The sequence below is a fragment of the Eleutherodactylus coqui genome, chromosome 3, assembly GCF_035609145.1.
Source record: "Eleutherodactylus coqui strain aEleCoq1 chromosome 3, aEleCoq1.hap1, whole genome shotgun sequence".
NCBI classification, from domain to species: Eukaryota; Metazoa; Chordata; class Amphibia; order Anura; family Eleutherodactylidae; genus Eleutherodactylus; species Eleutherodactylus coqui.
Window position 1 is genome coordinate 226,496,216 of NC_089839.1, and position 114,033 is coordinate 226,610,248.

The 114,033-nt window shown below is 45.3% G+C and overlaps 3 protein-coding genes across 3 annotated transcripts in view; 2 read left to right on the forward strand and 1 right to left on the reverse strand.

The window, feature by feature from the left end:
• Positions 1-789: 789 nt before the first annotated feature.
• Positions 790-50,744, reverse strand: LOC136621498 (netrin-4-like). The gene is made up of 10 exons (XM_066597017.1): positions 50,330-50,744; positions 34,980-35,518; positions 30,834-31,100; positions 21,788-21,914; positions 19,402-19,590; positions 16,800-17,013; positions 16,573-16,706; positions 11,420-11,488; positions 8,901-9,071; positions 790-5,147 (listed from the first exon to the last, which is right to left on the reverse strand). Exons 1-10 carry the CDS (start codon positions 50,388-50,390, stop codon positions 5,011-5,013), a joined length of 1,908 nt encoding a protein of 635 aa, XP_066453114.1. The 5' UTR covers positions 50,391-50,744; the 3' UTR covers positions 790-5,010.
• Positions 50,745-56,314: 5,570 nt separating this feature from the next.
• UROC1 (urocanate hydratase 1) lies at positions 56,315-83,226 on the forward strand. Its single transcript, XM_066594695.1, has 20 exons — positions 56,315-56,472; positions 61,829-61,959; positions 63,574-63,667; positions 65,688-65,747; positions 67,740-67,868; positions 67,959-68,020; positions 68,259-68,325; positions 70,719-70,862; positions 70,986-71,074; positions 73,590-73,652; positions 74,313-74,492; positions 76,425-76,522; positions 76,983-77,055; positions 77,253-77,374; positions 79,000-79,070; positions 79,912-80,010; positions 80,152-80,251; positions 81,108-81,189; positions 82,507-82,606; positions 82,960-83,226. Exons 1-20 carry the CDS (start codon positions 56,344-56,346, stop codon positions 83,101-83,103), a joined length of 2,037 nt encoding a protein of 678 aa, XP_066450792.1. The 5' UTR covers positions 56,315-56,343; the 3' UTR covers positions 83,104-83,226.
• A 19,272-nt stretch (positions 83,227-102,498) lies between these two features.
• ZXDC (ZXD family zinc finger C) overlaps positions 102,499-114,033 on the forward strand; it is a 29,812-nt gene continuing 18,277 nt past the window's right edge. Inside the window, exons 1-4 of the mRNA XM_066597021.1 lie at positions 102,499-103,462; positions 110,259-110,411; positions 111,166-111,244; positions 113,117-113,247. Of these exons, the coding sequence (XP_066453118.1) occupies positions 102,535-103,462; positions 110,259-110,411; positions 111,166-111,244; positions 113,117-113,247 (1,291 nt within the window). The 5' untranslated portion in view covers positions 102,499-102,534. The remainder of the gene's footprint in view (positions 103,463-110,258; positions 110,412-111,165; positions 111,245-113,116; positions 113,248-114,033) is intronic.

The window sequence follows — 114,033 nt, forward strand, 5'->3', positions numbered from 1 at the left end:
ACAAGTAGTGGTAACATTACCCACTGGTGCACTTGTTTACGCAACAGCCGTCCCGCCTAAACGTGCCATTAAAGGGGCTTTATTCACAGACCAAAATGGCCCATAAAAGTTTATAAGAGCTTAAACAATGCAGTGAATACAGGCGCTGCGTACATATTCACTGGGCTTTTATGCATGTTGCCAGCAAAACGTGGGAGAAAAGGAGATCAATTGGTCCTTACGTCTTTTGAAAGGGCAGGCATTGATTTGCAGGAATGCTGCCATCCAGTAGGTGGCGCTGCAGAGGTATCGTTCCATCTTCCTTGTTTGCACACATAAAAATGGTGCGTTTCTCACTGACCAAAAGGGCATGCACCCCTGTGAGTGAGTCCTGCGTTACAGCATCACTTTATGATTGCGGGGAGAAGGCTGAGCTCTATGACCCCCACCAGTCCTGAGAATGAAGGGGTACAATGCTGATTTAGCTCTGCATCCCCTTTACAGTCCGTCCCTGCACAGCATTGCCTAATCTGCTGCAGATGCCTCTAGGTTACCCAGCCAGCTGGTAGGGAAAGACTGTGAAAGACTCAGAGCTAAATGGGCACTGCAGCCCCTTCATTCCCAGGATCACCAACATCCCACAACGTTGTCATTGGTCGGCTGCATCACCCCCATCCCCGTCACACAAGGAAATGTACATGCGACCTGTGAACATTTTTGTGTTCGCTAAAAAGCTCCAACAAACTGTTCGCTAGCCAATCTGTTATTTTTACACAACCTGATGATCGGGCGACTGGTTAGAAAGTCAGAAATGTTTAAATAACTTTAATTTACATTTAAGTACAAAAAGGGGTTCTAGCTGTGTGCTAGGGGTGTCATCATGGGGAGGGGCAAAGAAAACAAAACTGAAGCATATGTATATGTACAGGAAGAGAGGCTCTCAGCTAGAGAGGAAAAAAAAAGGGTTGTCAGGGAGCATAATAGACCCAGCAGTCACTGAAGTTGTCAGAGGTATTGTTTTGTACATTTTTGCTCCCCAGGCCTAAAAACAATAAAAGAATGTTTTTTTTCTTCCCCTCTCCCAGCAGATCTATTTTCTGCATCAGGTCCGTTGGGACAGGCTACATCTGTGGTTGGCTGCAGCAGTGGCATAGGGAAGACTGGAGGTGCTGGAGCAGCGGGGAGTATATAATCTTCTATTTTTAGGCCTGGGGGAGCAGAAATATACAAAAAAAGTGACTACTAACACCCCCTCTAAAAGAGAATCTGGCAGCAGTTTGGATCTGGATAAGCCAATAGCAACTAAGGAATAATCAATTGCAGAGCAGTCCCTAGCTGGAGCAGCTATAGCGGCTAATGACTCCCATAGCTCATTCCTGCGTTAAGGCCCATTTACACGGAGCGATGATCGCTAATAAAAAAAATAATCACTAAAAGGCGATTGTTTAAGTGATAATCGTTGTGTCTAAATAAATGTGTGCTCATCGTGCACTGCAATCTGATCATTAAATTCAGTCCAACCTAAAAATCGTTGGTCAGCCTTATCAGCAGTTCTCCACGGGGAGTACTGATAGCATTGTTTCCCGCTGGAGAACAAAGGATCTGAATGCAGATAAGAGCCCTAGGGCTTTTAACTGCATTCAGTGAAAGCTTCATTTGCAAACTGAATTGCTCTTAAGTGGCTACTTAAAAGTTTATGCAAAATGATCGCTCAAAGCTGTCACTCAGACTGTCGTTTGAGCGATCATCGGGCCGTGTAAATGGGCCTTTAGTCGGTGGGCCCAGGCCATCGCTGCTGCCTACAGTGCTCTCCCGTTATGGGCCATTCTGTGTTTGACCTTTAGCACATGAGAGCTTGTTATCGTGTGTGGAGTCTAGTTTTAAAAAACAGACACCACACGAACCCATGTTTTTCAATGTGGCGGCACACACCATAGATCTTTTTCTCGCAGACACTGACTGATCCGATTTACGAAAGCGAATCGCCCATTCAATTCTATGGGGATAGGTAAAAAAAAATGGATAGCACTCAGATGCCATCTTGGGCAATTTTTACGTGATATGTGGCTAATTGCAATACAATCCGATATCACATGTGAAAAGAACACATTATTGTCAATGTGTTTATTCACATGAGCAATTTTTTTTTCTCGGACCAAAGGTCCAAAATTGAACGATCTCTGCGTGCTGTATTTTGGGCGATTTCTTCCAACGAATTGCCCATTATTTCCTAGGGCAGCAAAAAAAAAAACGCACTCGCCTGTAGATGCGATCTTCATGTGAGTGCAATGCAATTTTTCCTATTAAAGCAACATGCAATTTTCACATGTGTGAAAAACGCAAGTGCAATATCATGGATTGATATCTGTCCGCATGAGTACACCCTGAGTGCGATATGTTTTTCTAGAGAGAAGCAGGGGGAAAAAAAATAAAAAATCGTGCCGGCATAGGGTTTGTGGGTTTTTTTGTACAGAGATTAAAAAACGGACACAGGGAACTGACCGAGGTGGAAACCGCCCTTTTGTGCAGATGTAACACGGATGTTTTTTTTTAAATGCAAGTGTATGCCTTGACTGTGAGTGACGTGTGACATGGATGGAATCGCCTATCCAAAACTGTGCCGCGCCACGGGCTGGTGCATAATCAGGAGAGCCAGTCAGTTCTGCCCACAGTAGGCCCAAATGATCTTCGCATGCACTGTCTGTGTAGGGGCTGTGGATGACATCGGAGACTTCACCCTTGTCACACATCGCTCAGAGGATGGTCAGGAAGTGTAGCATCCTACAGGCCGCCCACTGGACTTACTTTACATACAGCATGAGAATAATTAAAAGTCATTATTTTATAGGTATGAGGTCATTAGCTGCTATGACAGCACCACATAGGGGCTGCTCTGGAATTGATTGTTCCCTAGTTGCCACTGGTTTCTCCAGCTCCCCTTTAAAGAAAACCTGTCACCATAAACTAAGTTATGGTGGGAGATGATGGTAAACCGGGGGATGTATTTTTTTTAATTTTTTTATACCTGCCTGCTGTCCACCGGTGAAGTTTGTGTGCAGTTCGAAAATCTGACTCTTTTTCAGACCGCTGTGTGCGTTCTCCAATGGAAGTCAAAGGGAGAGCACACAAAGCAGTCTAAAAATAGTCACATTTTTCAGACCATGTGCAGGCTTCACCAGGTACGGTAGATGATTATAAGGGCATCATCACATTGGCAGAGGGTCGGTACAGACAAGCAGTCCGGAATTTAAATCCACAGTATGTCAATTTTAGCATTGGCTATGCTGTGGAATCTGCCTCTTTTACATAAATTCCGCACCAAAATGCACGTTAAAATTCAAACCTAATGGTGCGGGTTTTGATGCAGACTGTCAACTGCAGCGCTCCTGAATGTTCGCTGCAGACATTCTGCAACATATCCATCACCTTTTAATATGCCCTAAAAAAATACATGCTGGCTCCTCTTAGCTTGTGGTGCTGTAGGGCGGTGACCGGTTCCCTTGATTGGTACGTTCACAAGTAGCAGAAATGCTGCAGGACTTCTGCAGTGGAAAATTACGCAGCATTTCCACATCAAGATCCACACCATCAGAGCAGAATTTGACTCTGATTCAGCTGTGGATTTGCCGCTGATATAGGCCTGCACTGCAATCCTCTCATCTTGAAATAGTGAGTGGGCAACGGCTACTGAGCGCCACCAGTCAGGTGATGTGGAAGTGGACGCATCACCTGACCAGCAGCCGTGGCGGTGTGCTCGGTAGAGGGCAATGTAGTGAGGGCTCAGTATTTTTTCAAGGCTAGAGGAGCGGCATTGTGGAGCTGTAGCTGACATAGTCAAAATTCACACCACTGGAATGGTTTTTGTGCGAAAATACTGCGGCTTTTGACACTGTAGCAAATCCGCCATATTTCTGTTCAGTGTGAACATACCCCCAGGGCTCGTTCACATGGGTGTATTTGTGCTGCGTATTACGAACGTATTTATATGTGTGTAAGATGCAATGCAAAACCCTATTGACTTGCATTGGTATATTCAGCTGAGTGTAAAAAGAATACGCAGCATGTCCTATTTTGGTCCATATTGCGTACCGAAATAGTTCATTGAAGTAAATGGGGATGCGCAAATACACAATACATTTGCCCATTGAATCAATGGGCCCTGCTTGCACTTGTTTTCGTGCACACAAAAAACTCAAGCAGAGCTGAAATACACAGGAATAGGTGAGTTGGGAGTCTGTAAATATGCTGCATATTCACGGACTGAAATACACCTGTGTGAAGGAACACTAACATATTCTGTCTCAAGGCTCCATGGCAAACACATGGTTAAATCTTTCTTTCCTGGAATCACTATAGTCATTGGGGAAGAAGAGTTGGGCGTTCTGATTGGTTGCCATCTTGTATGTCCAGACGCACTACAGGTATATTACACAGTACAGGACGCTACACCTGCAGTCCATCTTTCCATTTGCTGTACAGTTGCATGCATCTATTTTTCTCTGTTATCAGCCATTTCAGGAGACTGTCTGTTGTGTCCTTCAATAGAGTAGTACAGAAACCTCCCTGCCCCCTGATCACTACTTTGACATAAATCTGCAGTATAGAGACATTTACAACATCCAGATGTGACTCATCAGCTGCTCCTCTTATAACACTCCGGCATAGTTATAAGGTGCACTGCTCTTTTGAAACGGTCACGAGGAATCAAGTTAGTCTTTGGTTACACACTAGTTGGGATCTCTGGATGATATGTCCATAATCTCCACATCTGCCGTCATCATAGACTTCTCGTGGGTTATAAGCGGCTTCCTCCATCGTGAAAGCAGCCAGTCTCAGCACTGCAATCGTCCTGGTCACATGACTTTTTTTTGCACCATGAGCTTCCATCCAGTCATTACTCGTCTATCCAGGAGGAGGAAGCTTGGCCTAGAAGTTCCTGGAGTATGGAGTGAGATCTACACTACCGGCAGATGAGTAGAAGAAAAAGCCCTTATGAGAAATCCTCAAGGATCCAGCCGGCTCCTCCGAGATCTATTTGCAGCCAGAGCGGATAAAGTCAACGGCCTGTTTGGCCCAGACTGCCTTCCAGGGCTTCACCAGACTGTTCATGTTGACCAGGAGCTTGTTGTTCCGGGTGTCCTCGGGTCCGGCTATTAGGTAGTCTACACCTGAAAGATAACAGATTGTGCATCAACTCATCATTTTCAAGATTTCTGCTTGCTGTCGGTGAATGAGAATATTCAGGTTTAACACATTAGTGACACTGCCCACTTTGGGACTAAAGGATGCAACAATTTTGGGGGGATTTTCAAAAGCTCTTAAAGTTTTGTTTTTGTATTGTTCCAGAGGCATGATGGCTTGTTTCTTGCGGGGCGAGCTGTAGTTTTTATTGGTACCATTTTTTGGGTACATATTATGCATTGTATAACAGTTTTTTGGTTTTTTTTGAGGGCAGGGAGAAAAAAAAAGCAGATTTTAAGTTTTAACCAGATTAATCATGCACCATAACTGAAATGATAATTTTTTTCTGCGAGTCAGTACAATTATGACACTACCAAAATTATATGCATTTTCTTTTTTTTAGGTTTTTCTACTTTAGCACAATAACAACGTTTTGGGGGTAAATTTATTATTTTTTTGCGTTACTGCAAAGTCTTATAATTTTTTGATTTTCCACAGACCGAGCTGTAGTCTTTATTGGTACCATTCTGGGGTACACATGGCTTTTTGATCACTTTTATTGCATCTTTTTGGGAGGCGAAGTGAACAAAAATGGCATTTTGGCTTAGTTTTTTTGCTTTCTATTTTTATAGCGTTTGCCATGCAGGATAAAAAAGTTTATTTTATTTATTGTGCAGTTAATTTAGGATACCAAACGTGTTTTTTTTTTTTTTTTTTTTTTTTTTTACAGGGGAAACTGCACAAAAAAAGCGTTCTTTTTTATGTCTCTGTAGGGGACTTGAAGCTGTGATGCTATGATCGCTTTGATGATACACTGCAGTACTTCTGTACTGCAACATATGGCTATTAGTGGTCACAGGCCATAGCAGACCTGGACGCCATGACATGTCTGTCATCTGGTTGCCCTGGCAACTCAGACTCTCCTAAATTATATAGTGGAGAGCCCAAGACATCACTGAGGGAGCCTCCTCCCTCTGTTGAACCCTTTACATGCCACCATCAACACTGATCGTAGCATATAAGGGGTTAACAGCAGAGATTGGTGTTCCCACTGATCCAAGCTGTGGTAGCAAGAGGCTGGCTGTCAGACGCTGACTAACTCACTTATGTCTACCCCTTACCCCCCAGGACATAAGTTTACGTCCTATGTTGGGAAGGGCTTAAAGCTGAAGACTGAAAATCTGTACAGACATAAGACTTCTCACAGCAGATGGTTTGCTACAATTGTTTGCAGTCTAAGCAATGTGAAATATGAGACTATGGACTAAGAATGTACAACCTGTGGATCCTAAACATAGCGGCTGCAGAGGTGAGGAACTCGGAAGAGGAGTTTTCTTTAAAGGGATATTCCCAACTCAGCTTTTCATAGCAAACATGGGAAATTGCTGCTATAGTTACTGGACACCCGGACAGTAACTACAATAACCGTCAAGCGATTCAGAACAGCGCTGTTCCTGTTATTGCCACTGTAGTGAAACGGCGTAGCGCACTGTGCTACACTGTTCCCATAGCTCTCATTCACTACAATTAAGAGCTACGCAAACAGCGCGGTACTGAAGCGCTCAGCTGTCCACGACAGGTGGTCGGAAATAGAGGACTGGGTTCTCCCATCATCCCCCGCATCACTATCTGAAGTTCTCCTCCAGGAATGGAGGCAAATCCCTCCACACATCTATGGGAATCTGGTGGAAAGCAGCCTAGGAGGGTTACTGCAGTCATTGAGGCCAAAGGCAGCCCAACAGCAAATGGAAAAATGGGAAGAAAATCCCATTTTATCATCTTCTATGGGCATCCTAATACTTCTGTGTACATAGTGTAGAGGGACCCAACTAATAACTCGTTTTCCACTAGCCGGGTGATGCAATATATTCAGCTTCTGCAGGTCACGCAGGAAAGTCCTAGATTATATGACACAAGACTAAATCATCATCAGAATTAGGCGTACAATGCCCAACGTCTACCACCCTGGCGCTCCGAGGGGTGAGAGCTGCTTTGCTACATAACTGCACATGAACGGCCCAATTCATTCGGCTCAGCTGGTGGAATGAGACTTTTGGATAAGAGACAGAAGCAACTGATCTTGTGTCCCGAACAGGCCAGACCTGCCCCGAACAGAAAGGGCACTGTGCCTGTCAGCAATTCTGCGAGAGAATGAAACGCTGGCATTCACTGCAAGGCTGCCAGTCTTCACCCTTTAAGTACTGGATGAGACTGTGGCATGCTGCGTGGCACGACTCTGCGCCCACCAGGCAGATTCTACATCCTTTGTAGCGTTTGGATGAACTGAGTGGAATCCTGGTCAGCGCTTCTTTGTTTTCGCCTTAGTTTCAAAAAAATTACATTTTACCTACAGATTCATCAAAACGCATCCAAAACTACAGCATCAGGTAATTTCCTGCTATACCATTATAGCAGTAGGAGCTCCATTTTTCTGATACAGAGCTCTAAACTTTCTGCGTAGACATAGAGTGAAATGGAAAAAGAATCTGTCGGCCCGTAGCCACCAGTAGGAGGCGCTAAGGAGCGTACTTATGATTCAGTTCAATGAGAGCTGTATAAATATATATACAGTGAGCTCTCCCTAGTGGTGGCTGTATATATATCACTATACAATGAGCCATCTCTAGTGGAGGTTGTAAAAATATCTATACAGTGAGATCCCTCTAATGGAAGCTGTATACATCTTTATGCAGTGAGCTCCTTCTAATGGTTGCTGTATATATCTGTATCCAGTGAGCTCTCCCTAGTGGTCGCTGTATATATCTGTATCCAGTGAGCTCTCCCTAGTGGTGGCTGTATATATCTGTATCCTGTGAGCTCTCCCTAGTGGTCGCTGTATATATCTGTATCCAGTGAGCTCTCCCTAGTGGTCGCTGTATATATCTGTATCCAGTGAGCTCTCCCTAGTGGTCGCTGTATATATCTGTATCCAGTGAGCGCTCCCTAGTGGTCGCTGTATATATCTGTATCCAGTGAGCTCTCCCTAGTGGTGGCTGTATATATCTGTATGCAGTGAACTCTCCCTAGTGGTCGCTGTATATATCTGTATGCAGTGAACTCTCCCTAGTGGTCGCTGTATATATCTGTATGCAGTGAGCTCTCCCTAGTGGTGGCTGTATATATCTGTATCCAGTGAACTCTCCCTAGTGGTCGCTGTATATATCTGTGTGCAGTGAGCTTCCCCCTAGTGATGGCTGTATATATCTGTATGCAGTGAGCTCCCTCTAGTGGTGGCTGTGTAAATCAATGTACAGTCAGCACCCCCTAGTGGTGGCTGTATAATCTGTGTACTAGTGATGGCAGTACATATTTACATACAGTGCACTCTATATAGTACTGGCTGCAGGAAGACAACATACTCAGATTAAGCGCCCACTTTCCCTCAAACGTGAAAATTGCGCGAGATTTGTACGATGCGAGATACACAAATCAGGCACGAATATGCACCCCATTAAAATAAATTAATTAATAATCACAGCATGTCGTATCTTTGGTCGTTCCCTTGGAACGCCTTGCCTATTGTTTTCAATAAAGCCTTTGAACACATCCTACAGTGTGCGCTCAAGTGCGATGCAGGTTTTCCATTGAAAACAATGGGAAACACTTGCTGCTCTGAATTGCCACTGTACTGAAGTGATTTGGACAACGCACGTTGGTGAGCGCGGGATCAGGCCGGGTTTCATGGTCTGATATCAGGCTCGCCCATGTGAAATCAGCCTAACAGTATATTTTGGCATTACCTGGGTTAAGGATGGGGCAGGTGCAGCCTCGGTTGGTCCATGACTCAGGGTAGATGCTGCGGTTATTCCGACCAATTTTCACTTTCCCAGATTTTAGGATCTTCCTCACTTTCACCACCACCTCCGCATGGGTTCCTTTATCATGTGCAGACAGGATCCGCGCTTTTATGACTGCCAGAGAAAACAGATTTTATATACATTAGATTATAGATGTAGTTGTACATTTTAACCACTTACACATTTTTCATCCCTCCTACCGAGAGCTATACCTTCTCTTTATTTTCCCATCCACACTGCTGTGTGTTGGCTAGGCTCTTGCAGTACCGGCTGTATTTTCCACTGGAGCCATTTAATGTACTGAAAAACTTTACATTTTATTTTCATTTTTTTTTAATAGAAGTGGAAAAACAACACGACCCTGCCATTATTCTTGAGGCTTAGTTTGTACAATGTTCACCATGTGGTATAAATAACACTACCTGTATTCCCTGGGTCAGTACGATTCCGGCAATACTGAATTTATACAGTTTTTTAATATTTTATTAATTTAAAAAGCATTTTTTTTTAGCGTTCCCTCGCTGGATGTGTGTGAGGATTTGTATTTCGTGGAGTGAGCTGTAGTTTTAACCCTTTCCAATCCACCGTCTAACGTCTAAAGACATTCTGATTGACAACTGTACAGTTTCTGATGTCGGTAGACATCCAGCAGAGTATTCTTACTGTATATTACTGGCCGCTCTGTTGTCGGGGGCCTCTCCAGCATGTCCCTTACTGCAGTACTGGCTCTAGCCAGCAGATGGCGCCATTGTAAAATGGCAGAAGGAGAAAACCCCCTAGGAAACCCGGAATCCAAAATTGGATTGCAAAGGGTTAAATGTAGTTTGGGATACATAAGAGTTTCTGATCACTTCTTTTCTCCAGCTTTTTTGTGGCATTGTGTTGTTGGTTTTTTTTTTACGGCATTTGTAGTTCGGTATACATAATATTATACTTTAAGTATTCTCACGTTTTGGATCCGGCAATATCAGTTATTTTATTTTGTGGTTTATGTTTTCTTCTATAGGGTAAGCTGGATACAGTGCAGGTACCAGAGAGATATTCCAAAACCTACCTCATCCACTAAGTAAGTCGCACATAATAGCCAAAAGATGAGACACTGTAAATATGAGTATTTATCATCATTAAAACATAACTTTTAATCCATATATTTTAAAAAATAGCAGCTATATTAAAAGAGGGCTTGTCCAGTTGTGATCTATTGATGCTCTATCCTCACTAGTAGATTGGTATAGGTCTGTCACCCAGGACTGCCGCTAATCAGCTATTCACTGGGGTGGTATGCTTGTGCTTAGAGAGGATTTCTGCAGGAAGCAAACAGCTCTATTCCCACTGTAGTGGCCAAGCTTGGTATCGCAGATCATTTACTCAAATAGGAACTTTGCCTGCAATATCAAGCCTATCAATTGCAGTAAGAATGGAACTGTCTGCTTCCTGCAAGAATCAGCTCAGTACAAGAGTATACTGGTCTGCCAACAGATTATCAGTGGGAATCCTAGGCTCTGCCCCCCCCAGCAACCTACTATTAATAACCTATCCTGATAATATGTTATTAAATAGGTCACAACTGGAAAACCCCTTTAAACATAGACACACAAATGCATAATACATGTTTTGTTCCTCGTTCAAGGGTCTCTTCAAGAAATATGTTCTAAATGATCAAAACACTAAATTACTGGAGGACTGAGGCGATTTTTTTTTTAAGTTTCCTAGTTGGACTTAAGCATATGGCTAGAACAATACACTACAATATATCTTTACTGCAGTATATCCTAGCTCAGTTGTCAGTATGTTTCTCTGCCGCCGACAAGGTCTAATGGAAGTACTAGAGTGGCAGGTCTGGGGGACTTCACTAGGCGTCTGGCTTCCATTAGAACTATTCAGCACCCTACAATGCATGATTGGGAGGCAGAGAAAACCCCTTACTCTGCCTAACAACAGAAATTCTATGATCAATATTGACTGCAGCATCTATGGGGTTAAATGGCCAGGGTCAGAGCTTGCACCTATCTGTAGAGGAGTGTCAGCTGTATAACAGCTTTCACCCACCATGTATGGAGCAGGCTTCTGCCTGCTCCATACTGTCCCCTTTTGCTATACCTGTATAGGAAGGGGTTAAAAGTAACATTGTATCATCTTTTCCAGTGACACCCAAAGCTGCATTCAGAATTCTGCAGTGCGTTGTGGCAGGTTAGATGGCAGGCACAAAGTTAGAGTTCAGCTGTTAGATCTCATACTTGTGTAGTACATAAAATTTCAACCAGCAGAATTGTGAAGACAGCTTTGGATGTGACTGGAGTATAAGACGATAGTCACATGTTTATAATGTTTTCAAATTCCTGGCAAATCAGAAATGCCAGCTTAATCTTCTCTGATCAGAAATGTGAAGAATTTACCAAACACGAGACATGTTATTATCGTTAAGATCTGGAGAGTACGGTGACCTCTTCCCTCCCACTTACCATACGCATACTTCATCTGACAGAAATCGGTTATGCTCCCCAGCATCCGCTCCTTGCACACACACTTCTCTGAAGGACGCGAGTGACATGCCAGGTACATGTAGGGAAGAAAAAAGCAAAATGTCGGCCACATGGTAAACACATTTAATGTGACCAGGTAGGTGTGGTGTACTACAAGTGACAGCATGGCTTACAGCTGTGCTGGGTCATGTAGTCCACATTACTAAGGGGTAGCAGTTGGAGACTTTAGCTTTGGCGTTATAAAGTGATTCAATTAAATTACATGGGCAATCAATATATAGCAAGACCTTGCTGCTACAGCACCCCCTAGAGATCAGAAGCTGAATCTAAATTTCAAAGTGGTTCCCACAAGTAGATAGATGTAAACCTCTGTCCTATGAATAGTATGGGCTTTGGAGCTGAGCCTGCACTATCTGTTGCGGGAACACCGATCCCTGCTGCCAACACCTTACACGCTGCGATGTTGATTGCGACAGGTAAAATATTCATAGAGGGAGGGTGCTCCCTCTGTGACGTCAATGGCCATCCGTCATGTAATCGCGAAGACCAATGGTCAGCCACGGCAATCAGATGCCACGCAATAATGTATTGCCATACAGAAGTACTACAGTGTATTATCAGTGCAATCAAAGGTTTAAGTCTCCTACAGGGACATAAAACTTGTAAAAATAAAACCTTTATGTGCACTTTCCCCTCTTCATTTAATAGAAAAAAAAACCAACAACTTAAAAGCACACGTTTGGTATTGTTGCATTTGTAACAACCTGTACAATACACTTGTTATCCCCCACGGCTAATGCGATTTTGAAAAAAGAGCCAAAATGCTTTTTCTTCGTTTCATCTTCCAATAGAAACGCAATAAAACTAATCAAGCCATATGTATCCCAAAAAAGTACCAATAAAAAAACTACATCTCATCACGTAAAAAACAAGCCCTCAAAAAGCTCCGTCTATGGAGAAATAAAATTGTTATAGGACTTGAAATGCAGCAATGCAAAAAAAAATACAAAAAAGGGTTTATACTATGCAAAATCCTAAAAAAAAAAAATATACAGTTTTGATACAGTCGTAATCATACCGACCCGCAGAAAATATTTATCATGTCATTTATGCTGCATGATTAACACTGTAAAAAAAAAGCCCAAAAAACAATGGCAGACAATGTATTTTTTTTTTCTCCTTGACCTCCAAAAGTGGAGGTGAAAATCCCCCCCAAAATTGTAGCATCCTTAGGACCAAAATAGGGTTTGTCACTAAGGGGTTAAACACATCACCGTTAAACTCCATATAAAAAGTTGACCACCTTTTCAAAAACTTCCAAATTGTGTATTGTCTCTACTAACATCTAAAGCAGCCTACAAAATTTCTGCCATCTGGTGTTGACAAATGATCAGGACCGCACACTGTCAGTCATCTGATCTAACTGAGCCCCACATTGAGCTTGTGAACTCCCATCATGCACTGCTGTTCTTTCGCAGGACACCAGAAAAATTCTAAATTTAGCTTTGGATGTGAATAGAGAAGAAAACAGTGTAAGTCTCAGTAGCGGTACAGTATGTTCTTTACGTGTGGAGTTCCCCTTTAAGGGAAAATCTATTATTAAGAATAATCTTTATTTGTATAGCGCCAACATATTCCGCAGCGCTTACACAGACGGGGAATACAGAAAGACAAAAGTACAAAAATTACAGAACCACGGTTACATAGTAATCAGTTGATGGAAACAGTAGGGGTGCGGGTCCTGCTCCAAAGAGCTTACATACTACAAGTAATGTGGTGATACAGAAGGTAAAAGGCTGGAGATGTGCACGGTAAGGAGAGGAGTTGAGTGAGGGATGCTATACACATAGACAATGGTCAGACATTTAGCCGTGTGACGGCAGAATCGGTATTACTGCAGGGACAGTTGATGGTGGCTAGCAGGGATTGCAGTCAGTAGGTCATCAGGTGGCGTACACAGGGGTTTGCTTAGGGAATGCGGTATGCCACCCTGATGAGGTGCGTTTTTAGAGGACGCCTGAAGTTTTGTGAGTCCTGGATTGCCCGGATAGCCTTTGGTAGTGCGTTCCAGAGGACTGGTGCTGCTCTTGAGAAGTCTTGGAGGCAGGAATGAGAAGTTTGAATTAGAGGGGAGTGCATTGTAGTTTCGTTAGCAGAGCGGAGAGCCCGGGCTGGGTGATGGATTGAGATGAGGGAGGCAATGTAGGGTGGCACTGCTCTGTGGAGGGCTTTGTGGATGAAGGTAGTGAGTTTAAATTGATTTCTGTATTTGGTGGGCAGCCAGTGCAGTGACCGGCACAGGGCAGAGGTGTCCGAGTAGCGGCTGGACAGGAAGATCATCCTGGCTGCCACATTCAGGATGGATTGGAGAGGGTAGAGTCTGGTGCAGGGGAGGCCGATCAGCAACAAGGTGCTATAATCGAGCGGAGAGTGAATGAGGGCAACAATAAGCGTTTTTAGCGTGTCTACGGTGAGAAAAGAGCGGATTCTTGTGCTGTTCTTGAGTTGCAGCTGAGATGTTCGGGCAAATGATTGGATGTAGGGGGTAAAGGAGAGATCAGCGTCGAATAGGACCCCAAGGCAGCGGGCGTGCTGTCTGGGAGTTATGGTAGCGCCACACACTGAGATGGAGATGTCAGGATGAGGTCGGTTAATGAAGGGCGGAAATACCAGTAGGTCAGTTTTAGGTAGAGAGAGGACATAGTGTTAGAGACAGCGGACAGACAGTCGGTGATGTTTTGGAGGAAAGGTGTAGAAATGTCATTGGAAGAGGTGTATAACTGGGTGTCGTCAGCGTAGAGGTGTATAGCTGGGTGTCATCAGCATACAAGTGGTATTGGATGCCAAAACTCCTGATGGTTTGTCCAATAGGAGCCGTGTAGATGGAGAAGAGGAGGGGGCTGAGGACTGAGCTCTGGGGGACCCCAACAGCAAGGGGAAGAGGAGGAGAGGTAGAGCCAGCAAAGGAGACCCTGAATGGGCAATCAGATAGGTAGGAGGAAAACCAGGAGAGAGCACTGTCCTTCAGGACAGTGGAGCGAAGCATACTGAGGAGGAGTTTGTGGTCAACAGTGTTGAATGCTGCGGAGAGGTCAAGGAGGATCAGTAATGAGTAATCGCCCTTCGATTTGACTGTCAGGAGGTCGTTTGATACCCTTGTAAGGGCAGTTTCTGTTGAGTGTTGGGGTCGGAAGCCAGACTGTAGGAGGTCGAGGAGAGAGTTCTCTGATAGATAGCTTACAAGCTGGGAGTAAACTAGGCATTCTAGTAGTTTGGAGATGAAGGGGAAATTAGAGATGGGTCTGTAGTTGGCAGAGTCAGTCGCGTCAAGAGTCGGCTTCTTTAGCTGTGGGGATATGATGGCATGTTTGAAAGAAGAGGGAAAGATGCCAGAGAGAGTGTGAATATAGTGGTGAGATGAAAGATGACCACTGGGGAGAGGGACCAGAGAAGGTGTAAGGGGAGAGGGTAGCTAGCGCAGGTGGTGTGGCAAGCAGAGGAGAGCAATTTGGAGACTTCTTCCTCTGTCGTTGGTCTGACTACAGGCAGTGAGCAAGAGCTAGATGTAGTGCTGACAAGACTAGGGTCAGAGCTAGTCTGGGATTGGGAAGTTATTTCCTGATGGATGTCATCAATTTTCTTTTTGAAGTAAGCAGCCAGCTCTTCAGCACTGAGATCCGTCACTGGGGGCTGCGGTTTAGGGCTAAGAAGGGAGTGAAAAGTATCAAAGAGCCATTTAGGGTTGTGCGATAGTGAGGAGATGTGAGAGGTGAAGTAGACTTGTTTGGCGTGGTGGAGGGTGAGGTTGTAGGTTCTGAGCATGAATTTGTAGTGAAGAAAGTCCGCGGATGTTTGCGACTTCCTCCACAGCCGTTCAGCACTTTTAGAGCACTGCCGGATGAAACGTTTTTGAGGCGTGAGCCAGGGTTGCCGTGTTCTACATCAGATGGCTTGGGTCATGGGGGACGCCGCTTCATCCAGAGCATGTTTGAGTGCGGTGAGCGGCAGCCAGGTTGGGGCAGGAGAGGAGAGAGAGAGAGATAGTGGACAAAGAGGACTGTAGGGACTCAGCAAAGTCCTGCGTGTGAATGACCTTAAGGTTTCTCTAGGTACGGTAGGTAGGTGGGTCTGGAGAGATGTTAGTGAGCGTGACAGAGAAAGAGAGGAGGTTATGGTCCGAGAGCGGAAGAGGGGAGTTAGTGAAGTTGGAAGCAGAGACAAAGAAAGACCAGATCAAAAGTGTTGCCATCCCTGTGAGTGGGAGAGGCTGTGAGTTGAGAGAGACCAAGAGAGGAGGTGAGCGATAGATGCTGAGAGGCAGATGGGGAGATGGGGTCATTAGTGGGGATGTTAAAATCACCTAAGATGAGGGTTGGAATTTCGCAGGATAGGAAGTGGGGGAGCGGGCAAGGAGCACCTGGGGGGCAGTAGATAACTGCTAGTCGCATGGACAGTGGGCGGAAAAGCTGTAGCATATGTACCTCAAATGATGGAAAAGTGAGTGAGGGTACAGGGGGGATGACCTGGTAGGAGATTTCGGGGAGAGAAGAGCACCACTCCTCCGCCACGCCTGTCATCTGGTCTTGGGGTATGGAAGAACTACAGGCCATTGTAAGACAGTGCATCAGGGGAGGCCGTGTCAGACTGCTGTATCCACGTTTCTGTGAGAGCGAGCAGATTTAGAGATTTAGCAGTAAAAAAGTCGTGGATGGTGGGGAGTTTATTACCTGCTGACTGGCAGTTCCAGAGCGCACATTTAAAGGAGTGAGGGGTGGGTTCGCATGGGCTAGCAGTTGGGCTTGAGGGTTTTCTTAGTGAGTCAGGTAGGGGGTAATAGTTTGGAGCAGTGGAGGGTGGGCCAGGATTGGAAGAGATATTCCCAGCTGCTAGTGGCAGCAAGATAGCAAGGGTGAGCAGATGGTTAGGAGATTTATGAGGAGCGACTGTTATGTTTGTTAGTGGCATTAGAGGGTTTGAGGCTAAGTAAGAAAGTAAAGAGTGCATGCGAGCTGTGCAAAGGGGAGGACAGGAGAGAGGGGCTAATGTGAATAGAGTGTCCCAGAGGCACTCCTATTGATGAATAGGAGCCATACATGATAATCCTTTGTGTTGTTCTTCGCTGTGGTGATTACCTGGATGCCGCAGAGCAGAAAAGCCCTGCTCACTTGTCCAGTTCCAGTCATCTTCACTCTCATTGGCTGGCGTATCTATGATGTCAGGAATCTGTCCACCAATAGGAATGTTTAAGTAGCGCTCGTTGTTACTGCTGCAAAATGGGAATATTATAATATACTGCGGTTACTGCACACAATGGCGAAAATCAGGACCGATGACATCCGCAACATAGAATACAGGATACCTGTTCAAACACTCCCCCGTGTTTGCATCACAGTCCCTTGCACAGTCACATGGGCGGCAGCCATTTTCTCCAAACCCCCAGTATCCCATCAAGCAGTGATCACAGTATGGGCCGGCCACACCGGGTTTGCAGTAACAGAAACCAGTTTTGGGATTACACTTCCAACTTCGATTCAGGGTTTCATTCACGGAGCCAACAGTATTACAGGAACATTCTGTTATAGGATGATGAGAGTTAAAGTACAGAATACACAACTATTGCAGTAACCAAAACTAATGGAATAGCGCACAGTATTTAATGTGTTCTATAGGGGGCAGTATTATAGTAGTTATATTCTTGTGCATAGGGGGCAGTATTATAGTAGTTATATTCTTGTATATAGGAGACAGTATTATAGTAGTTATATTCTTGTACATAGGGGCAGTATTATAGTAGTTATATTCTTGTACATAGGGGGCAGTATTATAGTAGTTATATTCTTGTATATAGGGAGCAGTATTATAGTAGTTATATTCTTGTACATAGGGGATAGTATTATAGTAGTTATATTATTGTACATAGGGGCAGTATTATAGTAATTATATTCTTGTACATGGGGGGCAGTATTATAGTAATTATATTCTTGTACATGGGGGGCAGTATTATAGTAATTATATTCTTGTACATGGGGGCAGTATTATAGTAATTATATTCTTGTACATGGGGGCAGTATTATAGTAGTTATATTCATGTACATAGGGGGTAGTATTATAGTAGTTATGTTCTTGTACATAGGGGGCAGTATTATAGTAGTTATATTCTGTACATAGTGGGCAGTATTATAGTAGTTATATTCTTGTACATAGGAGCAGTATTATGGTAGTTATATTCTTGTACATAGTAACCGTATTATAATGGTTATTCTGGTACATACAGAGTTGTATTATAGTCGTTATATTCTTGTACATAGGAAAAGTGTTATAATATTCTTGTACGTAGGGGGGGCAGTATTATAGTAGTTATATCCTTTTACATTGAAGCAGTATTATAGTAGTTATATTCTTGTACATACGGAGCAGTATTATAGTAGTTATATTCTTGCACATAGGGGGCAGTATTATAGTAATTATATTCTTGTACATGGGGGGCAGAATTATAGTAATTATATTCTTGTACATGGGGGGCAGTATTATAGTATTTATATCCTTGTACATAGGAGGCACTATTATAGTAGTTATATTCTGTACATATTGGGCAGTATTATAGTAGTTATACTTTTGTACAGAGGAGCAGTATTATAGTAGTTATATTCTTGTACATAGGGGAGCAGTATTATAGTATTATATTCTTGTACATAGGAGGCAGTATTATAGTAGTTATATTCTTGTACATAGGGAGCAGTATTATAGTAGTTATATTCTTGTACATAGAAGCAGTATTATAGTAGTTATATTCTTGTACATATGAGGTAGTATTATAGTAGTTATATTCTTGTACATAGGGAGCAGTATTATAGTAGTTATATTCTTGTACATAGAAGCAGTATTATAGTAGTTATATTCTTGTACATAGGAGCAGTATTATAGTAGTTTAGTATAGTAGTAATATAGAAGTGTCCCTTTAACTGTCGTCTGGCATCAGGTTGGTTAAACACAATTCAGCTATTTAAATAGAACGAGTCCCTCCTCGCCCGCTCACAGCTGTGCTTTGCATACACAGGCACGCCGGATTACGGGACTAGGAAAAAAAAGCCAAGATATAATTGAATGAGCACTGCTAATGCCCCAGATGTATCACAGAAGGAGACAGAGGCTTAACGGAACAAAGGGCTGGCATTACGGCCCCCGTGAAGAGTAATGCCCGGCTCTCAGTGAAAATCCCAGTTCCAAATGAATCATATCACACTATATCAAAACCCAGGAATCCGGTGTTATGCTGTAGCTGAGGGGCAGGTGTGTGTCGGGCGGCCGGCCGCCTTTTATCTCACTCTCCTTTGTGTCTGAAGCTCTGGATTCGTGGCATCTAAACTGGCAGTTTTGCGCATTTTTATGGACTTGTTTCCTGGCACAAGATGCAGAGACAAATTGCTCACCAATGCATCCAGGCGCACGCTCGCTGAGCTTGTATCTTAAAGGGGCTTTCTACAGCAGATATTTAATAGAGGAGATGTGATCTACTAGAGACATCTTGATAGCAGCTACAGTTGGCACTGAAGAACAGCTTAATGAGAACAGTGGGCACCACCATGGATGCCCGCTGAAGCTAATTGGTACCCCAACATGTTGTTTATGTAGTTCCACCCAAGCTAAGCAAATCATAGCAATAAAACTCACCCAATATTGACCGACCTCCAATGTATTGTATGAGTGGAAACGTGAAGGATTGAGCTCATAGAAGCATTATAAGCAAATGCTGTGGTTACTCCCAAAGCAGCACTCGATAATGAAGAATGGCAGCATTGCACACAGTAGATAATGGACGACGTGGGTCTCCAATAAGTTCAATGGGCACCTTTATTGAGAAACTACAGCTTCCCTGATCAGGGGTGTGGGGACCCCTAGAATTGGCTTCTTGGGAGCATTGATGCCAGTATCTTCTGGGCCTGGTACATCACAGGACTTACCCTTGCACGCCAGAGGGGAGCTGATGGATTCGTTGGGGTCCCGATAGTAGCCAGCCCGGCATCTCTGGCAGCGATGCCCTTCTGTGTTGTGCTGGCAGTTTTCACACACTCCTCCGCTCTTCTTTCCAGAGGACAGCCAGAGGTTGTGATCAAAGTGACAGCTGAAAGCATGATTGTGACAGCGGCAGCCTACACATGGAGAGCGGAGGAAGAGGAGGATGATGAGGAGTTATTACTGGGGCTCAGTCAGCCAAATAAAATTATCAGTGTGAAGACAGATGCCTTTCATCCATCAATGTCAAATCTATGTTCAGGGCTGGCCTTAGGTTAAATGGCACCCTGTGTGCAGACCTTTTTTTGTCTGCCCCCAAGTCATAAGTAAACAAAAAAAATCTAAAAACTATACACTGATAGATGGTCTGCCTGTATTCTGCTCATGCAGAAAGCAGCAGGATGACAGCACACGCACACCAGCTCAGCGAATAAATACAGTCTCAGAACCATGTTTGTAACATATATGCAGTCCCAGAACCATGCTTGTAACATATATGCAACCTAGAGTGGCCCAAAAAACTCAACTTTCAACCACAAAGCAAGACACCCTCTATTTTTTTCCTTTTAAGAAACGTTTATGTGGGCCAGAGTTTCCAGTTCTTATGTCTACGACAAGGTTGTGCTCAAACACCATGAATTTTCAGACTTTTTACTAATGACGAAGAATAAAAACAACTGTTGCTTCAAGTCGTGGAAGCAAATCTCAAGGCTGTTCCAACACAAATTACCAAGAAAGTCTGCTGTCCAGTTCTTAAAGGGATTCGGTAATTAGAAAAAAAAGAAAAATCAATACTTACCTATTCCTCCCCAGGCAATCTTCTTACCATATCTTCTCCTGGCTTCTCCAGTCCCTGGGGTCACATCAGGATCCTCTTCCTGTGACATTACGAACATTCGCAGCATTCTGCTTCCTGCAGGTCAATGTACGCTACATCACTAATGACACAGCTTTCACTGCCTAGCAGGGAATATCAAATCCTATGCCGGGCTATTGCAGAGACTGCGCACTATCTCGCCGCGAATGTTCATACACCATTGCCACATGCGCACAGTCTCTGGGATAGCCCGGCATAGGATTCGGCATTCCCTGCTAGGCAGTGAAAGTTATGTCACTAGTGACTGGGTACACTGACCTGTAGAAAGCAGAATGCCAGCAATTTACGCTACATAAGAGGAAGAAGAGGATCTAGCTGGCTGGAGGTGAGGTGACCTAGGGGACTGGAGGAGACAAGAGAAGATCAGCGAGGAGACGATGCGGTAAGAAGACTGACAGGGTAGAAATACGTAAATATTGATTTTCTTTTCTAATGACAGAACCCCTTTAAGCACTGACTGACAAGTATTTGTGTCGTAATTTAGATTTTTCATATATTTGGAGTTATTTTCGTAGAAACCGCACAAATGTGTAGATTGTCAGGACAAATGCCATTGTCAATACTTAATGTTTTAAAGTATAGTTGTTCATTTTCAAAAGCAAATAGTTAATAATAATGATATAGCTTGTGCCATTAGAGATCTTACGTGTAAGCGCCATTTCTCATCATATACATCAGTTTTCAGCACCACCTTGCAGTTGGAATTTAAAGCTCAAACTTTACCCTAACATTACTATTAGCAAATGTAACTAGTTGAGAATGTGTCTTGTTGTATGGCTGCCACTTTATTTTTTGCTATATCTCTATAGGACATCCTAATACGGCCCCAGAACCACGCCCAGTGCACATATACGGCCCCAGAACCACGCCCAGTGCACATATACGGCCCCAGAACCACGCCCAGTGCACATATACGGCCCCAGAACCACACACAGTGCACATATACGGCCCCAGAACCACGCGCAGTGCACATATACGGCCTCAGAACCACGCGCAGTGCACATATACGGCCCCAGAACCACGCTTAGCGCACATATATGGCCCCAGAACCAAACAAGCTCAGTACATAAATACAACACCAGAACTAAGCCCATAACATAAATGCAGCCCCAAAACCAAAGTCAGCACATAAATACAGCACCATAACCTAGTACATAGATGCGGAAGCAGAACTAAGCAGTTGTGTTGCGGGGGTTTCAATGGACTGACAGCTGCACTTTGGAACATCATAAGAGAGGAGACAGAGCCAGGAGGAGGATTAATGTAGCTTCACAAGATGCTGCCACACCGAGGAAGATGATCAATGGGCCAGGCATTCCTAACGGGAGAGATTGCTCTTGGTGCTTCCCCTACAAACTGGCCGCCACCCTGTGTGACCATACGAGTCACATATAACTAAGGCGGGCATGTCTATGTCTCATATCTATCTCTGCCCCTGAAATTTTCTTCACACTTACGTTTGCACTCATTGGGGGCTCCGGTTTTCCCATCCCCCGGCCTCCACGGGACATCATTGTACATCGGGGCACAGCTTTCGCAGTGATCGCCCGCTGTGTTGTGTTGGCACACACATTTACCATGGACCTGGCAAGATAAAGAACAAGTCACATACATTTATACTTGGATCTGGGCATTTGTATCATCATTACACCAATAGAAACCTGATGTGTACACAGAATAGTGTGCTCATCACCTGCTGTATCCAATCCTGTCATGTGCGATACTGTCTGCTGAGCTGCTGTATCTAATCCCATCATGTGTGGTACTGTCTGCTGAGCTGCTGTATCTAATCCCATCATGTGTGGTACTGTCTGCTGAGCTGCTGTATCTAATCCCATCATGTGTGGTACTGTCTGCTGAGCTGCTGTATCTAATCCCATCATGTTTGATACTGTCTGCTGAGTTGATGTATCTAATCCTTTTATGTGCGATACTTACTGCTGAGTCAGGGTATCTAATCCTATCACATGCAATACTGTCTACTGAGTTCTGTATCTAATCTTATGTTCAGTACGGCCTGCTGAGCTGCTGTATCCAATCTTTTCATGTGTGATACTGTTGCTAAACTGCTGTATCTAAGTCTATCATTTTTGATACAGTTGTTGAGTAGCTGTATCTAAGTCTATCTCCTAACAATGACTGTCACTATTGCCTCCAGCTCTTCTTGAGGTGGGTCTCGCCCTCCGGTGTGACATCGGGCAGCCCCTGGCGTCCTCCATCGGGGAATATCTGGGTCAGGCATTGATATAATCGACCGCTGCCCCTCATTGTTCCTTTGTGTCACACTAGTCTGGGGCTTGTCACTGCGGGGTCTGGGGGGCTCGGCGGCTCATGTCACTGTCTGGGATGTTTGCTCGCTGGCACAGCACCCGGGCATCTTTTTTTTCTCCTCCTCCATCCAGCTGGTCTTTGAATTGCCGACCCAACAGTAGAGCTGCACGGTGCCCGGAGGTCACCCAGCCTGGCACCGCATAGATCAGATAGTTTGGAAACTCTGCTGGGGATTATCAGGGTGCAGGCACAAGATGTTTAGACAAGAGAGAAGTTTTGGAAACGGAGGAGGGTTATAGAAGGAATGCGATTAAATCCACTAAGAAATCTCTCTGTGCAAAAACAAGATTTACCTCAGGTGACCCGGGAACTGGACGGAGCCACCAACCAGACATGACCCCCCCAGGGGAACCAACCTGCATAGAGAGAGCTCTGCAGGGAGCCAACCACCTCCTGGTGCAGGCCCTGTTCTGGGGACCCCAGCACCCCACTGCACTAATTCAGCCAGATTTCTCAGATAAAGTGACATCATAATGCCAGCAGGGGTGACATCACTGGGTCGCCAGGCAGATCTCACTCCACACCACGCTATTCTACAGTGAGTGGAGGTAAGGATCTCACATGTAGCTCCCAATTCCAGTAAAAGGCCACGCAATGCATTAAAGATTAGGAACAGATTATTAGAGTAACAGAGTCATCCTGAGGAGCACTGCAGAGAATAGCCATGTACTCATCAGTGGGAGGCAGGGGAGCCAAGTAAAATGTGCCCCTCCTGACTGTTCTCAGGGTGCTCACACCAGAGCCTGGAGCACTAATCCAGTGGGCACCAGGGGCTGCAGCACTAATCCAGTTGGCACCTGGGGCTGAAGAGTAAAGTATTAGACACCAGGGACTACAGTGTTCAACCAGTAGGCACAGGAGACTGGAAATGTAAACCACTAGACACCAGGGACTGAGCACTTAAAAAAAAACTAGGCACTGGGCACTAGAGCATTAAACCACTGAAAAGCATGAACTGGAGTACAAAGCCAGTAGGCATCAAGGTCTGGAACTGTAAACCACTAGACACCAGGGATTGAAGCTGTAAACCACTGAAGGCCTAGACCACAAAAGATCTAGGTTACAGGGACTGCTACACTAAACCACTAGACACCAGGGACTGGAATACTAAACCACTGGACAGCAGAGACTACTGCACTAAATCACTGGACACTTGGGCCCATAGAAGCAAACTTCTGACCACCAGGGACTGGATCACTAAATCCCTGGAGTGCAGGGACACCAAACCTGTGGATCCCAGCAGTGGTACCCACGGTCATCATAAATACCTATATAGAGAATGGTCTCCTCCTGGTATGTATCACATATCATCCCTGTACATATGATTACATGGCAGTGATCTCAGTATGACCCGCATGTCAGGAAGTCACTGACTGCTATACGTCTGTGCATTAACATTTTGCTGAACCCAGTGTTGCGGGGCTACAGTTAGGGCTGGGTCACATCCCCGCTGGAGCGCTGCCAGTCGGGAGGTATGCACAGGGTGGGGTGAGGGGTTAGTTGAGCCAGCTACCCCTTCACTGTGGAGGTCAGGTCGTGCCAGCATCCCCCCAGGGCCTCACGCTATCCGGGTAATGACAACACTGGGCGAGTTATCCCAGAGACAACAGGGTGACTGTGAGCGAACGAGTCTTACAGAGAAATAATAAAGCCGCAACTTCCTTGTCGGTGAGCGAGAATGCGACAAATTATGAAAAAGACGAAAATCCTCTAACTAGAAAACCGCGACACTACTGATTCCTCATCTATCAGGAGGAGAAATTCTGCAACTTTCTAATAGACATTATTTCATCATTCAATTTCCCACCATTTTTATGATCTCTGTGTGCTGTCAGTGAATGGAACAGTCTTGATTACATCCAAAGGCTGAAAACCATCCCTGACTTAATACTTCTCACAGCTGATGGTTTGCGACAATGTATCCAGTGCAAACCATCCTCTATGAGCTACACAAATCTCTCTCCTATCCTGATAGTTTGTTACAGTGCATCAAAGTGCGGGTAAAGAACCTTTTACACAGGCTGATAATCGGGCAAGGACGTTTCTAAAAGAATTTGGTCACCCGTGCCGATCACCTGACAAATGAGCAAATGCTTCTTCATCAGGTAAATGCAACTTTGATGCAGCACAAAAACATAATTGTTGGCAGCGCATCTTCCCGTGTATCAGTCATCCCACAGAGCCTGAATCTGCCTGTGTGAAGGTCAGGCAGACGAGCACTGATGTCACTGATCTGCCCTCCTCATCGCTGTCCAATCTATTAAAAAGGGGACTAGTACTTATTATGAAATTATATAGTAGCAGTGTTTCTGGTAGCGCAATGCGCCATACCGTTCTGCTACATGCACGTCACTCACACACAGCACTGCTACATGTACATCACATACATGTCTGCTACATAATAATAATAATATTTATTTATATAGCGCCAACATATTCCGCAGGGTTTACAAAACAGGGGAGAACAGATACAAAAACCACAGTTACATAGTCAATAGGGGTGAGGGTCCTGCTCCAACAAGCTTACATACTATAGATAATGGCGTAGTACAGAAGGTAAAGGGCTGGAGATGTACACGGTATGGCAAGTTGGAGAGTGCGGAATCCTATACACATAGACAATAGTCAGACAGTAAGACATTATGGCTGCAGGGGGTGGTCGATTACAGCTAGCAGGGATTGCAGTCAGTAGGTCAGGGAGCATGTTATCAGGCAGAGTACAGAGGGGTTTGGTTTAGGGGATGTGGTATGCCTCCCTGAAGAGGTGTGTTTTTAGAGCACGCCTGAAGTTTTGTGTGTCAGCGATTGCCTGGATAGTCTAGGGTAGTGCGTTCTTCATACCATACAACATGGATCACAAGCAGCGCAGCACTCGGGATGAAGGACCTGTAATGATGTCACTGTTATGCTCATAACAGTGACATCATCACAGGTCCTTTATCCCTGTGCAGATTAGGGGCAGTCTACATCCCCTACAAATCTCTCTAAGTTGCTATGGAACACCTAGCCTGACAGCAGCAATGTGCTTATATGACCTGTGATGACATCACTGTCATGTGATCAGAGGCGAAGCATGTAACTCACTCACTAGGAATGAGGATCTGTGATGACATCACTGTCACGTGATCAGGGCCAGAGTATGTAACTCACTCATGGACGGACAGGTGGTCATTAGTATTTTGATCTATCAAGATCCACCCCCACCCCTACATCCACAGGATGGGTGGGGTAACTTGTTGATCATTGGGGTTCCTGCTGATCTCTATAACAGGGGTCCCTTGTCTCCCATACTCCTCTCTGTAGGGTTACTGCACCCCCCACAGTGAAGAGGAGGATAAATGGAGCATCGGTCCCGCATACACGCTAGTGCTCTATTCACTGTCAATGGGCCTGCCGAGATACCGGAACAGCATCTTTCTGTCAGCCCCACTGAAATTAATGAAGAGCTAACTGCACTTGCTGGGTCGGCACTCTATTCACAGTGACATTTCTGCGGGGGAAGAAGCGACCACCACAGTGATAGGAGAGTGGGACATGGAAGGCCCATCCTCGAGATCAGCAGGGGTCTCAGCGGCGGACACAATGCAGCAAAAATGACATGATACCTTTATTCTGTGGGGCAGTACGATTACGATAATACCAAATTGAGAGTTTTTTTTTTTTTTCCGATTTGTTAAATTTAAATTATCTTTGGAAAAAAATACCATTATTTTCTGCAGTCATCATCTGACCACCATGACTTTATGTTTCTGTCAACATAGTTTAGTTGTGTGAGGGCTCGTCTTTTCTTGCGGGATGTCCTGCAGTTTCTATTGGTGCCATTTTGCAGTGCATATGACTTTTTGATTGCTTGGTATTTTGGTAGATCGGACTTTAATGGACACAGCGATATCAAATTAGTTTTTTTACACGTAACAATTATCTCTCAAAATTCCTTCAAACGAACAAATTTGAGCAATAATCGTTCAGTGTGAATCCCCCCCAAAAAAACGCTCACCTGTTGTTCGCGGTTGTTTAAACTGACTTTTTAAGACCGCTTAAAAAACCTTGTTGGCTCCTCGCCCTGTATAAATGCTCCCCGCTCAGCGCTTCCCATAGAAAGTGAAGAGCTGAGTGAGAAGCGGACGAGAAGCCCTCGAGCCGGTGGCAAGACTTTCAGTTTAAATGCCCTGCATGAGCGCTGATAACCATAGCAGCGACGTCAGTGCTCGTGCAGTTGCTTACCTGACTGTCAGCCCGTGCAAAAGGGCCTGAAGGGTGGTTTCACATCCTTCAATGGGGGTTCTGCTTTCCTGCTCTGTCTGGGGAGCAGGAAAAAGGGAATCCCCGCATGCAGCAGTTTTTCTTCCAGTATTTTGAGGCGGATCTGTGACAGAACCTCCGGCCAGAGGTACCGACGCAGATGTGAAAGCGACCTAAGAGGAAAGGGTTTTGTTTTTAAAAGAATTCGTAAAGCTTTTTAAAACTCATTTTTACACTTTTTTAGTCCTATAGGGGACTTGAACTTACGATCATCCAGTATAATGTAATAGTATATCATTGCATTATGCTGTGTTCTGATGGGCCATCTATCAATGTTACCACTGTCATGGCTTGATAGGCAATCAGCCCTGGGAGCCTTTAGGCTGGGTTCCCATGGGACAGAAATCCCTACGGAAATCTTGCGGTTTGGCTGCACCGAAAAAGCACGAGATTTCCACGGAATAAGCGCTGCCGTTTTGGAGCGGTTCGGCCGCCGGCATTCCGTTGTGGTTTTCTCTCCCCATAGAGAGGCCACAACGGAAAAAAAAAAAAAAGAATTGACATGCTGTGGCTGTCAATTCCACGCCGCAGCGCCGCCTCAGCACAGCTTTGCCGCGATGGATTGGCCGCCCTGTGTGGACAAGATTTTTGCAAAATCTTGTCGACATGGCTGGCTAATCCCAGAATTAGGAGCTGCGGGCTGATTTGCCGCGCAGAAATTCTGTAGCAAATCCGTCCCGTGTGAACCCAGCCTTAGAAGGCCCCAGGCTGCCATGGCAACCAAAAGGCAGGGCATCCCAGAATACTGATCGGGGCATTTAAATTTTGCTGTCAGAACTGGACAAGAGGAGGTGGGGGGTTATTACTGGCTGTTTTTCAATGCCGAAGTTCCTCTGATCTGCCAGTCCCAGGCTCCATTATTGCCTGTCCAAGATGGCTGCAGCCATTTTCTAACTACCTAATGCACACTGTGCGCTGATCTTGTGAGAAGAACTGGCCAATCAGAGAGCAGGTGTAGTCTAACACTACCAGCGTACTACAGAGATTACGGAGTCTAAAGAATTGCGCTGTCCATTTTGGACAGCCATATCTGGGGATCATAGGGACAGCTGAGAACAGCTTCAGTCTTAGGCCTCCTTCCCACGAATGGATTTCCCCACGGAAATCCGCTGCGTTGCCCACAGCTATTAGGTTCTATTGAATTCACCCGTCCTCACCCGCGGCATGCTCTATTTGCCGCGGGTGTACGCGCGGACGGCTTCCATTGCAGTCAATGGAAGCCGTCCGTTCACGCTATCTTCCGCTGTAGCACAGCGGAAGATAGCGTGAAAACGCTTCCCCGCCCACTGCCGCCGCGTCATATGACGCGGCCGGCGTGTCAGGTGACGCAGTGGACGTGTCACATGATGCGGCGGAGGTGGGCGGGGAAGCGTCATGCGGGAGCGAGGACGCCGGATCCGCAGGTAAGTATGGGGTCTCCTGGGGGGCGCCGTGACGGGCTCCACCGCGGAATTTCGCGGCGGAGCCCGTCACGGCCGTGTGCAGCTGGCCTAAAGGCCGATTTTTTTCTGCAGCTGCAATGCCTTCTGCAAGAAAAAACACATTGCTGCACTTTTCAGGTGTGAAAAATTGCATGTTGTTTCAATAGTAAAAATAGAAAAACACATCGAACTCACATGGAAATCCCAGGTACATGCCTCTCGTAGGAATGAATGGATGATTCATGCAGCAATTTACCGGTCCATGAGAAATATCGCCCATGTAAATTAACCCATTTAAAATAATGAGTTTTTTCCACATGCGATTTCTGTGCTCCTCACAACTCACAAAAATTTGTGTGGAAAAAAAAAATTAAAAATCAAAATCGCTCGTGTAAATAGAGTCTGCCGTATTTGTACTGCACATTTTTTACTCTCGTAATAACACTGCTGAAACCCTTTTGATTTGCATGTGGAGTAATAATAATCTTTATTTATATAGCGCCAACATATTCCGCAGCGATATCGGTATTTAGAGTATTTATACCTGCGTTTTTAATGCACGTATTAATGCGCTTGATACAAAAAAAAACAACAAACAGCATTAAACTAACTTTACATGGGCAAGTGCAATATGGGGATGTGAATCCCACCCCCATATCGCGCTCGGCATCCATGTGAAAGCCAGAGCATCCTGGGAGTTTTCATGTGAACGCAGCCTCGCATCACTGCAGGGATGAAAGGAATCCCCGCTGCGGCCGCAGCAGAGGAATGCAGAGTTCCCCCCATTTCGTTCAATGGGGCTGCGATAGAACATGCTGCGATTTGTATCCCGCATAGTATCGCATCGCGGTGCTATGCCGGAGAACATCTCTCATGTTCATATTTCTGCAAGACAAATCTTGCGCATTTTATCAGCCGCGTGAAGCCGGCCTTAGGCTAATTTCCCATGAGCGTGTGCGGTATCAGGCCATGAATCACAGCCCGATATTGCGCTCGACAAAATGCGATTTCCACACGGATGCAAGCTGTTTTTGTGTCAAAAATGTCTCACATCACTTTGGGGAAGTAGTGATCCTCCAGCCCGGCTAACAACCGCGACAGAGGAACATGGAGCGTCTTCCATAGTTTTTAATGTGGTAACCTCGCTCCGCGTGCACCTAGCACGTGGTGTGCTACTGCTGCCAGCCCCATTGAGAACAATGGGTGATGCATGGGCATGCCCAAAGATAGGACATGCCTCATGTATATGACCCCATTCAAAAGAATGGGGTTCATATTCGTGTGTCTCGCAACGCACAAATCTCTGGCTAAAATGTCAGCCGTGTGAAACTGAATTTAAAGAACAAGATAGACTATTAAAAGTCGATGGGATTGTGAATATGCATGATATCAACCCATTCATTGTGTAATCATTGGGACCTACTTGCATTCTTTTTGCGCGCTTGAGGAACACAATGTCCAGCAAATACACACAGTTTTGTTTCGTGAAAGTACTGTATTTTGCAAACCACAACTAAATATGCCTGAATGAATAAGCCATAAGGCCGAGCTCACACAAACAGGTCAGATTCCGCTTGCGGATTTCTGCAGGGGAAGACCTGCGAGTGATCGCAGAAACAAATTTCAGATGGTCACGTATGCGTCAAAATCTTTGTCTTATTTTTTTCCACCAACACAGATTTTGGCGCTATACAAATAAAGTTTATTATTATTATTATTATTTTGAGACTGCGCCATATGAACTATAAAGTTGGTTGCCATTGGACTCAAGAGTATAGTAAAACAACGGATTCCGAAGCCGAATTGATGTTGAAATCCTGGCAAAAATTTGCGACTTTTCATTTTCTGCGCCAAACCTGGCAATTTTTCAAAAGGTGGGCAGAGCTTGTCTGTAGGGGAAGTGGCCACCCAAGACCGACAGTTGTATGTATAATTTACACCAGGAACTGCTTAGACCTGGCATACATTTCTTAGAAGGCGTACGGAGGAGCCAGGAATATGCGTAATACTTGAAGATGCGTGTGCCGTGCCTCTTCATGTATTAAGTGCACCTGAGGAAATTGTGCCAAGCACGGCATCAGAAATGACAGGCTTAGTAAATTTCCCCTTCTGTACTAACAACGTCTAAGAAGTATAAGTTCAAGACAGGTTTTTAGCTTCTGTATGTAAAAATTGTACACATATTGTAGAATATTTCAGTGTTTGATCATAGAGTTACAAGCTACTTTTCTGTGCAATGTGGAGGCAAGTGACATTAGTTAAAGTTTTTGCGAAACCCTCTAGAATTCTATTCGTTATAGGACTGACCTGTAAAGACTTTCTGACAACCCATTCATTCTGGGACATGCACAACAGTTCAGTTCAATGCATCGTATACGGCGAGGCTTATAGTTCTGGTATGGAACAGAATGACAGTAAAGAATGACACTTGTGGCTCTCTTCTACTCACAGCAGTTTCAGATCCAGGTGCATCCCCTGCCTGCTCACATTCCTCTGCGTGTCCATTGCAAAAACAGCTTCCACGTACGATCAGATCATAAATGGCGTAATGAGCAAATCTTTGGGGCTTCTCCTGTAGCCCCTGCACAGTCTGACATGGACACTCCTGTCTCTTTAAGAGCAGAAGTCTCAGGTTAGTGATCTTCAGCAGGTCCTGCGCTTGAAGGCTGTAGGGATCCTCAATCCTGTTAGTTGGATTTAAGGCTCGAAATATCACCTGCAGGTAAGAGATGAGTACAAACACAATGTTACTAGAAGTAGAACTATCAATCTACATGCATTACTGAGTAAAGCTGAATGACTTCTGCTTCAGTCCCATCCAGAGCTGCATTCAGATTTTTTTTCCCCTATTTGCTTTGTAAGCAGCGATATCTCTGCTGGTTTGCACTTTTTTATGACATTATTAATGTAGCGTTTGCTTCAGAAACTACTGCCTAAAATAGTGGCCCTCATAGTTGCTCCAGTCGTAATAGTCCCCTCGTTAGTGGCACCATTAGTAATAGTGCCCCACACAGTCACCCCACTAGTAATAGTACCCCCCTGTATTAGCCCCAGTACTAATAGTGTCCTCCGGCAGCAACTCATCAGGCATTTTACTCACTTGGTCTGCAGCCCTGGACTGCTGAGTATGTGGCCCTTGACCTCTTTCCCAAGCGTTAGCGTGACTTACAATCCACCGTCTCTATGCAGGAACGCAGACACTTAAGGAGACATCAGCGGTCACAGACTCAGCAGCCGATGCCGCCGGACCGGTGTTGTGGCTGTGGAAGTAGTTCAATGCTTGTAGGGTTGCTGCCCGGCCAGCTTCCAGCAGCTGGCAATTATTTTTTTACCGGCTATTGATATGCTCGGTAAAAAATAATTACTGGCCAGGTTGCAACCGCCTCTGAGATTGTGCAAACTGCCACCTGAAGCGCCAGTCTCGGGTTACTTCATGGTTGGGACGCACCTGATGGCGACAAACAATCGTAGTAATAATCATTCATCCACATACTACTGATCATCTGCTGCATGCGAACATCTGTCTTTAGCGCCAATTGACGTGCTATTTGTCAAGTGGTACTTGAATGGGCAGAGTAGAATTAAGGATGCAGCTCTGGATGTGACTGGAGTAGAAGACGTCCTGTACAATGGATAGAAGAGATAATAAGAGGAATAACGGAGGCTTCACCACCGCAGCACATCGCACGACCCCCAGGCGCTCTGTTGTGACTGCACATGTAGCGTGATCTGCGTCACCGTATTCATGCCCGGTCAACTGTCATGATTTATAGAACATTTCTAACAAATCCGCTCATTCCCGCTGTCCCAGCCCCCCACTGTTAGGCGATGCTCACCCCGCTGTGCCACAGAAGCGCTCCATTCTATTGCAGCAGCAGTCCCGAAGAAATTGAATTCCAACACAGATGACACAAGTGTGTCTACCGCTGCTGACAGGCAGCGCCCGGGACCCCCGCGGTTCTGTTATGTGGAAGGGGGGCAGATGGGGCTCAGTTATGCATTTAACCCCTTTGTATAAGAAGACTTCTTTATTGGCTTAAATAGCAATCCCAGAATATTTAAAGAACTGAAGAACTCATTATATGTCCAGCAGCAAACCAGACTGCACACCTCAGCCAGTCTACGACACACATATAGGACAGAGGGCACACATCGCCACATTGAAAGCCCCAATATACAAGATAGCCAACACATATTTGAACCATTGAGATTGTAGAGTAAGAGTGGCCTTAATAGTAAATGTCCCTCTTAATGGCCCCAGTAGTAATAGATCCCCCCCCCCCACCATAATGGCCGCAGTAGTAATAGTGCCCCACCACCATAATAGCCCCAGTAGTATTAGTTACCCCATTAGTTGTTCCAATAGCAATAATGAATCCATTAGTGGCCCCAGTAGTAATATTGACCCTGTTAGTGGCCCCAGTAGTAATATTGACCCTGTTAGTGGTCCCAGTAGTAACTGTAACTCAGTTAGTGGCCCTAGTAAGAATATTGACACTATTAGAGGTCCCAGTAGTAATAGCAACCCCATTAGTGGTTCCAATAGTCATATTGAATCTATTAGTGGCATCAGTAGTAATACTGACCCTGTTAGTGGTTCCAATAGTAATAATGAATCCATTAGTGGCTCCAGTAGTAATACTGACCCTGTTAGTGGCTCAGTAGTAATTGAAACTCCGTTAGTGACTCCAGTAGTAATAGCGACCCCATTAGTGGACCTAGTAGTAACAGTGACTGTTAGTGGCACCAATAGTAACAGTGACCCCCATAGTGGCCCCAGTATTAAGTGTGACCCTGTTAGTGGACCTCCGGTCAGGCAGCAACCCAACACCATGAAGCAATTTACTCCCTCCATCTGTAGCTCCCATGCTTGAGCCGCTGCTGTATACAGACTGTGACCCCAAACTTGCGTCGCCCGCACCCTCACCCCCTCCCCTTCCCCCCTCAACCTGCACTACATACAGGACTGCATCTTGCTAACTGGAATGCAGACCATCTTGTTGGCTGGAACGCAGATGCTGGGGGAAAGGTCAGTGGTCACAGTTTGATTACTGAAGCAGCGACTGCCAGACGGGAACTACAGATAAAGAGAGTTAAATGCTTGATGGTGGTGGGTTTGCAGCCAACAATCATTTTTTACCATCCATTAATATAGATGGTAAATAATATATAACAGTCTACATTACATGCCGTCTGGTGACTTACTGGCCAGTTGGCAACATGACGTCCCTCTAAGGTGCTGCAGACTGCCACCTGAGGTGACAGGGTCAGGTTACCTTATGGTAGGGACTCCCCTTGGTCCGGTAGGGGAACGGTCTTCTTGTGGAAAGTTCCTAGTAGGTAAGAGAAGAACCTATAGGCCATGCAATACTCCCTGGGAAATTTGGTATACAAATGAGAAATGGTACAATGCTTCACAGCAGTAGGTGGCCCTGCAGACCTGCTCTACCATTTCCTATTTGCATACATAAAAATTCCATGTCACCCTTTAAAGGCTGTACCCACTGGGTTTATGCCAAAGTGAATATCCACCTTTGAACATCGTTTTTCGTTCTGTCATTTAAATTTACCAAAACATCTGTGTCAAATAGTTTTATAATAGATCTTTAAAGCAGTGAATAACCATTTTTCTGTCGACAGATGATAAAAGTCCATTGTGGCAGTACCTACGCAATTCTGTCTACCTGCAGCCACCATTAGAGGGAGCTCAATGCATACTGTATGATGTGTAGTGAGCTCCCTCTAGTGGTGGCTGAAGGTAGTCAGAATTCTATCCTATAACCTTAAAGAATGTTTAAGAACTTGGAGCTCTGTGTCAGAAAAAAATGACCTTCGACTGCTATCAAGACTTTAAGAAGTTACTTAGGACAGAAATTTGGATCTAAATGATAAAATAGTGATAAAGGTGAAGAATCACTTTACCGCTCCAGAAATGTACTTGTGAGGCCAGAAGATTCTATCTGTGCTGCTTGGAAACTGTGCAAGAAAAACTGATCTAATCACAGACACAGAGACGAAACAAGGCCAAATAATCTCATGAATGGAATTAGACAAGTGACAATATGTCTGCCTGATGGGAACAGGAGTCACTGTGTAGTATGGGGGGGCAGAGAGGTGTACTAAACTATCTAAGGAAATGCCCGAAGTGTCAGCGTGCCATTATCATGCCCGGCAAACAAGTGTCAGCGTGTCATTGTCATGCCCCTCCAAGCAAATGTCAGCGTGTTATTGTTCTGCCCCCCCCCCAAGCGTCAGCACAACATTGACATGACCTCCCAAGGGTCAGCACACAATTGACATGCCCCCCCAAGGGTTAGCGCACCATTGACATGCCCCCCCCCCAAGGGTTAGCGCATCATTGTCCTGCTCCCTCCTCCAAGGGTCAGTGCGCCATTATCCTCCCCCCTCCCAAATGTCAGTGTGTCATTATCTTGACCCCCCAAGTGCCATTATCACATCCCCCAAGTATCAGCGTGCCATTGTCCTAGCCCCCAAATGTCAACGTATCATTATCCTGTCCCCTAAGTGTCAGTGTGCCATTATCCTGTCCCCCAGGTGTCAACATATTGTTATCCCATCTTGGGTCCGTGCTCACCTCTCCTCTCGTACACGGCCAGGCGTTGGAATACCTGGAGGTGCACATTGACCTCTCTTCTTTCAGGTCATCCTGAAGGCCAAAAGTAGCCGTACAGTTAGTAGCAAAATACTTATAAGCTCTCCAAGTTTTCCCATGGTCATGAGACCTCTCAAGAACCATCGCTGCAGGACGCGGAGACTTGAAGACCATGATGACATGCGTTAAGTAAAACTCTGTCTCAAAGTCCAACCTGATCTCCTCCCTGAGGACACCCTGTGCCGACTGCCACCAGGTAGCTGGACTGGAGAAGACATCGTCTGTCATGTGAGAAGGGAGGTGCGAGTTCTCCGGCTGGTTGATGCTACATTTTGTGCACTGGCTTTGGCCGCAGGAGACGAGCGTCTGTTGAAACTGCACCTCTGGATAGAAGCAATAGAGTTCACTGACATTCTGGCCGCAGGTGGTAAGGGTGACTGGCGTCCGGCCAATAGCGAGATTCCCAACTGGAGGGTTACAGGAATGTCCGTCACACCGGAGACGGTGAAACTTGGCTGAATCTGCGGTGGAAAGAGAGAAGAAAGCCAGTGAGGAATCAACATGCACTTCAAATTGTCCTGATACTTTATATCAATTTAGGTGAAATGTAACAATGTATCAGGCTGGCGTCCAGGATGTTTATTACTGGTTACAATTGTAACAAAACATCAGCTATGAGAAGTATCAAAGAGGTTATCTAGACAGAAAAAAATGCTTTAAAGCAGCTCCATGACTTGTTCACAGCTGTGTTCAGGTTTTCAGTCTCTCTATTTTGTGTTCTGAAGCAGAGAAAGGGAGTTAAACATTTCCCCCACTGATTTCAATGGATTTTCAAAAAAATAAATAAAAACTTTCAGTTTGCTTTTGTTCCATTAAGTCTTTGTTTTTTGTTTTTTTTAACAGAACAAATAATGTTGCAGAATTGTTCTGAAAACGAGTGGAACGTAAGCAAACTGAAAGCTTTCCGTTTTTGGAAAACCCATTGAAATCAAGGGTGAAAAAACCCCACAAAACATTTACCGGTAATTCTGTTGGTTCCATTTTGGAAACCAAAAAATGGAATTAGGAGAGATGGAAAGCTTGAATGCAGCCTAAACTCAGGTGTGAATGTACCCTCAGAGTGGCGGCAAAATATAAAAGATGGCGTGCTCTGCCGCTCTACACTTCCTGCTGCAGCAATGACATCACTGACACCAGGGACATGTGACTGCTGCAGCCAATCACCAGCACCCTTTGAGAGAACATGGTTTCCTTTATGTTTCGCCAATACTCTGAGCCACTCTTAATTTTTATTTTCTGCCTCGATAACTTCTTTAAAGGGGCTTCTGAGACTAAAAAAATTGAATTGTTGGGGCAGGAATGTTGCAAAATAAAGAAATAATCCATACTTACCAACTTAAGTGCCCTGTCTTCAAGCACAGGAGCCCCTGCTGCTCCGATCCTGGAAGAAGCAGCGACGGTCATTGTGAACACGAAAGGCACGTGACTGCTGAAGTTTGACTGACTGAGTGATCACGTGCGCATTAAACAGCATGTGACCATGACAGCGAACTTGGAGCAGCAGGGGCCCAGACACCTGCGCTGGATCGGGGGGCATACAAAGCAGTTGTAAAGTCAGACTATGGATAGGTGACAAAAGTCTGATCTGTGGGAGTCTCACTGCTGAAACCCCCACCGATCCTGAGAACGGGGGTCTCTTGTCTGTCTGTCCTCACAGCGACGTGGAGAATGAAGGGAGCGGTGGTCATGCATGGGGAATTGTTGCTCCATTCATTTTCAGTGGGACTGCTGGAGATAGCCAAGTGCTTGTACTGCTATTTCTGTCAGCTCCTCTGAAATGAATGGAGCAGTGCGGCACAGGTATGACCAACGCTACATTCAATCTCCACATCACAGTGAAGGTTGCAGGGAGTCTGCGATGATGAGAAGAGGAGTATACGGGACCCCATTCTTGCGATCGTTGGGAGTCTCAGTGGTGACACCCCCACCGATCAGACTTAAATCATCTATGCTATGGATAGGTGATAAAAGTTGATTTTGCAAAAAGTCCTTTAACGCAATCCCGCCTCAGGGTGTAAATGTACTTGCTGAGTGGGAAGCAGTTCATGCGAATGGGCATACATGTTCTCAGTAAAAGAAACCAGGTAATCTTGTAAATCTGATACTTTTTAATGGCTAACCAAAATACATGGGTCCTTCATCAAGGCAATAATGAAATGGATCCAAAGAGGCATTATATATATATATATATATATATATATATATATATATACACACACACACACATACATACTTATGACAGGGTACATACACGGTGGGATTAATTTACACATTAAAATAAACACACTTTCAAACTTGCTTGAGACATGCTATTAAAAAAATGATTTTTGTTGTTCATTTCACCTCTCCCCCAAAAAACGCAGCAGTGATAAAAAAAGACATATGTACTCCCAAAATGGTACCAACAAAAATTACAACTTGTCACACAAAAAACAAGCCCTCACAAAGCTCTGCCCATGGAAAAAAAAAAGTTATGGGACTTTGAATTCAGTGATGCAAATGAAAAAAAAAGTCCCAAAAAAAGGTTTTTATTGTGCAAAAGTGGAAAAACCTCATACGTCAATAGAAAAATATGTTATGGCTTTTGAAAGGTGAACATGAAAATCCCCAAAAATTGTTGTGTCCTTAGGTCCAAAATAGGTCACGCCACTAAGGGGTTAAGGAAGGGAGCATGGCATATAGCTTTATTTTACACCATTCCCGTCCCTTGTTCCTATTCACTGATAGCAAGCAGAGATCTTGTTAATAGTGAGGACTAAGTTCCTGCACAGCGGAACATTCAGATACTCTTTAACAAAGAGTATATTTCAACTAGGTTGTACTTATATAATGGAGGAATAAGCGGATTGAACACCAGGGTGCCAGGGAAAGATGGACTCTCTCTAGTGCAAAGAGCTTGCAATCTGATGCACAGATCAAGATGCAAATCCTTGCTGTCATGCTGGTGTTTGGCCACTGTCGGGGTCATCATCCTGCCAGCCTGGCACACAGAGACAGCTGAACGCCCTCAGATACCAGCACAGATCTTCAATAATTCATAAAGTGCTGATGAGTGGGGAAGCGGTCTTATCTCTTTGGGAGCTGCTGTTGCATGCACTGATTCCCTGACTGCAGCCGCTGAACCGGATCCATTCTCCAATAATCAGCCCGCATCCTGTCTCATCACCCCAGATAAGCCCAGGAGCCCGCCGCCGCATTAACCACATCTTACCCAACACTGGTGGCATCTCAGTACATAACGTCATAAATGAGGAGAACCGAATACAAAAGGCAATGAGTGATTATGCTAGAGACATGCTACTAAACTCCCTCCCACCTCCCTTCTCTGGCAGCTACTATAGGAGTCTATGGGAGCCACCGCCGTATTCCGGCCAGGAAGATAGTTCCTGAACTATCTTTCCTGGCTGACGTAAAAGCGCCTGGCTGATATGTGCTATCTTGGCCTGACGGGTGCTTTTACGCCGCAGGAATACTCCCACCTGAACTGATGCATTGTAAACCAATGAATCAGATGGGCAGTGTATATCAGCCAGACGTGAAAGTGCGGCCGATATACGCTCGTGTGAATAAAGCCTAAGGGCTTATTCAGACGACCGTATATCGGCCGCGTATTCAAGCCGGCTGATATACGGCGTCCCTCTCTGCAGGGGGAGGAGGCTGGAAGAGCCAGAAGCAGTGCTCTGTGCTCCCGCGCCATCTCCACCAACTCTCCACCCCCTCTCCACCCCTCTGCACTATTTGCAATGAGGGGAGGCGGGATGGGGGCGGAGCTAATTCATGAAAATTAGCTCTGCCCCCGCCCCACTCCCTCTCATTGCAAATAGTGCCGAGGGGCGGAGAGGCGGTAGAGAGGGGGCGGGAGCTCAGAGCACGGCTCCCGGCTCCTCCAGCCTCCTCCCCCTGCAGAGAGAGACGCCGTATATCAGCCGGCTTGAATACCCTGCCGATATATGGTCGTCTGAAGCCGCCCTAAGGCTGTATTTACATGAGCAACTGTGATATCGGCTAGAGAAACGCAGACCAATATAGCAGTGTTAAACTTGCCATTCTCTACATAAGTGTGATGCGTTTGGTGAGGTAAACGCATCTCTGTACATGTGGTTTTCATGCACGTGAAAACTGCATGCCATTTCAATAGGAAAAAATAATAATTACATTGCATTTGCATTAAATTGCATGTGTAACCATGCACCGGTTCTCCTCTCTTTATCGGTCCCAGGTGTCCTAGAAAGACCATGGTCATGGAGACTGAACGAAAATCTCCTGAAAGACACACTGTGCTGCGCCGATATACGTAGTACTATTGAGAACTTCCTTGCTGACCACTCTGCTGACACAATCTCTAAACTGGTTCAATGGGAGACACTTAAATGTGTCCTGAGGGGAGTCGTCATTAAACATGGGGCGCGTCTGAAGCGGGAAAAGGCAGCCAAAATAATTTCCCTACTAGACAAAATAGTGAACCTGGAGAGAATGTTCCGCCAAACTAGAAACCCATCCACCCAGAACGAGCTACTAGATACAGGAGAGGAGCGGAGGCTCCTCCTAGACTAAAAATACTTGCGATTTAGAGATAGAATGAACTGTTGCTGCTACGAGCACGCTAATAAATGCGGACGCTCACTGGCGCGCTTCCTCCATAACGGATACCACTTATGTTCCCCATATAGTGGACGGCACAGGCCAAAAGAAACATGACCCTAAGGGAATCACTGAAGCTTTCAGGGCCTATTACCAGGACTTTTATAAGATACAGGGTCAGTTGGCTGAGATGACGTCTGCTGGTCGGAAAGCTAAAAAAGAAACTTATATACAGAAAATGGCCCTCCCAGGTATCTCAAGAGAGATCAGGGAGGCCTCAGATTCCGAATTTATGGTGGAAGAAATTAATGAAGATATCAAGGCCTCACCGACCAGAAAGGCCCCTGGCCTGGACGGGTTCACCCCCTGATTCTTCAAACAATTTCGGGAAGTTCTTACCCCAATCTTACTAGAGGCATTCAATCATATCTCTCCCTCGGCTCCTTGCCCCCCTCAGTCATTCATGGCACACATCACAGTGCTTCCCAAACCAGGTAAGGATGCTGGAGCATGCGCTAGTTATCGCCCAATCTCACTTCTCAACCTCGATGTTAAGTTATTCTCCAAAGTACTGGCGGGTAGACTAGCTCCCATTCTTCCTTCTCAAATTCATAATGATCAAGTGGGATTCATAAAAGAGCGGGAGGCTAGGGATAATATCAACAAGACCGTCCTCCTAGTGAGTCAAGCCCATCGCCTGCCGCAGCCATTTTGCCTCCTTTCAATAGACGCCGAGAAGGCTTTTGATCGTGTTAGTTGGGAATTCCTGAGTGCCTCGTTGACACAACTGGGTCTGGGACCGAGATTCCTGAACTGGACTCTGGCACTATATGGGAACCCTTCAGCGCAGATCCGAGTAAATGGCCTCCTGTCCGACCCGGTACATATTAGGAACGGGATGAGAAAGGGATGCCCTCTGTCTCCCCTTCTGTAACCCATTGTTATGGAGCACCTGGCTGTGGCACTGCGGAATAATCCAGACGTACGCGGTTTGCAGGTTGGGAGTCAGACTTGCAAAATGGCTCTCTATGCAGATGACCTTCTCCTATTTGTATCTCAGCCACATACCACATTTCCAGCAATATTACAGGAATTTGCTCACTTTGGTCACCTGAGTAGTTTTAAGGTCAACTTAAGGCCGAGGCTATGAATGTTTCACTCCCTTCTAGTGAAGTGGCCCACCTTGCCAATCAGTTCAACTTCAAATGGCGCTCGACCTCCATCCAGTACCTGGGGGTGCATTTGGCGTCGGACGTTTCGTTGTTATACCACCTTAACTATATTCCCCTACTGGAAAGAGTGACAAATGAACTAAAGGGGTACGCCACCAAACAGTTGAGTTGGTTTGGGCGGATAAACGTACTGAAGGTGGACGTGACCCCAAAGTTCCTCTACCTCTTCCAGACCTTGCCAATTAAGCTACCGGCTCAGTACTTCAAACAGATTTACCAAGTGTTTCGCAGATTCGTGTGGGGAGCTAGGTGTAGCCGCATTAGCTACAGAACCAGGTCACGCCCTAAGTCCAGGGGTGGAGTGGGTCTTCCAGACCTCAAAACATACCACTCAGCGGCGGTCCTCACCAGGCTGGTAGACTGACATCACCATGCTGCCTCAAAACAGTGGGTGAAAATGTAAACAACATTGATTTGGCCCCACTTGCGGCTACTACCCTGGATCAAGAGGGAAGATAGACCCACGGCTTTGTCTCACACCCCAAAGATGCTGAACTGTTTAGAGACATGGGACAGACTGACGACCAGAGGAGACATGACGCTTCGTAGAGGAGCTCTAACGCCGATATTTCACAACCCCGCATTGCCGCCAGGGTGGGAGAGACGAAATTTCCTGGGGTGGCAGGAGGAGGAGGATACAAGGTGCTGTCAGATTGTGGGTGCCGGAGGTCTCCCGTCCTTTAATGACCTTCAGGCGTTCCGACCTGGACAAAAATTGCTATGGATGGAATACCTACAGTTATCCACGTTTTGGAGGACCCAACTGGACTCGTGCACCTTTGGGAACCCCCCCCCCCGAACCCATTGAGGAACTGTTCCTGAGAACCGTTCCTCCGGATCGGGTCCTTTCCCAGATCTATGGAATCATCCTAGGCCCTGGGCTATGCTGGGAGCTGGGGGGAGGGAGCTGTCGGTGGAATTGCAGGACTCCGATTGGGAGAGGGCCTTCACGTTCGCACCCAAGCTACCCATAGCCTGCGCTACGCAGAAGTAAAATTTTAAGCTCCTCTCCAGGTGGTACAGATGTCCTGATCTAATTCACCGCATTTTGCCCTCAACCCCGGAGAAATGCTGGAGATGCGGGTCCAAGCATGGTACCATGCTACACTGCTATCGATCATCCCTGGTCCATTCGCCACTATCAAAAAAGGGCTGTTGCGGCACTTCCTTACTGCAGCCACAGCGGTTATCCCGCTCCATTGGCGTAGCAATCTAGCCCCTTCCATACTGGAGTTTGTTCAGGAACTGAATCAATTAATGTATATGGAGGAGTTGGGCGATGAAGGAACTGATTGACCTAGGCATGGCGTTCAAGCTTGGGCAGTATGGAACACATACCACGACTCACTGCAATTCCAACTGACGTTGGGACGGTGAGGAGGCGGGTGTCAGAATGCAGTGAGAAGCAGGATTTGCGTTATAAATGAAGTTAGGTGGAGTTACTTGGAGAAGGCCATGAAGGGTTCTCCCCCCACTTCTTTGCCCTGGCACAGTCTCTCCCCCCTGAGACTTCTTTTCTTTTATCCTCTACCCCTAACTTTCTAGTTACCCTATACCCCTCTTTGTCTACTCAATGTTAGTTAACATCTTTGTTGAGGAAGGTTCAGACAGTCGAGAGCTGAATCACTTAAGCAGGCATAGGAAAGCATCAGATGCAAGGATCTAATGCCATGCTTTAAATGTCATGTGTTAGTATCTTATCTCTTTATTATTCACTGATGGCCGCCCTCAGGGTGCCTCAAGAGAGTATCCCAGATGATGATATGGTTTATTGAACTACTATTGCACTTGTCTCTTATATTTAATCCTTTTGCCTTTGCCCTGCGTGGCCCGATACAAACAGATGCCTTCATTTTCTTTATTCGTGTTTATGTTATGTATGTGATTAACATGTAAAATGTTAATAAAAACATATTAAACATAAATTGCATGTGTATGTGAGCGCAATGTGATTTTTTTTTCTATTTCATAGATAATGCACAAGATTGCCCAAATAAACAGCACATGCTACGATTTTTCAAATCTCGCAGCATCACATCAAGAGAAAATTTGCTCAACTGGAACAAACCCTCAGCTGTGAGAACTATCAGACTTTGAGCCTTTTGGGGTAAATAAGAATGTAAAGAAAAGTTCTAGAACTGTTCATAACACTAGAAATACCTTTGAATGGAAAATAAATGCCAAAATGTAGAAATATATTTTGCCTGCATCTTTATTTATGCCCCAGACCCTTTAGTAGAGCCTTTAGTATGGAAATTATCCCCGTGACCCTAGAGAGCAGAGTAAAAATCATGTGACAAGTTTTCCGTGAATGAGTTTCAGTGGGAATCCACATTAGATGGGAAAACCCAGTGATCTGAGCGACTTCCAACAAAGCCTGGTCATCGGTGCTAGACTAGCCGGGGCCTCACTGCCAACCATGTAGGGTTTTCTCATGTAACTGTATGGAGAGTATACACAGAATGGCGTGATTGAGGAAAACATACAGAGAAAGAAGATCCTATGAACGGGAACAACTATCCACCAAAAGGGGGCAGAGGGGAAAGTCAGGAATCATTGTGACCAGCAAGCACCCCACAGCCACCTGAATACAATGTTAGAGCACAATTCGCTGTTCCTTGGTAAGGATGGGCTATAACAGCAGACTACCAGCTCCAGTGCCATTGTGCCTAAGAGAAACAGAAAGGAGAGATTCCAGGGAGCAAAAGAGCGCAAAACTTGTATCACTGAGCTGCAGAAAAAAATAAATAAATCACCTGGTCAGAAGGATCCAGATTTCTGTTCATTATTGCTGATGGGAGGTCAGAATTTGGCGCAAGCAGCATGAATTGATGACCCCTTCCGGTCAGCTGGTCAGAACTATTCTGCAGCAACTACAAGAAGCTTCCTGTCCGCAGGGGCCAATATTCCTGCAGAATGATTACATCACCTAGTAAAATTTACGCCGTGACTAATTGCTGCGGTTTTGAAGGCCAAAGGGGGTCCAACATGCTACTAGATGGGGGCTCTAAGAAAGGGGCCGTTCAGTGTGTAGTAAGGAGGATTATGACATGGTCATATATTACATTATATCAGATGAACATTCTCTGCTATAAGCAGCAGTGACCTCGGTCAGAGTATTCTGGACAGAACACAGACAGGTCTGTCTGGCGGAGAGAATGGTCAGTAAACTGAACGGCACAACATGAAGGCGGATGATATGTGTTGTGGTAACACAGAGCAGATCCTGCAGCATGGAACATCTGGCTCTGCACCTGTGTGATGGGCTGATGGTGCAGATGTAGTACTGACATCATGGAATCCAGGACTCGGTGGTCAGGTCAGGCACCATCCGTTCTGCATGTCGGAATGTTCCTTCCCTAAAGAAACTTTCCAATTTAGGGTCATCCTTAGTAAACTTACACTAACTATTAAAGAATGGCTTTTAAAAGAGCTTGCCTGGTCTAGAAAAACTATTTTCAAATACCTTAAGGGTGCGTTCCCATGTTGCAGAAATGCTGCAGTTTTGTTGCGGAATTTCCATAGCAGATCAGGTGGTTCGAGTTCCAGTACAGTTACAGCAGAAAATCCTACTCACATGTAGAGAAAAAAAATGCTGCAGATTTGCTTAAATCCCATTTCCTTTAGTGGAAACGTTTCCGCTTCAGATTTTCCGCAGGGTTTCCAAAACGTGTTAACACTCCCGTATGAACACATTGTATAGAGCGGAAGCAGATGGCTCCGACCCCTGTGTAGTGGCCGGCACTGGTAATTGCTGGCTGGGGTGCCATTAAAGTAAATGACAGCTGCGTCTGCAATTCCAAGCAGAAGCCACTACAAAGGGGGTTGGAACCATCTCCTTTTGCTCAGTACACTTTGTGTTTTGCTGGTGACAGTAGAAGTCTGAATACCCGATTGGCTGGGGTCCCAAGCAGCGGACCCCAACTGATCAAGCTTATTGATTACCTATACTGACAATTGATCATCATTCATCAATAAAAATTACTGGAAAACCATTTAACCTGTTCACACCCCAGAACTATACATTTATGTCCCACTCCATACACAGCAAGTACCAGCTGTCTTTTGACAGCTGACATTCGACCAATACAGCCGTAATCAGTGTGAATGCTGATCACATATAGTAAGCCTTTAAACGCACCAATCAGTATTGGGAAGTCCTTCTGAGAGTGAAGCCACACGAACGTATATCGGCTCGGTTTTCACGCCGAGCCGATATATGTTGTCCTCGTGTGCAGGGGGGGAGGGGAGGCTGGAAGAGCCAGGAGCAGGAACTGAGCTCCCGCCCACTCTCTGCCTCCTCTCCGCCCCTCTGCACTATTTGCAATGGGGAGAGGTGGGACGGGGGCGGGGCTAATTCGGGGAACTTAACCCTGCCCCGCCTCTTCCCACTGCAAATAGTGCAGAGGGGCGGAGAGGAGGTAGAGAGGGGGGCGGGAGCTCAGTTCCTGCTCCTGGCTCTTCCATCCTCACCCCCCTGCACAGGAGGACAACGTATATTGGCTCGGCGTAAAAACCGAGCCGATATACGTTCGTGTGACTTCACCCTGAAGGCTCTCAAGGCTGCAATAGCTGATTGCTTGTCAGAACATATGATGCAATACTATGGTATTACTTTATACTGTATGAGCAATCAAACAATCATGAGTTCAAGTCCTTATGGGGGCTTAAAAAAAGTGTAAAAATCATTTTAAAAAACGTTTTATTAATTATTAGAAAAAGTTATGAAAAAGTAAAAAAAAAACCTTTTCCCATATTAATTATGAAGAAAAAAAAACAAAAAACCCCAAGAACATATAGGATATCAGACATAAAACCAAGCCCTCACACAACTAGGTCGACGGAAGAATTAAAAATTATGTCCGTCAGAAGATGGCGGCAGAAAATAAAGTATCTTTGGAAAAAAAAATATTTTTTAAAAAGTACCACAGCAAAAAGAAAAAAACAAACAAAAAAAAACAACATATAAATTTGGTGTCACCATATTTGTACTGACCCACAGAATAAAGTTCTCGTGTAATTTTTGCCACAGTGTGTACACTGTAAAAACAAGCCCCTTCAAGGAAGGTTGAATTGTGTTTTTTTCCATTTCATCCCACGTAGAAATTTTCTAAACGTTTTTCAGTACATTATAAATTGTACAGTTGCATAGCTATAGGGGGTTTGGAAATATTGCAATTGCTTGTACAAGTTATACATCCTGTATAGTGATATGGAGCATGCTGGTATAACCTGGGAACAGGTGCAGCTAACTGCAGCCTGCATGGTCTAGGTACGGGTACAGGTGCAGCTGACTGCAGACTGCAGAGTCTAGGTACGGGTACAGGTGCAGCTGACTGCAGACTGCAGAGTCTAGGTACGGGTACAGGTGCAGCTGACTGCAGACTGCAGGGTCTAGGTACGGGTACAGGTGCAGCTGACTGCAGACTGCAGGGTCTAGGTACGGGTACAGGTGCAGCTGACTGCAGACTGCAGGGTCTAGGTACGGGTACAGGTGCAGCTGACTGCAGACTGCAGGGTCTAGGTACGGGTACAGGTGCAGCTGACTGCAGACTGCAGGGTCTAGGTACGGGTACAGGTGCAGCTGACTGCAGACTGCAGGGTCTAGGTACGGGTACAGGTGCAGCTGACTGCAGACTGCAGGGTCTAGGTACGGGTACAGGTGCAGCTGACTGCAGACTGCAGGGTCTAGGTACGGGTACAGGTGCAGCTGGCTGCAGGGTCTAGGTACGGGTACAGGTGCAGCTGACTGCAGGCTGCAGGGTCTAGGTACGGGTACAGGTGCAGCTGACTGCAGGGTCTAGGTACGGGTACAGGTGCAGCTGACTGCAGGCTGCAGGGTCTAGGTACGGGTACAGGTGCAGCTGACTGCACGCTGCAGGGTCTAGGTACGGGTACAGGTGCAGATGACTGCATGGTGTATGGTTTAGGTATGGGTACAGATGATTGCAGGTTGTATAGTTTCACTCTTAGTGTAAACAGGCAGTTCATATTTGAACAACTGTATGTTCACAGTGATTAGATGCAGTCGGTTGGAAGAGATCTCCAGCTCTCTGCCTCCATTCACTGAACGACTATGACTGCTGTGTGAAAGCGAAGGAGCAATAGTTATTGAGACAGCTGTTGTACTTATGGCCCCGACAGTCATCATGTAAAATAACCCTAAATTCAGTGTAATTGCCATTACTGTGTAGAACTGGTGTCTGACAATTATGGTGACTATATTATTCAGAAGTATCTGAGATCGCAGAGCTAAACTGCTCATTCTATCTCAGCTCAGTGTGTTATAAGAGCTGTCTTGTAGATATGGTGTTTCTGAGGAGATAAAGAGATAGATTGTGTATAATTATCTTCTTACTGCTGGAGGGTAATGAGTTTTGGAGCTCATGCCCCTAATCTTTTCAAACTTTAGCAACATCCCTGGTTGCTAGTGTCACATGGGTGATGCTGCAGGAAGCTCCAAGCAAACCACGGCCAGCAGTCATCAAGTGTGTGTGTGTGCGTGCATGGGCTTAAAGGAGATGTCCCGCGCCGAAACGGGTTTTTTTTTTTTCAACCCCCCCCCCGTTCGGCGCGAGACAACCCCGATGCAGGGAAGTAAAGGAAGCTTACCGGAGCGCTTACCTTAATCCCCGCGCTCCGGTGACTTCAATACTTACCGCTGAAGATGGCCGCCGGGATCCTCTGTCTTCGTGGACCGCAGCTCTTCTGTGCGGTCCACTGCCGATTCCAGCCTCCTGATTGGCTGGAATCGGCACGTGACGGGGCGGAGCTACACGGAGCCGCTCTCTGGCACGAGCGGCTCCATAGAAGACTACAGAAGACCCGGACTGCGCAAGCACGGCTAATTTGGCCATCGGAGGCCGAAAATTAGTCGGCACCATGGAGACGAGGACGCTAGCAACGGAGCAGGTAAGTATAAAACTTTTTATAACTTCTGTATGGCTCATAATTAATGCACAATGTATATTACAAAGTGCATTATTATGGCCATACAGAAGTGTATAGACCCACTTGCTGCCTCGGGACAACCCCTTTAACTTTTCAACCTGGGCCCTTGAGCCTTTAGCTACACCCCTGAAATACTTCCATTGAAAAAGACAACTCATTCCACAAAAAACAAGCCCTCAGACAGATTTGTTGATAAATAATTTTTTTGCAAGTGGGGATTTAAAAAAAAAAAAAAAGTAATTAAGGGGTTATGGGACTCTAGTTGATATAGGGAAGAGGTCCTTCATTCAGAACACTTAAGTGGAGATTGGCTCAGCTACAGACTGTGGCTCCTTGGAGGATTCCTTACACAAACATCCTATTGATTTTTACAGGGATTGTGTAATGCTTCATTTCTCCTGTGGGGGTGCAGTAGAGAAATCGAACACTTGTTGATGGGCTCTCCAGCAGATCACTGCTGATTGCTGGGTACAAAAAGGAATTGTCTACAGTAGATGACCCCTGTAAATAGCAATTCCTTGATATAGCCACACTAATTCTTAGTATATTTTTATTATTGGAAAGGCTTGCGTTGTAAGACAGGAACGTTCCAGTAAGGGGAGGTACTCAGATACCCCATCTCTGATCTGGCATGTAAGGACATAGGGGAGCTTTTATAGCAGGCTGTATACTGACATAGGAGTCAGGAAGTGTAGATACCCACAATAGTCACTACTTTATGTCACACATCTCCAGAGCTGAGACACTCCAGAGACATTTATGCTCTTATGTATCACTTCTTATAACACTCCTGCACTATTACAAGCTTTATGGTTACTGGCCCTTTAAACTGGTCCTATAAAAAGCAATGCATATATGATTAGTAATTCTGTTCTGGCAAATGATTGATGTTACATTTTGCCAATCAATCTCTTATCTGAACAGGACCAAAGAAAATTGGAAATAATCTATCATCGTCTTCCAAGCTCTAAATGTGCCTTCCAAACATGTGCAAGCAGGAAGGACTTTATTGGAATCAGAATTCCATTGTTGGAAACAAATGTCAAAATTTATAACCCGCTGAAAACTGTGCAGTATACATCTTTGTATCAAGTGCTGCCTGTGGAGGCAAGTCAATGCACTGACTCACTCTGTACATACTTTACTTATCCTGTACTGATCCTGAGTTACATCCTGTGTTATACTCTAGAGCTGCATTTATACTGCTGCAGGCTTCAGAGCTGAAATCTGCCACTACTTCTGTTGCCTTGCACTCTTTGGTTGTTTTTACAGCTGATCTTGTACTGTCATCTGATGTATGAAAAAGTAAACACCCACCCTGAATTCTAGGAGCTCAGCTAGACTTTTAGGGGGCGTGTCTGTCCTCAAGCTTGCTGACTGTTTTTATTAACCTGCAGAATAGTGAAAGGTGCAATAAATAAAAGCAATCTGATGTTTCTCACACAGATCATACCTGGGATTTGACCTCTTGTAGCACCCTATTACGATGCAAACCACGATATAAATTAGTGACTCTTATTACACTGAACCTGCTGCTGACAGAATTTACTACTCTACAGATAGGGTATATAACACCCCTCACACACATACATGAAACCCCTCAGATCTTCCTGCACCCTGACAGATATGTGGTATAAGAGCTGGATGCCCTCCAGCTAGAACACAGTACAGCAGCACACCCCATCACTCTGGAGGATATTCAGTATCTGCAGTCACACAGTGATACAAGATCACAGGAGCCGTCAGCATCGGATCCATCATCAATACACAGAGCTGTACAGAGGATCCGAGCCATGGAATGTTCTAGGAGGATCTGCGCCATTCAGCATGTGTCACATATTCTTGGCTCTTCCAACCAACCCAGAGCCAAGTGACATCAAAGAGAGACAGAAGATCCCCATGTCTCTATGGAATAATAACCTACTGACTGTTTCCACCCCAACTAGACAGCTGTCCATCATATTCATCACTGACAGCTGCTGCACCCAAGAGATTCTGCAGCAGCTGGATTTAACAGGCAAATATCTCTGCATTAACAATCTTATCCATTTACCTACTAAATCCATTTAGTGTGTATCTATCTACTTAGAACTATCGAATTTGTTACTACCTACTTATACCTGTCATATCTATTTAATATTTATCTACCCACTTACCTATCAATCTCTATCTCATATGTATGTTTCTAGGTACTTATCTCATATATACCTACCTCATTTCTAACTACCTAATTCATATCTACTTACCTCACATCTAATTATCTGGTATCTATATATCTACACCAGTATTTTTCCAGTGTTATATATATTACACACTACATGCTGGTAGTTTTCTTCTCTTACATCACCCTATATAGTAACATAAAGAAGTGCAATAATTGCTGGCAGAGATAACTTGCACTACAATTCCCAGCAAGCTGTGTCAGTGCATGGTGATAGTTAGATGCCCCCCATACCTGAGGCTTCCTGGCAGTCATGTGACCTCCTCCATCCTTTGGGCAGGACTTACCTGTGTGCACTGAGACAATCCATTTCAGGAACACAATGAAAGTGATTCCCTTGTTCTGCATGACAGGAAATGGGTCCCAGCCGATGGGGGTGATGAGTAATGATGAGAGTGGCTGCTGTCTGCCCCCAGGGTCCCCCCAGTATCTGCAGCTCTAGGGGCAGCTATCACATCTCCTGGCTGGTGTCTTCCTTCCTCCCCCAGGGTATAATTAGATGCCCCAGCTCCTCATGTCTGTGACTTCTGCACCCCTGGATCAGGATGTATCAGCCATTCACCAGCTGTACCTGCTGCATATTACAGGGGCTGGTGATTATAACTTATAATGGTATCAGTAGAGGGGGATCCTGCACTCCTTTCTCTGCTCCTTCCTCCTTGAGATGCTGGATCCTCTCCCACTTGGAGCAGCCCGGCTGTCACTTTCATTGCTCTCTCCCAGGCTGTTGTCTCTTTAAATTAAATGCCCAACACGTGGGTAAAGGCTCCGCCCACTCACTTTTTGGAATGCGACGCAGCAGCGCTCCCTGCTGGACAGAAACTGAACTGCAGGCACCTGCCACAGACGTTTATGGACTATAATGTGTGTACTGTAATGTACTTCGGGTTTCAATCTCTCCCCAATTCAACATTTATTTTTCCTGTCAAAGAATGGAAACATGAAGAAAAGTGATATTTTTTTAGTGTCCACACACACTTTGACGCCAACTTAGTGTCTCCACACAGTATGATACCTCCATTAGTGCCCCCACACAGTATAATGCCCCCCTTAGTGCCCCCACACACTATGACACCCACTTAATACCCCCCACACAGTATGAGGTTTAGTATTTCCACATAGTATTATGTCCATTTCAGTGTCCCCACCTCCGTAGTACCTCCATACAGTATGGCACCTCCATTAGTGCCACACACACTATAATGCCCCTCTAAGTGTTCCCACCAATGTATTATAACCCCACCACACATTAAATATGCTTTAGCCACCCCACACGGAAAAAACATCCCCTAGTGATACCCTATTAGTGCTCCCACACAGTATAATGCCCCCTTAGTGCCCTCACACAGTATGACATCTACTTAATGTCACTGCATAGTATAATACTCTTCTTAGTGCGCCCACACAGTATGACACCCCCTCTTTAGTACCCCCACACAGTATAATGCCCCCATCAAAATACACACTTTTTTTGTAATAAAAAAAATATAAAGCCCCTAGGAGGAGTAGTTGTTTCTGTTGCAAAACTCGGCATACAGTTACATCTCAGGAAGATATGCAAATACTTAGAGCTGTGGCGTGATTAGATGAATTTTCTTGTCACTGGACGCTCTAAAAGTGGTTTCCCCCTTGGCCTATAAAAGGTTCTAGGAGGCTCCTTCTGTGTAGTGACCTCTTCTTCTGCTTGTGTGGATCTTGTTAACCACTAGACGCCTCTACGACGCAGAGAAGAGATGTCACTCCGTTACCAGAGTCTAAGAGGGGCGCATTATTGGGATGTGAGAACCTGGATGGTCGTATCCATGAATTGTCCGCCACCTGGGCTGTTGTGACCAGACTGTTAGGAGGTGTTGGGATCAGCAGATGTGTGAGGGTACACAAGGTGAATGGGCTCAGGCCGCCCTGGACAGACCACCAGTAGAGAGGATTGTCTGACAAGACGATGAGCAACTCCAACTGTTTCGCTGTCTGCCATCCAGAGACAGGTGGCACCATCATTACATGCCCCTGTGTCTGTCAGAGCCCTGTCCAGGCTGAAGGACATTTGGTCTCATGGTGCAGTTTTTAATTGTGTATGCAGTTTTTTAAAAACGTATGTGGTCTTAGAATACTGCATGCGGTTTTTTATATGTTTTTCTTTATTGTGGTTTAAAAGTACAACAAAAAACAGGAACACAACCTAAGGCCATATCGCTGTCGCCCATGTGAAAAAATCCTTAGGCCACTCTCACACACAACGCTTTTACAGTGTTTCAAACGCCGCGGTAAAAGCTTTACAATGGATCCATTGATTTCAATGTGGCCTAACAGATTAGCATTTGAATGCAGCATTTCTAACTCTGCAATTTTCAAACACTGTCTGCTTTATTTTTGTGTGTTTAAGTGCTTTTTAATGCACCACATCACCCATCACAATGATGGGCTGCGTTAAAAACGCTGTTGAATGCTGTAGTGTGTGTTTGAAAACGCTGTTCGAAATCACGGTAAAACGTTGCATTTGAAACATGGCATTTTACTGATGGTGCGTGTGTAACAGTGGCCTTAGGCTTTGTTCACATTTGTGATATTGTTTCCAGTACTGTTATATTAGATGGCATAAACAACACAATCTGCAGAGTTGTTCGTGTCATTAAAAAACCCCAAATCCTGATTGAGCTCACATACACTCATTGGCCTATTTATTAGGCCCCTAACGTAGCAGCTCGTTGGACCCTAGCTCCCTCCTGCGGAGTGTCCCCTCCGTTGATCCCTCTTGCGGCGCGTCCACTCCGCTGCAGCTGATCCCGACTTCCTCCTGGGGCATGTCCCCTCTGCTACTGCTGCCCCCGGCTCCCTCGTGTCGCGTGTCCTGGGCCGCCGCTGCTGCTCCATCGGCTGGACCTTCTCTGCTGCTGCATTTCCCGCTGTGGAGCGTTATTCCATCTCCCTCCTGTCACGGTTTGCGCTCTCCCCGCCCCTTCCTGTGCCGTGTCCCGGCCTGCCGCTGCAGATGTGACACTCAATTAGGCTTCCCCGGTGTTGCAGCTCCCAGTTTGCGTGTGCTGTCGGGCTCTTTTACCTGCGGTCGTCTGCATTGATTTTAGCCAGCCTTCGCGGGTTACGGATAGTTTCGGTGGTAGGCTTACATTATTACGTGTACATTATTGCATATTATTCACGTATTTACAACTAATCATGCGTACCTAAAAGGAAAATAATCCCTAACCCTAACTGTCCACGGCAGCCTAATCTTTATACACAGTGTGCTGCTAGGACCTTTTACACTTCAGCCTATCAGGAGCTAGGGGTGTGACAGGGGCATTCCTGCATCCAAGCCCTGTCAAACCCCTAGCTTCTGGTGGAGTCAAGATACTCCAGTATCGCTCTCAAACTCTCCTATTTATAACCTCACTTGTTCCACATCAGAAGACAAACTGATACATCTACAGGCAGGCAATGATTTTATTACTGTTGACCTCTCAAGCGCTGCAGCTGTGCAATGCACATACTGGATATGACAGGATAAGCTTTGCACAGTGCATCTACATAGGACAAAAATGTATGACATTTATGGAAGGGACCAGGATGGTGTTTTTGGACCACTACACATTAAACTAGATGCCTTTTTTTTTCTTCATAGTAAGAAAACAACGTTTCGACCACCGACTGTGGTCTTTTTCAAGTTAACAATACAGCACATCACATTACAATAAATAACATAGACAAACCAATCACCAACAAACTTTTTAAAGTTTTTCTTTTTTAAAGTTTTAAAAAAAAGTTTTTTAAAAGTTTGTTGGTGATTGGTTTGTCTATGTTATTTATTGTAATGTGATGTGCTGTATTATTAACTTGAAAAAGACCACAGTCGGTGGTCGAAACGTTGTTGTCTTACTATGGAGAAAATAAAGAGGCATCTAGTTTGATGCATTATGGTTTGTACCTTCTATGCTGCTTAAGATTCATCTATGTATCAAGTCTCCTGTGGATTTTGGAGTCAGATCCTTGATTTGAGCATTGCATAGCCCCTGTTTCCCGATATATGGTGTATTGGTGCTGGTGACTCAAACACTTTATGTTCCTACCTGCTTGCGCCCAATTCTGACCTCCCATCAGCACGGTGCAACAGAAATCTGGTTCCATCTGTCCAGGAGATGTTTTTCCGCTGCTCAGTGATACAAGTTTTATGCTCTCTTTCCTGCTTGAGTTTTGCCTTTCTGTTTCTCTTAAAGGGGTTGTCCCGCGAAACAAAGTGGGGGTATACACTTCTGTATGGCCATATTAATGCACTTTGTAATGTACATTGTGCATTAATTATGAGCCATACAGATGTTATTCATTTACCTGTTCCGTTGCTAGCGTCCCCGTCTCTATGGTGCCGTCTAATTTTCAGCGTCTAATCGCCCGATTAGACGCACTTGCGCAGTCCGGTCTTCTTCTTCTCTGAATGGGGCCTCTCGTGCCGGAGAGCGGCTCCTCGTAGCTCCGCCCCTTCACGTGTGCCGATTCCAGCCAATCAGGAGGCTGGAATCGGCAACGGACCGCACAGAAGACCTGCGGTCCACCGAGGGTGAAGATCCCGGCGGCCATCTTCGCAAGGTAAGTAAGAAGTCACCGGAGTGCGGGGATTCAGGTAAGCACTATCCGTTTTTTTTTTTAACCCCTGCATCGGGTTTGTCTCGCGCCGAACGGGGGGGCTATTGAAAAAAAAAAAAACCGTTTCGGCGCGGGACAACCCCTTTAAGGCTGCCTGTCACAATGATTCTCTGCTCATGGACAGGGGGGAAGCGCTCTCCATAGCAATTCTATGGAGAGCTTTCACTGCGTTCCCTGCGGCCGGATTATCGCCGTGGGGAACGCAATGAAAACCCGCCCGTGGACAGGTAGCCTAAGGCCCATTGAGACACAATGATTATAGCTCAAAATTTGCTCAAAAACCATCTTTTGAGCGATAATTGTTGGGTGTAAATGTGCCCATCTTTCACTTTTCTGCCGAACAATGGATTTCAGTTCGGCATGAAATCCATTGTTTTGCAGAATAGCTGATAAGACGGACCGCACACTGGGTTCTGCCCAGGGAGTGCTGATTACTGTCTCAGCTGTCAGCCCCATGGCAGAACAAAGGGAATGTATTCAGAGAACAGTGGGTGGTGTGTTCTCTGAATACAGCTCCCAGCAGCTCACAAGCTACTAATTGGTACTAATAGGCATTAGTACCAAGTAGTAGTTTATGCAAAAAGCCATCTTTTGAGTGATCATTTTTTGTCTAAATGCACCTTTAGGGCACATTCAAATGGGCGTGTTTGCACATGTAATATGCAGAGAATAGAACCCAGTAATTTCAATGGGTTCATTCACATTGGTCGTTCAAAAAAACGCAGCTTGATATACTTTTCTGCGCATCCAATAGAAGTCAATGAAGGCATTTACAAGAATATTCCAATGAACATATCCAGTATGTAGCAGATTGGAGCACACAGCGACATCAAATATTAAACAGTCGTGTAACTTTGTGCGACTTCTCTGTGACTTGCTGTTGCATGACTGTTTCAAAGCGGCAATATGAAAGTTCAAAAATTGGCTATATCGCAGTCAGATGTCAGTCACATGCAACTTACATTGATGCCTTTATTGGAAAAGTCGCTTTCAACTTGTGATCTACGACCAAACTCCAACCAGTTTGAATTTTCTGCAGTGTCGCAGTTGTGTTAGCTCACATCACAACGTTACCCCAATGAAAATCAATAGATGTAATGTTGCATGCAGCACTGCAATCTTCATTTTTCTGTGGCCAGTTTTATACAAGTGTATTGTAACGCGTCTGTCATAGATAACATTGCAACTGCGCGTTATTATCATAGAATGGTAGAGTTCGAAGGGACCTCCAGGGTCATCTGGTCGAACCCCCTGCTCAGTGCCCCCAGATGACTAATATTTTCTATTGCGCAAATATTAGTATTTGCGCAATAGAAAATAATACCAATACATGCAAATACAGAGGCAAAACCAGACTAGAGTAGTGCATGCTGCCATGTAAAAATTTACATACTGTAAATTTACATTAGCTTTGTATTACAGTCCGCAAACCATAAACCAAACACAGAGTAAAAATACGCTTGTCTGAATGCGGCCTTACAAAGGCGTCGCTTCCACAAGGTGGCTGTATAGTCCCGGTAATTGTTCCCCATCTGGAGGGCTGGCTCAGGTAACACATTAATTTGGGAGGTGACACTGGCCAATGAGGTGGCAGCAGGAGGTGGGAGGGCCGATACACCTGATAGCCCCCCTGTGGAGCTGCTCAGCTATTCTGCTCTGAAGCTTCATGATGATAGGTCTGCAGGAGCTCTGTGCTGGGATCCCCCTCCACCCATTGCCCCCCAAAAGAGGCAGAGATGAGGGGATCACACATGCACCTGTCCGGACACCCCAACTTTCCCCACAGGAGGAGAAGGTGAGCGGATTCTGAACTTCCTAGATTCCTCCTAAATGGAAATTGCTGCGTGCTGGGACCGTCAGGCCTCATCAACATGTGTATTTTCGGTTGCGTATATATGTAGTGTACTTCTTCTGGCATGCATATTGCGTTTTTGCTGTATATTTGGATGTGTATGCATTTTCTTGCGTGTGTATTTACTGCGTATGCGTATTTACCTATGTAAAAAAAAAAAATCTGCTAGAAGGGCCTATAGATTTCTTCTGCCTTCATTCATATTGGCACAATCCCATTAACTTGAATAGGCACTTTTTGTCTGTAAATATGCGCAATATAGAACATGCCGTGTGCGCGTTAACGTGACACCTCATTACAAATCTATGGGTTTTATACTGTGTGTATTCACGTTTCAAGACAAAACACCTGAGCGCAGCTCAGTGCGAAGCTAGGGGCTCATTCACACAGGCGTTTCTTTGTGATCAGCAATTCGTTCTCTTATTCAAACTTTTTGTATTGAAAGATGTTTTAGAGTAGAAAAGAGATAACAAAAGGTGCAACGATATAAAGGATCCCGTGTCGGTAACTGCCACGGAATAGTAGGGCTCTGGGTTACCAACAGAGATACGTACCAGGTTGTGGGTATTTATGGTGGGCAGGAGAACATCTGGGCTGCCCAGCCGACTAGAAAGACCCTTCATAGTAAGGTCGATGTCCTAGTAGATCCGATGGTTTGGGGTCCTGTGTGAGAGGGACTTGTGTACACAGTGATACACTTCGAAACTCCTGGGGCCCTAATTGAAAATCGGCTCCGCTGCCATACTGGAGATCAGGTTCAAATGAACTGATGCGTTGTGACAAGGCAGATCATAAAAAAATATATAACTTTCTGAGCTTGAACAGGGAAGGATCCCATTCACTGACAGCAATACATAGAGGCTGCTTACTAAGCAAATTGTTCCAAATAGTAGGGTGTGGTGAAAATGTGTAAAACACAGTAATCCCACAGCCAATAACGCGTTTCGGTAAATAAGCACCTTCTTGATAAACTTGGCACAATTTTCGTATAGGATTGAAGAAGAAAAGGGGTAACTTTCTACTACAGGAGGGCCAAGGGAAAGTATCCAGTACCACACTTATGGAAGCTCCTAAAAAAAAAAAGCTTTGTTACCCACGGCAACCAATCCCAGCGCAACTTTCATTTTACCTCAGCAGTACAAGAAATGAAAGCTGTGCTGTGGTTGCTATGGGCAACAAAGATTTTCCTTTAGACAGCTTTTTGTAAGAGGGCTGTGGTGCGGGGCTATTTTTTTGTTGCAGTTTTTTCTGGACTCGGAGGTTCTACTTCTTCAGTATAGGACTGCTTGTATTTTAGGTAGCTCAAAGGCGAGGTGCACAAAATGGCGTTAAAAAAAACAAACACACATAAAGAAAAACTGATGCGTTGTCTATCTGTGTGCTTTTGCATGTGGTCTGTCTTTTTGATTTTTAAAGGGTTTTTCAGAGTTATTACTTTTATATACTTCTGGGACCCTATGCCAAAAACTTGAAAAATAATGTTGCAGGCTATTGCTGCATTTTTACCACCTAAATAATATAAATATTTATATTTTGGAGAAATAAAGAGTTTTAGGGTTGGTTCCATGGGGCAGAAATCATGCAGAATGTCCACAGCAGAACAGCACGGAAGTTCCGCAAGACTTCTACAGCTTGAAGTTCCGCAGGTTTTCAAGCGGCTTATTCCGCTGCGGCCATCTCTTCCCCATAGAGAGGAGAAATGGCTGCAGTGGAAACAGCGATAAAATTGACATGCCGCGCCTTTGGATTCCGCAAGGCATGTCAACTTCAGCATGGCTTGGCCGCAGCATGTGGACAAGATTTTTGCACATCTCGCCCACTTGGCTACTTTATCCTGGGATAAAAATTGCGGGTGGAATTTCTGTGCAGAGAGCCCGAAAAGAAATTCTGCGGCAAGCCCGCCCCGTGTGAACCCAGCCTAGGAAATAGTTACTACTTGTGTGTGTATGTTGTTTTTTGTTTTTTTTTTAGATATCTTTTTTTACGCATATGTATTGGTGAATCGTGCAAAATAAACTAAAAAATGGTGACAGATAACCCACAAATACCAAAATAATATACTCACCATGGCGCCGGACGGCCATGGCATCTAACAGGTGACTTCACTCTGCAAGAAGGCAAATGATGTCCCGTAAACCTGTCACATGGGCATCTAATGTAGAAGCCCCGAGGCGGCTTTACGAGACGTACCCAATGACATCCCTGCCGACCTCCTTTAGCGGTCATATGGGTAAACGACCACCGTGACCGCGGTGACAGTGGTGGCGGGGGAGCAGTGTCCCTTAAAGTGTCTACATGGTTTAGCAGCCTGAAGTGTTGCGGTGTGAAGGGACAGGATGGGGGTGCTATTGTCGGGTTAATCATTCCCTTCATTGCGCAATGTGTAACCACACAATCGGCGCAGATGTCACTGGCCCCAGGATACGTTGTTTGCTACCATCCTGTTTTCATGTGAATTTATCCTTGATCCGCAGTACAAGGGCTGTGACTCTGTAGTGCTGCTTACGTTACGCTTTCTTATTGTAAAATGATGTAGCAGAACTGGATTTGTCATCTAACAGTCCATGATAATACCATGGTGAATATTGTCCCATAAGGGCTCATGTCCACAACCGTGTTTTCACCTTTCACTGCATATTGCAAGCGCGTTGCGCGGCCACGTGAATTGCAGTGCATTGATTCAATGGACTTTCATTGATTGATATGCGTGTAGACATTGCGGATCGATATGCACGAGAAATGGATCGAAGCATTCTCTATGTCTCTGCGTACCATTGTTTACAAAATCAGTAAAATGCTGCTGGGAGACCCACAGCGTTTTACCGATACGTTTGTGGGTGTGAACCTTAAGGCTGTATTCCTTTGGGCAAGCGCGTTATCAGTTTGAGAAATTCATAAACCTGCGATGCGTTTTGCAAGAAAAAAAGTGTGTGTGTAAGAGAAAAAAAAATTACACAGATTTTTACTTTGTGGCCCCACAAAAAATAATGGGTGACAGAAACGTTGCCCATGTAAATTGACGCATTGTAAATAATGGGTTGTATTTCCGTGTAATATTTGTGCATTGCAAGACGCAGGAATATAGAACCCATTTTTTTTCAAAAGGGCCTATTTACATGTGCAATTTTCCTCTCACTGCGATTCTGCAAAATGGAAGAAATGCAGCATTTTTTCTTCTGCAAGACTGTAGAAAACTCAACCATTATTTGCTATGGGCAAGTTAAAAAAAAAATCGAAAATCAAACGATCGTGATGAATATTAAGATATGATTTTTTTTAACTTTCCTATTGAAAAAGCAAGCGATTTTTCTCGCATGTGAAAAATATGTATGAAAATCACATGTTTTAGCGACTTTCACTCAATGAAAAATTCTTGCCTGTGTAAATACACTCTAAGGCCATATTTACACAGCTGATAGTAACTCACATCGGACAGCACATGGATACTCCGCCCGAAAGGCTCGTACGAAAATGGGGCATACAGTGATTTTCCCCTCCATATCTTGTGGCATCTATGTAAGGAAAAGAAGAAGAAAAAAAAATTGCATATGTAAATACAACCCATTATTTGTGATGAGTGTATGTCCATGCAAGTTCTGTGCATCTCACAACACACAAAACCTGCTCATTAATATTGGCCATGTAAAGATGGCCTCCGGGATATTCAGCTCTGCTACATACAATGTGTAACATCCACAATTCCAGATTGAATCTATATAAAGAGTTCTGTAACTTTTGAGGTACACTGCTTTTGAGCCAATCACGAGGTCTTTGTCCGCCATTCATCACTGCCCTACTAATAACTTTAGGAGGGTCGGCAATCTGAGGATTATTTCGATTGCCAGATTGGAGTCGGGAAGGAATTTTTTTCCCCTTTAAATGGGGAAAATTGGCTTCTACCACAGGCTAGTTTCTCACGGCCGAGCGTGATATCATGTGAAAGCACGATATTGCACTTGGCACACTACCCGTGGATGTGAGACCTTTTTATGTAAAAAATGCCTCACATCACTCCAGTACAGTTGCGATCCTCCAGCATGGCTTTCAGCAATGTCGGACGATAGGCAAGTGTTTCCCAATGTTTTTTCAATGATAAACCCCACATCGCACGGCGAGCACATGGCACGCCATGCATTAGATTTTCCGGCCCCAAAGATAAGACGTCCTGTGATTTTTGAGCACCACGATGCGTTGCAGAAGGAAAAAAATAAGAAAAATCGCTTGTTACTATGAATGGGGTTCACATTTGTGCGTCTCGTAACACACCAATCTCGTGTTATTTTTCTCAGCCATGTGAAAGCAGCCCCCTTTTTTTTGCCCTCTGCTGGATCAACATTGGAATGGGGGTGGGGGGAAGGGGCTGAAGTGGATGGACATGACTCTTTTTTTAGCCTCATATACTATTTTAATATGTTGCTTTCAAAATGTGGAGGAGACCATGGGGATTGCAAGATAGATATCACGGGTGGCTCTGTAATCTTTCCCAACAACGGCAGCAAAGGTGTCCCACTCGGTTGAAGCACAGTGGCACAAATAATAGATTTGGGTTTGATAATAAATGGTGGTTTGTCACGGGTGACGCCAGCACTACATCCAGGACTGCAGTAGTCAATGGCGGGGAATAATTTGACCCGAGTCCTGGTACTGTTTTGTTTCGAAAGAATTGTATTAAATTTTGGTAGAATAACAGTACATTGAAACGTATATAAACAATGCAGTCATTATTCAATAAACATTGGGTATAGGATTAGAGATGAGCGAATCTACTCGTTTCGAGTATTTACTCGATCGAGCACCGCGATTTTCGAGTACTTCAGTACTCGGGTGAAAAGATTCGGGGGGGGGGCGGGGGGGAGGCGCGGGGGGTAGCAGCGGGGAACAGGGGGGAGCCCTCTCCCTCTCCCCCCCCCCCACTCCCCACTGCAACCCCCCACTCACCCACGGCGCTCCCCGAATCTTTTCGCCCGAGTATGGAAGTACTCGAAAATCGCGGTGCTCGGGCGAAAAAGGGGCGTGGCCGAGTAGGCTCACTCATCTCTATATAGGATGCCTCAAGGAAGATTATACTCCTGATAGAAAGTCATTCACATTGAATAAAATTCTAAAGAACTAACTACTTCCGTTTACCAGTTCAAAAGAATTATTATTTAGAGTCATCTCTACATACTTCAACCATCATCTCCCCAGCTTGAACGACTGAAAACAATAGACAATAGCTCGTATTCCTCTGCGCTGTAAGTAGCCTGCAGGTTTAGTACATTTGGGTTCAAATGTAAGCCTCTGTGTTGCTTTTTTACAGCTTGCTTTGGAGAACTCCCTGCGCTACTTTCCCCCGGAGCATCACTCGACGCTGGCCCCAGAATTTGCAGAGGAGCTGAGATGTTTTGGACACATTTACATGTACCGATTCTGCCCAAAGATTCACATGAGGTGAGGTGAGGGGTGTGTGCGTGTGTGTATATGTGGTGATTGGGGCAGTTAAACCCAACCCCTGCAATATGATCATAATCAAAATACTAACAAGTACCTGTCCGTGAGTGAGTTACATACTCCGTCCCCTGATCACATGATGGTGATGTCATCAAAGGTCATAAAACATGCAGAGCCTGACAGCAGCTGTGTGCTAACAGGACCTGTGATGTCACTGTCATGTGATCAGTCACCTGGGTTCTGTGTCTGTGAGTTACCTGCTCCGTCCCGGATCACATGACGGTGACAGCTCTTTCATTCCTGTGCAGATTACCGGAGGAATACATCCCACTCCAAACCCCCACAGTCTCAGTTGCTATAGAATACTAACAAACACCTGTGTATAAGCGAGTGACTGTGTGAAAAAATAGAAGTGGAGAGGAGCTGCTATCGTTAAAAAAAAATTATATTCTTTATTGAATAAAAAGCATATAGCTCACAGTGTGAGTTACATGTGAAGATGCCACCGTAATGGGATTAGTCACCAGGGCTCTAAACTCCACCCCTGGTCCCTCACTTTATTAACCTGCAGAGCCAGACAGCAGCTGTGCACTTTCAGCACCAGTGATTATGTCACCATCATGTGATCAGTCACTTGTGTGGGAGGAGGCTGGGGGTCACATGACCAAGGGATGATCAGTGTGTGCAGGACTCTCGTGCACTAGTTGTAATCCCTGTTGTATGGGATGAAAATTGTATGTAGCAGAGCTGTGTGTGTATGACATGCATGTAGCAGAGCTGTGTGGCAAGAAACACTGATGCTATAATTTCCTAATAATTACTAGTCAATTCCTTCATTCCTGTGCACTGAATGAGGGATTGCGGGCGGACTACATTCCCCACAAATCCCCGTGGCCTTAGTTGCTATGGATACAGCAGTACTCAGTGTGGCAGTTTGTAGCTGGTTGTGAGACAGCTGAACACCTGTGTGGAGGCTCCAATAAACGACACTTCACAAATGTACACACAAATAGCTGGCGGTTCATATTGACCGTGATGTCATGTGATCTCAAGTGCTAATGCTGCCAATACCAGTTCAGCCTTCATCTAATTGTCAACCATTGTCCAAAGTTGGAGCAAACCGTCGCTGTCTTGCAAACATGTCACCACAGAGGGTTCAATACTGCCGTGAAGCTAATGCAGCTTACATGACACAGTGTCAAGCCACAATGTCACCTCCAGCCACCAGCTGAAGTCTGTAAATCTCGTGCAGCTGATATGCGAAAAGCAACAAGCGAACATGTCTCTTTAGCGAACAGCTGAAGTTTGTAAATCACGTGCCGCACATGGAAATATTTTGACCAACTCCAATCCCTTTCACTATATTATATTCGTGAGTAGAAACACTGGTACTACCATCGTATTGTATATAACTAATTGCCCATAGTAAACTACACAATAGCAGACAACTAGAAGTGGGTGATATTTCTCTCCATGTAGTGGCTTACCATAGAGATATTATAGAGTGGATAGGGGGTGTCGGATGATAAACCAGAATAACAGAATTGACTCTTGGTGGTTGTAAGCGGCGCCCCCTTGTGTTGTCACTGACTCGCTGTATATGCTATTTTGCAGGGCTTATCCAATCAATGAGTATCCCTGCAAGACGAAGAAGGCGGCAGCCATAATGCATATGATTATGAATAACCTGGATCCAGCAGTGGCTCAGGTACACATTTATTCTGCAGCGCCTCATCCAATGTGGCCGCCATCTTTAATTTTGAGATTTCATGAAAAACATTGGAAAACTGACCAATAAACACTGATGCCCCAAAAGTCCTGTGATAGCAGTATGTAAATTGATGATGAAGTGGTGCTCTGGAACGCCCACATCTGTATAGTTTTTGGAGGTGCTATCTTGTGAGTGAGGTTAAACACTGGCCAGCATGCTCATGGCAAGGTGACGTAAATTTTCGTAATGAGGCCATTTCTGAAGTTGGGCGGGCATTTAGCATTTAACATTCCTTGATCGACAGCGTCACCTGTATACCGGGAATATGTCATAGAAGGCATAACCACCCACAGCGGACAGCGCAGTTGATGCCCAAGGGTGGATAATGAATGTGACTGGCAACGTCCAGCTAGAAATTGTTTTTGGTAACAGCCAAGCGACTCTAGAAGGAATCGCATCCACATGCAGTGCAGGAAGCTCTACACACAGATCCCGCAGGCCAGTGCAGTGTTCAGTATTTTCCATTGGATATGAGAGCAGAAGACCCATTAGAGCGCCTCTGTTATTATTACAGCGCCTTACCTGGAGCCTAGAAAACGGGCAACCTGCGGCATGGTCCCATGAGGCACGGTACCAATTGTTTCAGGCTGATGGTTCGGTTTGTGTGTGGTGCAGACCCCATGAAGCCATGGACACCAGCTGTCAACAAGGCACTGTGCAGGCTGGTGGTGGCTGTGTGTTGGTGTTTTCTCATGGGTTGGGTCTGCCTAAACACGTTTTTGATCGGTTCCTGTTAAGCTTCTTTGCTTGGTGGCCATTTGCAGCCCTTTATGAACTTCACATCCCCTTCCCTTCAAAGTGATGGGATATTCCAGTGTCATGTCATTGGGCCCAAGTTGTCCAGAATTGGTTGGAGGAGCATTCTGGACAGTTTCTATTAATGGTGCAGCCTGCCAGTTCACCTGACATGAACCCAATCAAGAAAAAATCCCCAGCGCTCGTGGTCTCCCAGGATATCAACGGACACAGAGGTCCATATAATTATATTTTATTTAATAGTTGCTTTAGTAGTTGCTACGCGTTTCTGCGGATTATACCGCCCTCTTCAAGCATAAAATAAACATTAACCAGACATACATTTATACATTTAGTTAACACTCACATACATCCGCGGATCCATGTGAGTGTTAACTAAATGTATAAATGTATGTCTGGTTAATGTTTATTTTATGCTTGAAGAGGGCGGTATAATCCGCAGAAACGCGTAGCAACTACTAAAGCAACTATTAAATAAAATATAATTATATGGACCTCTGTGTCCGTTGATATCCTGGGAGACCACGAGCGCTGGGGATTTTTTCTTGGCTTCTGAACACGTTTATGCAAACAGCCGGGTGTGGGCTGTTACCCTGATGATCGCTCTCCGGTAAACCGGATAGAGAATCCCTGGAACCGTTACAAGTGAACAAGGATACAGGTGTCAGTGGATCCTCTAGGCAGGGGGTCATACCGAGCACCAGGTGAGTACTTCAGTATTCACGTTTAATTAATTTAAATCCATTACGGATGAGTAGGTGCTGATCTGTTCTTTTATGAACCCAATCAAGCATTTGTGATATTTGGTGAATAGGTCCATTCATACCTGGCATGTCAATAATATATAACCTAGTACCCAGAAAATTCTACCACACAGTGCCTACATAACATTGCCATGAACCCATAATACTACCATATATTGCTCAAATAACAGCCCAATATAGCACCCAAATAATACCGCTAGACAATGCATACCCAATACCATACCTGGTGTGACATGGTAATCTCATGATGAGTCACAAAATAGGGCACTGAGATGGTCATATGCAGCAGGTACCAGGTAGCGGTGGCTGCTAAATGGTAAAGTAGCTGGTACAACTTCCTCTTTTTACCATATTAAAAGTGGCCCTGTATACCTAGAACCAGGAGGGCGGAATATTAGATTGCACATTTTATAACAAGAGTTTATTTACTTTACCAGTTTTCCCAGGAGTTGGTGACATATGGCGGCAATGGACAGGTCTTCAGTAACTGGGCGCAGGTAGGTTCCATGTGATCTGGAAGGCTTATTTTATGGGAGTGTGAAGGGCGAAGGCTGTATGAAAACCGATTTTTCTCTCCTTGGTGTGGGAACAATAGACTGTATTCAACTGTCTAGCAAGTAGCAATCGAGCAAATTTTAGTGTCTCTTCAACCTAACTTTGGCAAAGTAGCTTGAGAACATGTTAAGAAATTGTCCAAGGTTATCGGGATGGCATCAGTGATGTTTACCATCTGAACAATGCTACTCGCTGACCAGGTTGTGGTGGATGTGATGAGTGACAAGTCACTGGTGGGTGGCTATAGGGCCAGCAGTACCTTGAAACATTGGCTGCTGAGAAGGTCGGTACAATTTGTTAGGAGGGAGACGTGTGGAACTGATCAGGGAAGCTGGACTGGAAATAATACTGAGTTGGGTAGAAATTCAGCTGGTTTCCTTCATAGCCCTAATGGACATAGACTGGCCACCAAGAACAGTTTTTAAATGAAGGCTAAACAGCCGCCCGCAGCATGGACGACTAGGAAGTAAATCTAGAAGATCTGTCACTGACTAGGGTTTTTTTTTTTTTTTTTGGTGGAACATTGCTCTAAATCGTTGACCTTTTGGGAGATGGTACCAATAGGGGTCGAGAACAATTCATATAAACAGGGGTGCCCCAAGCCTTTATGCTGCCTGAGGCGAAGTGTGAAATGTTGACCACCTACTACCCCCGCAAAAAAAACCACTATCTTTACAGACACTGAAAGCACCAATGCCCAGGATGCTCAACACATATTTGAACCATTGAGACTTGTCTGAAGTGACAGTAATGGTGCCCTCAATATTGTCCCACAGTAATAATAGTGGCACCAGTAGTAATGGTGAGCCTCCACCCCCCTAGTAGCCCAAGTACGGTAGTAATAGTAATAGGGACCTTAGTAGTAATAATGGCCCCAGCAGTAATACTGTCCCCTATAGTGGAACTCTGGCAGCAACCCCCACAAGCATAGAGCTCACTCTGTCTGCAGCTCCCTTCCAGCGGCCACCTCTGATGTAATCAGTTTGCATGCAGAGCAAGCGCTGGTGGAAGAGGTCAAGGGTCACAGACTGATTACAATAGCGGCAGAAAGGAAGGGAGCTGCGGACAAATTAAATTCAGTGTTTTTGGGGTTGCTACCCGACTGGCTCACAGCTAGCAATTAAACATGCCAGCAACCAAACATCACCCTGCTGAGGTACTGTAGACTGCCGCCTGAGGCAGTAGTCTCTGGTCGCTTTAAAAGGGCGCCCTGCATAAAAGGGAAACTCATACTGTAATAATTACTCCATACCTAATGGTCCTTTTTACATGGGCTGATTATTTCTCCAAATACTAATTTGTACTCTGTACCTTAGTGTCGGCGTATAATTAACTGGTTGGATTCAATGGACTTTGTTTTCATCCTAGTCACTGTGTAACCTCAGCAGTGTGCAGTATTGTGCCAAAATGTGCCCTAATGCTCGGCCTGTACACTAGTCCCCATAAAATTAGATGGGTCTGTGACTAGGCACTGTCCTTAACTCCTTCACTCACGAGCCTTTGTCGTGTTTTTTTCTTTTTCTATCCCAATCTTCCAAGCGCAATAACATTTTTTTTTCTTTGTCAACACTGAAAAACTTTGAAAAGTTTAAGTTGGGTGAAATGGGGGATGGTTGAAGCAATTGTACAATTTGTCTTTTTGGGGTTTCCTTTTTATGGTGTCCTTGGTGCGATTTTATTTTCTGGGTTAGTACGATTATGACAATACCAAATTTTATATATACAACTTTTATCTTTTGTTCTGCTATTTCTTCCCCCCCCCCTCCCTATAGGACTAGAACTTGTGATTGTACTGCAGTTCCTCTTGTATTGCAGTATATTGCACTTTTAATATTAGCCTATTAAGCCATGTCCTATTTCGAAGGGATTATTAGGACAGGTATTCCATTGCTATTTGGTTGCTCCTACTTATAATTTCCTCTCCCCTCCTGCAGTTTTGGCTGGTGATGCATTATTTGTCTGTGATGACAGAGGAGCAGACCTTGGTGATATATAGTGGCCATCCTCTTGGTCTCTTTCCCAGTCACTCTGGAGCGCCACGAGTGGTGATCACCAATGGGATGGTGAGTCTGGTCATCACGGTCCATTCATAAGCTGTCCAGAGTAATACAGCAGTCTGTCTAATGTGTCTCTGTTAATTTCTGGATTGGCAGATGATTCCCAACTACTCCTCCAGGAAGGATTACGAGAAAATGTTTGCTCTAGGAGTCACCATGTAAGTTCGCAGCCTAGAATCTCCTCTGTATTTATACTTTGGGCCTCCTGGATGCTCAGATTGATGCTGCTGTTTGTAGAATCCTTTTGCTGTTTGCAAATTTAGTAGCTTTTTAGTATATTGTACTTCAGAGCAGCATTTATCTCAGCTCCCTGGACGCGTATGGGATGGATCTGTTCTCACTTTACGCACTTGCTGTATCCAGCACTGTCTAAATGAAAACTTTTCTTTTTGGAAGGTATGGACAGATGACAGCTGGGAGCTACTGCTACATTGGCCCGCAGGGTATTGTGCATGGCACAGTGGTAAGTTGTCAGTGTGTAAGAAAATCCCATTGAGTAAAATTGGCTAGTGGTTGAAAAAACTCAAGTTCATTTTCTCCAGTCACAACCAGAGCTGCTTTCAAAGTCTCAATGGTTGCCCTTGGGAACAGATACAAACTTATATTCACTCCAGCCCAGCAGCTTAGCTCTTATCTAAACTACCATAATGCAGTGCTTTTTAGTAACCCATAACTTAGCACATATTGTACATTAAAGGGACACTTCACTCTTTGTCGTTAGATACATTGTCACATCTGCATGAGACGCACTGGCTGCGTAACCTGAGATACTGCACACACTGAGCACAAAGGGACAGTGAACTGCGAACTGGACTCACGGGCGGACATAACATAAGGACTGAACTGACGACCAAAACACACACCATAGATACCTGCACACATAACCAGCTGAAATAGCTATAGAAATATGAGGTATTAGTTAGTGAATTGACCAAATCGCTTAAGCCCGCTAGCCTGCTTTAAGGGTCCTCGTTGTCTCACAGGTCCCTACTCTGATAAGACAAATTCCACATGAATCCTGCTTGCATGTGGGGTGATTGTCCTGATATGGACGTCCCCGTGCTGGAACCTAAGGACCTAACTTGCCCAAAGATGGTAAACGATCCAGTCGCACAGGGCACAGTTCACACCAACACATCTTGAAATGCATCCAAAATGGAATAGGACTGATCACACCATATGTCCGGCACCCTGCGCAGACAAACACCACATATCTCTGTCCACACCTATAGCACTACCTGCATGAATGCAAACACCAGGGGGAAAGTGGAAGCCAGCTCCCTCTGGCCAGAGGGACTGTTATTTATATGTAACAGACCTGTGGTGGTTGGATGGCTGGAGAAACTCTACACCCAGCCAGTCCAATTATACCACACCTGTGAAGGTGTGTTTCTGGAAACCCATAGAACAGATCCCAGCAGCACAACCTACCATACCGTAGCTTCTGTAGTATCAAGGCCATGGGTGTTTCCATAGCAACAAGAAGAGGGACTATCTTCACAGGAAGCTTCCATATACTTACAGGCTCACAGATCTGCAGACACTGTGGTAAAACTCTGACTCTCCTGTGAACACACATTATAGTGGGTTTACTAACTATTTGGCCAGAATATGTCTGATCGGATTGCCCTGGGAGAGCAGGGGGTGGGGATTCAGATACTGCCTTCCTGCTGATTGGACCCGAGACAGTGCAATACAGCATTGGAAGTAAGGGCAAAGAAGCATCCACAGAATGCTAGCCTTGCTACACGTCTTCTGTTAGTGCAAACAGCAGAGCAACAGAAAAATGGGGAAGACCATCTAAAAATCAGGACTTGCTGATATGAAACAGGGTGCAAAGAGTAGAACCAGCTGTATTTTAGAAAACTTGTTGAAAACTCAAATACACTTTAAGTAACCTTTCAAAGGGAACCTATAGGCCAAAAAATTCTTGTAAATCCGCTGCCATAGCCCTATGCAGCATGACATACATGGTTTTATACAAAAAGAGCTTTTTATCTTCACGTCAAATTCTTACCTTTAATGTTGCATGCCCTGTATGCAAATGCACCATCTCAAGTCAAAGAGGTGGTGCCATCATCCCAGAGTCAGTGTCACAGCAGAAACCTCAGCCCTCTCCATCTGCTTGCCGGACTCCTATCTTGCGTACATGCCGTGCGGCCCTCTGGCCGTATCTTTTGGCGCGTGTGCATTGTGCTGGTGAAGTTGAAATGTATAACCTTGCTTCCCTGTGCATGTGCTGTAAGTTGCGACCAGAGGGCCGAACCCATGTATGAGATATAAGCGCAACTACAGTAGTCCTGAAGTCAAAAGATTGGGGGACAATGAGCAGGAAGAGGCTGAGTTTCTGTGATGATGTGATTTTAACAATGCCTCTTTGACTTAAGGTGATGCAATTTGCATACAGGGCGTACAACATGAAAAGTAAGAATTTAGGGTGAAGCTAAAAGGCCTATTTTGTGCAAATCCATGTGTGGACTGCTTATGTAATGCTGCTTAGTGCTATGGCAGCAGATTTACAATGACTTTTCTGCTGATAGGCTCCCTTTAAGTGTTGCATCTCGCATATTGCAGGGCTTTGATTTAAAGGAGCGCTCAGTTCAAAACTTCTATACTGTTCTTGATGCAGGAGCAAAGGGGGTGGTACTCTTTGATGTCATGCTTCAACCCCTCAGGTCCTGCACCAAAGAACACCAATGAAAGTTTGTCATGCTCCGCCCCCTTTGTCCTTACACTAGGTATAACACAGTGGATCAGCTTTGCATGGAGCATCCCTTTAAATATTGTGCTTGCCTGTGTTCTTCGTAGTTCACTCTGTCCACATGTTTGAGCGCTTATTTTTGATCTCTTGCACAGTTGACCATACTGAATGCTGGCAGAAGATACCTAGGCTTAGATGATCTTACTGGGAAGGTGTTTGTGACCTCTGGACTGGGAGGCATGAGTGGAGCACAGGCAAAAGCAGCCACCATTGTGGGCTGTATTGGGGTCATTGCTGACGTAAGTGCTCATAAAGTCTTATTTTTGGATATGACATGATTCTGTCTCTGTGCTACCTGATGGGACCTGGATCGGTTGTGTGGTTCTGTTTCCTTCCGTCTCACAGCTCCTATGTCTTGTCAGGTGGATAAGAATGCTCTGGTGAAGAGACATAAGCAAGGCTGGCTGATGGAGACAACAAAGTCTCTGGATGAGTGTATCCACAGGATCAGGTAAGGGGAAACAACCCGGAGTTTACGTGTGCATGATGGGGTTCTACAGCAGCTGGATGATGTATAATACACACATGCTGCTGCAGAAGGCCGTATTACTTCTCAGTTGCTGACTCGGGAGATGGGACTTCCTGTAAAAGTGACAGACTGAAGGAAGAGTTAAGCAGAGTTCAAGCACTCTATCTCTATCAGTCCCACTGAAGTGAATGGAGTGGCAGCTCACATGTGTGATCTCTGCTGCCCTCGCTTTGGGATGCCCTGGGGCCCTGTCTTTGAGATCAGTGAGAGCATGGGCGACCCTATGAAGCAACTTGACTGCCTTCTCAGGCTGCAGTTTGCAGCATCTCAGAGGGGAACACTATTACTCTGTTACTTCAGACAAGTCTCAATGTTTCATATATGCTGGGTATCTTATGTACTGATGCTTTCAATGCCTCTAAAATAAGGTGTTTTTTTGTGTGTGTGGGGGTGAGGCACTTCACACTCCGCTTCAGGCAGTACAAAAGCTTAGGGCACCCCTAGTGGGAGTCTCAGCAGTCAGAGTCCCACCAATCTGCAGGTTATCTCTTATCCTATGAAAAGGGGATAACTAGCACTTGTGGCACAATCCCCCTTATAAACTGCTCACTGGGAGCTGACCTTGGATTCTGGGATTCCAGACTATCTGACTTTTTATGTACTAACATTTAGGGGTTGTCCCGCGAAACAAAGTGGGGTTATACACTTCTGTATGGCCATATTAATGCACTTTGTAATGTACATTGTGCATTAATTATGAGCCATACAGAAGTTATTCACTTACCTGCTCCGTTGCTAGCGTCCCCGTCTCCATGGTGCCGTCTAATCTCCAGCGTCTAATCGCCCGATTAGACGCGCTTGCGCAGTCCGGTCTTCTCCCTTCTGAATGGGGCCGCTCGTGCCAGAGAGCGGCTCCTCGTAGCTCCGCCCCGTCACGTGTGCCGATTCCAGCCAATCAGGAGGCTGGAATCGGCAATGGACCGCACAGAAGACCTGCGGTCCACCGAGGGTAAAGATCCCGGCGGCCATCTTCACAAGGTAAGTAAGAAGTCACCGGAGCGCGGGGATTCGGGTAAGTACTACCTGGTTTGTTTTTTTTTTATCCCTGCATCGGGTTTGTCTCGCGCCGAACGGGGGGGCTATTGAAAAAAAAAACAAACGTTTCTGCGCGGGACAACCATGAATCTCCACAGCTGAGGACTCTGGATCTCCATGGTCCTGTGCAGATCTGGCTTTGTCACACCCTTAAAGGAAAAAGTTGTCCTTTTAATCCTGTATGGACAGTAACGTTTTTTTTTGTTTCCGTTCTTCACGCCACATTGAATTTTTAATTCATTTAATTTTTCATCCGCAATAGCTGTGTGAGGACTTGTTTTTTGTGAGGCTTGTTGTATTTTTCAATAAAACTATCTAATACCGGTATGCCGTATAATATAGCGAAAAACTCTTCAAAATTTTCTAAATGGTGTGAGATGGTTGATAAGTGTAATTTTCCTATATCAGACAAGTCTTGTCTTTATGGCATACATAATGTGGTTAAAACTGCATGTTAAATTAATGACATTAATGACTGCATGTACAATTATGACAATAACAAATTTAGTTTGTTCACACACACAAAACTAAAAACTCTGTTTCCATCTTCTGACCACCATAGCTTTTATTTTTCAGTCAATAGGGTTGAGTGAGGGCTTGGCTTTTTGCAGGACATGATGTTTCTATTGGCACTATCTTGCGGTAAATATGACTTTTTGATTGCTATATAGTGTTTTTTGTTTTCTTTGAGAAGGAACTATCAGAAAAAGAATAATTCTGGCTTCTTTTTTTTTCTGACGGTATTCACCGTGTAGGATAAATAAAATATTTTAATCTGAATTGTACAGGAAGTGGTTATAACTTTTTATGTTAAAAATGGAAGCCTTTTTAACTCTAATTATTACAAAAAAAAAGTAAATTTTACTTTTAGTCCCCATAGCGGACTTAAACTGACAATCATTGAATAGCTTATACAGTGTACTGCAATGCTTCAGTGTTTCAATATATTGTATTTCTCCCAGCATTCTATTATTAACTGCCATAGGCATGTCTTAATAGAGAGAAATACATGGCAACCCTATTGGCTCCTGGCTGCCATGACACTTGAATGGCTGCAGAGGTCCATTCAGAAGACGGATGCTTGCTTTCTCTGTTGGGCCTTTTTAAATGCTGTCAGAATTGATAGTGGAATTTAAATGGTTAACAGATGCTATCGGAGTTATCTTCAATCATGCCTACTGTGGCTGGGTGTCAACTGTCAAAGTCAGCCGGCACCTACTGTATATGGAGCAGGCTCTTCTCCTGGGCCTTCTCTATACACCCCCCCTACCGTCAGGGAGAGTACATATGTCCTTTTGCCTAAAGGGGTTAAATTTAACTCCTTGCAGTCCTTCACCGCTCTACACAATCACTTGTAGAATTATGTTCTGTAACGCACAATAATATCTTTGTGTATTCACAGAAAAGCTCGTAAGGATAAGGAGACGCTGAGCCTGGGATACCATGGGAACATCGTGGACCTCTGGCAAGTCGTATTCTGCTGCTGCACATATGGGGTCTGTAATAGTAGCAGCGTCACAATGTATCAGGAAGGAATCTGTAAGGCATTAAAGAGCAATGTGCTCTCATGATACTTGTCATCGTAGGAGGGGACGCCAGGGACTGGTTTCTGCTCTCCGACGTTCCTAGATTCTGTTCTCTGATCAGGAATTTGAAGATTTCCTCCAAGACTAAAAATAATCTCCGGATAATATAAATCTTGTAAATTCTTTTCAGCTGGGAAAGCTGAATGCCAATCGGTCAGGCTGCCATTACAGCTCCCATGAGGGGAAAATGGTGCTAACACCTGGGCCCTAGAGTCTGACAGGGGGTGAGGGAGTCCAGAAATAGGTATGGATAGGGGTCACTGATCTTGTATTTGTGCAGCAGAGACTTTCGAATGCCAAATCAATCTTTAATTGCCATTCAGCTTTCTGAGAATTGCAATAAATGTGGAGTCTGCTATGGCAGCCATAATAGCCATCACGCAGCTTTCCCAGAAGTAGATGAGGATTTAGATACAGCTGTCTCAATATTCCCAGCAAAGGGCATAATCAACATGGCCGCCATTACAATTCCCACATGGGGCACCAACCAGTGCTGCTATGGCTGCCTGTGAGTCCCTTAATTGTCCATTGCCTTGTAGGGAAAGGCTGGTTGAAGAATATGAGAAGACCGGTGACCTGCTGGTAGATCTTGGGTCAGACCAAACCTCCTGCCACAACCCATTCAGTGGCGGGTATTACCCAGTGCAGCTGCCATTTGCTGAAGCCAATGAGATGCTGAGCAATGACCCTGAGACCTTCCGTCAACTGATCCAGGAAAGGTAAGATTCGCACAGGCTGTCTAATGGCTGAGCATCCAAGTTGCTAGTATCGGAGATGGCCGCTACTTGCTGTTCTTTTAATGGCTGAAAATGGGCAAAGGTTCATATGAGTGTTTGTCCAAACAATTGATGCATATCAAGCACTCCTTCTGCTTCCCCAAAGTGGGTTGCTATATGGTTGTGCTGCTGACATCACATTTTGTTTGAATTCCAATGGTTTGGGGATGCCCCAGAGCTTGTAGATTTACTTCATCTTCCCATTAGAGGCTGTAGGCCAAACTGCTATGGGCCATGCCAAAGAGCCTGCCACAGCACCCAGCTGGCAGCTGTACCTTCACTGCAATCAACTACACCACACCCAGTGCAGTGCATTACACTCTATGGGGAGACTTTAAAACCGATAACAAGATCACTAGAGGTTGCAATTATACAACAAATGTCAGGAAAACTGGGGGGGAAAAAACAGGCAGCGTATATAACCCCTTGAGCCTATAACTTAAGAACTCATCTACATGGCATACCCCTTACATACTGACAGGGTGCTAAAGTCCAATACAATGGTGTTTAGAGGAGTTGTCCTGCCTTCTGGAGGAGTCTGTGGTTTGGCTGATGAGTTAATTTGCATACACTTTTTTTACATTGATTGTTGGCTAAAAAAAAAGTCTCAATACAACTATAGTGACCCAAATTAGGTGCCCCCACAACACTTGGGTGACTAATAGTTTCCTGGTATGTTTTTGTCTGTGTGTTTTTTTTTTATGTGGACCGACTCTGTGTTAGTAGATCATTGTTTGGTGTTTGTACGTGTGGCCTCCACACTAACCCACTCAGGGTTTCGGTCTGTCGCCCCTAGCTGGATCCGGATTGGTTGAAGGTTGGAGCTGGGGACAGTTTAGGCCGCTGAGTGGGAAGAGTGGTAGAGGGGCAAGAAGGAAAAAGTCAGTCGCTGGAGGGAGGCGAGAGGAGTGTAAGGAAAGAGAGCCTTAGGGTCAGTCTGCCTAGAGGGTGGTTTGGTGGTTCCTGGGCAGATGCCCCTGGCACTCGGAAACCGGTTTGCCAGGATGGAACCCGCTCCTTCTCCAGCTGCGCCTGATGGGAAAATAAGCGGAGAAGCCGGCCGCGTCAAGGGTCTGCTTGCGCCCTACCAAAAGGTGTCTGCATAAGACCCGGCCCCACGCTTCCGGAATTGCAAGATGGGCCTTTGTAGCGTGAGTGGCTTGTAACCCTGTCTTTAAGACGTCAATGTTCTTCCGACAAGCTCTGGCAGTTTTCCCTACACAAGTAAGCATTCAGAGCAAAGTTAGGATAACTTAGACTGACCAGCGGGGCAGTGTGATCAAGACAAGAAAAAGTAGACTGCGAAAAGGGAAAGTAAGAGCAATAAGGACTGTTGTTAAACTAGTGAGAAAATGACTGTTGGATCCTGCTGTGTAAGGAACTGTTTCTGTGGATGTTATCGTATGCAATTTGCAAGTTACATTAAAACTGTGTACCTCCAGTTTTGCACACACTGACTTGGCTTAGACTCTTCTATTACCTAACAAGATTACTCGTAGAGGTACTGGCATCACGTGACTACTGCTCTAACCCCTTTTGTGGAGTGATCCATTGGCTGCGGAAGCCATCGTGGATGGTCATGTGGCCACCACCACGACACGTTTCCGAATCTCCCCACTCGGGCCATCCTTGCTGTCTGCAGGCCACTGCACACCCCCTGTTTCTCTCTCCAGTGAGAACCAGTACCCCCTCGTCTGAAGCCTGATGGAGATAATAATAATCTTTTTTTATATGGCGTCAACATATTCTGCAGCGCTTACAAGACAGGGGAAATAAATCCATCGTGGCTCTGAAATGTATAGCTTAATTGAGATGAAGGAAGGTCTTGAAATGTGCCATTTCTATCTCCTTTTTACGTTTCCTGCTTTCCCACAGTTTACGGCGGCAGGTCGCAGCAATCAATAAGTTGTCAGATAATGGTATGTTTTTCTGGGACTATGGAAATGCGTTTTTGTTGGAGGCACAAAGAGCAGGTGAGTACGAGGTGAAATCTAAAAACTTGTTTGGTGGAAGTTTTTTTAGGAAGAGATACTTAAAGGAGTTGTCTGGTTATATGGAAGTATTAGAGGGATTCCCCATTCAGGACCCTTTAATAACAAGAGTGGAGAGCAGTTACAAAGAGCATCTCTCACTCTGGAGGACCCAAAATGTCCATGCATTAATTACACAGGCAAGGATTTGTTTTCCGTAAGAGATGTGGAATACCTTATCTCACCTGTGGTGGTGCTGTAGAGAAATTAAACACCTGCTGCCAGACTCCACAGACTAACAGACTAGAGCTGATCTCTGGGGTTCCTAATGGGACTCCCTGTAATAAGCTTATCCCTGTGTGTGTGTGGGGGGGCTCTTTAAATAACTTTGCAATGTGAAGAGCTGCTTACATTTTTATAATCTCTTTTATACTTTAATATGAGCTCTTCTACTCTTGAACAGGTGCTGATGTTGGACAGAAAGGAGGGAGCGGCACAGAGTTCAGATACCCCTCATACGTGCAACATATTATGGGGTGAGTGCTCAAATTATTCAATGTGTAGTTCCATCACCACACCCCCCACCTGCATTCCCCCACCACAAGGAGGTTTTCTAGACTCAAGTATTGGCGTATTTATCTCCCCCGCGTCACTAGTCAGGCGGCAGCTCCTCTTCTAAGCTTGCAATAAATAAGGAATCCCAAACATCTACTAATTATGTTGTTTCTTACAGAGACATCTTCTCGCTGGGTTTTGGGCCGTTCCGGTGGGTGTGCACTTCCACAGATCCGTGTGACCTTGCAGTCACTGACCAGATCGCAGCCACTGTAATGGAGGAGATTATTACACAAGGAGGTAAACTGATCCTAAGTGTGCAGGGGCATCCTTGGAGATGGATAGATATATATGTTGGCACTTCTGTTAAAAGTGTTCCCTTTAAAACTGGGAATGATCTGATAACTGAACAAGAAAACTGTAATGTCCGCTGCTGAACTCCATTTAATAAACCAGATCTAAATACAGTAGAAAGTAAATCACTATATGACCAGACGTCCCAATTTAGGCAGGACAGTCCTGCTTTGGGACCCTGTGTCCTGCTTTCTGCCGGGACCCCAGTGGGACAGCCATTTGTCCCACTTTCGGGATGTTGGGTCACCATTATAGTGATTACTGCGGCACCTCGGCCGGTAATCACTCTGCAGCGCTGCGGCCGGATGCACACACTAATGACAGTACCTCAAGCTGACTTAGTTTATGTTTATACACAGCAGAAATGCTGCAGAATGTCCACAACGGAGATTTCCGCTGTAAATTCTGCATCTTAAAAAAACAGTCAAAATACGTACCATTGGTGCAGATTTTGACTGGAAATCAGCCGCGTAGCCACAGCTGATTTCATACTATGTGGCGCTCCCGCTCACCACCTATGAAGGCCCCCCTACCCGCTGTCAGCGCTTCCCGGCTTATGGTTCCCAACGGCATGGTCAGGTATGGCACCGCTGGTCAGGTGAGGCCACTACAAGCTGCTGGGAATTGGAATCGGGAAACACTGACAGTGGGAAGCCTTCGGAGGAGGTGAGGGGGGAGCACCGCATATGAAATCAGGTGCAGATATACGGCTGATTTCCAGTCATAATTTGCACCGATTGTGCAGATTTTTACTTTTGTTTTTTGGATGCAGAAATGCTATGGAATTTGCTCCCTGCCTTTTTTTGAGCTGGTCCTGTATTTTTCATAACGACTAAGGTAAAATCCTATGTCGTGATAAGCCCAGCCCCGACCACACCCCTTTGTCCTGCTTTGACCCTGGGAAAATCTGGTGACCTTACTCATTCTGTATTATACTGCAGAGCTGCGCTCACTATTCTACTGGTGGAGTCACTGTGTAGTGTACATTGCTTAACCTGAGTTACATCCTGTAAAGAAATGTATGTATACAGTGATTTCACCAGCATAATAACGAGTGCAGCTCCGCAGTATAATATAGGATCAGTAATGCATTTACACAGTTGATTTTGTGCTTTTACATGTAGATATGTTCTTGAGAGCAGGCGATACACTTCTAAATAAAACTTGCTGACATGTAGATGGAACAGACAGCGATGTAGAATTCCTTCTCCATCCTGGCTATAAATGGTTGTCATTAATGTAGCTGAACATTCTTGGCGGATTGTGCAATGTTTCCGACTAGACGGATATGGCTAAAAACTGAGTGTCTTTATATCACGATGCGTCTACACGAATCTAACAATCCTATAGATGAGGTATAAGAGAAGTAAATGGGAAGCTGCTGCTTCACTCGCTGCATTCTAGGTTACCTCTGTAATATAGTGCCAGCACTGTCTACAGCACTGTACATGGGATGTAATCGCCCACATCAGTTTTGAGACAGCTGTAGTTTTTCAGCTTGGAACATATCAGTACTTTCCCTTGTAATTCCTCACAACCATCTGTGGTGTCTATATTTTTTTGCTCCTCAGTCCGTGATGTGGTGAAGAAGCAGTACAACGATAACATACGATGGATCCAAGAAGCCGGGAAACACAACCTGGTAACCAAATATCATTTTCCTCTACCAGATGAGCTGTGTAACTTCTTAAAGTGCACCTAAAGTTGTTAACAAGTTATCTAAAACACACCAGGTCCTTCTTACCCGCTCAATTGCTGCTGTTTACTCCGTTTCATTTTTAGAAGTTCTGATTTTCAGGTGTTCTTCTCTATTTTTCTGTTGGTTTGCTATTTGCAATGCACTAACGGTGAGGGGACATGTAGCAAGTCTAGCATTCTGCCACTAGTTCACTGTTTTGCACTTACTTACCTTATTTCCCATGCTGTATTGCACCGTCTGTGGTCAAATCAGCAGGGAGGCAGTATCTGAATGCTTTCCCGTCAGTTCTTTTGAGGATCAGGTACTTAGAGATTTTCTGGTCAAATGGTTTAATATAGTTAGTGTGTGTTTGTGCGCAATCTTCCCAGGAGAGGCAGATACTGTGTAGATTGTTGTCAGTGTCTGCAGGTTTGTCAGCCTGCAGGCTCTGAGTGCAGGGAAGTTTCCCCTGAAGATGGCCCCTCACCCTGTTGCTAAGGAAATATCCTTGTTACTATGAAAGCTCTGTACCTAATGACAGAGTGGATTGCAGAGAAGTTGGAAGGGAGACATCTAGTAGCAGCAACTTTAAACGTGATTTACAGCGTTAGTGCAACAAGGTTTTTATTGCAAGTATATTACAGAAATGATGAGACTTACACCAGCTAGTAGATGAACAGAAGTTGTCCGAAGGTTAGTCCCCCCAACAGCTGCTAGCTTTTTCTTTGTATGGGGCCTCCCAATGTTCCTGACTCCACAGTAGTAGTAATATAATATTCAGTTTCGTTTATACATTATTTTTTAGGTTGTTGGTTCTCAAGCAAGAATTTTATACTCCGACCAGAGAGGGAGAATATCTATCGCTGTATCCATTAATAGAGCGGTAGCAGCGGGAAAAGTGAAGGTGAGATGATACATTCAGGGCTTTAACAGTTGATAACTCCCCACCAGCCCTTCCTATTATCAAGCAGATATACCCTCTTGTGTTCTACTGACCCCACAAATAATTCTATATAGTTGCTGTGTGACGCATTTTCATTTTCAGGGTCCGGTGGTAATTAGCCGAGATCATCATGATGTGAGCGGAACAGATAGTCCTTACAGAGAAACCTCCAACATATATGATGGCTCTGCCTTCTGCGCAGGTATGTCTGCTATTACAATGTAACTGTAGCTAAAGGGTCTTCCTCCAAATGTTGGGAAATCTCTCTGGATTGTAAAGTCCTAAAATGTGTGGCTCTAAGATCCGGGGTCCATGGTGGTCTGGGGTACTGAGATGGAGACTGGGAATTCTCCTAGGTGGTTCTCCTGAAAACGGGTTGTCTGGCTAGAAATACACTTGACAGATGAATCACTTAGACACTGTCCTCATATTTTGAGCCCCACAAACTACGTTATGGGGCTCAAAGGTGATGGAATGGGGAGCAGTGTTTTATACTCCCTGGGTGCCCTGTCCCTGCGCTGTGACTCTTCAGCCGGCTGTGCAGATGCATGCTCCCCCATTTATCTCTATGGAAGAGCATGCAGTCTGTATTGTGAAAAGTCGCTCTGTGCGTATTGACTTTTCATGAGCACAGCGCTGGAACGAGGAATCAGGTGGGTATGTAACGCTGCTCCCTATTCCATCACTTTCCAGTACCATAATGTAGTTTATAGGGCTCAAAGATTCTGACTGTTTCCTTTTTAAGGTTCCCCATAACAACTGCATGGACTGTCCCTATAGTACAGGATCAGACACCATGTAAATACAGTGCTGGCTACGTATGAGGTCTGCAATCCAGAGAGGCAAGAGATAATCTCTGCCTGCTTCCCAATACTTAATATATAGATGGTGCCACCAAGAGGATTCTGAAAAGGGCAATATTTTTGGAGCAGATTACACCCACCTTGATCTTTTGCAAGAGCTAATGGATATGACGATTACTTTTCTGCTGTTTTGCGCCATGTCCAGCCTTTGGTTCCATATAGGAAAGTAATCCATTTAATGTCCTGTATTTGCAGATATGGCTGTACAAAATTTTGTAGGAGATGCTTTCCGAGGGGCCACATGGGTCGCTCTTCACAATGGAGGTGGTGTCGGCTGGTGAGTGAACGGTGTGGCTGGTTTATGAGGCTAGTAGGGGTGTTACTGTTCCAAACTATGGATAAGAGTTCTATAGTGTGTGTTAAGCAGCCTACCAATTATATACAACGAGAGGTGGCAGGCAAATACAAACATTCTGTAATTGGCAAAGTATATAGACTTGGAAGGAGACCAGGAGATATAGGGCCTGAATGAAAAGATATTAACGGGCTTGTAGTAGAAACAGATTAACTCTAAAATATCCTATCCATTCCCTGCTTTTAAGGGTGTTCATATATTATTTTGCCCTTTTGATGTTTTGGGGGTCTTTGAGGCATTATACTGAATGGCCCCTTTTATTACAGTATCAAGTAGCACGTTGGACCTCCTTTTGGCCTTCAGATCCGCAGCAAATTCTCATGGCGTAGATTCCATTAGGTGATAAAATCGTTCTCCAAGAATGTCGGCCCCTGCGGACAGGAAGCTTCTTGTAGTTGTCACAGATGAGATGGAGGTGCTGGTAGGAAGAGGTCATCCATTCATACTGTTTGTGCCAAATTCTGACCTCCCATTAGCACGGTGCAACAGAAATCTGGATCCATCTGAACAGATGTATCACTGAGCAGTTAAAGAAAAAATGTTGCGCTCTTTTACCCACTGGCGTCTTGCCTTTGTTTCTCTTACAAACAATGGCGCTGGAACTGGTCATCTGCCATTATAGCCCATCCATGCTAAGGAACTGCGAGTTGTGCATTCGGACACATTAGTTGGAGCACCAGCATTATATTTGGATGACTGTACAGCGCCTGTTGGTCAGAACGATTCCTGACATCCTCCTTTGACCCCTTTTCGGTGAGGAGTTTCCATCCACAGGATGCCCTTTCGCTGGCTGTTTTTCTCGATCATACCATTCTTTGTATACTCTCCACACCGTTACACGAGAAACCTCACCACAGTGAGGCCCTGGTTAGTCTACCACCGATGACCAGGCCCTGTTGGAAGTCACTCGGATCGCTGGATTTTCCCATCTAATGTGGATTCACACTGACAATGATCCAAGGAAATACTGTCACGTGATTTTATGCTGCACTCCGAGGTCCCGGGGATGATTTCCATGCAGGAAAGTGCCAATCATTAGGGAGCTGAGTGCTCTGAAAAAGGCCCAGGGGTTCTAATAAAGTGGCCAAAGACTCTGATAAAGGGATGATTTGATGTATATCTGAACATATGTGGGAATGGACTGAGTTTGGGTTTTGGCTCAATCTGTGAAATCTTTGTCATTGCTGAACTCCACGTCTCTGAAACACCTCCTTAATTCTGCCTTTGGCTTTATCGCAGGGGTGAGGTCATCAACGGAGGCTTTGGTCTCGTTTTGGACGGATCTCCAGAGGCTGAGCAAAATGCTAGAACTATGCTGAACTGGGACGTGTCCAATGGGGTCAGTTAAATGCAGAATTAATGTTTCCTATTTTGGTGTGTGATGCCCTGAAATCTGTCATGTGCTTGTATTACTCATCGGTCTCTGACTATTCTCGGTTGTTGCACAGCCCTGACATTTACTGATGAGCATTTTCCATAAAGCTGAATCAGTCCCTGGGAAATAGAAGTCCTTAAGTTGTAGCCTTCTACACCTGGTCAAAAATTTCTGAGAAAGTTTAATCACTGTCAAGATGGCAGCCATTTCTCCCTGTTCTCAGCCATTTCTGTTTCATGTATTCTACGGGATGATTTTGAGGTTAAGGATGGTTTGGTTGTCAATGGTACTTCAAGACATGATTGTGCTTTTTGCAGGTGGCCAGACGTTGTTGGGCAGGCAACAGAAACGCTTTTCATACAATTATCCGCTCAATGGAGGAAGATCGGCGTCTGAGAGTGACATTACCCTATGAAATGAAGGATAAGAGTGTGGTGGACGTGGCTCTACGGGAGAAGTGACCAGAATGAGTCTGTCAAGTCACAGATTTCCTGCCCGCCACCAATGTGAATTCATCAACCAGATCGTCTCTTATGTATGAGAGTTGTGTTAATGATATATTGCTGAAACATTAAATATGTTTTATATGCACATCTGCTATCTTTTTGTATCTCTTCTACTATGAATGGGTTTCTGGGGACATTGATTGGTCCTGGGCGTTTGTCGGGTTAAAAGGTAGCTAATGAGACATGCATAAGCTGGATAATGGTGGATCTGTCAACAGTGTCGTATGAGGGGTGTTTTTTTTCTTCTTGCTGGATGAGTTGTACTTTTTAAAATCATTTGGAGATTCATCTTCACATGTATTCTTGATCACTTTTCTATTCCAATTTTTCCCCTTCCATAATATGGGGAGGAAAGGTAGGTTTTTGACTTGCATACCAAAAAAAAGTTAATAAATACTTTGTTTTAAAAAAAAAATCTTTCTCTCACTTGGGGATTTGAATGTAAACACACTTGATCATTGTTAAAATATACTGCAATACTTCAGTGTTGCAGTGTATTATATTGGTCTGTAAGATTCAGGCAGACCCGAAGGCCATCTGCAGACCCTGAGGTGTCATAGCAACTCATCAGGACTCTCCAATCACATTGTGGGATTCTGATAGGTGACAGAGGGAGCCTTCTACCTCTGTCAGCCTCTTACATGCTGCGGCCACTTTGACTATAGCATCGAAAGACTTAAAACAACTGGGTAAGTATATTGGGCGCAACCTTAAATTTGTGCATGTACCCTTACAGTCAGAAATATATGGTAGATCTTCAGTTTGGTTGAATATTTACAGCTGCAATCATAATTATTCCTGCCCCCAATTACAAATTAAGTTTTTCATAAATTTACAATCTTTTAGCTGTTTTCAAAAAAGAATGAAACAAGAACAACGTAAATGGCTGAACACAACTAATATAACAAGTGATTTCTCCATTTACCACAAAATGTGACTCTTGCAGTCTCAGTTATTTCCCCCCCTTCCTTTTATGACAAGTGTCTTTAGTACTTAGTGGAGCCTCCTTTGCTGTTATGAGCTACTGCAGATGTGATGTATAGCCTGACTGCAGCTTCTGATGGAATTCCTGAGGAGTCTTACCCCATTCCTCATGGATAATGGCCTCCAGGTCACCAATATTCCTGGGTTTGTATGCTGCAGCCGCCTTCTCCACATTCCACCAAAGATTTTCTACAGGTTCAATTTGGGTGACTATGCCATCCACTCCAGAATCTTTCTGCTTCTGGCTTTTGAAAGGAATGGACGTATTCTGGTGAGCTCTGCAAAGATCCACTGGGTGTGGTTCCTCCCAATGCAAAGTCTCAGTGCTTGCCCCAGGAAAGCTTGTAGGTACTGGGTCTCCACTAGCCATGGAGTCCCAGACCTCCTTCCTCAGGCCTCAGTCAGGGGAGGGAGAAAAGGGCCCAGAAGAAAAGATTATCTGGGTTGGCTGCAAAGTCAGATCAGGGTGTTAGCCCTGGGCTCCTGGGCCCTGGCTCTGTGGTTGGTGTGGTACTGGGACCTGAGGAAGAAAGGGTTAACGCGGCCCAAAACTCTGTACCCACTTGTGCCAGTGGTGGGAACGGAGGAATTAAGAAGGCAGAGATGGTCAGTGGGAAAAGCAAAATGAAGGGTCCCTTCTAACCTGAAGGTGCTGATGTTGGTGCTTCCCAGTGAGAATGGGGGAAAGGGGTGAGCAGCATAAAATATAGTCTAAATAATCAATCCTGTAATCAGTATATTCCTGACAGTTGGTGATAATGCAGGTGTGGATTTGATTGCAATAACAATTGTGTCCTTGTTTCAACAGTACCATCTGCTGAGCAATCAGGTATAGGTTCGGAATCCAGTCGACCCTCTAGTGGTGACAACATTTGGCAGAAGCTATGTCTTTGTCACCACTGCAGGGAGGGAGGAAGCATCCCTGTCTTTCAGCTCTAGAGATATTTTGAAACAGTGCCTCCTGGAGGCTTTAAGGAGGGGGGGGGGGGGCTCAATCAATGTAGGGGGTAGAGCTGTGGACTTTGCTCTCAGAAAGCACCAAATCTGTGTTTCTCTATCCAGAGAGCCCAGGGGGGAAACGGTATGGTTTCTGCCAAAAACCGGGCAGGACACAGATTATAAGAACATGACCTATCTTCATTGGAGAGGTGATGATGCATTCCCCTCGAAGGATAAGGTGGTGGAGCTCCTACTGAAGATGGGTTTCATAGTAGATGATATCTATGCTCTGATCCATCCCTATGGCATGTCTGAGGCAAGAGCTATCTTGCCTCAGGAGCCTGAGCATGTATGGTCTGTATCGGGGTCTAAGGATGAAACTTGAACATCTTGTCTTGACTGGAGGTAGCCGCGAGGATATCTCCAGACTGAAATCTTTGCTTAAAAGGAGCCAGTGTAATAGGCACAATTCTTTGGTTTTTGAAAGGGATTTCAGGAAATGCCACTCGCCTGACCTCTACTGAAACTGTAGGATGTCACTGAATTGTCAATCAGTCCTGTGACACCTTTACAGTACAAGATCCCTGCTCAGGTCCAGATCAGGGATTCTGGAGGTCATCTGATCCTTTTTACTCGCACCTTTTGAGAAAAAAGGATTTCTATCGAATGTGATGTCTGCTTTCCTGGCTGGAACTGTCCTTGATCCAGGGGATGACCTTTATCAGTGTTTTGACGGAATAGATCAAGGAAGAGGAAGTTAAGAGTGGCAATTGATAGGCTGTGGCTCCCTAAATTGCCAGATCCGGGTGGCTTAACATCCGAGTATGATAAGACCTTTTTTAAGGATATTTTGAGTCCCCTCTTGACTGGGATATTCAATGAGTGTCTTCTCTTGCACTCTGTCAAAGTCAATCAGGAGGTCGGCTTTGATTATTCTGGCAAAGGGTAGAGATTTGAGCTGTATTGGGAGCTGGCATCCCATAGCACTTCTACACAGACAAAGGTTCTGGAAAAAGTGCTGTTAAATCACATGGTGAAGTTTGCACCTAGACTCCTCTCTAGGGCCCAGCTTTTCTAGGTTCTAGGCCACAGCAGCTTTTAGTGCTGTTCTCTGTGTCTGAGAATCAGTGGAGCAGAGTAGGGCTGGTCACTCGGGAGTGTACTTGCTGTCCCTGGATCAGATCAAAGCATTTGATCGGGTTAACCATGAGTACCTCTGGTCTATTCTACTGTGGTATGGTCTGCTGGAGGCCTTTGTCAATTGGCTCTGAACATTGTATGTAGGGGTTGAGATTTTTCCACTGGTGAACGGTTGGATTGGTGTTTTTCCAATTGGAAAACAACAAGTTCGGATATGGCTTTAAAGAAGGACAAGTGGGTTGATACAACACAATTTATTAATATAAATTAATAAAGGATCAAATAAAACAAATTTACATAAAAATAGGTGATATTGCCTAAATGTTTGGGTAAACAATAGTTAATCAATGGTTACATTAATACTCACATCACCAAGAGCCTAGGTATACTTATCTGCTTTGTACATCAACCAGAGAAGCAACAGTGAAAAGTCAGAAAACAGGAGGGCGTCTTGGGAATGACACTGTGAGAGGGCATTCCCCATCACAGGTCCAAAATGCTTCTGATGCATTACAATTTGTGTGCTATTTTATACACTATAACTTGCTTAGTCATGTGCCATATGCTCAAAGCTTTGCAGCCAAGATGTTATCAATGTGAGATCCCCCCACCATCTGAAGTAGCCAGCTACATTGATGAAAGGTTCAGAATCAACAAAACCCAACTCCGTAGACAATGATGATGATATCACAGGATTAACAAGACTCAACAGATTCATTGTGATACAATATATATAGACAGAGCTCAAACAAACCTATACAAATGGAATTGTAGTTTATACAATTAACATTGTTCTGGATAACAAAGCCTAACTTTAAACCAAACAGGTTTAAAGTCCACATGAGTGTTTATAGCAGTTCACATTTAAGATACAAAATGGAGGATAAAGGAATATAAATAGCCATTTATATAGGCTTGGATTACAATAAGATACAAAATGGAGGGCTACAAATAGCCAATTATTTTGCACCACAATTGGCCACCCTTTTTAATGTTGGATCTGGTGTCAGGGCTGTCCTCTAAACCCCTTCCTGTATGTGTTTGCCATTGATGCTTTCCTTAGTATTGATCGTGGCCCTTTGGCAGCTTTTGGGATGGATCGGGCAGTGCCAGAAGCCACTCTGAGGGTGGTGTCATACACTGATAATGGCAGCCTTTGTGTCATCAGAAGGGGAGTCAGAATATGTAATGGTGAAGGTCGATTGCAACTCAAAATCATCCAGGTGTAACATCAACCAGGATAAGTTCGAAAGTCTTTAGTTAGGAAGGGGAAATCCCACTTTTGTCTCCCAGACACCCTTCCAGCGCCCCACGACTTTGCGAAAGTTCTTAGTATCAAATTTGGCCAGGGAGATTAGTCCATGCAAAATTGGGTGAGCAGGCTTGATTATGCAACTCAGAGGGTTTCCTTTTGTTAGGGATAGTTTATTTTACTGGTAGGGAAAATTTAGGGACAGATAAGTCTAGGGATAGGTTTCTTTAAGATTGGTGTCCAGCTATCATATCCATTCCTCGTGGAGGGCTGTGTATGACGCTGGTAGTGTTTTGTTTTAGGTCAAAGATGAAATATGGCTGCAGGTAACTTAACTTAGACTTTCGGGTATTATAGTGTATCACCAGTGCGGACTTTTTGTTTAACAGCGCGATACTTCCACGGCGTAAATCCGCCATTTCGCGCTCTGTCCGTGGACTCTCAGGGACTCCTATTATTATGTGAGGATTTTATGATTTAATGTGTTTTTATACTTGTTTGGATGTTTCTGTGTTTTTTCTTTGGCATAACTTTTGTATATTTCGTAAATAATTATATATATTTTTATAATTCCTGCACTCCAGTTTGCTTTTCTTCTGTTTGATTTAGATTCAGAAGTGTAACTTGATACTCCTAGACTCCAATGCAAAACCTGTATCAGGACCTGCAACTACTGTGCTAGAGGAGCTTTTGGGCACCAGGCTTGGATGTGACTGCTACCTCTGCACCCCCTGTAGCTATACTGCTGTACAGATTAGGCCCAACGTCCACGGGCGGATCTGATTTGCGAAATCCGCACAGGTCACCCACGCAGAAAATACGCAATTCAAAGTGCTTATAGGGAAGCATTGGCATCCGCAACTGAATTTAAACATGTAGATTTGATTTGCAGACCATTTGGTGCGTCAAACAAATTGCAGCATGCTCCATTTCAGTGTGCATTCTGTGCGGACAAGCTCAATAGAAGTGAATGGGTGCAGACGATCCGCAAGCATCCGCAAATTCAATTGCGGATGCTCTGAGGATTTGAAGGTTAAAATCAATTAGGGAGATGGGGAAAAGGCTGAGAGGTGGGGTTGCGGATTTTTTTTCTGCGTGGATGATCCGCAGTGTATCTGTATACATCTGCGCGGAAAAACAATTGTATCTGCGATCTCCTCAAATGGTTTCCGCAGGTCTCCCACTGCGATAATCCGCATGTGGACGATGATCTACCTGTGGACATGAGGCCTTAGGTTTCGATTGAACAGCTATGGGCAAATTGAGCAGCGGATTGCCTGCGCCGGTGACAAGCGCGGGATCTGCAATTCAATTTGCCCAGTTTGCATGAGGCCTTAATGTTCTCAGCAAGTAGATAAATTCTACAAACCTCCATCCATGGGCTGAGCTAGCTGTATCACTTTATATCGCTGCATCAAGGAGCTATGTTATTATTTTAATTCTGGGTGTTGCTGAAAACTCCAGTCATTGACAAGTCTTTGACAATATACTGCTATACACCCTCTCCCAAAAGACTGGATATACAGAATCTAGCTCTATGCCCCCCCCATACGGATGCTGCCATAGTTCTGAAACGGGACGGTTTTGCCCCCTAGTGTCTGAAAGTGAGTACAACTTGTCTATTAAAAAAAATTGATTGCGACCTGTGATGCTTTGTCTGCTGTGACACTACAACTCCCACCATGCTTTGTGGTTCGCCTGTTAAGCATACTATAAATCCCAAAATGCAAGTAGTAAGTTGCAAAAGAGGAATGCTACACTTTCTTCCTGACCGATGTGACCTTTTGGACAATATCAGGACACTCGGGAGGTATTGTATAAAACTGTATAATTGTATCTTGTCACAGCCGGAAGTAGTGGTGGAGGTAAGATTGAGAGGCTGGTGTTGTCCCCTGTTCCTGATTGGCTGCACGGCTGGCTCTCCTTCCTCGGTCTCACAGGAAGCTGCTAGGACCTTCAATGCTTGACCCAATTAGGAGCTAGGGGTGTGAGAGGGGCATTCCTCCTGTCAAACCCCTAGCTTCCGGTGGCATCAAGATACAATAATACCAACCCCATTTAGACACAGCGATTATCGCTCAGACATCTTTTGAGCGATAATCGTTGTGTGCATTTACATGGCAAGATAATCGCTCAAAATTCCCTCAAACAGCAGTGTGGGTGACAGTTTTGAGCATTCACTTTGCATAAGTATGTAAATGAACGCTCACGCTGTGTGCAGAAGACAAGCAGGACCGTTATATTTTGTATACAGCTGTTGTCTTCTCGGAGCACTCAGCTGTTATACAGCTGAGCGCTCCTAGCGGGGTATGCAGAACACAGCTGGAGTGTTGTCTTCTGCATACTTCTGCTGTCTTCTCGGAGTCCTCAGCTGGTATACAGCTGAGCGCTCCGAGCGAGATATGCAGAACACAGCTAGAGTGCTGTCTTCTGAATACTTCTGCTGTGTTCTCCGAACGGGATACCAACTGAAACAATAGCATTAGCGGCATCCCGCTGAGAACTCAGCACACGGTCTTGATAAGACTCATCATTGTCTTACAGCTAGCTGAAAGACAATGATGAGCAAAATGGTTAACAAAAACAACACGATGGCCGCGTGTTTACACGGCTTTGAGAGAATTTTGAGCAAGAATCCTTGAGTCTAAATGGGCCTTAAGACACCCCATGCTCATCTGACTGGCAGCACTGCTCATGTGGACAGCACTGATTACTCAAGGCCGGTGTAGTGTTTTAAACTAATACATAGTAATACACTGTGCATCAAATAGTCAGAGAAGCTCGTGCGGCAATCTTTGTTTCTCCAGGCCTTGAGGGTTGCTTTAACTCTCCCTTTCCTAAATTTATAATTCAAAAAAAATATCAAAATTAAAAAAACAAAACATTTTTGGTATCACCGCATCTGTAAAAGTCTAATCTATAGAAGTAACACATTATTTTTCCCACATGATGAATATCGTCATAAAAAATTAAACAACTCCAGAATGCGCCTTTTTGGTCACACCATCTCTGAGAAAAAATGCAAAAAGTGATCAAAAAACTGTAAAGACAAGACCCCACCACCCTGCAAAGATGGCAGAATTGCATTTTTTTCATATTAGTCCACTTAGAAATGTTTAAAGGTTTTTCAGTACATTATGATATATTAAACAGTAGAATTGAAAAACCTGTTGCACAAAAACAAGCCTTCAGACAGCTACGTCAATGGAAAAATAAAAGATTTTGGTCCCATAGCAAATAAAATAATTGCTTCCCATAAGGCTGGGTTCACACTGGGCGTATTCCCGGCGGAAATCCCGCGGTTTGGCCGCAGCAAAAACCACAAGATTTCCGCCGGGAAAACCGCCGCGGAAAAACCTGCGGTGGCCTTGAAGCGGCCCGGCCGCTCGCTTTTCCGCTGCGGACGGCGCTCCCATAGAGGAGAGTGCGGCCGCGGCGGAAAGAAAAGATAAATAGACATGCTGCATATTCCGAAACCGCGGCTGCGGCCGCTGCGGTTCCAACCTGATTTACCGCAGCGGATTGGCTGTCCCGTGTGGACGAAATTTCTGAGAAATGGCTGGCTAATCCCGAGATTAGCGGCCGCGGGCCGATTTGTGAACCCAGCCTTACACTTCCAGGTTTTGCCCAAAATAAAAAAGCTTTGTGTTTGTTTCCCTCTTGACACCTCTTCCATGACCATGAGACCAATTACCCACTTACTTTCTTACAATGCAGTTAATCTGAAGATAAGGGTCCTGCACAGGTTCACCCAGTAGCGAAGGGTATATAAATCCAACCAAGCCTGGGCCCCTCTCTGTAAGTGCCATATAGTAGTCACATGATTTGCCATTATTGTATGTGTAAATGTAAGAAACTTCCCAGCATATATTAGGGAAAACTAGCATCACACTTGGGACCTGATACCCCTTTGTTATATAAGTACTAGAAAAGGTCAAGTGACGATCTCACACTGTGATGAGGAGCTTTATCTTATTCCTCTTATATATGAAATATTACTGTACATAAAACAATGCAGACAGTCATGTATAAAAGTTTATTTTGATGACATGATTTTTTTTTTTGTTACTTTGAGAGGATGATGATGGTGTTGGAGATAATGATGAAGACTCCGCTTCTCTGGCCTTGGCTCATCCATGTTATCTTAGTAGATGAGGTGTCCAGACTTTGTGGACTTCCCAGGATTTCGGAGTCTGTAGATGATAATGATGATGATGTTCTGATGATGATGTAGGGGTTGAGGGTGATGATAGGCATGAGGTCAGAGATGGTGATCATACTGATGAAGACACTTCTGAGCTTGGCCCCTCAATGCTAATTTATTAGTAGATATGTCCAGATTTCTGTTGAGCGATTAATGAAATATTCGGGTTGGGAGTACCTGACTCAGTTTCATAAAAATTATTGTAAATCTGCTTGGTCGATTTCAACTCCCATTGAAATCAATGGAAGTAGAAATCGTCTTTATCTGTGCTGCCGTATCTATAAATGTGGCTAAGTTGCTAGCACTCTTAGCTTTCAGTGCTGGGGTCCTAGGTTCAAATCCCATCAAAGATATCATCTGCATGGACTTTGAAAAACTCCATCTAGATGTTGCCCTTGGTCAGATTTGAACCTACAATGTCAGCATTTCAAAGCAGCAGTGCTAACAACTGAGCCACCACACATGTATTTCCAGCTCCAGAGGAAGAGAAGAACAGGCAGAATAAATACAAAAAGAACATGAACACCCATCAAGATGTTACCATCAATCAGAGATGAATCTAGAACTCCAGCACTGCTAACCACTGAGCTGCCACAGTTGCCTATTTTGCTCCAGAGGTGGAGAACAACAAAAAGAATAAACACAAAGTGAAAAAATCTTGAGGATAAGTCATCTATGGTTTTTGCCCAGAAAAGCTTCTAAAACTTCTGCAGGCTCCTTCCCTTTCATTGCTGCTGATCCTGGATAATAACTTGGAGAGAAGAAATGGAAAGCTTTATTCACTAAAGAGTACTGAGGGAGTTCTTTCTTATAACTACCGTATCACTGGGACAATCCACTAAAACTAAACTTTTATTGAATATAATAAAAATAAAAAACCTGAGCTGATAAAATAATTATTAAAAGCCAATTTTTAAAAAAAATTTAATTACTTATTACCGTATATACCGGCGTATAAGGCGACGGGGCGTATAAGACGACCCCCCAACTGTCACCTTATACGCCGGTATTCAGTGGAGAAAAAAAAAAAAATTTTATTACTCACCTCCCACGGCGTTCTGTCGCGCTCCGGCAGGATGTCGCTCGCTCCGGCAGGCTGTCGCTCGCTCCTCGTCCCCGCCGCAGCATAGCTTTCTGAATGTGGGGCTTGAAATCCCCGCTTCCAGAAAGCTAATACACACGCCGGCAGCCATGACATCATTGAATGGCTGTGATTGGCTAAAGCACACGTGGCTTCAGCCAATCACACTATTCAATGACATCATTGAATGGGTGTGATTGCTAACACGTGCGCCTTCAGCCAATCACAGCCATTCAATGATGTCATTGAATAGTGTGATTGGCTGAAGCCACGTGTGCTTTAGCCAATCACAGCCATTCAATGCTGTCATGGCTGCCGGCGTGTGTATTAGCTTTCTGGAAGCGGGGATTTCAAGCCCCGCATTCAGAAAGCTATGCTGCGGCGGGGACGAGGAGCGAGCGACAGCCTGCCGGAGCGAGCGACATCCTGCCGGAGCGCGACAGAACGCCGTGGGAGGTGAGTAATAAAATTTTTTTTTTTTACACTTTTTTTTTTTTGTATTACCGGCGCATAAGACGACCCCCGACTTCAGAGCAGATTTTTCGGGGTTCAAAAGTCGTCTTATACGCCGGTATATACGGTATATAAAAGTACAGCAATCCCTAATGTACATCCATAGGAGGAGAGGTTTCCTTATACTGTAAGGAGCTCTTAGGAATAACCAGGGCAACAGAGAGCCATAACCTGAATTAAATGATTGCCAAACCCCATGTCCAGGTCACCTCCACTACATTGAGACCGGATTCTCTAGACATAAAGGTCCCGGCTCTATGCAAAATAACCTGTTCTCTAAGGCTGGGTTCACACAGGATGGGATTGCCACAGAATTTTTATGCGGCAATTCAGCCCACGGCTCCTAATCCCGGGATTGGCCAGCCATGTGGATGAGATTCTGCAAAAATCTTTTCCACATGGGGCAGCCAATCCATGTCGGTAAAGCCGGGCGGAAACGGACATGTGGGGCGGAATTCAATTCCGCGGCATGTCAATTCTTTTTTTTTTTCTGCTGCGGCCTCACACCTCCCTATGGAGAAAGAAAGCCGCAGCGGAATGCCAGTGGCCGAACTGCTCCAAAACACGCGTCGAAATGCCACAGGTTTTGAAGCTGCGGCTCTTGCACGGAAATCTCACGTTTTTTTTGGTGCAGCCAAGCCGTGAGATTTACAAGGGATTTCCAGCCCGTGTGAACGCAGCCTATGATTCTCTATACTGATGATCAATCCCTACTCCAACAATAGTTCTACACATTTCAACAGCTCTGATTACTAGCTGTGTCATCAGGAGCAAACAGTAGAGTAAATTGTCGGTAGGCAAAAGCCAGATGCTCAGCCTTGATAGAAGACTAATGTATGATAGAGAATGAGCGGCATAGACACGGATATCAAGTTTATACGCTCAAGAGGCAGTAGTGTGCTAATTGGAAACAAAGCTGTCAAACTCCAACACTGCCCCTCATTTCACCGCCATCTCCGTTACATACGCAAGATCGGTCAGAGAGAGGCAGCAAATCACATTACCCACTGACCAATCACAGATGAGATGTTCTCATTCACATCATTCATTTATTACTTACAGATGTAGTTTTCACAGGCAGCGATCTTTTGTGCGTTCTGACTGGCTGACATCTTGAGTTTGGGTTCTGTTGGTATACTTATTTTATTGCTACAAATATTTTAGAGTTTTTTGGATGTTTGTTTTAGGACTGATCCTCATTAGAGATGAGCGAGCACCCAAATGCTCGGGTCCGTGTTATTCGAGTCGAGCTTTTCGTAAAATTCGAGAGCTCTACTCGAGTAACGAACCCCATTGACTACAATGGGAGACTTGAGCATTTTTGTATGTGGGACGCCGGGTCCTGAGCTTTTTTAAAAAAAATTTTCATGGTTCGTGTTTTCTCTCTCTCTTTCTCGCCAAAAAAATTTCAAATGGTGCACGCTGCGGCGGGGGCGGGCCAAAACAGGCACGTCACAGTGGGGCGGAGCCAAAAACTGAGGCAGGGTCGAACACGATTTGATGCTTGTTCGAGTAACAAGCATCATCGGGTACGCTAATGCTCAAACGAGCATCAAGATCGGCAGAGTATGTTCGCTCAACTCTAATCCTCATTAATAATTGGGGTGAGATGAGCAGGAGTTGAGAAATGTTATTTGGTATCGGTTTTCCCATCTGTATACTCACCTGTCTAGCTTCTTCCACAAACTGTTCTCTCCCGTATGCATGCTGTAGGAATTATCCATAATATTTGTTGAGGTGAGATGAGATACAGTGGGACAACATTACTTGACTACTTGTGATACTCTGAAGATTGGTGTTGATCATCTTGTTCTTTGGGCCAGTTATATGATTACTTACTATTATGGACTGTACGTGTTATTGGTCTAGCTGTTATCATAGTGATTATTAAACTTGCAGATAAGCTGATGTGACGCCATCTGAAGGAGATCAATGAGATGCTTACATCCATATCATTCAGTTATATTTACTTAGATTACTTACATGACTGTTATCTTTTGGAGTGTTTAGAACTGATAACTATAAGGTTCTGCACATGGGCAGAGGAAATACATGTCCCCATTACACACTAATGGGGAAACCAATGGGCAAAACTGACATGGAAAAGGACTTGGGGATTTTAGTTAACTGTAAGCCTGGATTCACACAGGGCGGATTTGCTGCGGTTTTGCAGTGGATTGCCGTTGCATATCCGCACTGCGGCAAAACCGCTGCGTTTGCAGTGTAATGCAGCACAAATGAGTTTTGTGAAAAAGCTGTTCTCACAGGGTGGATTTTTTCTGCACAGCCGCAGTGCGGAAATGCAACTGCGGCTCGGTTTTCAAAGATGCAGCATGTTCATTCTTCTGTCTTTTCCGCAGCGTTTTTCCTCTTTACAAGTCACTGGTCAGACCATGCATGGAATATTGGAAACAGTTTTGGGCACCAGTACACAAGAAGGACATAAGAGTTTGAGCGGGTACAAAGGCGGGTAACTAAAGTAATAAATGGAATGGGCGAACTAAAATACCCAGAGAGGTTATAAAAATTGGTATTATTTAGTTTAGAAAAAATATGGCTGAGGTGCAACCTAATAACTACGGTATGTATAAATATATAAGGGAACAATACAGATATCTCTCCCATCATCTATTTATACCCAGGACTGTGATTGTAACAAGGGGCGCCCTCTATATCTAGAGGAAAGAATGTTTCTACACTAACATAGAAGGGGGTTCTTTACTGTAAGATCAGTGAGACTATGGAACTCTTTGTCTAAGGACGTGGTGATGGTGAACTCACTAACAGAGTGCAAGAGGGGCCTGGACGCCTTTTTTAAGTGTTACAATATGTTATATCACTGAGTACTTCAAAAGAGTCGGTGATCCAGGGATCCAGATCGGAGTCGGGAAGGGATTTTCCCCTTTAATGGGTTAAATTGGCTTCTACCTCATTTTTTCCCCCTTCCTCTGAATCAACATTGGTGGGCGGGAGGGAGATAAGCTGAACTGGATGGACATATGTCTTCTGTCGGCCTTACATACTATGTTACTATGATATGTAATATCATCTGTAGAACACTTGTATTGCGGATATGAATTACAGACTCTTACAAATATGTTCATGTGAACGAGGCCTAAAAGAACATTAGTCATCTGAAAAACCCGACTCCAATAACGCCTGATAGCAACGGCTGCAGTCAGGATTTTAGCACTTTTCTCTATAATTCTGTCATGGGGAGCGAGGGATGTGGAGACCCAGAACATGTGTGTGCCAATTACAAGTCACACTACTGAGGCACTTTGTAAAGGGATATTATCATTAATCACAATATCTACACGAGATCTCAACCTGAATTTAAGTTATCGTCATGTTATATGAGGGAAAATGGCGACATAATGGGAATTCATGAATGGGTGTGAGTGAGAGCTGCCTCTGATTGGTGAGGCTGTGACCAATCAGAGGCAGCTCATTCAGCAGGCGGGGATTTTAAAGCCCTCGCTGCTGAATACTACTCAGAGCAGTTCAGGAGAACTGCCGGCCGCCGCGGCTGAGCTCCGTCTGCCGGGACCAGGTGAGTATATATTTTTTTTTTTATTTTTACACATTTCTGGATGAATTTCCGGGAAGGGCTTATATTTTTAAGCCCTTCCCGAAAATTCATCGTGCGATCGCCGGCAGCCCATTGCTTTCAATGGAGCTGGCTGTATTGCCGGCTCCATTGAATTCAATGGGCAAACATCATTCTTCTCTGCCACAGCTGTTACAGCTGTGTCAGAGGAGAATGATTTGTCTACTATATGTTCTCAATGGGGTCGGCGCTGCTGCCACCGGCCCCATTGAGCGCATATAGAGAAGAGAACAGGAATCGCAGATCGCAGATAGGTGCGATCTGTGATTTCTGTTCTATAATTTATCGGACGAGCGCATAAAAAGTGCTCATGTGCCCGATACCATTGCAAAGCAATGGTTTTATAAAATCGCCGGACGCATGCGCAAATCGCGCGAGAAAACGCCCGTCTGACTGAGCCCTAAGTGTGCAATGATAATACTAGCGCTAACAGAAATTAAGTAAACTTCCAGTAACAACCCCTTAGTAGTCATTAACCCACAAGAACTCAATTCTAATAATATATGTCATTGCCATTATTACATATATATGAATCAATACCACTGCTTGCTTCTTTTGAAAGATATTTCATTTTTTAAAAGTAGTACAACAAAAAAATGTTATCGTACCGACCCACAAAATAAAGCTATCGCGTCATTTTTGCCAAAGTGTATGAAAACAAAAACAAACAAACAAAAAAAATCGCATGATTGCATTTTTTTTGCATTTCACTCCATTAATAAATTTTAAAAGTCTTAAGTACATTATATGGTATATTAAAAAATGCAACTCAAATCCTCAGACAGATACATCATTGGAAAAATGTCTTGTGCCTTAGACCCCAAGCATCAATTAGACCAGAATGTACCAAATATATAAGAACATTGCGATGCACTCTTCATAAAATCTAGCGCCCCCTGAAGCCCTCCTCTTGTCCCTGATTGACTGTTGTCCCACATCCAACAGTGTGAACCTAAAGGGATTAGCCCAGCAGGCCTAAAGAGAGGTTAGTGTAGTGTAGATCTACAAGAGGTTGCCTTGACGTGGCAGATGGGCTCACATGTTTTGATCAAAATGTGTGCTAAGAACCTCACGTCTTCATATGTCAGTAAATATAACAAGAATGTAATTTAAATTCAACTATTAAATACAAACATACATCTACTGGTCAAGTCCACCCCAGGTTACCTTAGGGCAGTGGTGGCGAACCTATGGCACGCGTGCCAGAGGCGGCACGCAGAGCCCTCCCTACTGTCACGCGCCCCATCGGCGGCTCACCACTTGTGAATACCAGCAGGGGCCGTGGCTCCCCTGCCGGCATTCACAAACAGCACTGCTAGCCGCGCTGATCCCAGCACACACTGACTTCAGTGTGCAGCTGGAATCCCCCTCCCCCGACATCTCCTACTACTTGGTTCCGCCGGGAGGGGGGAGGCGCGTCCGGCAGCGCACTGAAGTCACAGTGTGTGCCGGGAGCATATTAACTCTTTCTTCCCCACTTCTGCCGCAATCAGCAATTCCCAGCAACCTGATTGGTTGTTTGGGTTGGCTGATTCACGAAACAACCAATCAGGTTGCTGGGAATTACCTATTGGGCAGAAGTGCGTAAGAAAAAGTTAATATGCATGCCGGGACCATCGCTGACCAGAAGAGGAGCTGAGCTTCCAGGAGGAGGAGGAGGAAGAGGAGGAGGAGGAGGAGGAAGAGGTAAGTATGTGGGTCTCCGGAGGGGCACTGTGGGGTGTCACTACTGCACTGGGGGGCCGCTGTGGGGTGTCACTACTGCATTGGGGGCCGCTGTGGGGTGTCACTACTGCACTGGGGGCTGCTGTGGGGTGTCCCTAATGTACTGGGGGCCGCTGTGGGGTGGGGGTGGGGTCACAATTACCGCTGGGGCCGCTGTGGGGTGGGGATCACTATCACCGCTGGGGCCGCTGTGGGCTGGGGGTCACTATTACAGCTGGGGCCGCTGTGGGCTGGTGGTCACTATCACCGCTGGGGCCGTTGTGGGGTGGGGGTCACTATCACCGCTGGTGCCGCTGTGGGGTGGGGGTCACTATCACCGCTGGGGCTGCTGTGGGGTGGGGGTCACTATTACCGCTGGGTCTGCTGTGGGGTGGGGGTCACTATTACCGCTGGGGCCGCTGTGATGTGGGGGTCACTATAATCGCTGGGGGTCACTATTACTGCTGGGTGGGGGTCACTATTATCGCTGGGGCTGCTGGGAGGGTGTCACTATTACCGCTGGGGGGGTGAGGGTCACTATTACCGCTGGGGCTGCTGTGGGGTGGGGGTCACTATTACCGCTGGGGCTGCTGTGATGTGGGGGTCACTATTATCGCCGGGGGGTGGGGGTCACTATTACTGCTGGGTGGGGGTCACTATTATCGCTGGGGCTGCTGGGGGGGTTTCACTATTACCGCTGGGGTGTGGGTCACTATTACCGCTGGGGCCGCTGTGATGTGGGGGTCACTATTACCGCTGGGGCTGCGTCACTATTACCGCTGGGGTATGTTTACAGGTGGCGGAAATAAGCAGGGCTGTTTCAAAATAGACAGGGTGCAGATTTTGACTACTTTTTGGATGCAGAAATGCTGCAGAATTTTCCACAGAAATTTCCGCTGAGGATGTTCTGCAGCATTTCCGCCTCCAGAAAGCAGTTAAACTCTGCACGTTGTCTATTTTGAAGCGGCCCTGTCCTTTGTAGAACGACGGGGGTAAAATCATACGTCGTGATAAGCCCCGCCCCCTGATGTGTTGGCACTTTGCGATAAATAAGTGGGTTTTAGGTTGCAGTTTGGGCACTCGGTCTCTAAAAGGTTCGCCATCACTGCCTTAGGGACAGGTTATCCATAGCATATCACACCCTACATGATCCCATACATATAGGATTCCAATGTATCAGATCAGGTAGGTGATTTTCCGCCATGTAAAAGCACCCAGCCAGCCAAGATAGCGCATTTCGACTAGGTGCTTTTACGACGACCAAAAAAGATAGTCCTGGGATCATCTTTCTGGCCAGAATATGGCAGTGGCTCCCATAGACTGCTATGGGAGCCTATGACAGCGGCCAGAGAAGGGAAGTGGGAGGGAGATTAGCAGTGTGACTGCTAAACTCTCACCCCCTTCCCTCCTCCTCTCTGCATTTTGCCGGGTGTATGCAATGGTAGGGGGCGGGATGGGGTGGGAGCTAGTTGCTAAGGTCCCGCCCCATCCCATTGCTGACTGCTGCCGACAAGGGGCGGAGAGGCGGCGGGCCCCATCCAGCCTCCTCCCCTTGCCGAGAGTCGGCACGGGGGGGCATAAAGGGTGGAGGCAGTTTAGCAGAGCTAAACCGTCTTCCCCCACCCGACAGCATTGCGGGTTTGGCGCATATACGCCGGACCCGGGCCATCTGAACAGGCGCACAAACTGCAGACTTGTGCGCCCGTTCATGTATTTTTACGGCACGTAAAAATGCCTACGCTCGAGTGAATAAGCCCATAAGATGTATAACTGACATGGCGTTGAATGTGCAATAACCCCCTAGATGGAAATAAAAGTATATCTCGCCCCATTCCTACCGCTGTCGGCCTACCGTGAGGTGGATTGGTCAGACTCAGCTGTGGCGATCAACAGGGTGAAAGCTTAACACTTGCACCGCCGGGTTTCACAGATGGAAACACTACAACTACTTGATTCTAATGACTGGTATAACATGAAGGTGTATTCAGACACTGCGGTTTACGTGCGGTTAAAACAGCATCAAAGACCACACCTAAAAAAATCTGCATACAATGTTTCGCACTTTCTCAGAAGGTGGTTGTAGTTTTTACTGCAACAGCACAAAAAAACGAGGCAAATCGCAATAAAAACGAATTCGGTATTTTCGGGTGGTTGTCAATCGCAATTCTTAACCACACTTGAACCGCACTGTCTGAATACACCCTACGTGGGTTTGTCGTATAAATACACAGGATTCCCCTCCCATCACTGCGAGCGGAATTTCACTGCATATTACACGGTAAATGGAGTCAATGAAAGTACATTCGTTTTCATTGATCCATTCACATTAGCGTATATACGTTGCTTATAATACGCGTGTAATAAAGAATGCAGCATGTTCTATTTTACAGCATATTACACACATACAGCGCTGTTGTTCTCTATGGTTTGTGTATTAAATGCCCTACATATGCAATACATGGCGTATGTGTGGCGTTTAATATGCAATTATGAGGCACCGTGGGGTATTTTAAAAAATTTGTCACACTGCGCATGACAGCCTGCGTGAGATACGTTGTCATGCGCACTGCACAATCGCTGCCATACACAACGATAGCCAGCTTACATGGCGGTAAAATGCTGCGCAATTCAGGCATTTTATTCTTACTGCCGAGGCAGCTTTCACTCCTGCGTTAGGGTCCGTTCAGGGTTTCTGTCTCTCTGCTCGGTTTTTGGAAGAGATAAAATGGATCAATTTTTTTTCTCTATTGATTTCAATGAGGCTTCAAAAAAACGGAAAGCAAAAGGAATGGCTTCCATTTGCTTCTATTCGCATTTATTCAATCAGGTTTCCATCCTTTTTAGACAGAAAAATAATGCTGCAGACTGCGCTATTTTCTCGTTAAAAAAAAAAATGAAAGTAACTCTGATGGAATGGAAACAAACAAAAGTCTTTACTTTTAATTTCCGTTTTTTTAAACCCCGTTGAAATTGGTTTTCAGACGGCTGTAAGCGCAACTAATATACTTTGAAAAAGGTAGCGGGATGAGAGGTCCTATAGAAAGAAGTAAGACAATTGGTTAGAAAAAAATCCTTAAGCGTTCATGCGGTGAAACTATAAGGAGTCGTCCTGCCGCTTACTTGGAAAAGGGGGAGGTTGTCTCAAGCTGAAACTTGAGGCACCCCCCCCCCCCCCCCCCGCATCCTCCAGTCCAAATGATCTGCTGGTGGTCCCGGAATATTTCTAGACAATCTTTATTTTCATAGCAAAGAGCAGGAATAAGTAGCTTACAGATGCAATGCATTTCGGAGACCCACGCGCCATTATCAAGCATCACTACTGGGGTCAGTGTTACTACTGGGGCCACTAAGGGCATCACTCTTCCTGTGAAGGAATACTATGGGGTACAGTGGGCGTGGCTTTGCACAAAAGGCGCACGGTCTGTCACAAGAATTTTCCGCGGCGCGCTACTACAAAAATTAGTCACTGCGCAGGACAGCGTGCGTATGTGTGGCTACTACAGTTTTCCCTTTTCTCATTTTTCAAAGTTTGGGAGGTATGTCTTAATTCCGTTTGAATTCCATTTTTCTGCTCCAAAAACGTAAGCGACAGACAGAATTCAACTGGAAATCTCTAACGCAGATGTAAACGAGCTCTTAATCACGCGGTAAGCGGCCTGTGTAAATGGGCCATCGTTAGTAAATATCCTATCCACTATGCTGTTAGTGGAAACATTGAACGCAATTCCACTGTGCTCATGTTCTGTGTGACCCTAAGATCTGTACATGCACAAAGTCATGTGACTAAATTTGTGACCCCTGCACTCTATGCGTTCCCTTGTAAGAAAACAAATAGTTCTGGCTGTCTGTTGCTAAGCAACCTGAGTTGGCGGATGGCTACGGCCTGGCAGTACCTCACTCCGGTGACCCGCCCTCTGCTGTCTCCTTCCGCACGGACTACATGCTACAGGGACACCAAGATGGAAATCCAGGGGCCGACGGGGCAGCGGCAGCAAGATGGCGGCTCGGGGCTCCCTGAGGGAGAGGCGCCGGCCGAGGAAGACGACGAGGAGAAGTCCGAGCCCCAGAAAGATGGAAGAAACGTCCATCCCATCTACATGGTGGTCAACCTGGGCGCTGTGGCCTCCAGCAGCTCCCCGGCTCCTGCCCCCCCGCCGCGGCCCAGCCCGTCCTCCGAGCTGGCGCTGCCCGGCTACGTTACGGTGCGGCTGGAGAACGGCCTGTTGACCCTGGGAGGAGGCCGGGAGGCTACGGAGAGGCCTCGGACTGGTAGTAGCAGCGCGCCGGCAACCCCTCAGCAGAGCTGGGCCTCGGAGCTGTCCCCGCAGGGGGGCCCCAGCAACTCGGGGGGCCCGCACGGCTTCTCCGAGGGCCTGGAGGACGTGGACATGGTGCTGCGGGACCCCGAGGACGAGCAGGTGGCCGGCTTCCTGGTGGGGGACATCGGGGAGCTGCAGGTGAATTTGGGGGAGGCCTTGGATCTGGCACGGAAGGGGGTGCTGCTGGTGTTCCGCTGCCCCGAGCCCGGCTGTGCCAAAGCCTTCGACCGCAAGCAGCAGCTGAAAGTCCATCTACTGAGCCACACGGAGGAGCAGCGCCCCTACAAGTGCCAGGTGGAGAACTGCGGCTGGTCCTTCACCACCCTCTACAAACTGAAGCGCCACCTGCAGTCCCACGAGAAGCAGCGCCCCTTCTCCTGCGACACCCCGGGCTGCGGCAAGAGCTTCACCACCATCTTCAACCTCAAAGCCCACCTGAAGGCGCACAAGCAGGAGAACCTGTTCCGCTGCGACACCTGCGGCGAGGCCTTCCCCAACGCCACCAAGCTTAGTGCGCACAGGAGGACGCATTTCGAGCCCGAGAGGCCGTATAAGTGCGAATTTAATGGTACGTGGCGTCCAGGATGGATCGTGGGGAGCGTTACTTGTGTGCAACGCCTGGAAATTACAGCAATGGTGGAATAGAGTGTGCGCTCCGGGGAGATGCCGTGGCACGGGTAGTAACCGCCGGCAAGGTTTATATAAATACCGCTGTACGGTCGCAGCCGGCTACGTCTTCTGTGTGCGACGGCCGTACGGATTGGAATCTACGTCAATAAAGGTTAATCATATACAGGCGGATTCCAATTGCGGAACCCGCCATCGGCGTTCATGCAGAGGGTCCGCAGGCATTGGAAGAGGCATGTGCTTTCGATTTTTCTGTTAACACTCGGGCATACGAATCGCGTATTCCGTGAGTGGAAGAAAAATGGCAGCATGTTCGGTTTTGCCGTGGACTTTGCGCCTATCTTGGCGTGTATTATGCGCACATACATGGCAAGATGGTTTGTGGGGATTGGCTGCAAGCAGCAAGTATGCGTCTAGGAATGGCGGTCACACGCATGCTGTCGCTCCAGTCATTTCAATGGCACTGCAGGAGATGGGGCAGCGATTAAAGTCTGTTGCCCGCCGTTCAGGTGAAGTGAATTGGTTGGGGCCAAGCGGCCGGCCCCCCAACAATCGGCAAGTTATTCCCTATCGCGTGGAAAGGGTATAGCTTGTATTTGTGGGGCAATCCCTTCTAAAGTCTGTTTTACTTGTATTTCCCTTTAAAGAGAGGTTTTCCAGGACCTAAAGGGGTTTTGTCATTGGGAAAAAAAAATCATTACTTGCCTATTCCTCCCGTCAGTCTTCTTACCGCATCTTCTCACTGCTGATCTTCCCCAGTCCCCCGGGTCACCTCACCGCAAGCCGGCCGATCCTCTTCTTGTTATGAAGCGTCCATTCTTGGCATTCTACTTCCAGCAGGTCAGTGTAGGTTATGTCACGGAGCGTTCACTGCCTAGCAAGGAATGCCGATCTATTGCCGAGACTGCGCATGCGCACTGTCTCACCACGAGTGTTCATATACTATTGCAGCGCATGCGCAGTCTCAGGAAAAGCTCAGCACTCCCTGCTAGGCTATGAACGCTATGTCACCGGGTGCACTGAGCTGCAGGAAGGAGAATGCCGGCAATGTATGCCTCGTCACTAGAAGAAGAAGAATCGGCCGGCTTGTGAAGTGACCTGGAGGAGCCAGGAGAAGGTCGTCGAGGAGAAGATGCGGTAAGACGACTGGGATAGAATAGGCAGGTATGGAAATTCTTTTTTCTAATGACGGAACCCCTTTTAAACAATTTGCCAGGCTGAGAATTGTGTGCAAGGAGGGGGGGTGAACTCACCTACTTGAGTGGCTCCTCGTTTAACACCAGAGCTCCAATGCTCTCCGCTTGGGACACAGGAGAGGCCAGCCGGCTTTGCCGTACATGTGAGCGCTCCACAATCCCAGGCTTCAGCCGAGATTCTTCTATGGCTGCTGTGATTGGTTGGCCATGAACAGTACATGATTGCCGGCTTGCCCCTTCTGGGGTGTCGGGGAGCTGCTGGAGCAGGTGGGTGAATCACTTCTTTTGCAATTACAAGCTTATCCCACTCCATGTTTAGGGTATGTTCCCAAGTCAGAAATACTTCCTCGGCTGTGCCAAGAGAGCAGCGTTCAACATCACCCGGCAACCACTATTGAGCGCTGTTGGTCAGGTGCGGCGGAAGTGGGCTGCCTGTCACCAGGGCAATGATGGTGGCGCTCAGTAGCAGTTACCCGGTGGTGATATGTGCTGCGCTATGGGTACTGGCAGCGCTCAGTAGCAGTTGCCGGGTCATGTGCGCTGCGCTAGGGGTGAGAGGAGTGTTATGTGAATCCCAGTCAACATCTGCACCAACGATGCGGAAATGCGCAGATTGTGTGATGGAAAACTTGCAGCATTTCCTCTATGAACGCACCCTAGACTCTGGTGCAACTTATCTTCGAGTTTTTACATTGTGCCTTCCTCCGTTAATGCCATAGGAAATGTTTAAGTGCTAACCGGGTGTCGGGCCTTATTTACGCAGCCGAGCGTCACGTGTGAGTTCTGCCCCATAGCGATACGGAGGGAATTCCTTTGTGAAAGTAACACATTAATTTCAATGTGTTTATTTACGTCAGCCATTGTTCTTTCGGGCCCTTGGCCCCAGATAGAGAAAACCGCTGCATGTCCTATTCTGTTCAGGAATTGCCCTTTCGTTCCTATGGGAGGAAAAAAAAAAATAGCATTGCACGCGCTTGTTAATGCAAGTTTCATACAAGTGTGATGTGTATTTATTCTATTGAAACATTGTGATTTTTACATGCAGTGATGCAATGTGGTTTTCTCATAAAAAGTAGTAATAATGAAAGAAAGCGGGCACAATAAATACGGCGCTGTAAGGTTACACAGGGAAACGTGTAAATGAGAACCTCAGCATCAATGTCAGTGTAGCCAAAGGAGAATTCCTATAAAAAAAACTTGGGCCCCCTGTCCACGGGCGTGATTTCGCTGGCGGTTGCTATGGAAAGCGCCGGCCCCGTGTCCACAAGCGGAGAATCATAGCGATTCTCCGCTCGCGGCTGGCAATTCACAGGTAGGCTGACCGGCGGAGATCCGCAGCCGGATACCGCAATAACTGTGGACAGGCAGCCTTAATGAACACACATAAGTATATAGACACAGGGGTCAGAGTGCACCACAATCACTATAATAAGCAGTCTGCATCTAAAAATATGTGATGTTAACTGAAAAACTGACATAAGCGTACAAGAAATGGGAATCCACATGTGTGATGAGGGCTAACCCTCAACTACAACCTGATGGATGCAGGGTAGTACTACAGGTACAAGACCAAGGCCCAATGTCCACCGGCGGATCATCCACAGCTCTAGCCGCCCATAGAGAAGCATTGGGCATCTGCACTTCATTTAAGTCCTTCGGATTCTATTTTAAATGATTTGCAGATGCCACGGGCAGGTAATAAATTGCAGCATGCACCATTTTTCAGCGGTTCACATGCGGATCTGGCTCCATTCATTTCTATGGGACCTTGGGATCCGCAAATACATTTTAAATACATCTGCAGATTTGAAGATCAGAAGCAATTAGGGAGGTGGGATTGCAGATAATCTGCAGTGCATTCTCGTACATCCACGCTGAAAAAATCTGATCTCCGGCGAGGAAAAGAAAAAATGATTTTAAGATGACCCGCAGTGCATTCGCTGCAGAAATCCGCATGAAATAATCGCGTGTGCCGTGGACACGAGACCTAACTCCTTGATATAGCAGATATTACAACACAAGTGCGATTGCAGAAAAAGGGGAGGAAGGCAAATTAATAAACATGACCTGATTTAAACAGTGTAGCACTACAGATACAAGAATATCCCACCTTTTTAATAAAAAGCCACACATTCTATCCCATAACATTGCCCTTAAAGGGGTTGTCCCGCGATAGCAAGTGGGGTTCAGCACTTCTGTATGACCATTTTAATGCACTTTGTAATATACATCGTGCATTAAATATGAGCCATACAGAAGTTATACACTTACCCCCTCCGGTGTTGGTGTCCCCGTCTCCATGGCGCCGACCAAAGCCGCCTTCTCCCTGGATTAGATGCGCTTGCGCTGAAGGGGCCGCTCCGGCGTGCTCACGCCGCACAGGTCTTTTGCGCATGCGCAGAAGACCTCTGCGGCGCGAGCACGCCGGAGTCGGACAGAAGAGGGCAGACTGCGCAAGCGCGTCTAATCCAGGGAGAAGGCGGCTTTGGTCGGCGCCATGGAGACGGGGACGCCAACACCGGAGGGGGTAAGTGTATAACTTCTGTATGGCCAATATTTAATGCACGATGTATATTACAAAGTACATTAATATGGCCATACAGAAGTGCTTAACACCACTTGCTGCCGCGGGACAACCCCTTTAATGCAGTCAACACCACAAAAGGAATACAAGTAATGCTGCTGGAGGACCGTACCGTCAAAAACATACAACATGGCGGGAATATATCCCAGGGTGGGTGCAGTCAGAATGGGGGTGATCCCCAGGCGTAGTACTTGCTGTCGATAAATACGCTTCCTCAAGGGTAACTGCCTATGTAGGGCAGAAACTCAAAATTACTACATTCAAGGTCTGGCTGACAGGCGTATGCGTAAAACTGTGTGTGTAATGCAGCGTCTTACCGCTGTGTATAGCAACAATTTTGGAGTGTACATAACAGCGTATCTCACGCACCGTCATGTGCAGTATTCCTGGTTTCTCTTTTTTTTTTTCTCTCGTAGTGACGGTACTTTTAACCGCTGCACATAATGTAATTGCGCATGTACAGCGGTTATTACGCGCCCATAAAGAACAATAGGGCTTTATCGTGCATAATACGCGGTAGAACATGCTGTGTTTTTTGTGTGCGCACATTATACACATGTGAATGGATCATTGAAAATCATGGACTTTCATTGGATCCGTTTAACGCGTAATATGCGATTAAATTCCACTGGTGAGCCTGCACTAACACCTAGTAAGAATCTGATAAGCTTGCAGCAGGCGCCTAGTAAGAGCATGATAATCTTGTGGAAGAGCATGTTCTAGAGTCGCACAGGGTGTGTATGAAAACCCCATTCTGTGCATATAAGTGCCGGGTGGAGCAAGGAACTGATTGCTGGGTAACCAAATGGACACATTTTAACTATATTGCAGAAGAGAAATTAGATCCTAGTCAAAGGCCCCATACTGAGTATAGATAACCAATGTATAGATCTCGGATACATTGGCAAACCAAATACAAGTGTGATCTAGACGCGGTGTGTAACCTCTGCCACTAGTAGTTTCTCATTATGTCAGAAACCCTGCCAAAAGTTTTGAACTGAATTAGTGGCAATGATGGAACAGACATAAATGGTGGTCTCAATACAGAACAAAAAGTGATTGTTTTCCGCAAGAGAATCCAAGTAATCTTGTAGATATACATTTTAATGGCTAACAAAAATACATGATGTTATAGCGAGCTTTCAAACATCTCAGGGATCTTCCTCAGGCACAATGAAATGGATCCAAAGAGGCATGTATGTGTATATGTATAAAGGGCTTCGTGTGGTGCAGAGTGTAAGCTCGCTCACGACCTGAAGGTTGGAAGTTCAATCCCCATGTGGTTTAGGTAGCTGTCTCAAGGTCAACTCAGCGTTCCATCCTTCCGAGGTTGGTAAAGTGATTACCCAGCTTGGTGGGGGGGTAAATAAATTTTAAAAAATGCCTGAAAGCGCTTTACAAATGAGATTGATTTATTTTATATATACACATACTCATGTCAAGGCACAGACATGGATGTGATTAATTTACACTTCAAAGAATACCACAACAGCATGAATAAATAAATAGTGCACTGATAAAGATGTGAAGGTTTTATGGTTCCTGAATTAGTGTTAGGGGGTCACCAGGCCAGTAGCATGACACAAAAGATACAAGTATGTAAAGATAGTGATGAATATACAAGTCAGTCACCACCGACCATGATAAACCGCGGCTAGTCCGATATACTAATATCTCACATGTGTTGTCTCAATAGGTAAAACATAAGCTTTCAAGACGGTCCCTAAGCTGGTACTTATCAGGTATAAAGCTGCAGATCAGTGAGATCTGGCTGGGGCCGGTACATGCAGTCAAGAATGGCAGTGATATTAGGACAAAAATGACAGAACTAGTGATATGTTTTTCTCACAAATCGCATTGCAATCACAGGAAAAATTGCTGGTTTACAAGTGCGATATTGCAGTTGCCCGTCTAAATATGGCTTTACACTTTATCAGTGGAGCGTGTCCCTAAACTGCCGAGCCTCTGAACACATCTGTGTAATGGGCTTCTTCGCAGGTTCTGCTTGTACCCAGCGCTCCCTGTTATAAGTCAGTGGAGTATGTCGGTGTCTGTTTTCTGCTCTTATGCTGGAACAGAAAACCAGAAGTAATGATGTGGATGTGAACGCAACCTCTCACATCCTGTCCGTACTGACCAAACTATTGGGGAACTTAGGTCACCAGTAGCAGATTGGTGCAGGTCTGCTGCTTGGGACCCTCACTGATTAATTCATGACTGGCTGCAGTGGACAGCCAGAACTGTCAATAGTGTAGTGGCCTTGTAGTGATATGCCATCCTAAAGTGACCTCTGATGGATGCGGAATCTGACTGGTTTAAGTGTAACTATAATTTACTAAAGGTTGTTTGACCGGGCTGAGCAGCAGAAAAATAACAATGGGGAACATCATAAAGCTCTCTTAATTGTTCACAACTATAAAAAAAAAAACCCGGAAAGTACCATAGCAGCTTCAAAAAGACCTCAAATTTAATAAGCTCCTGCAGTTTAGCATACCTCCAGCAGGGGGTATATAGTAAATCCATCTAAATGCAGAATCCGCATAAATGTATTCCATAATTCGATCATAAAAATGATTGCTGGATATAATCTCCAGCGGTGTCTCCTCTTCTCTTTGCTTTGGCAATCGAGCCCCTTGCTGGCTTGATAAAACCATCTCTTGATCTGCTTGGTTTGCTGATGATTTGTTGTATATGGGGGATGTGAGTAGCTCAATGAGTTCTATTATGTCCATTTTTGATGTATTTGGTAAGATGTCGGCTCTGAGAGAGAACCATAATTCTTGCTTTTAGGCTCCTTGCTGGTGGATTATTCATTGGCACATACGCAATTACAGATGGTGAAGGAATATAAGATGTAGATTTATATTCAAAATTGTTTGGCAAACTTGATGTTTTCTGGTCTTGAGGTTTCTACAACAATTACCATTTGTGAGACTAAATACTTTTGTTCTTTGTAGGTTGCGACAAGACTTTTATTACAGTGACTGCGTTATTCTCCCATCACAGAGCGCACGTACGCGAGCAGGAACAGTTCATCTGCTCTTTTCCTGGCTGCAATAAACAATACGATAAGGCCTGCAGGCTGAAAATCCATCTCCGCAGTCATACAGGTAGGTTACTATTTAGTTTCTTATAACTGTGCCTTGCGATATAATAGAAGCCTTCGGGCACATTTAATGTATAGGCCAGGAGGTTCCCTGGCGCGTTCAGCAAGCGTGCAGTGGCAATGCAATGCGATAGTAACCTAAGTTACTGCATTGTAGGCTGGTTGCTCTATACTGCAGCCTGTACTCTGTTAATTGGCTGCAAAAGAGACTGCTGAGAGGCCACAGGCGAAGGGCACGTTCACACAGGTGTATTTTTTGTCCATGTTACATCCGCATTTTTTTGGACTGCATAAATCACATTGATTTGCTTGCGGTATTCAGACGTGGATTTATCTTATGTGTTTTTAAAAAAAAAAAAAATCATCATGCCCTTTTTTGGTCTGTATCATGGACCGAAATCACCCATTAAAGTCTACTGGACTGCGTTTTAATGCATATTGCCAGGAGACAGTGGGTAAAAAAACAGTGATATCAGTTGGGCCTTCTTGCGTTTTTTTTTTTTTTTTTTTCTTCCCCCCGCATATGAAAAATGCTGTGGATATGGATGCAAGACGAATGTTAAAAGAAAATGCAAATGCCACAAAAACTTACTAAATACGCACTGCGAATGCGGTGCAATTTTCATACACCAAAACTGCATACTCCCGTGTCCTAAGAGCTTAATGTGGATATTTTACTATCGTTCACGTAAAGATTAAACCGCCGTCTGTACTCAATGTAATTGATTTCCGGATCTAATTGTTTTTTCTTGTTTCAGGTGAACGGCCTTTCATTTGTGACTTTGAAAGCTGCGGCTCATCCTTCACAAGCATGTCCAAGCTCTTAAGACATAAAAGGTATGTTGCACCTGCCATGTGTCGCTGTCATAAAGTACAGCACAGATGTTAGAGGTGCGTTCTGAGACTAAAATAATAATCGCCTATCCTCTGCATGGGTCATTGATATCAGCTGTTTGAAGAGGCCGAGGCATTCGCTGGTGTGTTTTCGTCTTCACTATATACCAGACCACATACATTATATAGCAGTGGTTTCTGGCACTGCAAATCATTCCTGTTCAGTTGAATGTGATGGAGCTGCACATAAGCCATGTGATTGACGGGTGTGAGGTCACAGGCAGGAGAAGAAGCCATAGCCCCTTCAAACAACTGGTCGTGGGGTTGCAAGGGTTCGAACTGCTGCTAATCTGATGTTGACCTACCCTAACAAATACATTGAAGTCATGGAAACCCCATTTAGGGTGCAGTAACACGTAGCAGATTTTGGTGTGAATCCGCACAATTTTATGCAGATTTTGACATGGAGCCACAGCAGATTACACCCTTTTAAATTAAGTTTGCTGTGGATCTTTGTCAAAATTTAACACTAAAAAATCTGCAGCAAATCCACCATGTGTGAATGCATCCTTAGGCCTTAGTCACACGGGCGTTTTTTGCCGCGATTTGCGGATCGCATGACGGATGCGCATCCGCAAATCGCGTGACCGGGGCCGAAAAATCACCCGAAAAAACTGCTCCTAGCCGCGTTTCAATAGAAACGGGCCGGAGCTGTCCATCGCATTGAATTCAATGGAGCCAGCAATACAGCCGGGTCCATTGAAAGCAATGCGCTGCGGGCGATCTCAGGATAAATTGTCAGGAAGGGCTTAAATATATAAGCCCTTCCCTGCAATTCATCCAGAAATGTGTAAAAATAAAAAAAAAAATATAGACTCACCTTGTCCCGGCAGACGGAGTTCAGCGCGGCCGGTCGGCAGTGGGTGTGAGTGAGAGCTGCCCCTGATTGGCTCCGCGCAGGGACCAATCAGGGGCAGCTCTCACTCACACCCACTGCCGGCCGGCCGCGCTGAACTCCGTCTGCCGGGACAAGGTGAGTCTATATATTTTTTTTTTTAATTTTTACACATTTCTGGATGAATTGCAGGGAAGGGCTTATATATATTTAAGCCCTTCCCGACAATTCATCCCGCGATTGCCGGCAGCCCATTGCTTTCAATGGAGCCGGCTGTATTGCCGGCTCCATTGAATTCAATAGGCAAACATCGTTCTTCTCTGCCACAGCTGTTACAGCTGTGGCAGAGAAGAATGATTTGTCCTAGTATATGCTCTCAATGGGGTCGGCGCTGCTGCCGCCGGCCCCATTGAGCGCATATAGAGAAGAGAACAGGAATCGCAGATCGCAGATAGGTGCGATCTGCGATTTCTGTTCTATAATTTATCGGACGAGCGCATAAAAAGCGCTCATGTGTCCGATACCATTGCAAAGCAATGGTTTTATAAAATCGCCAAACGCATGCGCATGCGCAAATCGCGTGGAAAAACGCCCGTCTGACTAAGGCCTTAGGGTATGTTCACACGTAGCAGAAATGCTGTAGAATTTCTGCAGTGAAAAATTCCAGTGAAAGATACCCGAAATAGTCTGCGGATCCGCAACTGATTTTAGCTTGTGCAGCACTCCTCACACCTCCCAATACTGCGTACAGAGTGCAGCGTCCTGCTACTGAGCATCGTTGGTCATGTGATGCCATTTCTGCATCAGTGGGGTCGTAAGGAGCGCTGTGCAGTCCCCTATACTGCAAGTATAGCGGTGCACCTACTATTATATTACTAATAATTTACATCCCAGTAATCCACTTTAGCCTTGTTTTTTTGTAACTATGTAATATCATTTTATTATTGTTTATCAATGTTGTTTGTGTACTTTGCTTTAAGGAAACACGAGGATGACAGACGTTATCCGTGTCCAGTGGAAGGCTGTGGAAAATCGTTTACAAGAGCGGAGCACTTAAAAGGTCACAAAATTACTCACCTGGGCACCAAACCCTTTGAGTGCCCTGTAGAGGGTAAGTTAGGCCCTGTTCACACTGCCAAGTTCTAGATGGAAGTTCTGTGCGACAATGTGCTTTTCAGACCTGTCTTCATACATCGCAGGCGTTAGCTGTTTATTACAGCTGACACCCGCGGGCAATAGCCGCAATCGGCCGATCGTGGCTATTAACCTTTTAAATGCCAATGTCAATTGTGACAGCGGCATTTAAATCCCCCGAACGGCCCCCCCCGCAGTGAGATCGGGAAGCCGTGCAGGTGTCATGGCAGCCGGGGGCCTTCTGAAAGACCCCCAGGGCTGCCTTAGGTGACTGCCTATCAAGCCATCCCCGTGGGGTGGCTTGATAGGCTGCCTGTCAAATTGCAGTATGACGTAATGCTGTAGCATGTTGTAGACTTAATAAAACTTTATTAATCTTTTTTTTACTTTTCTTTTAATTGTAAAAAAAATAGTGATAAAAGTTTAAATCGCCCCCTTTTGCCATATCTATAATAAATAAATCTAAATCATAAAATAAAAATACTTATTTGGTATTGCCGCCTCTCTAAAAATGTCCGATCGATCAGTAGCACATTTACCCCGCACGGTGAACGTTGTCTGAAAAAAAAAAAATAAAGAACACCAGAAATGCACTTTTTCAGTCACCCTGTCTCATAGAAAAAACGCAATAAAAAGCGATCAAAAAGTCATATGTATTCCGAATTGGTACTAACGGAAAACTACAGGACATCCCGCAAAAAGTGAGCCCTTGCTGAACTACGTCGACAGAAAAATAAAAAAGTTATTGCGCGCACAAGATGGA

Excerpts from the sequence above, each read along its gene's own strand:
- LOC136621498 (XM_066597017.1), bottom strand. The coding sequence starts at position 50,390 with ATGCAGAACAAGGGAATCACTTTCATTGTGTTCCTGAAATGGATTGTC. Across the intron at positions 31,101-34,979 it reads GGCCGTGTACGAGAGGAGAG|GTGATATTTCGAGCCTTAAA; the intron begins GTGAGCACGGAC and ends TCTTACCTGCAG. Across the intron at positions 5,148-8,900 it reads CTGCCCCATCCTTAACCCAG|GTGTAGACTACCTAATAGCC; the intron begins GTAATGCCAAAA and ends GTTATCTTTCAG.
- UROC1 (XM_066594695.1), top strand. The coding sequence starts at position 56,344 with ATGATGATAGGTCTGCAGGAGCTCTGTGCTGGGATCCCCCTCCACCCA. Across the intron at positions 70,863-70,985 it reads GTATTGGGGTCATTGCTGAC|GTGGATAAGAATGCTCTGGT; the intron begins GTAAGTGCTCAT and ends ATGTCTTGTCAG. Across the intron at positions 79,071-79,911 it reads AAGCCGGGAAACACAACCTG|GTTGTTGGTTCTCAAGCAAG; the intron begins GTAACCAAATAT and ends ATTATTTTTTAG.